Raw genomic sequence first — 144,179 nt, forward strand, 5'->3', positions numbered from 1 at the left:
ACTGAAGCACCCTGCTCAGTCTTCCATCCAGTCCTGCTTCTGAACAAGAGTGAGCACCAGCCAAAGTACGATAAGGGAAAGGAGTGAACTTGTACAGAAAGTGTCCGTCAATGTGATATTAGCCCCTGCAACATTTGTGAGCCACCTGTACCTGAGTCCCAATGAGTGTGCTTGCCAGGGTACCATCAACAGAACTCCACATTTGGGAGACATTTGAATTTTATAAATGGCATGTGGAAAAGTTGAGGTCAAACAAGCTGTCTGCATAAAAATTAGGGGATAATATAAGTTAGTTCCCAGGAATCAGTGACCATATTTCTATAGGGCCTTGTCAACCTGGCCCTATTGACCAAATCTCCTGCTTTGCCAGAAACAAAGATGGCTTCCAACTCTCGACCATGTGAGCAACAGAAATTTGCTCCACGTTTTTACACATGCTGTTGATTTGTCTTGTTGTCTCTAGAAACTTTCTATGGCTCAAATGAAGGGTTTCATGAGGATTTAGCTCATCTTTTGAACCTGGTTATCCAGTAAACCAAAGTATATAACACACAAGGTGAAAAATCCTTTCACCCTTACCCAATCTAATAGTTTAGAAAAATCTCCCTACATTCTAAAGTGTTCATGTCTGGACTCAGTTCCATTATACAGATTACAAGTAATTATGGTCAAAAGGTGGTAGGGCAAGAGCAAAGGGGAATGTTTGGATATTATAATAAATTCAGCCATGATTTGTCCTATAGTAGATTTCCAACTATAAAAGTCTGAACTCCATCTAGAATCGTTGCTTCTTATTTCTGCATTTGGTCAGGCAGAGTGATATCATTTAGGTGGAAATGAACCAAGAGAATAGACTGGGAGAAACAGTAATTTCCTCTGCAGAAATTTAAATAGAAGTGCTATAGAGTCTTCTATCTTTGCTTACTTCTTTAAAAATTTAGGGTTTATAAGACCAAAGGAAATTTTGAATTAATTTGTTTGTAAATAATGTTCATAACAGAGTATTATACAAAAGTCATTATGGAATATGAGATAAAATCTACTTGTATGAAATATGTAAACAGATAAAATTGATTGCATAGGAAAATGGACACTCAAATTTTTTTTGTTTCAAAAAAGTTAGAGCAGTCCAGGAATGCAGCTGATGTTCTTAGCTTATTCTGTAAATAAATAGAAGAGGGTCAAGGAGCTTTCTGCTGGCTTGTGTCCTGGGTTTGTGATGCATATGACAATATAGTAATTCTATACAGGTTACTTTGGAACATCTCTTTCTTATGTGTTGGTATCATAGACCCACAGGGGACCATCAAAGCTTTGTTCCACAGTTTGCATCCTGGTAAACCAAAATGAACTTCTCTAATATAAGCAGGCTGTGCCTTCACTTTTGGATAACTTTCAGATTTATACAACAAATTTCACAGTCTCCACAGATTACAGAGTTGGGAGGTTCTTATCTTGTATTCTCTGGACACCTGACAAATGGGGAAAAGCCAACAGTAGCACCAGCCAATCTACATGCGCTGTCCCCTAGGGCCATACCAGGGTCTCTGTTCTGTTCAGCTCACATAGCTGGTAGGTGTCCACAACTGATGATGTTTGATATCAGCTATTATCTGTCACACGAATGTCTGGCATTGTAGTGGTGCTCTTAAGGAGCACACATTTTTGTCAAGTTCCTTTTCTTAGCTGTGACACATTCTTTTGGAGAAAATTGTAACTTGTGGCCTGAAGCCATCTCCCTTCATCCATAACTGTGTACTATGTGTGAAGAACTGTCCTATACATTCTGTTTTTTGTACTGTGATCCTGTAGTAGATATGTTTTCAGAGCCCAGAGTTTGACTTGCCTAGACCTGTGTCTGATGAAACACTGTTTTCTCTTTACTGATTGGAAGCAACATGTAGAATGGGGTCCCTCCAAGGGTAGCCCACTCACACACAATCTTTATATCAGCAGAGAGGCAGACTGAGCCTGAGTCTTGTGCCTGAGCCGCCATTTTGCTTCCCTCAGACAGGGTCCATTGTGTGAAAGGGCAGAGTTACCTCCAGACTTCCCTGCCAAAACTAGGCACTGTTGCCAGTTTGAGCCTGTGAAGCCTAATATGTGTTTTAGCACAAAACAATAAAAACAGGTTTATTTTCATTTAACCATCTTGTCCACCAGGCCTGCTTTTTCTGGTTGTTGATTGATCATGACTTAAATATTAACATGGAGTATTTAATTTTTTCCTCAAGAGGTATAGCTCCTAAAGTGAATTGTGTGTGTGTGTGTGTGTGTGTGTGTGTGTGTGTGTGTGTGTGTGGAAATGATTAGGGAGAGAGACAGGGACAAGTAACACTGGCAAGGCTGACCATGCTGAATTCACCTCTGTTAAGTAGGAAATGGTTTGAACAACATGGGATCCTGAGAGGTCCTTTACATTTCTGGGGCTTAGACCTCTTTTCTGAAGTGTTCCCCAGGAAGAAATGTTGAGGTCTGACTAGCTCAAAACATGCAGAACAATTTTAGCCTGTTAATATTGGGCCATTGGGATGGCTCAGTCGATAGAGACACTTGCAATGCAAGCCTGGGGATTTGAGTTCCATCCCTGTCACCCATGGTAAGAGGAGAAAACTAATTCCCAAAAGTTGCCCTCTGACCTCCAAATGCTCTCCATGGCACACAAGCACCGTGAGCAAACACACAACTCAACACACAATGATAATAATAAACACGATTATTTTTTTGAAATTGTTTTTTACCCCTTTAGCTTGTTTGCTACATCCACATACCAGGCAGGCATCCTAGAGACTTATTTAATTCTGAATGATGGCCATTCTCCTGCCTCAGTCCCCCAAGTGATAGGATTGTACATGTCAACTATCATTCCTATTTAACTGACTCAGTTATCATCTAGAATTTAATTTTGAAAGAAACTTGACAGGCCTGGAGAGATATCTCAGCCACTAACAGCATTGGCTGCTCTTACAGCGGACCCAGGTTCATTTCCCAGTACTCACTCACATGGTGGCTCACAACCATCTGTAACTCCATTTCCGGGGGGAGATGATGCCTTCTTCTAGTATCTGTGGGCATCAGACATGCAAATAGTGCACAGAGGTACATGCAGAAAGAACACCCATACATATAAAATAATTCTTTTAATTTTAAAAGAAACTTTCCATCTAACTAGAGAGATAGCTCAGCAGTTAAGAAACTTTATGTGGCCAACTGTAAATAGGAAATTAGTATAATTTACTACAAATATAAAATATCAATAGTGCATTTGCTGAGTCAATACTCATCACTCAGCACAATGCTATATGGCTTGACTTGTTATAACCTCACAGCCCTATAAGATTGGCGCTACCACCAACCCTTTTAACCGTGAGGAAGTGAGACACGGGTAGCAGAACTGCCTACAGGTGTACAATTAATAGGTATCCAGGCTCCTCAGCTATGTGCCCTCGACCTGGCAATCCCTGGGAAGAGGCCATAGTCACTTCACAAGGTAGGTTGGCTACTAGCTTCCTAGGGCTGTCATATAAATTGCCACAAACTTGGTGTCTTGAAACAACAGAGACTTATTCTGTCACTTTCCTAGATGTTAAAGTCCAAAATCAAAATATTGGCAAGGCCATGTTTCCTCCAAAGCTGGGTGCAGCTGGGGGGCGGGGGGGAGTTTCTCCCTTGCCTCTTCCAGCTTCAGCATCCCTGAGCAGTCCTTGCCTGATGACACCATCCCTCCAATCTCCACCCTAGTCTTCCCATGACCATCCTGTCTGTCTCTCCCTCTACATCTTCTTTAAAGGTCACCTATCATCATGCTGCATTAGGTCCCACCCTTTACATTTGCAAGGACTCTGTTTCCAGATAAGATCTCCTTCACAGGTACCAGAGGTTGGGTTGCAACACATTTGTAAAGTGTAAGAAAAGCAGAAAGCACAATTTAACTCCCAGTTGTTGCCACAGGCAAGCAAAATACACAAAAAATTTTAAAATCATAAAACTAGGAGAAAACTCAATGTCCCAAAACCCAGGGGATGAGAGCACACATCACTCACCTGGAGAAGGCACTGTATGTGGCTAGAACAAAATAGCAAAGTGGGAAAATACTAAAGACCTCAGTGAAATCAAAACACAGCACATACACTAGTGGGCAAACCATTTATTCTCCTAGTCCAGTGAATACCTATGGGAAACAAAACAAGCAAACAAAAGAACAGTCTTTCTGAGGTAGCTTTGGGAGGAAGGTGTAGGAAGAGTGAGGGGGAGGGTGACAGGGAGGAGTTATCAGACCAGGGTGTTCTTGAGTTCAGGGACTTCACAGATTTCGTAGAGTTGAGAAGTTCTCATCTTGAGTTCTCGGGCCACCTGACAGATGGAGAAAGGCCAGCAGCAATGCACCACCACACAGTCTTCACAGAGGGTCCCCTAGGGCAAGACCAAATTATACAGGACCATTTCCGTCTCTAAGAACCTGTGTAATGTTACTGCTGGCCCATCCCACCTTCTGCTTCTAAGATCCCCAAACACAACACTTCAGACACTAGGTAGCCCAAGTGTCTAGCAGTGGCTGGTCAAGAACTACAGTTCAGAACCATGCCCCTTTACTTTTTGACATGTGCCTCTTACTGAAATCTCCCATTTTTCTTTTTAGTGTCTCTTAGACTCGTTATACTTAAGTTTTTGTAGTGAATAATAACCAAAAATGGTTCCAAATCCCCATTGTAAAAAGGTATGGAAAGTAAAAAGTAAATCTCCCTTCCCTTCCCCCAGAGCTCGGCCCAGCCACCCAGCTACCTGCCTAGAGACAATCCAGGCAAACTTTCCTATTCTTACCAGCTCATGTGTATGTGTATGTATGCATGTATGTATATGTGTGTGTGTATACATATATATACATATATACATATATGTGTGTATGCATGTATGTATATGTATGTGTATATATACATATATGTGTGTATACATGTATGTGTTTATGTGTGTATATATACATGTATGTATGTTTATATATGTGTGTGTTATATAGTATATATTCCTTTTATTTGAATAGTGTCATAAGTCTATGTCTTGTTTTTTTCATATAAAAAGATATTTTAGAGAGCATCCCACAAAATAACAAGATACTGTATGTGAAAGAGAAAGAGGAGTCAGTCTGTCTGTATGTCTATCTGCATCTGTGTCTGTGCCCAACACAAAAGGTTCCTTTTTGAAGACCATCTGTGTCTGTGCATCTTGGCTCTACTGAAAGATAAGGACCCCAGGAAACCTCCTAAATAAAGTCTCCATGTGCCACACAGGCTACATGAGTGCATCCTCCAAATTAAGTTTTATTCCATCTGTCATGTCTTGAAGTAATAAGAGACATATGTGGGGTTTTATTTTTGTAGATGGTAGGGACAGTAGCTATAGCCTCTTATTTCTATGCATCAAAGCACATCTAATGGAGTATAAATTGGCCAATGGTTTGACCAAGCCTGCTGACCAACAGTCTTCATTATAATTTCTTCTAGGAAATAGCCCTTACTATATAGCATTTTAGTTAAGTAACAACTCGTAGTAAACAATGAAATCAGAACTTTTGTCCCCCATGGTTTTCCACTAAGTGTGAATTTGATAAACATCTTCACCAATACACCTCTCTCTCTCCCCCGCCCACCCTCTCTCTCGTCACTTTAGGAAATCATAGGTTTGAAAAGCATCCAGGTTTTCAGAAAGATTGAGATTCATACATACCTTAATTGACCTTACCTGTATCCTATGTCTTTCTCTGGTGCCAATTCTCAGTGCAAAGGTAGACCCTGGTAACAGTGGCCAACAAAGACACTCTCCGTAATGCCTGGCAATGTCACACTCAAGACACATGGGACAAAGCAGACCCCAGAAACCTGTCAATTGCACATAAAAGAAAACCAGCATTCTCAGATATTCGGAGAACGACTTCATATCTTAAATAGATTCACAACCCTGCACCGCCAATTTCAACACAGCATTGTCTGCCTGCAACCAGGGACAGGGAATGGATAAACAATTCTCAAAACTCGGAGTTAGAAAATCGCCGTTACCTAGCCACATCAAAATTGTGTTCTTTGTTGAGCATTGCCAAAGCTGACCCTGACACAATTCTGTTAGTATTGATTATGGTAACTGGCTTTTACTCCCTTGTCAAAAACAGTAAGCAATTGTTGAAATAATTGATGCTTGTTATGTTCATCTCATTTCAGGACTTAACATGGACCTAGAATACTAGAATATTATTGAATAACAGATATCCCTTTCGATAATAATGGTAGAAAATCTTTTGGGTATACACTGGCTGTTTCCTATTCTTACCAGGATTTTATTCTATTTCTCAGATCAGGAGTTATTCTAATTTCTGTTAGCTTCACCGAGCCACTGACACTTGTCCATTTTAATCTGTAAACTATTAGGTGATTGGACCTGTAAGTGTCATCTGGAAATGGTTTCCACTTATTAGTTCATTGGCTGTTAACTATTGATATGGGTTGTTACACAGACTAAATGGACTGTCTAACAGGAATTCTATTCTAAAGATGTTTGAGGCCACAGAGCCTTTTGAGAATATAATGGCTGTCATGAACTTGTTCAGAAGGGAAAAAAGAGTACAGACCCAAAGGTGGGCAAATCGTGCATTCCTTTCATGGCACTCATGGAGCCACTGAATGGGCCACAAGTTAAGAGATCCTGACCTGCAGTTTAGATGTTACATCATCTAACATTGCAAGATGACAACCCTGATATTTTCAAATAGTGGGGACTATGAACCAACAAAAAAGCCATGATGACCAGCCTTCAGAAACAGTGTCTTAGTTACAGTTATCACTGCTGTGATGAAACACCACGACCAATGCGACTTGGGGGTTAAAGGTTTCAAACAACTGCTCATCATTGAAGGAAGTCAGGACAGGAACTCAAGCAAGGCAGAAACCTGGAGGCAGGAGCCGTTGCTGCAGAGCCCATGGCGGGGTGCTGCGTATGGCTTGTTTCCCCTGGCTTGCTCAGCCTGCCTTCTTATAGAACCCAGGACCACCAGCCCAGGGGTGGTCTTACCCACAATGTGCTGGACCCTTTCCCATCCATCGCTAATTAAGAAAATGTCCTACAAGCATGTCTACAGCCCAGTCTTATGGAGGCGTTTTCTTAATTGAGGTTCCTTCCTCTCAGATGACTTTAGCTTGTGTCAAGTTGACATAAAACTATCCGGCACATATTCTAAACACTTTAACCGAGGGTAATTTTATATTCACAAATCCTAAGTGTTCACTTTGGGTGAGTTTAATAATTGCATTCACTTATACATCAGGAACTATGGATTGTTGCTTTCCCTGTGTTTGTCACATTTCTATACAGTAAATCCCACCCTTCCCACCCCTATTCCTGAGAGAAACACAGCCATGACTTCAATCCCCATTACGGAAGTTTTGCCTTCTCTCAGCCCTCATCTCAAGAGAATCACATTTATTTTTGTAACTATTTTGGTTTTGTATAATATCGTGTATTTGGGGGGGTTGTTTTAATTTTTGTTTGTTTGGTTTAGATCTACTCGTGTTTTATGAATCTGTAATTCTTACTGTTGGATAAGTAGCATTTCATTGTATGAATATTCTACAAATTGTTTATCTATTCTCCCAGTAATCAACATTCTATAGCTCCATATTTTATATTAATACCACTATGCTTTATGAGTGTTTATATGCCTTTATTTGGACATTTAAGTCTTTATGTGGACATACCTTTAATTCTATATGTTGACATATGTTTCCTTTTATTTGGGTAGTTTCCTGAAAGTGCAATTGCTAGGCCATATGTTTAATTCCACAAATACAGACGAATAATCATTCAAAGAATCTGTACTATTGCATACCCCCTCCAACAACGCCCGAGACTTCTAACAGCTTGACATCATCGCCATCACTTACTATCACTAGAGCTTTTATTTTAGCCATTGGAGTGTATGTACAGTGTTAGTCACTGCAGCTTCTGGTGCACCCAAAACAAAGGTATGATAAGAACCATGGAGCCGAGACAAGGCTGAGTGTAGCCTCAAGTAATCCTGAGACATTTTAACCTGAATTAAAAAAAAAATCCCGACTGGAGATACGGATCCATGGTAGTCTGTCTGTAGAATGTAGAAGGATCAGTCCCCAGCACTGAAAAATAATTCCCATGCGCATGAGGAGACTCTACCCAGCACTGACTAGTCTGAACAACCGAGAAAACAGCAAAATGCACAAGAACAGAGGGCTCCCAGCATCGGCAACCTTGAATTAGGGCAATTTGAAATCAATGGCACGTTCAGTGAAGATTATGAAATGCTGTAAATTCCCACAAACAAAGCAATTAATTAAAATGTGCTTAATTGTAAAGCTGGCAAATTAAGCACCTGATCGATTCTGTTTACACGTCTCGGAGCTGTAAGCACACCGTAAAGAAGTTGATTATGCCTTGACACTTCTGAGCCTCGTTGTTAGGACCCACAAGCTGTTGTTTTTTTTTTTTTTTTCTTCCAGCTTTTAGGAACTTTCTTTTGTCCACCTTTTCCCTTTGCTCTGTACAGCAGTGTTGGGAGCCGCGCCCACATTCGCCGTTACAAGATGGCGCTGACAGCTGTGTTCTAAGTGGTAAACAAATAATCTGCGCATATGCCGAGGGTGGTTCTCTACTCCATGTGCTCTGCCTTCCCCGTGACGTCAACTCGGCCGATGGGCTGCAGCCAATCAGGGAGTGACACGTCCTAGGCGAAGGAGAATTCTCCTTAATAGGGACGGGGTTTCGTTTTCTCTCTCTCTTGCTTCTTACACTCTGGCTCCTGAAGATGTAAGCAATAAAGCTTTGCCGCAGAAGATTCTGGTTTGTTGCGTCTTTCCTGGCCGGTCGTGAGAACGCGTCTAATAACAAGTGGTGCCGAAACCCGGGAAAAGAAACATCTTCAGTCACGAGCGAAGACCCCCTGCTACAGGGAAGATTCAGAACTGCATAACGGGGAAGAAGGGGTTAATAAAGGTTCCTGTGAAACAGACTGTTGAGAAGGATCTGGCGTGGATTCAGAACTCTTCAGCTGGGGAACGGTACTGATGAAGAGAAAGAAGAAAGATGAAGACTGAATAAACTGCTGTTAGAAGGACTGGTGGTCGCATCGTTCTTGCTGGTCGAGAGCGGGCGCGACAATTGGTGGCCCGTACGGGGAACCGACTCCCCCACCAAGTTCAGAACTTTCAGCAGTCAGTGGTTGCCGGCAGGGTAAGTTCACGGTGAGTGAAACTTGCGACCCCAGGAGTTTGGGAAGGACCTCAATAAAATAGAGGTGAGCATAAAGTTGCCAGGAAGTAGGCACAAAGTAACCCAGGAGTTTGGGAAGGACCTCCGATAAAATAGAGGCGAATATAACGTTGCCAGGAAGCAGGCACAAGGTAACGAAAGGTTCATGGCTTTGGGACAAGTTAAGGTTCACGGTTTCAGGATAGATTAAGGAAGTATGATAACCTCAGTGTAGTGATCAAGAGATCCTCGCTGTGTAGTTATGCTTTTTTCTCCCATTGACCCTTTGTGGGTAGGTCTGATAGTTTTGGTCTTGTTTGTTCTGATATATGGACTCTGTTACTGTTTGAAACTGTGTGTAGAGGCAGTCAAGACAGGTCAGAAAATCCTTACAGAGCAACAAGAAAGTATGTCAGAAGAGGAAAAGGGCTTAAAAAGAAAAAGGAAAAAGAAAAGAGACACAGTGTTATCAGGTGGACAGAAAGGACAGGACAACAGAGTCGAGGCAGAGGAGGAGGTGAATTAGCTTCTGCTCCCCCTCCCTATGCCTCCTCAGCAGCCATCTATGGGCAGACCTTCTGTCCGGAGGTCTGGAAAGAGGATAGATTCTCCTTGCTGGGATGTCCTATTTTCACTGATCAAGCTGAATTTGCATGGGATAGAGATATGCTGCTTGATCAAGGTCGATTTGCACAACAACAGACAGGATATCCAGTGCAGGTGTTTAAGCAGGTGAATCAGATTGCCATAAGGGCACGGAAATTATTGCCCAACAGAGGGGAAGCTAGTGAAAACTTGACTCTCATATTGACTCCCCAGATGGACACACAGGTGATTGAGGTTATGGTCTCATTACCACGAGGTATTGTGTCCATCTCCCCTGGGGATCGACAGGATCAGGTGTTGACGTGGGCGAGAGGGTCTGTTTGTGTGTTCCCACAGGACCAGACGGAACCTCTTTGGGTGCCGGAGAGATTGGTGAGACGCTGCAAGAATGAGGCTCCTGATCCAGTTGCCCCTGTGGATGTGGTGGATGGTCCCACAAACACAAACGATGGAGCCAAGATGGGAGATCCTTTCAGTGTTCCAGAAGCCGATACCAGCTCGACATGACGTTCACATTTTTCCATGCCTTTTTGATCCCTGAATTTCCCTTAAAGAGATAGCCCCTCTGGCTATCTATCCCTTGCTTCAGAGAAGATGAGCGGGGATGAGAGCCCTGGGATGTATGCTTGTTATAGTGTGTGTGTGTGTTGTGTGTTTGACACAAGTGTTAGGTACAGAGTGTGTGGCCCGCACTTTCGCCATGGTAGCATAGGCTTTTGCTGCAGTGGAGGCGGGACAATCTCCTCAGATTCGGTTTGCCGATCTAAAAGAAATTATGCTGCGTTATGCCGTGGGGTGCGAGGCTAAGCACTGCACAGAAGATAGCTTGCTGTTGGCATCCTGTGGAAGGCACGTCTGATTACATGAAGGTTCAGTGTCCTAGTTCCCTTCCCCCAGGAAAAACGACACGGGAGCTGGCCAAGACCTCTCTGGGTGATGAGCCTAAGGGATGGTTTTGTGTAGGGCCCCTATGCTTGCACACTGGGGATCAGACCTCTACCTTCATCCATGAGGCTTGCTTGCAGCAATTAAGATCTGGCCATAGGTTAATTAACATCCTGGCCTTTTAATGCACCTGCCGCAAGCAAAACACAATCTCCCCAGGTGTGGCTTGGCATGATAGAGAGGTAGTCAGTGATAAGACTCCCTGGGCATGTCACCAACCTAAGACAGGGATCAAACCAATGCTGTTTGTCACCCAAGGACGGGTAAGGGGCATGGCTGCGGGGGGCTATCTACAGACATTCTCTCTGCCAAAAAAGAAAAAAGGGGGAATTGTGGGGAGCGGGTGTGGCGGCAGTCCCAAAGGCACCAGGGACTGCAGCTAAGTCGTATGATTTGCACCTGACTTCCTCATATAAGACACAAACATCTTGAGTGCTGCGCAGGTGTACCAGGATACAGGTGAATCCAATTTGGTGGAGATTTGCCCCTGCTGCCCTGATTAGCTGAAGCTGCGTGCCTGGTGAGGTGGCGTGGCCTGCTGTGCGTGGATGGGAACTGAGAGTATAAAAGAGTGAGAGGCCCAGGATTCGGGGGAGATATAAACAGGGGAGATATAAAAACAAGGGAGAGATATAAACAGGGGAGATATAAAAACAGGGGAGATATAAACAGGGGAGATATAAACAAGGGAGATATAAACAAGAGACTATGTCAAAAGAAGAAACAGGACTGAATAAACGTGTGCAGAAGGATCCTGTAGCAGCGTCGTTCTTCCTGGCCTGTTGAGCGCGCGCAAGACAGCAGCTCAGCCGTGGACCACTCAGCAGTGGCTCCAACCCACTCGGTGGCCTGCGCTGTGGGAGCTGCTGACCAGTCCTCAGTGGCTGGCTGCACACACCAGTCTTGTGTGGGGAACTGCTGGATGGGCACAGAAGGCACCTGCACACCCTCAGACCAGTCAGCAACCTCAGGCTGAGCAGCTATGAACTCAGGAGCCAGTGCGGTCCGTTAGCCATGAAATTCCTTCTTGGTCACAGCCTTCTCAGCAGTAGCCTGCTCCTCCTTCTCAGTCTCCTCTGGGTCTCTGTGGAAGTGAAGATCAAGCATAACCTCCCAGGGATGCCCACGGGAGATAGTACCTCACATTCGAAGTACTTCCCTGGCCAGCATCCACCACATCAGGCCCACTGAGTGAGCTCCCTTGTTGTTGCATGGGATGGCAATGTCCACATAGTGTAGGGGAGAATCTGCGCTACACAGAGCAGTTCTCTACTGGGGAATCTCAAATGGCCAAGAAGCACCTAAAGAAATGTTCAACATCCTTAGTTATCAAGGAAATGCAAATCAAAACCACCCTAAGATTCCACCTCACACCAATCAGAATGGCTAAGATCAATGCAGGTGATAGCAGATGCTGGCGAAGATGTGGAGAAAGAGGAACACTCCTCCACTGCTGTTGGGATTGCAAACTGGTACAACCACTCTGGAAATCAGTCTGGCAGTTCCTCAGAAAACAGTTCCTGGACATAGTACTACCTGAGGACCCAGCAATACTACTCCTAGGCATACACTCAAAAGATGTGCCAACATATAACAAGGACACATGCTCCACTATGTTCACAGCAGCCTTATTTATAATAGCCAGAAGCTGGAAACAATCCAGATGACCCTCAACAGAGGAATGGATATAGAAAATGAGGTACATTTACATAGTGGAGTACTACTCAGCTATTAAAAACAATGACATTATGAAATTCACAGGCAAATGAATGGAACTAGAAAATATCATCCTGAGTGAGGTAACCCAGTCACAAAAGAACAGACATGGTATATACCCACTGATAAGTGAATATTACGGGGAAAAAAGTTTGGAATACCCACAATGCAACCCACAAACCATATGGAACTTAAGAAGAAGGAAGACCAAAGTGTGGATGCTTCAGTCCTACTTAGAAGGGGGAACAAAGTGATCATAGGGGATGAGAATAGAGGGAGGGAGGTATCTGGGAGGGAAAGAGGAGGGGGAGGGAAAAAGGGGGCAGGATCAGGTATGAGAGGAGATGGGGGGGAAGAAGTATAGAGAGTCAGGAAATTGAATGGATTGTGTAACAGTAGGGGACGGGGAACTGGGGGTAGCCACCAGAAAGCCCCAGATGCCAGGAAAGCAAGAGGCTCCCAGGACCAAACAGGGATGATATCAGCAGGATCCCCAATGGCAGCAATAGTATGACAAGCAACAGCTTCCCCCAGGTCCTCTTCAGATTTATGATGTAGATACCATCACTTTTCCTTTTGTAGATGTGCTGCTCCATCTGAAAGTCAAGGTTGGTGCCACCTAAGTGGGTTCCTGCAGCAAAGAATTTGAGGACATCCTCTCCCTTCGTGTGTAGGACATCAAGGGCTCTGGACATTGTATAAGTTTCCCTTTAAGTTACAACAGGAATTAAGAACAATGTTGTATGGACCCATTGTCTCTGGGTACCATGGGAAGTAAAGGTCTATTTATTATTATTATTATTATCATCATCATTATTATTAATCTCTGTCAGATAGCCATGCTATTATAAGTGTGCTTTTTAGATACTCATCTTGCTTTTCTACTGAGGTGATAAAACACTATGACCTCAGTAACTTATAAAAGAAAGCATTTAATTTGAAGGCTCATGTTCCAGACGGTTAGAATCTTTACCCATCATGGTGGGGAGCATGGAGGCAGACAGGCAGACATGGAACTAGAGCAGTATCTGAGACCAGAACTTATGTCTGATCCACAAAAAAGAGGCAGAGAGGGAGCTAACTGGGAATGGTGGGCTTTTGAAACCTCAAAGCTCAACCCCCCCTAAAAAAAAGTAACCCTTCCTCCAACAAAGCCACACCCCCTAATCCTTCCCAAACAGTTCTACCAACTGGCATGCCAAACATTCAAACACATGAGCCTATGGGGGTCATTCTCATTCAAACCACAATACTCAAAATCAATCATTTTGAAATAGAGTTCGGCTGTGGTTCATAAAAAAAATGTATGGCCCCGGCACGGTGGCACATGCCTTTAATCCCAGCACTCAGGAGGCAGAGGCAGGCGGATTTCTGAGTTCAAGGCCAGCTTGGTCTACAAAGTGAGTTCCAGGACAGCCAGGGCTACACAGAGAAACCCTGTCTTGAAAAAAACCAAAAAAAAAAAATTATATATATGTATGTATGTGTATGTGTATGTGTATGTGTATGTGTATGTGTATGTGTATATGTATGAAGCCCAAACTTTTATTCCACAATAGGTAATATTCATACAGAGTTCATTGTGTACCAAGCTCTCACTGAAAACATTTTGTATATATTAGTTCACTTAATCTTCGAAATAATAATATAAAGTAGGCACTTTTATGGCCTTCGTGATAGCTTGCCCCATAACTGCAGTACTTGTGGGACTCAGACAATAGGATCATGAGTTCAAGGACAGCCTGTGATATATAGGAAATTCATGGATAGCCTATTCTTACTAAGACCCTATCTCAGAAAACCAATTGATGAATAAAATAGGTCCTCTTGCTATACCCATTTTACAATTAGCTCACCTAATCTCCAGAAGAATTGAGCAATTCCTCCTTAAGTTTATAACATTATTAGGGAAGAACAGAGACCAGATTCCTACTATTACATATATGTCCGTATGCTCTCATGTTTTACATTTCCATCATGCCATAACACATGTGGATTTGCATATTCCAGGAGAGTATGCTCATTATCACTATAGTTATGCCTATGGAATGGTCTGAACTCATGTGAATCCCTTTGGAACAAGCCTCTAGGCCAAGTGTCACTGCTCTGCCTGATGAGCAGAGTGGTTGGAGATGAGGATGCTTAGGCTCCAAGAGAGATGCACAAGAATAGAAGGATGGTGTCTTTTTTTTTTTTTTTGAAGGGGAAGGCTTTGCAGTGATAACTGAGGCCAGGGTTAGCATGTAGAATATGGGAAGGACTCTAATAAATCCATGTATGAAAGAAGATGGGAGTGGAGGAAATGGCACAGAGCATGAAAGGGTAGCTTGCTGAAAAGGAAATACCAATGGCCAACAGTAATATTAGGAAGGCATATTAATACTATCAGAAGTCACTTGCTCCTCACAAGAATGCTCCCTTTTTAATGTATGCTTGGGGACATAGAGTAACAATACATGGATGTGGAAATTGGCCTAATCACATTAGATGATAACTTTGCTCAGTCTAGTAAGATTCAAAACCCTCTAGGAATGAGTAATTTCACTTATCAACACCCAGAGTAATGCTATTCGACTGCACACAGAAGGACCTCCAAGAATAGTCATTGCAGCACGAGTGTATGTCAGTGGGCTAAAGATCAAATAAAACATGAGTGTGTAACCACTAAGAATGTGGCAAAAGGACTGAAGAGATGGTTCAGAGGTTAATCAGTAGTTGTGCAACCATGAAGACCTGAGGTTGGATCCCAGCCCCCATGTAACAGGCTGGTGTGCCTACCTAAAACACCAGGACTGTGGAAAAGACAGGTGTGCTAGGGCTTGATGGCTGCCAGCCAAGCTCTAGATTCAACAAGAGACCCATTCTCAAAGGAATAAAGAGGAGCATGATAAAGGGAAGTAATCAGATGCCTTCCTCGGGCCTCTGCCCATGCACACTGGTGCACACACCTGCACACACACCACTCACACACATAAACTTTTTTCTAGAAGGATGTAGTAAAAGATCAATTAAATACCAACATGACTAAGTCTCTAAGATTAATTTGAATTTTAAAAAATCAAATTGCGTAATGGGTAAGCTTAATACCATTTATGCTTTGCTTAAAGAGTTACAAAGCAATAGCATATATTGCTAGTGGATACACAGGTTAATATAGAGGAAAATACCGAGAGGGAAATGTTCCAAATTGATGTTTGTTGTTTCTCTTGTTTAAAAGCACAAATTGGTTTTCACAAAGAGACATGGGTCCTTTTTCTGTAACATCTTATTTATATAAGGTGAATGTATCAATGGGTTATCATTCATATATTGTCTTCTTTAACAGAGCTCAAGGTCAATAGGGATTTGTAGCATACATTCAGCTTCTTTCCTTATACCTACAAGTTTGGTGGTTACATCAACTCCCTCAGCCTATCTAAACCCAAGCCTGTTCTCTTCCCTTGTGTGTGGAATGCCGTCCTTCTCCCTCACAGGCAAGTCAAGACAAAGACAAGAAAGTACGGTGTGGAAGGCCCAGAGAGCAGGAGTAGGAAAGTGGGTGGAAGCTTGAGCGCACCACATTTCAGTTCAGTTATTCCAGAGGAGTTGAACCTTCCAATAATAGGACACTTTAGGGAGGAGTGGGGCGCGCTCATGCGTCGCCAGTGGGAGTGTGAATTAGTTCACCTCCCAGAAGGAAAGCCACTAGGCAGCACCATGATTTAAAGAGGCATCTTCTGTTTGGTCAGCAAATTTACCCATTAGCAGTTACCCAAGACAGATATCTTCATGCCATGAAAATATGACATCTGAATAAGCACATTCACACAGCATTGGTTTGAATAAAACACGTAAAGGTCCACCAATAGGAGTTTCTGCATAAATAAACTATGGTACAAGGGGATCCATAAAGCAATTAAAGAAATTAGCTCCAGATGTGCTTATGTAGTGTTCACAACCTAAATGTGTGATGAAATTAAAACAGAGGTGCAAAGTAATGTGTATTTACAGTCCTTCCATTTGTGTAAATTATGTACACAAGTAAGTAAAAGAAATCTGGGGTGGGAGGGATGCATCAAAATATCCAAGGGGTATAACTATAGCTGCTATTCCATTCTTTGATCATCTTTTATATTTTTTTCTGTTTTATTAATGGTGCTTTTAAATTTTAAAACATATTTTCTTTTAAAACTTTCCATAGCCTTACAAGTATGTGTACTCTATCTGAACTCCTTTTTAAAAAAGATCTATTTATTTATTATATATAAATAGCTGTCTTAAGACACCCCAGTAGAGGAGGTCAGATCTCATTACAGATGGTTGTGAGCCTTCATGTGGTTGCTAGGATTTGAACTCAGAACCTTCGGAAGAGCAGACAGTGTTCTTAACTGCTGAGCCATCTCTCCAGCCCCTCTATCTGAACTCTTAATGTAAGAGTATCCGTCTCAGGGAAGAACAGGGTGGACAGAAAGTAGGACACAGTGCTTGCTTCTTACGAGTTCTAGGGACCTTGATACATGGCAGCTGAGATAAATACTGACTCAGTGTGCCTTTGCTCTAGGTCAGAGGTCAGTCATGAAATGAGAACCTCTTGACAACTGGATGAGGGCCAGAAAAGAACTCAATCAACAAAGGGAGTTTCTTTTCAGATCGTTCTTGTTATAAGAGTGATACATAATCTTCATGGAGATATTAGAGAGATAATAAAGACTGAAACATTTGTCAGTCTGCCATGAGAAGACATCTGCTATAAATGCTTATATTTGTATCGTTCTATATTTTTTTTTCTAAATTCTTTCACTGCCTCCAGATGCAGCCTAGTGAACACAGTTTGGCACTCACTCAGCTTCTTGAATCCAAAACCACAGGTAAGCCAGGTGTGGAACCATGCACCCTCAATCTCAACACTCAGGAGTCAGAGGCAGGGGGATCTCTATGAGTTCCAGACCAGCCAGGGAAACATTGTGAGACCCTGTCTCAGAAAATAATAAATGAATAAAAAATAAAACTGTACACAAAATACCTTTTTACCCATTAAACGTCACTCTCCTACATGACTTTTCATGGACATGTAATAATTCAGTGGATGGATCCAATATGTATAGCATCCCAAGCGTTGCTATGGTAACCAGTGCTACGGTTTTAATGTTCCTGGTAAACTTTGCAGAGAATTTATTTCATTAGACTAAGCTCCTAGGAATGTAGTTATCAAGTCAATAGAGGATGAAGGGAGTTATTTTATCTATCTTTATCAACAATGGGTTTTATCATTAAAAAAAAAAACAACTTTGAAATACCACACTTATCCTATGAATAGATCTACATTGTTGAAAAGCACTTTTTTTTTTCAACTAAGGAGTAGGCTTGAGACACTAGACTGGTTGAGCTTCTCAGAAATCGTTTACTTTTTGACCTTGTGTTGGGGTAGCTTTTCCTCGGGGTTGGGGGTGGGTGGACTGAGGGGTGGAGTACTGAAAATGGGGGAGAGTTGGTAAAGAGGCGCTTAAGTAAAAAGGAAACCCGTACAGATTTTTCTGTCTCTGCAGACACTGAAGAGTCCGGTGCTCCAGTCCCCACCAGTCTGAACAATGGCTGCAACTGTGGTCCTACCAATGGCTCCACGGATCGGCTGTTTCACCACGACACGAGCTGGCACATGGCTCCTGGAGGGTCAAGGATGATGGTTAACTAATTAACAAAGATGCTGCAGAATGATAACCATTAATCAAAACAGAACAATAAAGAGGAGATAAGAGACCTGTGGTGCTCATCTGAGGCTCTGCTTCTTAATCTAGACTGACTCCATCATCTCGCTCTTTCATCATGCCTTTCCTGACTTTTATTTGGGGGGTGGGGGGTTCCCATTAAGGAGCAACCTGTCACTCAAGTTCAATATCCAATATACCAGCCTAGTGTTGGCCAGAATTTCATAGTAGTTAAATTCACAAACTTGAAACAAAGACATCAGATCAGATCCCAGCATGCCCCTCCATGGTGATGTGACCTCAGCTAAGTGGTTTAAGCTCCTTACTTCTTGTTAGTTCAGATGGATAAACTATCTGATGAAACTTATTTTATAAGTTGAAAGCCTATTGTTAGTGTACTGTCCCCAGAGTGACCATCACAAAGTGATGTAAGCAATAGCCCAAGAATGATACACCTTTATTGAAGAGAAGATGACTAAGTGAACACTTGGAAACCTGAGGGAGGCCACTGGAGTCCACATGTGGATGACACCAGTGCAGAACATCCCACACCTGCACCACAAAGTTTAACTTGGAGTTGATTTTTCCTTAACAAGGATGGATATTTACACTTTCTGTAATTCTAAATTAGGAAACAAATGCTCAAGGGACTCCAATAGCGAGGAAAGGAAAACAACAAAACAAAACAAAACAAACAAAAAACTCCCTCCTCTTTCTGAAGTGGAAAGATTTGCCTGGATTTCAGCCAGGAAAATGGTACCAGTCAGGTGCCATTTGATGAAGGTAAGCTGCTTTAAGCTTCATGGGAAAGTCAGGTCAACTTGGAGTCAACTTGGGGCCTAGAATGAGTCTGAGCCTGCACAGTGTTGTCATTATCCTGTTATGTACCTCTCTTATGGCAAGTCCTATGAAGTGTTTGCACCTGATCGCTTATGTGCTTTGGAAAATTAAGTTCCTTGTAATCAGATAATATCAAACCAAACGTGTAAAAGAACCTTTTTACTTGCCTCTCAGATGCCTGTGAAGAAAAAAGAGAATTATAGTGTGTGTATGTGTTCGTGTTGTTCTGAAGTGAGTAAGGAGTTATTTCTGTGGATTACATACACAGTGAAATACATATGAAGGCCCCTGCCCCCAGGACAGTTGGACATGGAGATGATTCATGGACTCACAGGAAGCAAAGTTCAGTGGGTCAGAAGGATGGGATCCGGAGTTAACCGGATAGATGAAGGGAAAGGTCTCTGCCCATGTATAGGAAAGACCAAGAAAGCACCCTATGAGCCAGGAGAGGCCTCAAAGACCAACCATACTCTCCCAAGCCCAGACTTCCAGCCTCCAGAACAGAGTGAATTAGTTCTCATTAATTCCACATGACCCAGGGCGTTTGTGTGTGTGTGTGTGTGTGTGTGTGTGTGTATGTGTGCTTTTGCTTTGTCATTGCCACTGATAAACATTTGAAACTGGTCCTGAAGAATTCGCTTTCATATCCATCTCCCTCCACGCGAGCTCCTTGTTGCTAGGGGCACATGCTGTTGCTTCTCTTTGCATGCCCAGCATCCAGCATACTACTCTAAAACTGAGTGCGTATGCGAAATATTTGCTGATTGGATCAAATAGATTCACCGTCTCTCTTCTATTGTATTTGAGCCTTTCTCAAATCTAGCTCCTCTGAGCTAAATTATGCAACTTGAACTGTGTTCCAGTTCTGTAGTAGAGGACATAACTCTCAGGTGTGAACCTGATGAAATAAAAGCAGAGGGCGGCCTAAAAGCGTTCTGCATCTGTCTACACAATCCAAGGCATCCTTCTTGATGTGAAGCCTATCTGTGAGGCGTCCATCATTATGCTAAGAGCCTCAATCAACTCTGATTTTAGTGGAGGGATTTCTGAGGGCTGAGCACCTGGATAAGATTTTTTTTCCCTGAAATGAACCATTTACAGCTTGCAGCCGTAGACAAGAATTTCTTGCTTCTATCTTAAAATTATGTGCATAGCACCTTTTATCACAGCAAGGAAGCCAGTCTTCTATCTACTCCAAATCAAGTAACTGTGAAGATAACTTTTACTTGTTGGGAAAAAAAATTACTTGTGTGTGTTTGCCTAGTTTTGAACTCAATAAGAATTCTAACACTCTAAATCTTTGGTGGCTTTATATTAAAATGTTTAGATTTATAGATGCTGGCTAAGATGCCTCAACTTAAGCTTACTGCTCATCTGTCATGATTAAAATGCCAGTCCCTCCCTGGCTACTTTCTATGTGCTAGGCATTTAGTAGTCCCTTTAAAAATAGAAAGATGACTAGGTATGACAGTGTATACCTGTAATCCGGTACCTGGGAGAATAAGGCAGGCGAGTTGAGACCATCCAGGTCTGCATAGCAAGATCAATCTTATCAAAAGAGAGCAGGAGAGAGGGAGGAGAGAGAGTGTGAGTGTGTCAAGCCAAGAGCAAGGGGGTGGCCCATCCTATTCTGGGGCTGCTATGGATGAGATTAAAGTAGTTTTTGTAACTTCTTAGGCAGCTTGTCTGTAAATGTCCCCCAAGGGATGCTTATGCCACCCTGAAGAACAGGAACAAGTTAGGACATGATAGATGCAGCCGATGCCCACAAAACTATGCTAATCAGAGAAGCTGTCCACTCACAAGCAGAAAGATTTGTGCCCACAGAATTTCAAATCTACCTCAGCTACAGTCCAGTTCTTTATGCTTAAGAAAGACTTCATTACTGCCCTCATCTCTGGCCTCATCTTCCTCCTCCTTCTGTGTTTTAACTACTCAAGCTCAGTTGTCATAAGCATTCAACAATATCATGTACTTGGTGCATTGGTAGGCACACAATTAATGGCTGCTGCCATTAACATGATTCAGCATCTAGTATATAACATGGACATTCATTGCTACCCTGAGGAAGAGAAATCTGGCTCAGGTTTTTTGGTTTGTTTGTTTGTTTGTTTGTTTGTTTGAGTTGATATACCTGCTACCCAAATGCCTTGAAATATAGTTGGGATGACCATCAATCTCAGTTTTCCAGGAGAAATATTTTACTAGGATAGAGAACTTTTGGTACTAAAAGCAAGATGGTGCTGAGAGAGGGAAGTTTTAGCTAGTGGAAACAGGTGTTTGTGGTGTGTGTGTGTGTGTGTGTGTGTGTGTGTGTGTGTGTGTGTGCGCGCGCGCATGTGACAGCAGTCAGTCTCATCTGCTCTTCCTACCTAGTAATGCTGTCAGATTGGTAAACTATGCCATGCCGCTTTCTGGCTTTAGTCTATTCCAACTCCCTCTTCTAAGAAGCCGGGCACCTTCCCCACCAAATGTTGACTATCCCCTCATGTTGAGTACATCAATTTGGGCAGTTTCTGCTATTCCTTTAATCAAATTTGCAGTGCCAAGAATTTATTGTGCCTTCTACTCAAGCCTTCTTGTTTGCTTCAATTCTTAAAATCAAAGGTCTGAGGTTTTTATATAAAAGGGATGGAAATTACAGGCAGACTCCAGAAATAAAGTTTCCCTTGGCTAGGATGGGACATTTTAAGTTGAGAATGAAGTGGTTTCCTTTAGCTCAGGAAAGGACCTTCTCCTTCCACAAGCCAAGGACAGTTGCCCCCTTTTCAAGTACACATAGCAATAGGTAACTCCCACTTTCTCCACAAGCCACTATTCTTTCCCTGGCTCCTTTTATAAAGAGATTGGCTAGATGTCCCAATAAACAGCAAAACCTGGGTGGACAGTCACCTGACTTCCTACCTCAAGTTCGAGATTAAATGCTCATCTTCAGAGGGCATGGGTGAGAAGAGTGGTAAGTGTGAACTGAGCACGGAAATGTCCTTGCACCATCTGGAGAAATGATGTCCCATCCAGCTCATAGTTAGAAGTGTCTTCTTGCCACCTGGCTATCCTTTCCCTTGGACAATAAGGAGACCAACTTGAAACTCAGATTCAAACCAAAGGGAAGCATGCCTTTAAACAGAATGTTACCTTGGTGTTCTGGAACCTGAGGTCATAGCAGTCTGAGAGACATTGTATTTTTTTAAAGACAGCACATGCCCAACTGAGGGTCTGTCCTATTTATTTTCTAGTCTGAAGGGAGACTGGTGGAGACACACTCTACTAAGTACTCACCTTGTTAAGTGCCACTAAGCTCCATGTCTCCTGTCTCAGAAGCTGCACTTTTCTACCCTATTAGGCAAGGCACTATCAACAGGATAGTGGTTCAGTCCTGTAAGATGACACAATTCCCTAATTTACCCAAAAGCAGGGTGGGAAAGGTCTCACAGCCTGGGGATTGCTTATCAAGGAAAAAATGTCTTTAAGGGATCAGAAAACCATTAAGAAAAACAATTGAGGACAGACTATCCCCAACATATAGAAGTATTGAACCCTATATTTCAGTTACAAATGGGGGGGAAAAACCCACATCATAAATGCCTGGAAAAGTGAAGGAGTTTTCTTGAACTCAAATGAGCCTTCTCCTTTTGGATACAGAAGTATCCAAAGTGTGTCTTTACAATGGACACTTCTGAGAGTGTTTTTTTTTTTTTTTTTTTTTCTTTTTTTAAAGGGAAAGTGGCCTGAGCTGAAAGCTCTGGAAATAACACCCAGGAAGGTGTTTCTGCAACAGAAAGCCCTGGAAGTTGTCACAAAGTATCATTAACAAGGGGACTTCTGGAATTTATCAAGTCTTGAAATAGAACAAACTGAGATAATTTATCTTCAAATGGTGCAATGAAAGTAATGTTTAGTCTGAATTTCAACAAACTCCTAGACATGTTGCTAATAGAAATACATTCTGAGCTATTTTAAATTCTGTTAGTCGAGTGAAACAAAAAGCATAAAGAAATAAGCCAACTTAACTCAATACATTTGAGACAATACTATGTTGGTATTCAATCTTTCTTTCTTTTTAAATGTGTGGGTGTTGTATCTGCATGAATGTCTGTCTCGTGTGCATGTCTGGTGTACACACGACCAGAAGAGGGTGTCAAATCCCTTTGGATCAGAGCCACTGACAGTTGTGACCCACCATGTGGTTGCTAAGAATAGAACCAGGTTTTCTGGAAGAACAGCCAGTACTCTTAACCATTAAGCAACTGTTCCAGCCCCTTCAATCAATATTTTAAAAAGTATTACTGAGATATCGGGCATTCTTTTGGCATGCTGAGTCTCTAAGATCTGGAACGTAAACTAGTTACAGCACATGGAGATCTGGTCCAGCTACAATTCAAGTGCTCTGAAGATTCGTGTGGCTAGTAGCAAAGCCCTGAGTGGCAGTACTCTCAACTTACTGTCACAGAAATGAGAGGAACAAATTAGCACCTTCTCCTGAAATTTGAAAATGTACTAAACATTCCTTTATAACATTCTCTAAGACCGTTCTACCCCACTAAGGTCATATTCTACCCCACTTTAGGTTTTTGTTTTGTTTTGTTTTAACATACAACTAGTTACACTTTGTGTATAGCATAGCAGAGAACAATTAGAAACTTAATTTATAATACCCCACGTTTGGGGTACTTTAACAGCGGTTCTCAACTTGTGGGTCACAATCTCTTTTCAAGGTTGAAAGGCTCTTTCACAGGGGTCACATATCAGAATACTGTGTATCAGATATTTACATTATGACTCATGAGAGCAGCAAAATTACAGTTACGAAGTAGCAATGTTATAGTTGGCGGGGTGTGGGGGGGTCAGTCACCACAACATGAGGACCTGTATTAAAGAACCACAGCATTAAGAAGGTTGAGAACCACTGCTCTAATGTAAATGTAATGTCCAAGACACTGAAAAGAAGAAAAACACTGAACAAGCCATTAGTGTTAAGTCCATGCATTTTTGTTTGTTTGTGAATCTCAAAAGAGGGTTTCTCTGTGCAGCCCTGACCATCCTGGAACTCACTCTGTAGACCAGGCTAGCCTCAAACCCAGAGATATGAGTGCCTAAGCCCATATTCTTTTTTTTTTTTTTTTTTTTTTTTTTTTAGTTTTTCGAGACAGGGTTTCTTTGTATAGCCCTGGCTGTCCTGAAACTCACTTTGTAGACCAGGCTGGCCTCGAACTCAGAAATCCGCCTGCCTCTGCCTCCTGAGTGCTGGGATTAAAGGCATGTGCCACAGCACCCTGCTCTAAGCCCATATTCTTAAGAATAGCAAAGGAATATATTTTCAAGAAGTATATCAAAATATTGAAACATTTAGGCAGGCATGGTGGTACACACCTTTAATCCTAGCACTTGGGAGGCAGTGAAAGGCAGATCTCTGAGTTCAAGGCCAGCCTGGTCTACAACATATCCAGGCCAGCCAGGACTACACAGAGAAACCCTTTCTTTAAAAGCCAACAATAAAATATGAAAGTAAAACTATCATTTGATTCAAAGATGTATACTGACATGCCATATTAAGTTAAAATATCTGAATTTGCCCTAGAATCCAAGAGCTCCTATGAGAAGACTCCATCCAGTTACCTGTTTCTAATTTCCTTCTCAATCCTAGTCATCAATGCTCTATCCTGAGCACTGACTACCAGACCCCATCTGCCTTTACCTCACAGTTCTTATCTACAAGGCTCAGGGCCTGCTCTTCTTCAGTCCCCACCTCCTCCACACACCCACCTGCAGTGCACAGTCTCTCCCACTCACCAAACAGCCTTACAACACAGGCAGCAGACCACAATCTCCTCAGCTCCAGACCAGCATCACGGGGCCTCCGTGCCATTTTCTGCTCCCACATGCAGCTCCATGCCTCTCTCAGAGTCTTTGTATTTGCTGTTCCCAGGTACCTCGGAACTTTTTGCCAAAGAAAATATAGGTACGTCGACCTTTGAACCTATAAGCTAGCTCTCATCTACAAACTTACTCTGAATATACACTTCCAAAACTATGTACCACATATTCTTAAGGTTATTTGCCAAGTTTCCTTTCTTTTCAGAGTTATTATTTCTCTCTCTCTCTCTCTCTCTCTCTCTCTCTCTGTGTGTGTGTGTGTGTGTGTGTGTGTGTGTGTGTGTGTGTGTGTGTGTGTGTGTGTGTGCTTGTAGCAGTTTAGGCACACTATGTGCATTGAGGAGCCTGAGACCAGAAGAGGGTGTCAGATCTCCTGAAACTGGAGTTGTAGGTAGTTGTGGGTACCAAGAACAAACCCTGGGTCCTCTATTAAGAGCAGAAAGTATGTGTAGCTGCTGAACGATGCTGTACCTCTCCAGTCTCTCACTATACACTCATAACCAAGCCTCCAGAATATTACTTGGAAAGGTGAGAGTTCATTTATGAAACTAGGCAAGTAAACCTTTGCCCTAGCATTGGCAGTGAGGTGGACCGAGGGAGAAAGGGGGCAAGTTAGGGCCAAAGGAGAGAAGCATGAGAGATCTGATAACATACTCAGGATATGTTGGTAACTTTATTTTTTTTTTTTTTTAAGATTTATTTATTTATTATATGTAAGTACACTGTAGCTGTCTAGAGACACTCCAGAAGAAGGAGTCAGATCTCGTTATGGGTGGTTGTGAGCCACCATGTGGTTGCTGGGATTTGAACTCCTGACCTTCAGAAGAGCAGTCGGGTGCTCTTACCCACTGAGCCATCTCACCAGCCCTGTTGGTAACTTTAAAAAGTATAAAATATTCTTATATTTAATTCTATAGAAAGATACTTATATCTACAGATATAAATCCATAGAAAATATATTTATATAGATATAAATCTATAGAAAAATGTTTCCTCCTACTATTTGTATTGGAAAACAGAAATTGATATATAAATAAGTTGTCTGTTTTGGAAAGAAACACAAAAGAGATAATCAAGAAATTAAATAATAATGTTTAGCTATGAAGTAGAAATAAGATTTTTGTGAATGAATATAGTTTTGACTTTCAAACAGTGTATTTTACTTATTTAAAAAGAAAGAAAGACAGCCATTGCAGTACATTGAGCTCCATAGAGACAGCGCCGGGGCAAGCGCGAGCCGGACGGGCACTGGGTGACTCTGTGCCTTGTGGAGGAAAATCAACTAAACACGGGCAAAGGAGATCCTAAGAAGCCGAGAGGCAAAATGTCCTCATATGCATTCTTTGTGCAAACCTGCCGGGAGGAGCACAAGAAGCAGCACTCGGATGCTTCTGTCAACTTCTCAGAGTTCTCCAAGAAGTGCTCAGAGAGGTGGGAGACCATGTCTGCTAAAGAAAATGGAAATTTGAAGATATGGCAAAAGCTGACAAGGCTCGTTATGAAAATGAAAACCTACATCTCCCCCAAAGGAGAGACCAAAAAGAAGTTCAAGGACACCAATGCACCCAAGAGGCCTCCTTCGGCCTTCTTCTTATTCTGTTCTGAGTACCACCCCAAAATCAAAGGCAAGCATCCTGACTTATCCATTGGCGATGTTGCAAAGAAACTAGGAGAGATGTGGAACAACACTGCAGCGAATGACAAACAGCCCTGTGAGAAGAAGGCTGCCAAGCTGAAGGAGAAGTACGAGAAGGATATTGCGGCTACAGAGATAAAGGAAAACCTGATGCAGCAAAAAAGGGGGTGGTCAAGGCTGAAAAGAGCAAGAAAAAGAAGGAAGAGGAAGATGAGGGGCAGAATGAAGAGGGTGAAGAAAAGAAGGAAGAAGAGGAAGACGAAAATGAAGAAGATGATGATTAATAAGTTGATTTTAGTGCAGTTTTTTTTTTCTTGTCTATAAAGCATTTAAACCACCCCCCCCCATACAACTCACTCCTTTTAAAGAAAAAAATTGAAATGTAAGGCTGTGTAAGATTTGTTTTTAAACTGTACAAGTGTCTTTTTTTGTATAGTTAACACACCACCAAATGTGTCTTTAGATAGCCCTGTCCTGGTGGTATTTTCAATAGCCACTAACCTTGCCTGGTTCAGTCTGGGAGTTGTAAACTGGCATGGAAATTTAAAGCAGGTTCTTGTTGGTGCACAGCACAAATTAGTTATATATGGGGACAGTAGTTTGGTTTTTTGGTTTTTTTTTCTTTTGGTTTTATTTTTGGGTTTTATTTTTTTCATCTTCAGTTGTCTCTGATGCGGCTTATACAAAGATAATAGTTGTTCTGTTAAATGAATACCACTCTGTGTAATTGCAACAAAAAAAATGTGGCTGTTTTGTTGACATTCTGAATGCTTCTAAGTAAATACAAATTTTTTTATTAGAAAGGAGAAAGAAAGAAAGAAAGAAAGAAAGAAAGAAAGAAAGAAAGAAAGAAAGAAAGGAAAAGAAAGGAAAAAAGAAAGGAAAAGAAAAGAAAAGAAAAGAAAAGAAAAGAAAAGAAAAGAAAAGAAAAGAAAAGAAAAGAAAAGAAAAGAAAAGAACGAAAAAGAAGCAGGCTAGAAGGTTAGTTTAACAGTTAAGATCACTTGCTTTTCTTGCAGGGGACCTGAGTTCAGTTTCTACAGCTGGCTCCCAGTGGCCATTAACCCCTGCTCCAGGGTATGTAGCCTCCAAAGCCAGCCTGGGCTAAAGTGAGACCCTGTCTGAAACAACAAAAATAGAAAAAAAGGAAGCATCCTGACACTTCTGTATAAAGATTAAAAACTTCTAGGGACCAGCAATTATTTATTAAAAATAAATAAATAACATGGCCCAAAGGTGAAAAAAATGCAAGTTTATTAGATTAGAAATCAAAGAAGAATTGGGATAATTCTGACTACATACAGAACTCAGCAGTTAGAAATGAAGTCTAGTTAGAGCCAGCTTGAGATTCTCGGAGCAGAAGTATCCGAAAACCATCCCGACTCTCCAATTTGCATGAGCTCAGTGAACCAGGTAGACCATGGTGTCGCCGATGTCCGTGCGCAGCCCGTTCTCGGTGAGGTGGACTTTCTTGCTCACCAGGTCCACGTGGAAAACGGCGTTCTCGGAAATGAGTGTCTTCTCACTGTGCTCTCTCCCCAGGACCGGAACTCGCCGAGGCCCCAACAGAGGATCATCAAACCGCATCAGCTTCACTTTGGAAAGATCTACAGCACAAGAGATGGGCAACGTGAGCACTCACGGCGTCACAGCCTGGCTGTAACAGCCAGACACAAGCATTTTCATCCCATTTTTAGGACCCAGTGTCAGAGGCAGAGCTAATATCTGATCCGCATCCCTGTCCAGCTTTACACCTGAGCCCAGACAGGCAGGTCCTGTGGGACACATTCGGAGTGTGAAACCGAGAGGAGGATGAACCGCGTCTTTTCCAGTGCGGACTTATGGTCTAAGTCATCGTGACATGCTTCAGTGCTCCGGGATGCGCTCCGATTGGGAAGGACCTTATTGAGTTATTTTTGGAGCAGTCCCAATCACTGTGAGAAACAGTGTTACCTGTTCCATCGTTTACTCAAGAGGTAACCAGTGTCTGTAGCACAAGCTGGTGAGAACCAAGACGAAAGAGCAGGCAGGGGGAGTTGCAGCTTGGAGGACTGCTCTAATGTGACCTGCACTTAGCCTGCTGCTGCAGGCTGGTAATATGGCTCCTGACTAAAAACAACCATGACAACACAAACCACAGCCAAATGAGCGCTTGCCCTATGAATAAATTTATGATTTAACAATCAGGTCAAAAAGTTTTTATTTAAGCAATTCTGAGACTTCTCAGCATCAAACAATTCTGGTTTTATATGGTGGGGAAATCACGATGGCTCCTTCTGGGTCTGTCGTTCTAAGCATAGTGTGGCCAGTTGTGCTTCACCCGCCCCTCCCCAAAACACATTTCCTACATTACTCCTAAGCTTTTCTAACACAGACCACTGGGTGGTCTGGGAGCTGCATTCCCTTGTGGTGTCTCAAGAGGACAAAGCTTAGCTTTGTAAGGGATAAGAGATAAAAGAAGACATTAATGCAGCTGGCAGCCATACCCAGAGTATAAGTCTTCCAGGCATTTTGTTCTCTCTGGGAAACAAGGACGAAAAGGTTGCAAGTTTAGAGAAGAGCTCTCAGGGCTTATAGAGCAATTGCCTGCATCTGCCATAAAAGCAAACCCTGCCTGCGAGTGCTCAGAGCCTCTGCAGAGACCTTACACAGCCCACCCCAAGACAAAGCACAGGCCCTGAAAACTAACCTGAAAACTAAAACAAGAGGCAGGCAGGCAGGCAGGCAGGCAGGCAGGCAGGCAGGCAGGCAGGCAGGCAGAGCCTCACCGTGGGCTTCCTATTTGCATGGATACAATTCATGGCAACAGCTATTGCGATTTCATCTGTGCCTCGGTGGCACCAAGTATTCTGCTATCAGTGTAGTAATAAGTTCTGCCAGAAGATTTTATACATTCGCTGCAGCTCTCTAACAGTCGACCCTCATCATTTCAACCAAATCTAATTTAAACTATTTCAAAGAAACCTTAACACTCAATCGGGCTTCTAAGTGACAAAACATATTTGATTTGATGTTTTGCCATGTAGTTCATTACTGCCAATAAATTCATAGGGCTTTCTTAGTGACCTTCATATCTGTTCTTATCCTCGATCTCTCTCATCACTAAAAATGTTGAAATTTAAGTCTGCAACTACACAAGGTTTCAGGCACTTAGAGAAAAGATAAGAGCGACTGAAAGGCCCTAGGGACTGGTGATACGCAATGGAGCCTCACCTCCAGGTTATTAGTTCACATGTGGCTTGGGTCTGAGTGATTTAAAGTCATTATCATCAAGATTTGCCCAGTGGCCTTTGTGGAGTGAAATGATGGTTTGAGCCGAGTGTTTCCCATACCTAGACCACAGTCACCCTCAATACAATTGGCACTAATTGGGCTGCTTGCTGTCTACTGCAGCATACAGACTATGAAGTATGGTATTGAATTGAACTGCTTTTCTAGCGCACATATTCAATATGTACATATCAAAGCAATCTGAGGGCCTATGGAGAGTATCAAGGTTAGATCTCTTCTGTGGATTCTCACACGAATGTCAATTTCAAACTTTGCTAATGCTATCCATTTTCCAAAATTTACAGCAGTTTCTAAGACCAAACTTAAAAAACTGTGTATTACTCACAGCTGGTATGAGTAAATAAATAGGAACTACACCAGATTCCATGAGAAAAGACAACAGATAGAAAGCAATGACAACACAATGCTGAGGAATTCAGTTAGTGCTCTGAGTGCCTTTAATAGGAATGGTGAGTTAACATCTTTTAAACTTATTTATTAAAATTATATTTATTATTTATTAAAATTATTTTTTAAATCATTAATTAATTAATTGTGTAAGTGTGTGCACTCACGACATAGCATGCATGTGTAAGTCAGGGACAATTCGTGAAAGAAGTTTCTCTTCTTCTACCACACCATGAAAACCCAACTGAGGCAATCAGCTTGGCAACAAATGCCTTTGCTCACTGAGGCATCTCCCTGTCCCTGATTTAACACTTCATAATACAGTTTGCAATGCAGGGATACATCCTCAAGTGTACCACAACCTCATAATAAGGACCCATGAATCCCTACAAAAACCCATTTTCTTTAAAAGCCACTCTAATGTCTTTCAGGGCAACAGTTTTTTCCATTATAAAATCTGATTAAGACTAAACAGGAGCAATACAATATGAGAAGGCATAACATGGCTTCCTAGATACTAATTTTTCTAAATTTTCAAGTCCCGCTTATTTGTTCCAAAGGCACATCTACCATTCTATGGCATTTCACTGACTAGGGAAACATGATAAATGCCTATATGGGCTGCAGAGATGGCACAATGCTTAAGCACTGTTGCTCTTGCAGAAGATCCAGATTCAGTTCCCAGCACCTTTGTCGAGTGGCTTGTAATTCCAGGAGATCTGACCCCTCTCTCTGACTTCCATGGGCATCTGCACTGGTGCATATACATAACTCAGGCACATGAATACACATATAAAATAAAATAAAGATATCTTAAAGAATAGAGATGAGTCTTGGAAAACTCTGTGTGTGTGTATGTGTATGGGGGGGGGGGGGATATGCATGTATGCTCACATGTATGTGGGTGCATTCACATATACATGTGTACATGGGGACCAGAGGTCAGTGCTGGGTGTCTTCCTCTAACACTCTCCACCTTATTATTTATTAAGAAAGGGTCTCAGGGGCTGGAGAGATGGCTCAGCAGTTAAGAGCACTGACAGCTCTTCCAGAGGTCCTGAGTTCAATTCCCAGCAACCACATGGTGGCTCACAACCATCTGTAATAAGATCCGATGCCCTCTCCTGGTGTGTCAGGAGACAGCTATAGTGTATTCACATAAAATAAATAAATAAATAAATCTTTAAAAAAAAGAAAAGAAGAAGAAGAAGAAGAAGAAGAAGAAGAAGAAGAAGAAGAAGAAGAAGAAGAAGAAGAAGAAGAAGAAGAAGAAAGGATCTCTCAGAATCTGAGCTTGCTATTTCAGCTGGGCTGGCTGGCTATCTGAAACCTATTTGTCTGCACACATCCTTAGGCATTAGAGTTACAGACATACATCACTACACCTGGCTTTTTAAAAATGTTTTAATGTAGGTGCTGGGGATCCAAACTCAGGCCTTCACATCTGCATAGCGCTACTTTACAAACAGCTATCTCCCCACACCAACCCATGGGAGACATTCTGTTTAGTGAAATAAGCTTAACAAGAAAGGGGAAACAGCCAGGCAGTAGTGGAGCACTCCTTTAGAGTCTGCACTCAGGAGGCAAAGGCAGGCGGTTCTGTGAGTTCAAGGTCAACCTGGTATACAGAGTGAGTTCCAGGACAGTCAGGGCCACATAGGAAAACCTTGTCTTAAAAAAACAAAGGGAGGGAGGGAGAGAGGGAGGGGAGGGAGGGGAGGGAGGAAAGAAGAAAAATACTGCTGGGTAAAGTGGTACATGCCTATAGCTTGATACTCAAGAGCCCTGTCAGGAAAAGGGCTCAAGTTAGGTCAGGGCTGAGTGAGGTATCATGTCAAAAAAACCCCAAAGAAACAAAAAAACAAAAACAAAAACAGAAAAAACTTCCGGCTTTAAAAGAAGCTTATTAATAAAATGCATCTAATCTTTAAAATACAGACACACCGGGCGTGGTGGCGCACGCCTTTGATCCCAGCACTCTGGAGGCAGAGGCAGGAGGATTTCTGAGTTTGAGGCCAGCCTGGTCTACAAAGTGAGTTCCAGGACAGCCAGGGCTAAACAGAGAAACCCTGTCTTAAAAACCAAAAAAAAAAAAAACAAAAAACAAAAAACAAAAAAAAACAGACACACTAATTCTACTCCTGTGAAGTACCTAGGATAGGTGGAAAGAGTGGTCACAGGGACTAGATTAGAGGAAGAAGCAGCAGGAGAGCAGGCACAAGGCTTCAGCTGGGACTATGAGAAATTCTGTAGCTGAACAGCATGAATGCAGTCAGCGACCCGAAAAGTGGCTCCAACAGCCAAGCATGGTGGGCCTTACTTAGAATCTTAGCACTCAGGAGGCTTGGAAATCCAGGCTAGCCTGAGCTATACAAAGACATCTCAAACAAACCAAAAAAGAAAAAGAGAAAAACTGGTACCTTTTGTATTTTCAAGTATTTTACCACAATTTAAAGCCATGTCTATAAATAATAAAACCCCTTACCTAGTACACTGTGGATACCTATACTTACAGTGAAACACAGCAGGCACCTCCTCCACCTGACACACTTCACAAGGCCCACCCATCCGAACAGCATTTTCTCCATCAATGTGCCCAGAAGCAGCACAGCTGGAGATCTGACCTAGCCATGCCCTGGCCGAAATCTTCACTCTTCTTACAGACTCAGTACTTTCCCCCTCCGATGTCAGGTAAGTGCTTCAATAGTCACCTCCCCTTCCACTACACGCAGTTCCTAATCAGCAGTGTTCAGGGGAATAAACCCTGTATATATAGAATATCTATTGTTCCTACATACCACACTAGGCAGACTCTCAACAGATGTCCAAAAGACAGGAAACAACAACAGAACACAAAATACTCGGGAGAATGAATTCAAGTCTTCTACCTTAACAGAATGGTCACTTTAAATGCAGTTCCAAGAATCAGGTTATTGTTGGGATTTATAAATATCTTTAGTAAATTTTTATGCTGGGCCAGTGGGATGGCCCAGTGGGTGAAAACTCTTGCCGCCCAAGCTTGGCGTTGCAAGGTTGATCCTCAGAATGTAGACGTGGAAGGTAAAACCAACTCCACATGTCACACGTGTAAGCACCTAGGCACATCACGCAATAATTTGAAAGGAAAACATTATGGAAAAGTTTATCCAGTTAAAAAAATTATCCAGTTCCTTTCTTCTGAGACAGGCTCTCACTGTGTCTCCTGATTGGCCTCAAACTTTTGATCAGCCCCTTCCCCCTCCCCCAAATGCTGGGACTGTACTCATGTGACATCAAGCCCAGGCTAGGCCACTTTTGATTGCTATCAAAAAGAAGAGGGCCACCAAGATGGCTCCGTAGGTGCAGATGCTCACAGCAGCCTGATGACCTGACAGCTGTCCTCTGACCTCCATGTATATCCACATGTACACATGCAATGCAAATAAAAGTAACTAAATGTTATTTTAAAAGGAAAGTGCTGAAGATATACCTCAATGGGAGGCCCCTTGCCTAGTATCTGGAATGAAAACCTAGCACTGCAAAGAAATGAATAAATTAAATTTAAGGAGGAGGCCAGTGCTGGGAGCACATACCTGTAGTTCCAGCAGCTACAAAGCAGTAGCAGAACTGCCACAAGTTCAAAGTCAGTCTGGTCTACATGGTGAGTTCCAAGTCACCTAGGGCTTCATAGCAAGCAAGACACCTGTCGCCTATCGCCCCCTCCCCGACCCAACACACACACACACACACACACACACACACCACACACACACATACACACACACACACACACACACACACACACACACACACCACACATACACATACACACACACACACACACACACACACACACACACACACACCACACACACACATACACACACACACACATACCACACACACACACACACACACACACACACACACACACACACACCACACACACACACAAGGCAAGATAGGTATCATCTAAAAGGAAGAATCTTAGCATTAGTCAGTCTTAGTAATTCTGGAGAAAAGTAATATGGAGACACACTAACCCGCCTCTCGTATTCACCAGCACATGTTAGAGTGGTGGTTACTCTTCATTGACCTGACTGCATTAAGGATGAGGGAAGCACGCCGATCTGGGTATCTCTGCAAGAGCATCTCCAGAGAGGTGTAAATGAGCAGAGCCCAGCTCTGAATGTGGGTGGCACCACCCCTTGGTTCCTGGAAAAGGACGTCTTCGTCCTAGTGTTCACCCTCCTGCTTCCCAACAGCAAATGTAGGATCCTGCTGCAACAGTCAGGGGCTGGCCTTACTGTCAGGGCCCTGCCACCGTGGACTACACGCACAAGCCGGAGCCAAAATCCATCTTTCCTTCCTTCAGTTGCTTCTTGTCGGCCATTTTTTCATAGCAACAAGAAAACTAATACACTGAGGACTGAAAAGGGCAGCCACAGCCCTCAGGAGGCAGAGGCAGGCGGATCTCTGAGTTTCAGGAAACTTGGTCTACACAGCAAGCTTCAGGCCAGCCAGAACTGCACAGTAAGACCCTACATGGGAGTGGGGAGGATGTTTATACTGGCTTTAATCACACAAAAATATATATATACTCTTAATCTAGATCAGCAACTGAAACTATTTATTTATTTTGCCCGGAGAAACACCGTTTAAAAGAAAAAATATAAGCTTTGGAGTCAAACAGTTTGAATTCTAGGCTTGAGATTTTCCAGCTAAACAAACCTGACAAGTTCCTTAACCTTTGTAAGCCTCCATTTCATTCTCTCTGTGAGGGGACTAATGATGCTGAGAACACACACACTGTAACTGTAAAGAGCTAACACATGGAAAACACGCAGACACTCCTACTCTATCTCCCTTCTTACCTAGGGAGAGGCCCCGCTGGACAACTTAGTCTAGAATACTAAGGTATGTGTTCCCTAACTCTGAATCACCTCTAAGAGACACAAATCACTCATTGTAATTTCGGAAACAGGATTCTAGGATACTGAAAAGAAAAATCTAATCCAGTGTACTCATGACACTGAAAGAGAATGTGCTTGGCGCTCAAGTGACACAGAAGAGTTACCAAGCTACCTAACCCCAAGCAAGCCCAAGGAAATCTATGTCTCCAGGTCTGGGCCCAATCCTCTTCCCAAAGTGCTACACCGCTGTCCTTAGGCAAGCTTTTGCTATCCTTTCGATGAATAACTCATCAGCACACAAGCTCCTGCTAAGTGGGGGTTTCCAGAAAGCCTTTTACCTTTGATCCCTCGGTCCGTTTTCATCAAGCGTCTGATTATGGACTCACAGCTATCTCCTTGCCTGATGTCGATTTTGGTGGAGAAGTGCCCACTCGATGGCTGAGGATTTACTAGGGAAACTGGCACACCAGGCTGGGACAGGAAAAATACAAGTTACGACACGCCAAACTTGAATACTGTCAAAAAACAAGAGCGATCTCTACCACATTTCTATACCCACTAAAAATATCTCTAATTCTGTATTCTAAAATTATGACCAGGACAGTCAAATATGAAAGAAAAACTATCAAAGTTCATGTATGTCTACACCAAGATGCCCTGGTGTATGGACTACACTGCGTATACTAACGCTGGTGACTGGTGACACACCAGAACACGAAGGACATTTTCTCCTCCACTGCCATCATTTGTTCAACCTCGCTACGATAGGTCAAGCACAAGATGAGGCACTTTACAGATTTCCATATCCCCAAGAGGAATATTATGGCTGTATAATGAACATTATTTCATTCATTCATTTCTTCCCAAAAGGACTGCATTTCTGCAAGGCACACCGTGAGACAATGAGAGAATCATCACAGAACAATGTCAGGAGGTCTCCAAGACTGTGATTCCCATACTCTTTCAAAACAGGCCTGTTTTCAGTTAAATGTGGTCAAAGCAACCTCGGTCCCACATCCTCCAGTGGAGTCTTAATTGTAGTCCAAATCTGAATGGTTTCCTGGAGGCTCAATAGAATCTGTAAGACCTTTATACTTCCACCAATAACGACCAAAAAGTACAGTTCCTACAGTAATTAAGAGCTCTTGCCTCTGGTTTATACCAAAAACCAAAAATCCTTGCATAACAGTTAAAAAGTCAAAATAGGGCATTTGCAAGTCTTACTCACAGCTAGATTGTTTTTGCCTTTCTTTCAATAAAAATCAATTTTAGAACATCTTACTTCATTTCTTAAAACTGCAAGCAATAACTAACACTACCATCGGAATAAAGTAAGTAATAACCAATACTGCACAAGCCCAGCCCCATTTCCAACCCTTCACATTCAATGCCCCCACCTCTACATGAACCACTGCTGAAATGACCTCCAAGTCTCGTCTAGGCCTAAGAGGCAATGATTCAATATGGCGTCTTCCACTTACTTCTGTTCTGAAAACGTTAAGTGGCTTCCCAGGACAGCACTCCTCCCTGACTTTATCTTCAGCCTCAGAGGCAAACTTGACTTCTATGTGTTCCAGCTGAGTGGATGGAAACAAAAGTCACCAGTAGGTAGCACTTAATATGACTGAAATTAATCACCATTTCATCTCATTAAGAGCAGGATGGCTTTGCCACTTAATAGGAAATGATCTGTACAATTTTATTGTTTTCCTTATTAATGTTAAATGAAATCCACCATCTGTTCTCAGCACTCGTCTTAGCTGTCTCGTGGCTTTGTTCCTTGTCCCGTCAGGTGTGGCACTCTCTATACTGGAATCTGGCATCTACCCGCCACATCAGAAGGGAAGCAGCATGAAAGCCTTCCTCCTACGCAAGCAGAAGCTCCCAAGTTTACCATGTGAGACATTACATAAGCAGAGACAATTCAGTCACGTCACATACTGCAGATGCCCAAGGAGAGGCCTCTAAGCTGTGTGCCTACTGTGCACATGAAAGCCCTGGACAGTATTTGACCTACATGAATGTATATACATGAGCAATCTAAGCTTTGACTTCGTGATCAATAGGCTTAACAAGCACAGCATTCTGGGTTCAAAAGCCAGCAACAGATGCACAGCACTAGTGAATAAAGCAAACTCTCCTGTAGACCTCTCCCTTAGCTCTACACTCCACGAAACAGTTCTCAGCCACTTGAAACCTGCATGGTTTTTAGTGTCCTCATTATCATTAGACTCACATTTTGAGTCTTCTAACAGTATTGTAAAGCAATTGACTTTCCTTTTGCCTGAGCTAAGGGAAAGTATTTTTAGATCCTGTGCAAGTTGTAACTGAAAATGCACCAGGACCACGGATTACGTCAGTTCTGTTACTCTGAGGGACGAAGGTGGGACAATTCGGAACACAGCATAATTGAGAGGCTTTTAAGGCATCTAAATAAAAGGTGTCCTTCTGGTTTGTGAGCTTTTGAGGTTTCTTAGTTTTTTGTTCTGTTCTATTTTGTGTGTGGCCGCGCGTGCATGTACACACGTATACACACACACACACACACCCCACACACACACTCATGAAATTCTCCTGACTGCTCTAAAGACAATCTAGGGAGAATCCCTAGCCACACACGGCCCATGTGTTATGTGTAAGATAACTGATAAATGAATAAGATAACACATCATTTTCTTTCTGCAACTTTTATATCCATTCATCTATTTTCATCTCAAAAACATTTATTAATAATATATTGGGTCAAATATATTATGAAAAGTATCCTAGTAAGCTGTAAAAGTAATAGAAAACCACAGTAATTACCTACCATCCCTGGCCTCTTACCTCGAGAGAATTGGTTAGGTAGACTATATTCTCCATAAGCACTGCCTGCTCATCAAACTCCAGCTCTAAATCCAAGACTCTCGGCCCTTTCTTCTCCATGTTTTCCTAATAGCCGAATGGTTTCAAAAACAAAATCACATTAAAGACATGTTAAAAAGAATCTATTTTTCCTAAGTAATCAGTCTCTCTACTGATAACATCTTTACATCTCAGCAGGTAAAGGAAAGGGCTTTGACTCATGGGTTTCCCTTATCTATGTTTGCTTGTTAATAAAATTACTTGCTCAGAATAATTGCCATTTAAAACAAGATGAGATTTAAGGTAATATTGAAAAGACTAGAAAGCGTAGAGTTTTCAGATTTGAAAATAAATGTGGTTTAATAACTGTTTATTCAGATGACAAACCAAAAAGAATCAAATCAAAAGAGTCAAAAAAAGCATTTAAAAAAAATCCCTTGAGCTAATAATTTTATAATTTTCCAAGGTAATAAACATTAAAATTACAGAAGATATTCCTGAAAGCTTAAAGAGAAACTGACACTGCCATTCTATATAGGTATCCAGATAATCTTGTAATATTCAAAAGACAATTTCCTATTCTTAATTTCCTTCAACATTAAATATTTGCTACTCAAAACATAACCTTAGCGGCCCACCTTCCCTACACTACAGCTGTGTGATGCAATGTGTCCAAGTCACAGGACAGTGGCCCCACACTATTCCTCCTACCCACTGCTTTCTGCCACCATCGGCAGTAGCTCAGTGCCTTTATACAGAGTGGCAGGTACTGATGCATGCGTGCTACAGGTATGCCTCACCTGCCTTCCTCCCACGGACTCAGCACAAGGCCATCGGGCAGGGGCCAGTGCTGCTCTTAACTTCCCTACCTACAGAACCACAAGCCAAACAAACTCTCAGTGTTTAAGCAATTATCAGTCTTTGGCTAGGGATGTCACTTGGTGATAGGACATTTGCCTAACATGAACAAAGCACTACATTTAATTGCCAACATCATAAAGGCCGGGGGAGTGGGGGGGGGGGGGGGAGTATCCAGTCTGTGGTATTCTGTTATAACAGCAGAAAAATGCAGTAAGGCATCACCTAGGTTCTATTTCCTTTTCCATAAAAGTACTAGAAAGCCAATCTCTTTAGAGACCAGCTCTCGTGTGGTCCAGGTTGTTTTCAACTTAGTATGTCACTAAGGAGTCCTTGAAATTCTTATCCCCCTGCGTCAACCTCCCAAGCCCTAGAGTTATAGGAATGCACCAAGTCCGATTTACTGTGGTGCTAGGAATCAAACCCAGAGCCCTGGATATGCTGGGTAAGCTCTCTACCATGTGAGCCAATTTCCAGCCCAAGAAAGCTGTTTTCTTTTATTCCCAGATTCATCAATCATTTTCAACATTTGCAAAACCATTCATTTTTTGGTTGGCAAATTAAGAATATTATTTTAAAATATATTACTGCTAGACATGGTGACACATGCCTTTAGTCCCAGAATAGGAGAGGAAAAGGCCTGAGGAGCTCTGAGTTCGAGGCCAGCCTGGTCTACAAAGTGAGTTCTAGGACAGCCAGGGCTACACAGAGAGACTCTGTCTTGGGCAGGTAAAAATAAATAAATAAATAAATAAATAAATAGAGGCAGAGGCAGAGGCAGAGGCAGAGGCAAGTCAATCTCTGTGAGCATGAGTCCAGCCAGATCTACAAAGAAGAGCTCAAGGCTAGCTAGGACTACATAGAGAGACCCTGTCTCAAAAAATTAATTAGTTAATTAATTAAAAATAAAAGACAAATCTGATGCTGAGATCCTAAAGAACTCAACTCTTTCATAACAAAGAACTTTAGCCGCTCAAAACCCCGTGCGATCACTGTAACTCACGCAGCTCAGCTTCAGCCACAGAAACGTAGAAATGTGGTTCCAGGCAAGGGATCTACTGGTAATGCCCTAACATAGGCAAAAGAATGTATTTCTTCCCCACAATTGGAAGGAAGGAAGGCAGAACATGGGACGAATTCAACGCACCAACTCTAAGGAAGCCTGATTTTCTCCTGGAATATATATTTTCACATAGTCAGCAAGTCTACAGGTAAATTCAAAATCTGACTGTTCATGTCTCAATCACTGACTTAAAAGAGCTATTTAGCATGTCACTGGGGGAGACTGTGTCCGAGGCTTTCTTCCCTTTCCCTCTCCTGTCCTAGCTAAACAGTTCTCAAGCAGGCACGGCTGTCCGACGTCCATACTCGCTTACCTTAATCATAGCAACGAATGGCATCACTTTCTTCATATATTTCTTCAACTCTGGCAAACTGCCTAGTTCACTAGCAATGACTTTGTTATCAGGCAACTTTCCATTGTTGGCCTAAAAATGGGAGCAGGAGAGGTGTGTAAAGAGAGGTATTTAGAAAATGATGCAAGACCACAAGTATGGCTGCCAGAACTGTGCCAGACACAGAAGGAGGCCTTCGCCAGCTGTTAGAGAAGGGTGCCCAGCCCAGCCTCATAAGGTACAAGTTCAGTGGCTAGGGCAGAAAGACCCTCCCCTCGCTCGGAATGGAAGAAGCATGCTTGTCAGTCCAAATGAGACACACGGTGTGCTGCACTGAATATTTATCTTCTTTAATAAAAGCAACCCCTCCTGGAGGCAAACTTACCTAGTAAAAGACGGAAGTGGTCATATAAAGATCTTGTCTTCAACTTCAAAGATCTTATTATTTCATTGGTCATATTAAAATGGAAAGCAACACATTTCTTATACAAAACATGCATGACAACTTTGGGGGAGATTTTTCCCCATTTTGTGTTTGTATGTGCACATGAGAGCAGGTGTTCATGGGGTGAGAGGCATCAAAGCTCCCTGGAGGCAGAGTTACAGGCAGTCGTGAGGTGCCTGACGTAGGTGCTGAAAACCAAATTCAGGTCCTTGGCAGGGGCCATCTCGCTAGACCTGAAATATGACTGCTTTTTGAACACTTGGGGCTGGAGAGATGGCTCAGTGGTTAAGAGCATTGACTGTTCTTCCAGAGGTTCTGAGTTCAGTTCTCAGCGACTACATGGAGGCTCACAACTATCTATAATGGGATCTGATGCCATTTTCTGGCATCAAATGACATACATGCAGACAAAGCCCTAAAATATATAAGTAAATAAAAATACTTTCTTTTACAAATGTGAAGGAAAAAGAAAGATTCTCTAGTTACTGATGATAAAAATAGTATCATTTCTGTCAAAACAAAACAAAACAAACAAAAAAATCCAAAACCTTATCATATATCACTGATGTGCAGGCATGTATATGGTCCATACACAGACATACATACAAACAGACAGTATATACTTAAAATAGTATACATATACTACTATAATAATATACATAAAATAATTACTTTTTTTAAAAAAAGAAAACTTAAGAGTGGGCGGTGATGGTGCACGCCTTTAGTCCCAGCACATAAAAGGCAAAAGCAAGAGGACCTCTGAGTTCAAGGCCAGCCTGGTCTATGGAATGACTTCCAGGACAGCCAGGGCTATACAGAGAAATCCTACCTCAAAAAATCAAAAGAAAAATGAAAAGTTAGGGCCAAGAGTAGTGGCACACCTTTAATTCCAGCATTTAGGAGTCAGGGGCAGGAGAGCCTCTGCAAACTCAAGGCCTGTATGGTCTACAAGCAAGCTCCTGGCCACTCAGGACTACATAGTAAGACCCTGGGACACTCAAGCGCGCGCACGCTCACGCACGCGCTCGCACACACACACACACACACACACACACACACACAAATCAAGAACAAAACATTTGACCTAAATTAGACACTGAGCTTCCTACATACAGATCTGTTTCATTCCATATATACTGAGTTGACATCTTTGAGACCATTCCACGGGCAACCACAAGGTAAGCAGCAGTCTCTTAAGTAGTAAAGAGCAGAGCTTTAATTTACTCCAAATGCCCCAGTGCTCCAAAAGCTGAGTCTTTATAAATCCAATCACTGCTAAAGTCACAAGGAATTCAAAAGGTAAATTCTGTCCCGTGCTTCATCATTTTAACTATGCATGCAGAAAAAAGAAAGAAAGAAAGAAAAAGAAAAGAAAAGAAAAAAAAGACCACATGTCTTTTAATTACAAACAACTAGGTTCAATATATTTTTTTGTAAGAAAGCTTCAGAAATGTTGAAAGATGGTAATTTTTCTCTTGGCATCCATGTATGAGCTACCAAGGATAACAAAGGACACTCTCTGCCTGGAGAGAATTGAAAAAGGCCACCTGTCTGTTCCCTCCCTTACACCTTTAATATCCTAAAACCAAAAATATCTTAAGCAGACAATACTGAGAAAATTTGCATCACCTCAAAGTGGCTCCGCAGGGTTGTCAGGGTAATGTGCTGCCAGACGGGGTAGTTCTTTGCCACATAGATGGTGCAGTGTGAGGGCCTCTGAGCTGGCTGCTTGTCAGTCTTCTGCACAGGAGAAAAGAAAACCATGTGTTCATGTGTAAACCAATGAGAACACTCAACACCTAGATCATCACCCTTAGCAGTTAGGAAATATGTGCACAGACCCTTGGCACTTAGAACGCACACACTTCAGACCTTCAACTGTTAGAACATACATTTTTCAGACCTTTAACAGAGCATACACGCTCCAGACCTTTAACTATTAGAACATACATGTTTCAGATCTTTAACAGAATATACATGCTTCAGACCTTTAACTGTTAGAACATACATGTTTCAGGCCTTTAACAGTTAGAACATACGCACTTCAGACTTTTAACTGTTAGAACATACGTGCTCCACACCATACATGCTCCAGACCTTTAAGTTAGAACATAGATGCTTCAGAGCTGTATCCATGGTGCACACAGCACTGCCCATTTTAATCACTTAGTGTTCATGAGTTTGTATCTGACTGCCCATGATAAGGAATGATCTCTATAAAAAACTGCTTAAAGGATGACATCACCTTCCCTTTAGCTGGCATCATGTAATTCTTGAGCCGTAATCTAAGGTCATGTGCTACTTCCATGAGATACTGTGAGGAACGGATCAAGGACTCATCCACGGGACCTGCCACAGGCCATGAGGCATGCATGATTGAATCAGGCTTCAAAAAAAAAAAAAAGTTGAGATTAAACAACACTTGCTTTCCAGGCCTTGCTTACAGTTTCACACCACAGCTACCATCTGTAATCGTGTGCCCCAAGTTCAAACCTGACTACACACAGCACACTTCTACAGTCCCTGATCCAATGTTCCCTAGAATTCAAGCTGCGAAGTCTGACTCTACATTCTTAATTAGCATCCAGTTGTACAAGCATATTAATACCCACACACATATGCTCACTTTCAAAGAAAATTATGTAATGCTAATTTGCCTAAATTTAATCATTATTATATAAATTATGCATGCTCTCAGTTTTTATCCTATTAATACATCCAGTATTAAAAGTATGGCCATTCAGCACACAGATCACTAGCACATTTCTGCATGTGCTCCTCACTAAAAAGGGACATGAACAGGCCAGTTTCCTGCTCTGCAAGCCTAGGAGAGGTAAGTGAACTACTCTTCCCACTGTGACTGCTAACATATCATCCTTGACATGCAGCCCTATATATGCCAGGATTTTTATATTAAAAAGAACATATATGTAAGCATACCCTTATATTTTGGTTATGAGCACTTGGTTCTGTTATTTACAGCTCTCTAAAACATTTCCACCTTTTTAACCACTGGAAGAACAGTATTACACATATATTCAAAGGTACATCTGAACATATTCAAATACAGATGGGAATCAAATAACACATAGCAAGAATACATATGATCACATTTTAAACATTGTACATCTACAAATGTATACAATCTTGCACTGACTTTTGAACCTGTTAGAATTATGATGATGAATCCGTTACTGTTGCTGAGCTTAGCAATAATGTTACCATAACACTTACTGAAGCCAAACCATACTCCCCAGGACATTTTGAACCCAATGGTGTACCTTTCCAAGCAGTGTCCAGATGTGCTCACACAAATGTGGACAGAATGGAGTCAGAAGGATTGTCTGAACTTCAATAAAGCGGAACACAAGCTCTCTGTGCATGCCCTCCGTGGCCAGTTCACGGTATTTGTCTTTCGCAGCCTACACAAATTTCAAATGGTTCGTCATTTTCCTCATCTTTAAAATGAAGATGAAAAATTCAGTTTCTTGGTTTTAATGCATTAAGGATTAGTTTTGTAAAAGTTATGATAAATGTTTCACTTTATTTTTTATAGTCTACAATAGAAAAATAATCTTTTATTGAGAGAATACCATGCATTTATATTACGATTGTCAAGAAGGAAGTCTGTAAATGTAGCTAAAGTAGCAAGAATGCCTGCCTACAGCATGCAAGGCTCTGGACTTGTAATAAACCAGAAAACTGTTTCAATTTTTCTCCATAACAAGGGGAAAAAAAAAACCAGTATCAGAATTTTGCTTGTGTGTCCACCTGGTTTGGAGTTTCTAAGACAGGGTTTTGCTATGAATTCCAGGCTTGCCATGCCTCCATTTTCATGAGCATGCTTTTTAATCCAGGCTAACCTCAAATTCATAGCAATCCTCCTGCCTTAGTCTTCCAAGTACTGGGATTACAGGCACAAGCCCACCAAGTTCAGCCATTTCCTTCCTTTCTGCCTACCTGTCTACCTAACTACCTACCTACTTACCTACCTATCTTTCTTCCTTTAAAGGCATTTTAAGGTATGTCTGTCTGTGAGACATAAAGCTAGACCTCTGAACTGTCTGTTCTCTAAGGTCAGGCTTTGAGCAGTGCCCAGAGCAACATAAAGGGTATGAATACAAGATTTCTATGCTCAGCATTTGGCCTTATTTAACCACATCTAAAAACCAAGTTACATAAATCCCAGTGTGACATTTTACAAAACTGGCTGAGTAAAGCTACATGTGGCCCTTGAAATGCCAAACTTGGAAAAACAGTGACACCTAGTGGAAAAACTCAGACATCATTTGCTTTGATGTGGATGGCAATTAATTACACCTTTGCCTTCATATTTATCAATTTAAAATGCTTTTGTTCAGCAAGACAGGGTTGGCACATGCCTAACTGGAGAAAGGAAGACCTCCCCTTAATACTCGAGTAAAATAAGAGCCGAATTTTCTGTACTAAGTAGATTCCACAAACACAATGACAAAGAAAACTACTTTTGAATCACAATTTATCAGAAAACTTAGAAACTCATTGAAAAGTTTGTCAGTCTGTACTTTGGACATGCAATTATTTCATAGCAAGGAGAAAAAGGCGGAAATACACCATATAAATGCTTACATGGTTGACCCCAAAAGAATAGCATACCTGAAACTCAAAAAAACCTGTTTTCAAAGCTTCTTTAAACATCATCTTTTCATAGTTTTGATCTGTTTTTATAATTCCTGCATTCATTTCACTATTGAATAGGGAAAGAAAATCTATTCAGTTTAAAGGCAACTATATATTTTATGTACTTCATATTATTATTGTATACTTATATGTATGTATTACATATTTATGACATATATCTGCCACATAGATTAATAACCAGCAAATGAGCACGACAGCAGAAACATTACAAAGAGGTCAATACAAGAGCCAGGGAGGTGGCTGCACGAGTCCAGTGGTGGCTATACAGCATGAGGGTTAGGGTTCAAGTGCCCAGAACCCAACTAAAGCCCTGTGTGTGCCTCAGTGCTCTGAGTTGAGATGGGAGGCTGCGTCAGGAGAACCCCAGGAATCACAGTCCAGCCAGCCTGGCGTACAGCAGCCCGTCTCAAACAAGGTAGAAAGGCAAAGACCAGTGCCTGGGGTTGTGTTCTCTCTCTCTCTCTCTCTCTTCCCACTCACACATACACACACACACACACACCTTTTAAATTTTTGATTTTGTACTTAAAACTTTGTCTACCATCTTGTATACAATGTCAGCTTTCACTATTCAGGGCTCCTATTTATAATAAAACACTCAACACACTTAACAGCGTTTTGTCATTGTTCTTGATTGCTAAGTTTCTTGGTGGAGCTGGGCAGAGTGGCCTGTAATCCAGGTACTTGGAATGTTAAGTTCAAGGCCAGCCTAGGGTAGTGTGAGACCCTAACCCCAAATACCTCCTCAATGAAAGCATTGTTAATGATGCTTAAACACACTATAAAAGCCGCCTAACTAACGTGGCAGCCAGGATTTACAGAGGTTGCATGGTAAGAAGTAAGGGATATCAACTATTAGGAAACACATCTCTTATCATCCCAGATTTAATTTGACCTGACCTAGCCCTGATTCCTTTCATCTCTTGTCTCTGAGCTACATGTACTGTACTTCCTATACCATACCCTTTCCAATGTGTTTTCTCCTTTCCCTGAAAGACCATTGTCTTTTTCTTTTTCTTTTTTTTTTTTTTCAAGAAACTCAGATGTCCCGGTCTCCCTTGAATTCTCCATATACCTATTGCTGAATTACAGTCAGTAGGCGATACGTCTTTCAGAGTCTTACTCATCTTTGTAGTACCAGCACTGAGTATCTCTCCCAACATAAGGCCAATAAATGTATTGCATTTTTTAAAAAAGTATTTCTTCTTTTCTGTCAACCTGTTTCCATTTTATCCTATTATAATAGGGGTGAGAGGGTGAAGGAAAGGTTATGCAAAGAGGATTTGGAGATAGAGACCAGCTCACATCACAAGTGTCCTATACTACCTACATGGAGGCATTTAATGAAACTGCTAACCCTCAGTTTCTTCATCTCTAAAGCGGAGCTAGCCACACTGTCAGTGCTGAGGCCACAGGGAGGCTACAGTCAGGTGGAAGCGCCTCCACGGGTAGGCCCTCAACAAACAGCAACTACTGTTATCACTTAACTTATTTCAGAAAAAAAAAGAAAAGAAAAACAGACAGCCTGAAAACCAGACTTAGTGACTGCCATGGCATAGCACTGGCCCAAACCTACCTGGCAAACACACGATCATTGAATGAGTCGGCAGGTCCACTTCTGAGGCTGCTGCAGCTGGCGAGCATTTCTTTGACCCACTCTACCCATGTGTACAGACGGAGGATGCCTGCGTCTGCCATGGCTTCCACAAAGTTAGCATCTTCAACAGTGTCACCAGCATCAGCCAGAGCCAGGCGCATTCCTGAAAGAAAACAAAACCAGTAAGACAGAAACACTGTTACTGCCGGGCAGTGGTGGCACAGGCCTTTAAGGCCAGCACTTGGGAAACAGAGGCAGATCTCTGTGAATCAGAAGTCAGCCTGGTCGACAGAGTGAGTTCCAGGACAGTCAGGGCTACAGAGAGAAACCATGTCTTGAAAAAAACAAATATATGTGTGTGTATGTATATGTGTGTATATTTGACCTAACATAGGTCAACTATATAAACAAATATATGTGTATATATAGATATACACACACACACACACACACATATATATGCATACACATACATTTGGTTGCTGAAAGCCAGGCATTATTGATGACAAGCACCTATAATCCCAACACCTGAGAGCTAGAACAGAAGTTCAAGGTCATCCTCGCTACATAGAAAGTTAGAAGCCGTCCCGAGCTATAGGAGATGATGTCTCAAAAAAGAAAAGGAAAAAAATGCATTTAACTGGGTACATGCAAATTAAGAAATAACAAATGTTATAAATGACTGTCCTAGATCAACAGCAAAAATAAGGCTCTCAGCTTCTTACAATATTTTTGTGCCCTCTCTATCACACATATATTATTTGTGCTCATTTGTATCAGTTTGTACACACTCAGCACAGTGTGTTTCTTCCCAGGCATGTTGAGATGACAATGGCACTCAAGCATGGTTTTTGCTATGAGGAGTGAGACAAGCAACTAAGGCTGAGCCTTCAGGATTAAGAGTGTCTATGGGAGGAATCCTAGGATGGCAGTCTTCATTTATGTGGTATGGGGTACCATGCCTGACAAGGGAGGTCTACCGCGTGAATATAAAGATGCTCTGAAAAGCTAAAGGTTTAGAAGAAACTGTAGTCTTTAGGGGTCGAGCCTGGTGGCAGCAGTAACAGAGGTTGCCTGGCCTCGTAGAGAGTAGTTAGGACGTGCATCTGAGGCTGAGATGACAGCCAAGCAGGAAGCTGTATAAAGGAGCAATTGCAACAGGAAAGGAAGATGTGGCAGCGTCCTTCTGGTTAGCCTCTGATCCGGCGAGCGAATTAGATAGTAAACAAGAGGGGGAGGGGGAGGTGCTTGCCTCTTCTTAAGGCTTGGGGCCAGAAGAAAAAGCAAGTACAAATTAGCTCTTCCTTGGATCCAGGAACCTGGAACGCTTGGAAAGATGCAGAATGAGGAGGAACACTCGAGTCCAACCCTCAGTAGAAAAAGGGAGCCTCTGTAATCCAGTGTGCAGATAGGGCATCAACAATGGCTGAATGCAAGGAATGAGTGTGGTCAGGAAAAATCAGCATCTGAGCTGCTGGACTTAGGGAACATTTTTAAAACAAGCAATGAAAGTCTCAGTCTGTCTTGTGAAGCGATGGGACATGGGCGCAGATGGGATCAGTCTAACTGTAGGGAGGCAAAGAAAGTGAGTACTGTAACCTCCCCTCCCTCCTAAGGCAAAGGCTACATAACTGTGAAGTATGAGGGAAACTGGTCCCTAGTGGACTGGCTTATGAAAGCCATTAGGAACACTTGGTTATCTCTATCTAAAGCCCTCGTAAATCAGGAATTGGAGAACCAGAGGAGGGGCAGACGCTATTGAGGGAACAAGGAGTAGCAGAAACTGAGTTTGAATCCCAGTTCTCTGGACTAGATGAAACTGTGTTCACACACAGGTAGTTAAACACATGGCTGATCCCGTCGGGACCTCGAGGCTGTTTTGGACCTTAGTTTTTTGGTGGGGCAAGATCTTTAAAAGTAGGAAAGACGGGCTGGTGAGATGGCTCAGTGGGTAAGAGCACCCGACTGCTCTTCCGAAGGTCCGGAGTTCAAATCCCAGCAACCACATGGTGGCTCACAACCATCCCTAATGAGATCTGACTCCCTCTTCTGGAGTGTCTGAAGACAGCTACAGTGTACTTACATATAATCAATAAATAAATCTTTAAAAAAAATGTAGGAAAGACTTTGGCAGCTCTTGATGACTTAGACCAGCATGTAAAGGGTGTCTGTACATTAGAAGAACAAGCTAGAGGAAATAAGACAAAAGTAATGCAGAAGGAAGAGGTCTGTCTCAGTTACTCAAAGGCAGATGTGGCAAGATTTATGTTGAGCTGCAGTTCCAAAGAAAAAGGTTGATAGAACGGCAAACTGTGTGCTAATAAGCTTCTCTAAAGTCCGAGAAGCAGTTCACAGAAAACATCCACGATAGAGCACTACAAGTAAAGACGATCAAGCCCATCTCAGGGGTGGGTAATTATCCTCCCAGACTAGCAGAAGTACACTTCCCTCAGGAGAAAGTTAATCTAGGGGTGAAAATGGATTGCCCAGTCAGGAACTTCCCCAACAGCCAGGTGTGGTGAATGGAGAGGCTCCAAGCCACTGTGCCAACCTGGGGCCACTCTTACCAAGGGAACCAGCAAGTACAGCAGGACCACACTCACCTTTGGCCCCTGAGTCAGCCTGAGCAGATCAAGTCAGGCCCAGTGGGTTTAGCAGGTACGGAGGAATGTAGGAAGACTCCGGGGAAGAGCTCCAGGACATGGAAATGTCGTGGCTCAGAGAGAATGACTAGGAATCGAGGGAGCTAATTTAAGTTATCCTCTCCTACCTGTGCTTTGTGCCCAACCCTGAGCTGTGGAGGAAGCAACTGATCTAAATGGATGGAATAGCCATGCTATATTAGACCTTGCATGTTTGACTCTGGCGTCTTCTTAGTTGTGAAGTTCTGGGGTCACCTGACACTTGCTGAGGACAGATGACAGCAGACTTTCAGAATGGTTCCCAAAGTCATCGATGTAACCTAATTGTTACAGGATGGTGGCTCAGGATGTTGCCTTGTGCTGCCTATCCTCTGGAGAAGGTTCTGTTACATAAATGACATAATGCTGACCTGAGTGCTCTGCAGATTTGGAAAACCATTGGAGAGACAACCGAGTATAAAGGTACTTCTAACTACTTTGCAACCCAGTGAGGGCTAGGTTAATTAAAAGGAAAAAAAAAAAATCCAACAGGTACCCCATACATGGGTGAAAGGGCACTCCCGGGGCCATAAATTTATTGAATATAAATACCAGTGCCAGGGCTGGGGTGCCTTCCTGTGTGTTGTTGGCCAGGAAAGCCCCTAAGGCCCCACAAATCATAAAAGCTACGGCTGGTAGTTGTACACCAGGACAAGACAGTAAGACACTATTGCCAAAGATATCACATGTGCGCGCTTGGACTGTAGGACATGAAGAGATTGCTGGAACTGAAATGGAAACTCACACCCTGCTGACTGGCTTTTGTAGTGCCCGAGGTGACCATGCAGGCTGCTGGTGGAGAACTGTCACCGACATTCCTGCTTGGCTATCTTCCCTGTGTGCTAAAATACCAACATGCTAGGCAAGATGTGCCTGCTTATGCAATAGTGGTCAGCTATCATGGGTAAGACGAACAGCCTTCCATGTGGATTTAAGGAAGGCCTGCTCTAAAAGAGGACATTCATGTCTGGTCCTGGAAGCCAGGACAGGAACCTGTGACTTAGAGAAGAAAGCAACTACTATGTTTCTACTGGATGGACGAGATGCACATGTCTAGCTGCCTTCTAAAGCCCTCACACCCACAGATCACTGTTCTCATCAGCCTCAACTGGCTGGGGAAGCTTCTGAGAGTTCAGGAGAATCCCCACAAGTTTGCTGGCCAGCCACTCTGAAGCACACAGAGCAGAGAAAGCAAGAGACTCTCAAAGCAAGGTGAAGGGACAACCCGCTCCAAACAGTTGTCAGCTGTTCACTGAAGACAATGTTGTGAAACCAAAAAAAAGCTGTCATCTGACATCCACATGTGCGACAAAGTACAAGTGTACTCACGCTCACACAAACATCATACACAGATGCACAAGCAATAAACTTCTTAAAAGACTCTAAATACTTGGAATTTTTTTTCTTGAATAGATTATATAAGCAATTCTTGTGATTTAACTTAGATATCGTGCTCCTTATCCACAAAGAAAACACAAGTATTTACATTTTTGTTAAAGGTAAAATAAGCAACAACCTGAACCTATCTTCTGCAGCTCTCTCTGATTAACAGCAAGGATAAAGATGTACTCACCGTCAGCTGAAAATTTGTCAACAGCTTGGCTCAAAGTGAGGAAGTTGCCCGTAGATTTTGACATCTTTAAAAAAAAAAAGCAGTGATCAAGCATTAATAATAATTTACATAAATAAAACAATCCAGATCAAGTTAAGCAGAGTGGTCATGATGAATCAGAGATAAGAGAATCTGAACACGGAAGGACACAGCCGACTAAAAAGAGGCAAGTGCTGAAGCTGAGACAGCCAAGGGTCTGTCTGGGTTCCCAGCCACCGAGCAACTAGGACAGGGTCTACTGTGACCTCTACAGAACAGAATTGAGTATAACAGGGAACACCGGCTGCTTACACAGGGAAAAGCCTTGCTGACCCAAAGGCATTAGGGGCAGAACAGACCACTCCTGGGGTTAAAGTGAGGTTTTCAGGACCATCAGCAGCACTTAGAGAAGCAGCATTCACAGCAGGTAAAGAAAATGCCATATTCTAACAGGCTCTCACTGTTGCCCTGGAGGGAACAGAGCTCATAAAGAGCCACCACCTTCCTCTACCTCCTAAGCGCTGAGCTGAAAGGCATGTGCCACTGCCCCCACTAAAGAGAAGAACTTCTAAAGTCACCTTTGGCTTTTAGGGCACTGTCCATATCTGACACTGCACACTGTAACCTGTACCATCTGCTGTTTGTTCAGTCTACGTATCCACTGTACCACAAAGATTTGTTCTCATTTTTATTTATGATGTATGCGGGTATGAATGTATGTGAGCATGCACGTGCCTATGGTCCAGAAGAGAGGAGGAGGAGGAGATACTTGGAGCTGTAATGACACGGGTCAGCTGAGCGGTCTGAGCCATGTTTTACTCCTACTGTAATACTAAGACCAGCAACCCTGCTGTCACACTAACATGTCGTCCAATGAACCTATGTTACTAATGCAGAAATAAATGCAGTCACTTTTGCGGGAGGGAGGGTGTGTGTGTGTGTGTGTGTGCGTGTGCGTATGCATGAGTGTTCTATTGAGCAGGCATTAGACAGACAGGTGAGGGGAGTCTGCACAACTTTTGATTCAGAAACGATTTACTAAGATAAATTCTACACAGGCAGCAGAAGGGACAATATTCCTAAAAGTGTTAGGAGGTAGCCATGTTAGCAGGAACAGTATTGCCATTTCATAACATACAGAAACCCCTGAAGCTCCAAATTCTCTTGTTCTTCAAGAGCTGTAATCACAGTACCAAACAGAAAGCCCCAGGCATTCTCTCCTGGGTCACAGCTCTAAGATCTCTATGCTGCCTGTCCTCAGCTCCTTTCCTTCACCTCCCTCCTCCAGTCCTAATTTCAGTATCCTAACAACCCTATCAGGACTGTCTGCTCTGCTTACTCAAAAGATTAGAATTCAGTTCACTTATTAGTCCATAAGAGTTCAGATATCTTTCCTTAATTCTAACTAATCCATATTTCTGTTCCTTTTTATCCTCAGCTGACATGCCTTGCCCAGAGCCTCACCTTCTCCGAGTTGAGCAGCAGGTGTCCATTTGCTCGGACAGACACGGGCCACTTGTCACTTCACAGGCACGAGGTGCAAGACAGGAAGAAAAAAAAAAGGGACAACAGAATTATGATTCTCTATGATACCCTGAAGTATATGCTAACAGTGAGCAGTTTGTTGAGACAAGACCATGCATTGCAATTGTGGGTGGATTTTGCTTCGAAGTTCTAGGGCTCAGAAACAGGACTTGACTCATCCCACAGATGTGCTCCCTGTGCTGTGCTCCTGTTTTCAACAAGAAGCAACTGAAAAGAACCCAAGTTATGGAAACAAGATCAGGAAGATCTTGAAAATATGCAATTATGCAAAAGAAACAGAGAGCACATATACCTTTGCATGAATATAAATACAGAGCTTCCAGTTCTCAGAATATGTATGAACATTTGTTTCTTTTGAAGGAGAAGCAAAGGAGAGTGGACTAAGTGCAGTGGTGGGTGAAAGGTCACGAGCACCCTGTTATCAGCACACACTGCATTATGCACTCTACAACCTATCTTAAGACTGCTGCACTCCTGCACCGAGCAGACCAGTGCCCTTGATAACCTGAAATATACATCGCATACTCTTTAGGCTGTTGACATGTGACAGGGAGAAGCACACATTCCATATTAATGCACACCGTAACAAATCCAACTAACCCTTCCATAGCCATCCCTTAAGATGCTTGAAGCCTTAAGGCATCCTTACTGACTATCAATAAACGAACCTCACCAGACTTGAGCATTACCTTTGCTCTGGCCACATGGCCACATGGTTGTAAATGTAATATGAAAGATGATTTGGAATCAGATCCTTGCCAGAGGCTCGAAGGTCCACTGGGTACCAAAACTCAAACTCCTGCTTCAACTGATCCAGCTTCTCCTTTGGGATCTGAGTCTTAGGAAATGGAGCATCCTTGAAGAACACATAATCCCAAACGTCCTTTGTCATCTGCTGGGGTCTGCATTGAAATTAAGTAAACAAATGCACTGTTATAGTGAAAGAATCAGAATTTCCACCTAATCATGTGTTAAAATTTCAATTAGTTACACTATCAAACAAGAACATCAGATCCCCTGAGAACAAGAAGGCATGATGCACAGGAGGAGCGACTTAGTCATCTTCCTCAGTTGTACAGTAGAAAAGTGAACTATAACAAAAGACTGCTAACCAAGCTCTTTTCTTTAAAGGCAGAATCGCACTACGTAGACCAAGCTGTCCTTCAACTCACAGAGAATGGCCTATCTCTGCCTGCTACATACTGAGATTAAAAGTGAATGCCTCTTGCTAGCCAAATTCTTGAGAAAAGTAAACGTGAAAGAACCAATTTCTAAATATGTAAGCCAAGATGTTGCAACGTGGGCAGCTGAAGAGCTTCTTTTCCCTAACTATGTACCAACCTGATGCCCAGTGGAGACTCCGCCTGCCCATTCAGGTCACCCCCCTGCAGCAGGTGTGCCACTGTGTAGAACGCCATGTAAATTGTGGAATCCGAGAGAGATTCGATTAACCACTGTTCATCCCAAGGCAGACGAGTGCCTACGAGACAAAAAGAAAAGAATTGATGCTGACTGAAGCTGAGACTCCCCGGCAGAAGCCACATCTCCAAGGCTTCTTATCTAGGACCTTCCCAGGCTGTTCTGGGTGTGGGCTATTGCTATTTTGGTTTGTTTGTGGTACTAGGAATTGAGCCAAGGCTCTGTACATGGTAGGCAAGCACTCGACCATTGAGCTACATCACAACCCTAAGAAGCCCTAAATTCTATAGTTTGTAAAGGTAAAATAAGTAAACAAAACCAAAGCTAACTGAACCGCTGGAGTCCTTTAATAAAAACCTCATATGGCTAGAGAGGGCTCAGTAAGTAAGAACTCTTGCTGCACACACATAAAAACCAGAATTTTGATTGCAGCACCTATGTAAAATCCTGAATCCCTGAGCCCTAGAACTATGGGGAGAGATAGGAGGATCACTGGGGCTCTGTCTGCTAGCCTAGCTCCAGGTTCCACAAAAGACTGTATCAATGAAGTAAGGTGAAAGGTGATCCCTATATAGAGCCAGACATCCTCTACTGGCCTCCACACAGGCACAGGCATACACACCCTGCTCCTAGATGTGCATTTACCTATGCATACACCATAGTCACACGCATACACACAAGGTAAATATATAAACAGATGGTAATATAAAAGCCATGTGGGTCAGAGGCTCTATCGAGCATTAGATGGGTGACTGGGAACCACATCCTGGTCTTCTTTCTCATCCTCTCGCCTAGCAAACACCAGGAGAAAGGGGGAGGGAAGGGGGGAAACAGTGCATTTTCTGTCTATCTAACAAAAATCATTCAAACACAAGTATGAGAAGTTTGCTGACCTAAACCGTACGTTCTTGAGCAAGCATGTTCTTGTAGCCAGTCTAAGGAAGCTTCAAAATTCTTCCTGCTCTCCTCGCAGAATCTAAGAAGAACAAAGGCCAAAATGTATCCTTCCCTTCATCAGCCACACTCCGCACCCCTCTCACTTTCTCCCATCTTACGTTTCCATGTTCTTCAGGCACTGAAATGTCTGTTTCTTCCAGTTCTCATCTCCATAATCCAAGTACCTGGGAGTGAACAAAAGAAGCTCTTCTTAATGTCAGAAATGACCAGAGTGACTCACGCAATTTCCTTGTTACAAGAGGGACTAACCACTGGTCACACAGGGCCACGACGCACTCATCTGCAGACCTCGACATCACTTGTTTTTCTGGCTCCATGTAGATAAGCGCATCTCCCTAAGGGAAGGTAAATAAAGACAGGGCAGATGTCATGTCCAAGCCAGCCTTCCTTCCCCAGGCTGCTGCGACGTGCCTTCCCATGCAGCTGCTGCTTCTGAGCAGAGAATCAACCGGACCACTTTACAAGCTACTCGTCATCCTAGCGCTTTCTAACCTTATGCTTTGAGGGCTGGGCTTCTGAGAGCTTTCCATCTTTGTTATAAAAATACAAAGAAAATTAAAAGAAAAACTAAATAGATACTACTGTTTTTAAAAAGAAAAAATATAGATTAAACATTTTAAAAAATCTTATTATAAACTTTAGAGCTATTACAAATTCAGTTCTAAATAGAAAACTAACTACAACTTACTTAATTTTGGTGTTTTGAGGCAGGGTTTCATTTAGTCCAGGCTAGCTTCACATCTGCTATGTAGTGGAGGGTGATCCTGAACTTCTGCTCCTCCTGCCTCTACCTCCCAAGTACTGAGATAGGTATGCACCACCACATGGGCTCTAATTTTATTTTATTTTTTACTTGATATAAATATCTCCTAATACATTGCAAAGCTAGGATAACTTTTAAAATTCAAATCCTATATTACCACTACCAAAATGACTCACTGCTCCACACTTAAAGTTCAATTCTTCAATATAAACTAAGTAGCTATGCTTTTGGTTTGTAAACAGTAAGTTAGAAATAGACATTACTCCCTCTAAAAATTCTAGCAACTGACAAAAAAGAAGATGAAGAGATGGACTGACTACAAGGACAAGCAGGTGGGGGGAGGGGGAGAAGAAAAGGAAAGGAAAGGAAAGGAAAGGAAAGGAAAGGAAAGGAAAGGAAAGGAAAGGAAAGGAAAAAGGAAAGGAAAGGAAAGGAAAGGCTGAACAAGTGAGAGCTGCTCCAGCAGGGACGAGGCAGGCTGAGGTGGGGTGTGGCTTAGTAGTAGAGAGACTGCAAGAATGTACAAGGCCCTAGGCTGAAGCCCATGTTAAAGAATCAAACAAATGAAGAGAGAAGAAAGCTGGATCAATTTTAAGCAGCAGAAGAAAAAGCTGAGGAGAAACCCCACTTGCACAGGAGATTCTCCAAAGGCTCAGAGATGAGTGGAATGACTCCATTCTGCAAGTGAAAAATGACAACCCTGGAAAGAGAACTGACCAACATCTTAAAAAGTGATTAGAAGCCCTAATACCCTAATGTGCAGCACCCAAATGTGCTGATTGGTTTTTTTATCATCAATTTAATACAAGCTAGAGTCACCCAGGAAACAGGAAGCTCAACTGAGGGATTTCCTAGATCAGACTGGCCTACAGGCTGGCTGTGGGGCATTTTTCCTAAACTGCCGATTGATGTGGGAGAGTGGGCCCGCCGTAGGGCTGGCTGAGCTGAGTGAGCATGTGAGCATGTGAGTGAGTGAGTGAGTGAGTGAGTGAGTGAGCGAGCGAGCAGCCTTCCTCCAGGCCTCCTACCTGTTCCTGCTGCAGCTCCTGCCCTCTGGAAGGACTTTAACTTGCAAGTGCAAGTTGAAATAAACCCTTTCCTCCCCAGACTGCTTCTGGTCATGGCGTATCTCGGCCACAGAAAGCAAAGTAGAACACTCACTGTGCAAACAGTAACTACCCCCATCCTGTGTCAGCAGTATGTCAAAAGCTTATTATCTGGGGCAAAGTTCAGAACACAGACACCACAGCAAAATTAGGGGAGTACCTGCAAGCCAGCACACCAACTGCTGGTACCATCTCTACCAGTCTCCCTTTTGAATTCCAGAATGCTCAGTCTTGAATTTCTACCCAAAAGTCAAATGTAAATATGGAAAGGCATACAACACCATCTAGATTTACTTTCACCAAATAGCTACTAGAAACACAGCTTCATCAAAATGAGTGGGGGAAACAGAGAGGAGCCATAGAATTAAAGCAAGGAGAACAGATTTAAGAAGCAGGGAAATCTATAATGGTCAAGAGATCTCAGCTCCAGCAGAGCAGCAGCAACCCATCCAGAGAACCTGCTGCAGTGGCTGGGAGTGCATTCTAAGATGCAACCAGTCACACACTGAAACGAGGGACAAGCTGAGAAAAATGCAGGGCTGTAACTTTTGGGATGACATGTTACGTGCATGGCAAGTATTAATTCTAGGGAAAAACAAAAACTGGATTAGAAAATACTCACTACATACTACAGTCAGATTAGCCATGTCTCAGAAATATAAGCAATGACTAATCTAGTACATATTATAAATACCTCTTATGTGTGAAAGACGAAGAAGCATATGTAAGATATGAAGCAGTATTAAAAAATTAGAATCTTGATTTTTTTTTTTCATAGAAGTCAGTGGCTAAACCTAAGGAAAACAGCAAAACAAAAACTATGCTCCTGTCGATGTGGTAGCACAGCTATAATCCCAGCTACTGGAGGCTTAAGTGAGAAGATGATGGTTTCAATCTCAGCCTGGGCTACACTAGGAGACCATCTCAAACAAACAAAACAAAGCCAGGTGTGGTAGTACAAGCCTGTAATCCCAGCACTCAAGGCAGGGGATGGGAGGCAGGGGGCAGACACAGACGGAGCTCTGTAAGTTCCAGGACAGCCTAACTCAAAAAACAAAACAACCAACCAGAAAGATCACATCATAAACATTTAGATTAGAGATCTATGAGAGAAAGTTGGGTATAGAAGCTCACATCTGTAATTCCATCACTTGGGAGACTGGAACAGAAGGACTGTCACAAGTTTGCACCAGCCTACACTACAAATTGAGACCACATTGCAGAAAAGAAGGAAAAGAGAGAGAGAAATGGAGTTGAAGACAGAGACACAGATGGGCGTCAGTATTAAAATAAGCAACATAGCTGAAAGCTGTCCCCTCCAAAGATAAATTAAAACAGATGAGGAAGAACAAAGTAAATGGTAGTGTTTGTATGTGTGTGTGTGTGTGTACACGCATGTAGAAGCCAGATATCATTCTTCAGGTGCCATACATCTTTTCTTTCCCTTCGAGACCTAGTCTCTCACTGGCCTGGGGTTCATTAAGCAGGCTAGTGAAGTGAACCCCAGGAACCTGCCTGTCTCTACCTCCCCAGGGCTGGGTATCAAGCATGCATCAGCACACAAGTATGGATTCCAGGACTGGAACTCAAGCCTTCTCCCAGCCTGTTTTGCTATGGAACCAGCACCTGGGCTAGTGGTACACTCAACGTTTCTCAAGCCTCCGCCTTCTGGTTACAGACATGAATCACCAGCTTTCTTTTCTTAATTTAGCAAATATAGAGACCACTGTCAAACTTTAAGAGCTAAGTAGCTAAGCAGAGTTCTGCCAAAGGAGAAACAGGAGGTGAAAACAAAAAGCAAAGCAGCACACGAAAAAGGACCCTAAAGTGGCCACTGGCAGACGCGCTGCCGAAGCCCTCTGGGTGTGCTCTGCACACACCAGCCTTGGGTTTCTTTGGCTGTGCCTTTGCTTTCCCTGTTGTTGTGGGGGAGGGACATGTTGAAACAGGATCTGCACAGACCAGGCTAGCCATGAAGTTGAGCTCTCCCTACCTCATAGACACTGAGATGACAGGCATGCACTACAACACAGGACACATCTCAGCCTTACAGCACAATCTCAACCCTATCACAGGACTCGTAAAGTAAATGAGCTGCAGATAGGCCTGTTTCCTGCCGTAACACTTGGTTACAATTTTCATACAGTGCTAGGTTCTACTACAGAACTCAGTGCTAATAAAACTCTAAGGCCTATCAGTTCGCTGCTCTTCCCAGACAGCCTCTGGAATACCACATACAGCATCAATCATGTTTTTCTGAATAGTCTTCTTTACATGTTGGATCTTCTGTCCTTTAAAGCCATCCACTAGCATTACCTACAAGGATGAGAGGGAAAACAATACAAAACAATTAAAATCCCTTCAGGTTTCCCTAGCTAAGTTTACTTAATTCACCAACCAAAAGTATTTTTAGAATACCAGTTATCACATTTATTATAATCATAACTTTATTTAGATACGATTGACACAACTGATATTAATAACATATAACACTGGTCTTTCTGTAAATGCGACTGGTCTTGTCCAGTTGTCTTTCTGTAGCGTAACTAATGAGGGCAGAGCTAGGAAGAGAGACTCACTTCTATGCTCAAGCTTCCACATGGAGACGATTCTGCTATACTAGCAATTTTCAACCTGTGAGCTTTACATGGCCCCTTTGGGCTTTGCATATCAGATATCCTATATATTAGATATTTATGACTCATAAAAGTAGCAAAACTACAGTTATGAAGTAGCTAACAACAACGTAATTTTATGGTTGGGGTCACTACAACACGGTAAACTTTATTAACAGATCGTAGCCTTAGGGAGGTGAGAAACACTGTACTATGATCATTCTGCTGGTTTTTACAGGGAACCAAGTCTATTCCACTCAGTCTTCTCCATTCAACCTGTTACAGGCCTGCTATGGGCCTGATATCTTCCGACTTCTTACTTAGTGGGCAAATTTAACACTAGAGCAAAGAGTTAACTCAGAGCATATAGCTACAAATAAAAACAATAAAAACTTATGACTTACACCATCATAAAATCCTCTTAAATACAATTTCTCCTTTGCTTCTGCAAGTTTTTCACGGTCATTCTGGCTCTGAATTTTCAGCTCATCACAAACAGTCACAGCAGGAAGATTTCCAATCCCTGGGATTTCCAGGACTGGCACCTGCAGAGAACACCAGAATGTATTCATGCTGAAAAGCAGACACAATTCCTGTGCACGTGGTCCCTTTGCCACTGATGGTCTGCAAAGTCACCTTGGCGGTGGTTCACAGACCACCAGCCTGCAGAGGGATGTGTGCACGCCCCACCCCAGGAACAGCACATGCAGCGCCTGCTCTCAGCCCCGACCACAGCTCACTGAATAACTAAGGGCACGCACTGAAGACTGTAAACTATTATTATGAGTGGTTTCACGTTTATATTAAACTCTTGAAGTCTTTCCCCTTGTGCTGAGGATCACACCCAGGGCATTGAGAGTGCCCAAGCTCACTCTCCTTGACTGTTCATGAAAGTCATTTGCTAGAAGTCTTCTGACCTTTCTTCTGCGGGTACTAACAAGAAGACAACGAACACTAAGCAGCCTACAAGGCTACAAAATAAATATTCATGAGTTGGGCGTTCTCCGGTGCTATCTTTACAATGCAGGGAATTACTCATACTAAGACAGTGTAGTATGAAACTGGAAGGACGAGACTAAAAACCTGTTTGTTCCCAACTTCAGGTGGCAAATGGAAAAGAAATATGTACTGTTCATTTTTCTTTACTGTTATTTACAATAGGAAATTAACAAATTAAAGTATAAAAATTCCTTCTCTTATTTTAAAACTCTACCAATTATTTATTTTTGTTACAAGGAAACCATGGAAATGCCTCTTTTTTCCCCTCTGATAAAGATGTGTCAAGCCTGTAAACACTCACATACTCACCGGTTCAAACGGCAGGACCATGTCATCCCTAATTCCAAACTTTGTTCGTAAGGCCTACAGAAAATAAGTTAACATTAATGCTCAATTTTGTTACTGGTACAATCAATAAGAAAAGCAAACTCAATGTTTTGGGTTTTTGGGTTTTTTTCTGAGGCCAGACTTTACTATGTAGCCTATGCTGGCCTATGCTTAAGCTCTTCCTGCCTCAGCCTCCCTCTTACCTGGCTCCAACTTCTCTTCCATTATTTGTTCTCTCCATATAGAACAATGTTTAACTTTATCAGATTATCTCATGAAGGGACTGTGACCTTTAAAACTCCATAGTTTACTTTACTGTGAATGGCCTTCAGGCCTGCCCAATATTCTGACATTATGATAAAACCTGTTATCTATATAGTTCCTGATTAAGAACTAGGCAATCAACTTACAAAGAAAACTTGATGTTCTAAATTAGTTTATGACTGTTTTCATTGAGCCTAATCCACAGCTATCCTGTTGCACATGTAATCCACAGGCCACAGACAAGGTCACAAAACATGCCTTTAGGAACTGCAGTCATATGTAACAAGGCACACAGACATCCAGACAGCACGCCAGTTAAGGGCAATAATACTCTTGGCTGTAATGAAAATATGAATATAAATTAAAATGTTTTCCTGGGGCTGGGAGAATGACTCAGTGAGTGAGAGCACCCGCTGCAGAAGCAGGAAGACCTGAGTTCAAATCCTTAGCACACATGCGAGAAGCCAGGCATTCTAGCGACCTCAGCACTACACAAGGTGGAGAGGAGAATCCTCTTGGACTTGCTGGCTACCAACCTAGCTGCCGGTTCCGTGAGCGACCTGCTCAAGAGTAAAGTGGCAGTGGTAGAACAGAACACCAACTGTGCCACTCTGTCCCCTGTGCAGCGGTGTACACGCTTACCACACACATAGCCTTCTCAAATCTGTCACAGACTTGTCCAACCCTGAAAACCAGGTTAGCAGTAACAGCCCAGAGACAAACATGGATGCTCTTGGCCTGGTCTCCTAGCTGCTTGGCAGTACTTCACTGATACCATGCTGAATTAAAAAACAAGGACATGAAAGGAATACTTGCTTGCTTTTTCTTCAAGTCTCTGAGTGCTGCAAGATCATCCGGGGAATCAGAAGGAACGCTCGTGACCACCCCAGTGCCTTTTAAAGACAGAGCGAAATTAACTAATAATACAATCAGAATGCGATTAGCAAAACATTCTAACAGCAAAGTCCGTACCTTTATCCTCTTTAATGGTCAGCATAGGGAGAACGTAGACCACCTTATAGCACGTCAGGGGTGCAGAAAGTGAAGCCCCAAGGATTTCCTGCATAAAGAGCAGCAAAACAGTGAAGAAGTGCAGCTGCAGTGATGAAAAGTTAAAATCATATTCAAACTCCTGCTGGAAAGTGTATGGGTCAGCTCCCCAGATCTGCATCTGCACAGAGCAGTTGCTGCAGTTAATGGCATGGTGAAAACCCAGTGGCTTTAGATGCCCTCACAACAAAACTGGAAAGCCAGGGAGGGACTGTTTGTTAAGTAGCTTTACTTGGCTATTCTACCATGTGTTCATATTTTAAACCATCACGCTGTTCACCGTAAGTGTACACAATTTCTCCACTAAGTAAACAGTATAAAAGGAAAGAAAAGGTAAAATCATTATTCGATGGTTTTAGATAAATGGTTAAAATTAATCTTCAATGGTCGTAATAGCAAACTTGACAATGTAACGGTAATCTTAGTATACTAACATACGCACTGCTTGGGACATTGTATTTCTTGAAGAAAACCAGTATCAAGACCCATAGCAAGAGCTACAAATGTCCAGAATAGACTGCCAAGATGGCTAAGCAGGTGAAGGTGCTTGCCACCAAGCCTAGCAAGCCTTCAGTCAATTCCTAGCATCCATGTGGTAGGAGAGAAATGACTCCTAAAAGTTGTTCTCCATATACACTTCATGACACACCTGACACACACATGCACGTATGCACAAAATAAACAACATTAAAAAAAGAGACCTACCAATCACTACATTACTTGCACACAGTAAAACACTACACTAGTGGTCACCTTACTAATGTTTCGCCTTTTAATACAGCTCTTCACGCTATGGTGACCACCCCCCCAACCACAAAATTATTTCATTGATACTTCAGAACTGTAATTCTGCTACTGTTATGAACCATAAAGTAAAAACATCTGATATGTGACACCCCCCCAAGGGGTCTCATCCTACAGGTTAAGAACTGCTACACAAAACCACTGCTTTCAATAACCAAAGTATTAGGTGATAAACAAAATATCACATCAAGAAAATAAAATTCTATATATCTGTATAATTACGAATTCAAATTGAAGTAAAAAAAAATTCCTGATTGCTTCAAAAAAAATTAGAAAAAGTGGCAACTTTGGGCCTTTCTTCTCACTCTTTCTCTCGCTCCTTTTAGAGTGTCTCATATCTTACTCTGTAAATCAAGCTGGCATAGAACTAACAGTGATCTTCCTGCCTCTACTTCCTGAGTGCCACCCATCTCGGAACCTGTATAAGGCAACAAAGGACCTGCAGCTGCACACTCGTTCTGCACCATTCCATTGGATTGGTGGTGTGTGTGAGCGTGTGTGGTGTGTGTGTGTGTGTGTGTGTGTGTGTGTGTGTGTGTGTGTGTGTGTATACCTTTGTAGAATCAGCAGTCATATAGGTACAATTTACATATCACAGCAGTTTTAAAGGCTGAAATCAAAAAACTGTTCTAACTAACACTGTGAGAAAGTGTGTACTGACTGGTTCTGTGTGTCAACTTGACACCAGCTGGAGTTATCACAGAGAAAGGAGCTTCTCTTGGGGAAATGCCTCCATGACATCCAGCTGTAAGGCATTTTCTCAATTAGTGATGGGGGGCCGGGGGAAGCCTTGTGGGTGGTACCATCCCTGGACTGAAGTCTTCGGTTCTGTAAGAAAGCAAGCTGAGCAAGCCAGTAAGTAACATCCCTCCATTGCCTCTGCATCAGCTCCTGCTTCCTGACCTGCTTGAGTTCCAGTCCTGACTTCCTTTGGTGATGAACAGCAGTGTAGAAGTGTAAGCTGAATAAACCCTTTCCTCCCCAACTTGCTTCTTGGTCATGATGCTTGTGCAGGAATAGAAACCCTGACTAAGCCAGGTGCATTAAGAACAGGAAACAGGGCTGGAGAGATGTCTCAGTGATTAAGATTGCTCTTCCGAAAGTACTGAGTTCAATTCCCAGCAACCACATGGTGGCTCACAACCATCTGTAATGGGATCTGATGCCCTCTTCTGGTGTGTCATATACATAAAATAAATAAACAGTTCTTCAAGAAAAAGAAAAGAACAGGAAACAGTACAGGTGTAGTCACACATGTGATGCCTTTAATCCCAGCACTCCCAGAAGTTGAGGCAGACAGACCTCCATGAGTCTGAAGCCAGGCTGATCTATACAGTGAGTTCCAGGAGCCCAGGCCTCTGTAAAGAGACCGTCTTAAAAAACAAAACAAAAAAGAACAGCAAACAATTGGTCCTGTAACCATATGAAACCTTCTGAAACACAAACAAGCAAACAAACAAACCAACAAAAATTCATGAAAGCAGAAGGATTAGGAAGGGAATCATTGAGAATGGGGGTGGGAGACAGAGGGTAATGCAGGGGCAGTTAAAATGATTGAAATACATTATGTACATGGATAAAAATGACACAATGAAGCCGGGCGTGGTGGCGCACGCCTGTAATCCCAGCACTTGGGAGGCACAGGCAGGCAGATTTCTGAGTTTGAGGCCAGCCTGGTCTACAGAGTGAGTTCCAGGACAGCCAGGACTATACAGAGAAACCCTGTTTCGAAAAACACCCCCCAAAAAAAAAAAGACATAATGAAGCCTACTTTATGTATAATTGATATGCTAATTTTAAAAAGATAGCAACAACCCCACTGGTACAGCCTGTAATTCCACTTGCTCAGAAGACTGAGGCACAAGGATCACAACTTCAAGGAAATCGGATTATACAGTAAGTTCAAAGCCAGCCTGGGGAGTTTAGTGAAAGCATGTTTCAAAGCACTAGGGCACAGCAGTGACTGAGCACCTGTGGGCACAGCTCAGTGACTGAGCACCTGTGTGACACAGCAGTGACTGAGCACCTGTGGGGCATAGCTCAGGGATGGAACACCTGTGGGGCATAGCTCAGTTACTGAGTACCCATGGGGCCCAGCTTAGGGATGGAACACATGCTAAACATGATCAAGGACCTATGGTCAGTCCCTAATACTAAAGGGACAGAAAGGAAAAAGCAGGTAAGCCACAAGCTGGCTCTGGAAAAAAGTGTTTGTACTTCAAGCCTTCCAAGCTGAGTGGTAGAAGGAGAGAACAGACTCCTGAAGCTGTCCTGTAATATCTACACATGAGCTATGACACACACACAAGTAATAAATTAAAACTAAAAATAGAAAGAGCAGGAAACATTGTACTGTTAACTTTTTAAGAACTCAGACAAGGGCTGGAGAGATAGCTCAGTGGTTAAGAGCACTGACTTCAAGAGGTCCTGAGTTCAATTCCCAGCAACCACATGGTGGCTTGCAACCATCTGGTAACGATTCTGGTGTATCTGAAGACAGCTATAGTGTACTTATATACATTAAATAAATAAAAATTTTTTAAAAAGATGAACTTTAAAAAAGAAACAAAAACAAAAAGAACTCAGACAAAACAAAAACTGCTTCTAGAATAAAAAGACAAACCATTCAAACTCTCATCTATAACAGCCAGTCAGTGGACTCTTGTGTAGTTATCAGCAACCACAAGGAAACTGTCTGGTACTGACTGTCAGGAGACAGTAAAGAACAGAAAGTGAGGCACAGCACAATGTCTGTTAACTATTTGCCTGTAATGTATGTACTGCTAAACTGTGAAATATTTCTGGAAGAGCACACAGGACACGGACACCTTTGACTACATCTGGAAAGGAAAATGTGTAAGCATGATTATTGTCTACTTCCCCTGATGGCGCTGAGGACTAACAGCAGGCCTCACAACACCAGCAAGCTCTCTACTGACTACACCCAGCCTTAAAAATGCACCATCCTTTTTTCTCTTTCTTTCTTTCTTTCTTTCTTTCTTTCTTTCTTTCTTTCTTACTTTCTTTCTTACTTTCTTTTTTTTTTCTTGCTTTTTTTTTTTTTTTTTGGTTTTTGAGACAAGGTTTCTCTGTGTAATACCACTAGGCTGTTCTGGAACTCGCTCTGTAGACCAGGTTGGCCTCGAACTCAGAGATCCATGTTCCTCTGCTTACAAAGTGCTGGGATCAAAGGCATGCACAACCATGCCTGGCCATCTTTTGACTTCTGAATCTTGTAAAAGTTTACAAAGTATGAGGTGAGTACAGTGGCTACAATCCCAGGACTTGGCAGGCAGAGGCAGAACAACTGCCACAAGTTCAAGACCAGGTCAGGCTATCAATAAGATGTCTAATACAACCAAAAAGAAAACGAAATGGCTAGGGCTACAGCCCAGCTGGTACGGTGTTTGCCCAGCACGTAGGAAACCCTTCAATCTGCACCATCATATAACACCAAGTGTCACAGCGCATGCCTGTAATTCCAGCACTCAGAGGGCAGAGACAGGAAATTTAAAGTCATCACTGGCTATGTAGCAACCTTAATGCTAGCCTGGGCTACATAAGAGCCTTTCTCAAAAAAAACAAAACAAAACAAAACAAGAAAACTACAACATAAATAAGAAATAAAACTCAACTAAAAGCAAGACAGTAGTCTATCACATTTTTCCTGTAAAAGGTTATTTATAAGGAAGCAAGGACATCATTTACTAAATAGGAGAAAAGCGGTTCTCATTCCAATCTCAGGAACATGGACAATGTTTTCAAAACCATTATTCTCACGAAGCTAGTAACCCAAGGAAGAACTAGGTATTTCTCAATCAAATACTTACTAAGTTGAAACAAACTTCAAAAACACGACTTTAGGGATCATGCAGTTACTACTATACAGTAAATAAAAAGGCACACAACACATACAAGCCACACAAACAGAATGCTGGGGTTGGCTGGACACACAGAATGGTTCCATTATGTCAAGGTCAACTACAGCGCTTAGCAGGGATGAAGAGGGGCAGAGGCCCCTTTGTCCCCTTTGTCCCCTTTGGCGGGTGAGGATTCAGCACGGCAGAGCCTTCTCGAGAACACGAGGACAGCTCTATGCCTTGACTTGGGTGGGGCTTGCTGAAGCCAACACACATGTAATAAGTCAACAAAGCACAGATGCCCTGCACTCATGCCCTCACGGATAGTCTAAACACGGAGGTTCTGATGTTTCTCCAAGCTTCACTGGTAACTCTTCCCCCTAAGTGCACAATGAAAACAGAGAGTGTGCTCCCCAACTCACCTCTCCCATTAACTCCTTCACAACCGGCACCACTCCGTTGTGCTTGGTGAAGCCTTGGTATGACATATTCCTGGCTGCTCTCTGGGTACAGATGAAGATGTCTCCATTTGCTGTCTCAAACCCAATGTATTTCATATCAGGCCGAACCCAACAATTTGTCTGCCCAAACATAGTCTCAGGTCTGAGTGTAGCAGCTACTAGGAAGATATTTTTCCCTTTCAGGCCGCTAAGGAAAAAAAACAATAAGACCACATATTTGTATTAAAAATGTGGATTCCCTCATCGTTACCTGATTGTTCAAATGATAAATCCACCCAGACATAGTAGCATCTGTAATCACCGTACCCAGAGGCTGAGGTAAGAGCACAAGGCTGCAAAGCAAAACCCAGCCCAATAATAATAATGATGATAATAATAATAATAATAATAATAATAATAATAATAATAATAATAATTTTTAAGGCTGGCAAGATGGCTCAGCAGATAAGAGCACTACTGCTCTTTCAAAGGTCCCGAGTTCAAATCCCAACAACTACATGGTGGCTTGCAACCAACCGTAATAAGATCTGACACCCTCTTCTGGTGTGTCTGAAGACAGCAACAGTGTACTTATTTATAATAATAAATAAATCTTTGGGTCGGAGCAAGCGGGGCCTACCAGAGCGAGCAGAGGTCCTAAATTCAATTCTACTTGAAGGCTCACAACCATGTGTACAGCTACAGTGTACTCATATATATAAAATAAATAAATAAATCTTTAAAAATATTTAAAATAATAATAATAATTTTTAACAAACCTACCTTAATTTTGATGGATATGGTTCAAGCACCTTCAGTTTGACCAGAGTATATTCCTGAGGTCCAACACCCTAAACAAATAAACAAGACAAAGGTCTAAGGGAATAGATATAGATTTAACCTGCTAGACGTGGAGGGATCTGCCTATAATTTCTGACATAGACTCTGGCACGCAGGAATTAACTCTTCCTCTAATAACGAGAGTGCTCTTGGTGTGGCCACACTAAAGAGTATTACAGTAACTATTTGGTGTCCAAGATAATCACCTCTCCAGTTTGTCTGTCATGATCCATGCAAGGCTGTCCATCTTTTGGGGAATAAATAGTGTACCTTAAAAAAAAAAAAAAAAAGAGCAATAAGCAGTAAATACCATCATATTATACAAGTTACTCTGCAATTTATCAATCAATGTCAATAATGCCATACAAGTGTGAGTTATGGCTAACGGAATCATCTGAGTCAGTGCCTAAATCTACTACTTAAGCTTTGATGAGTAGGTCTGGAAGCACAGCTATTAATGTCTCCACCTTCAGGAAACGGAACACCACTGAAGGCTACAGACTAACCTTAGCCTTCTGTAATAAAACAAAACCATAAGATAAAGTCACATATGTGTCTAAGTCACTTTTACTTGATCTACACATAGAAGTATAAGCCAAAACACAAATAAAATAATGTTGCTAGTGGTTTGCTAGGAATACTGAACAGAATCATCCCATTCTCTCTGTTCTAGTTGCTGAAAATAAAATAAATAAATAAATAAATAAAATAAAATAAAAACCTCAAGAGAAATTAAGACCCTGACCAGTAAGAACCTGAAAATGTAGCTTAGTGGCAAAATGCCTGTTAAGGAGGTACAGGGTCCTAAATTCAACACAAGAAATATGAAAATAAAAAAATAAGACACTGGCAAGAATAAACAAAAGATACCACAAAACAAGAAGAGAGTAATGAAAAGAGAAAAGAGATAAGGCAGGCATACAGATGACAGATGGGTAGACACAGGACACATGTACTGAACTCTAAGGCAAGAATTATCATGTTTAGTTTATTATACTGAAAGGAAACGAACTCACCGCTTCCCAAATTTAATTTTATTTCTTTCTCTTAAAGTTAAAAACTGCCACCTGACAAAGGAATCGTAGTAAGGATTCACGTCCGTGGTGATGAAGGAGCGCCGCCAGTCTACCTAGAGGGAGGACGCGAGAAGACAATTCTTTTTAATTTTATGTATATGACTACACTGTCGCTCTCTTCAGACACACCACTAGAGGGCATGAGATCCCATTACAAGTGGTTGTGAGCTACCATGTGGTTGCTGGGAATTGAACTCAGGTCCTCTAGAAGAGCAGTCAGTGCTCTTAACCCCTGAGCCATCTCTCCAGCCCAAAAAGAGAATTCTTATAAACAAGGATTCTTATGAGTCAGGTGTTTATCTTCCTACTCTTTACTCCAACTTAAAATTAGATCGTGTATTTAAAAATTTCCAGTTCCATATATTGAATATATATAAATCATGAAAATATTTTGTTTAATTGATAGGCTTTACAGTGCACATACTTGCTGGGTGGTGGCGCACACCTTTAATCCCCGCACTCAGGAGGCAGAGGCAAGAGGATCTCTGAGTTTGAGGTCAGCCTGTTCTGCAGTTTCAAGTCAGCTAGGGATACAGAGAAAAACTGTCTAGAAAAGCAAAAACCAAAATAAAACCACTCTTACACATTAGCTAACATGTAAGATTTACAATAAATTTTAAAGGAATAATTAAGTAATACAGTCAACAAACTCAAGTTAAACACTGGCATCTTCATGTTCTTTAAACAAAATCCCTTTCTACCATTTGCTAATAAATTTATTCTGGTAAGACAGATATTAAAGGTTAAATTTTTTTTTTCTTTATATTAAGTCCCAGTAGTTGCCAATCAAATTCATATTACTGGTGACATTCTGCCAGAATATATTATTGTAAATTTAAGCTTTCCATATATTTTTAAATGATACCCAAATAAATGCCTTTTACTTTTCTTTACCCGCAGGTGACGGCGTACCTTCAAACCTATAGTCTTCAGATCCTGAACGGCCAGTGGTGGGAAATAATCAAGCCAGTGCTCTGCTTCAGAAAACTTCACTATGTCGTCATCAGAGAGCCCAAGGGATTTCATAATGTCCCACTGGTACTTAGAAGATCCTGCTTTGGCGGCAGCTTTGCTCTGAAAACAAACACAAACTCCATTAAAGCAGGCCCAACCACTGTTCAGCATCCCAGGACTACAGTAATTGAAATTTAGTAACCCCATTTGGTAATTCTGTTTGTTGGTCTCACTGTGTAGCTCTTGCATGCACGCGCGCACACACACACACACACACACACACACACACTTTCTAATTCAAAGGGTAGAGAGAGTGCAGCAACTCAGAGTGCATACTACTGTTGGAGAGGATACACATTTGATTCCCAGCAACCATGTCAGGCTGTTCACAATTGCCTTAACTCCAGTTCCAGGGGATTCAACACCTTCCAGACTCTATAAGCATCTGCATAAAACATACCCACATAAAGACACACACACATACACATAAATAAAACTAAATTTTAAAAAAAGATAAAGTCCTCTTCTTAAAAACACCTTCAGACGAACTCTCAGTTTACTATCCAGCACTGCATTAATGTTAGCTGCTTGGATAGAATGGCTGTATCATAGTTACAGAAGAGTAACATTAGGGGAGGTGGGCAAAGGTTATGCTGGAACTCTACGCTGTCTTGAAACTCAACATATAATTAGAGTGAAAACAATAGAGGGAACCGAGAATAGAACATGGATCCTTTGATTTAGAGTAGTTTTCATTCTTGTGGGTACATGTATGACGCATGTTTGTGTGCCTCCTCAGCAGTATCTTTGATGTACCCACGGAAGCCAGGACAGCCTCTGGGAGCATCTCTAGCCTTCCAGCTTGCTTGAGACGGGGTCTGCTTGTTGTTCGATGATGTGACTCCAGAGTACCTGGCCCACGAGCTCCTAGGGATTCTTCTGTCTCTCTCTCCCAGAGAAACAATGGACTGCTGGGAGGACAATCCTTACCCACTGAACCATCTAAACAGCCGTGATTCAATACTGTCTCTAAATTACCAAGTACATTTCATGTGTCGGGTACAGTGTCATGCTGGTTATGTACAAATAAACCAAACAAGGAAAACATCAGCTCAGCCGAGACAACCGAAACATAAATAATCAGCAGACCTTTTTCCCTTTGGCTTTATCCCTCACTACTATATCTCCAGGTTTAGCACTGCTTTCTTCCTCTTCCTCTTCTTCCTCGGGAAAATCAGGAGGGCAGCCATACAGCTCTATTTCTCTTTTCAGCTTGTCAGCGCATGCCTGTATGGAGACATCAGGGAGAGCCAAGTTCAGAACTCAAGGAGATAATGCTGTTTCCAAGGCCAACTAAAATCGGCTTTCTGAAATGCTGTGCAGCATATGTATAGACATGCATATCATTAAATACAGTATCACTGTAGAAAACTCAAAAGACGTAAATCACACACCTCAAAAATCCACTGACATCCTTTGTATTTTATTCAATATCTACAGTGAGGGCAGGGAGGGGAGGTAAAGCATGTGGAACAATCAGAGGGCGGACTGGGGAGGGGAGTGATAAAGGCTGGACTAAAAGACTAAAACTTTAATAAAGATTAAAAAAAGTAAAAAAGGGGGGCAGGGTATAGGGGACTTTTGGGATAGCACTTGAAATGCAAATTAAGAAAATACCTACTAAAAAATTGGGGAAAAAAAGTAGAAAAAAACAAGGACTAGAAAGATGACTCTGTGGTTAAGAGCACTGACTGCTCTTCCGAAGGTCCTGAGGTTAAATCCCAGCAACTACATGGTGGCTCACAACCATCTGTACAGCTACAGTGCACTCATATAAATAAAATAAATAAACAAATCTTTAGAAAATAAAAAAAAAACAGAAAAAAATAAAAAATATCTACAGTACTCAATGAAGCATACTGATACACTGAACAGCAGAAATGCAAAGACACATAAAACAGTCATTATAGGATAACAATACTAGTACCAGTTTCTCATTTTAAAGATTACCTTCTTTGTGGTGGAAGGTAAATGCTTACCTAGAGCTAGCATAACAGAAGTTAGCTATGAGGATCCCTGCTATGTAGACAGGACGCACAGTAAGAGAGCAGACACTGGCACTAAGTGATGTATCTAAGGGTATAAGCTAAGAAGCTACTGTGCCATCCACCATAGCTCTTCCCAGTTATATCATGAGTTCACTTCCAAAACAGAAAAACCATCACAAAGACAGGACTGGAATTTTGAGAGTAAGGAAGAGCTCTTACATCCAGAAGAGTTTCAGTCAATAATTAAGATACAACTAGAAAGGTATTATCTGAACTGAACCTGGGGGGGCACATAACAGCTGTTCTGGAGGCTGAGGCAGGGGGATTGCAAGCTCAAGGCCATCCCGGGCAATTTAACAATACTGTCTCAACATAAAAATTAAATAGAGGGCTGGAGAGATGGCTCAGTGGTTAAGAGTACCAACTGCTCTTCCGAAGGTCCTGAGTTCAAATCCCAGCAACCACATGATGGCTCACAACCATCCGTAATGAGATCTTCTGGTGCATCTGAAGACAGCTACAGTGTACTTACATATAATAAATAAATCTTTAAAAAAACTAAATAGAAAGAAATATGAATGTAATCGAGGTATGGAGAGACTACTTACTTGTAAAATAAGACCCTGCCTCAAAATCCAGTACTGAAAGGAACGAGTTACTACCATTGGTGTGAAGGTGTGACCCAGTGTTAGAGAATAAATACTGGATTCAGTTCCCCATACCACACACATATACAAAAAAATAAATAAATAAATAAATAAATAAATAGATCATCATTTTGCAAACACAAATACAGTAATTAAAGTAAGCCAGGATCTACTCAGTTATTAAAAAGAATGAATTTATGAAAGTCCTAGGCAAATGGTTGGACCTGGAGGGCATCATCCTGAGTGAGGTAACCCAATCACAAAAGAACTCAAATGATATGTACTCACTGATAAGTGGATATTAGCCCAGGAACTTAGAATACCCAAGATATAAGTTATAATTTGCAAAACACATGAAACTCAAGAAGAACGAAGACCAAAGTGTGGACACTTTGCCCCTTCTTAGAATTGGGAACAAAACACCCATGGAAGGAGTTACAGAGACAAAGTTTGGAGCTGAGACAAAAGGATGGACCATCTAGAGACTGCCATATCCAGGGATCCATCCCATAATCAGCCTCCAAACGCTGACCCCATTGCATACACTAGCAAGATTTTGCTGAAAGGACCCTGATATAGCTGTCTCTTGTGAGACTATGCCAGGGCCTAGCAAACACATAAGTGGATGCTCACAGTCAGCTATTGGATGGAGCACAGGGCCCCCAATGGAGGAGCTAGAGAAAGTACCCAAGGAGCTAAAGGGATCTGCAACCCTATAGGTGGAACAACATTATGAACTAACCAGTACCCCAGAGCTCTTGACTCTAGCTGCATATGTATCAGAAGATGGCCTAGTCGGCCATCACTGGAAAGAGAGGCCCATTGGACACGCAAACTTTATATGCCCCAGTACAGGGGAACGCCAGGGCCAAAAAGTGGGAGTGGGTGGGTAGGGGAGTTGGGGGGAGGGTATGGGGGACTTTTGGGATAGCATTGGAAATGTAAATGAGGAAAATACCTAATAAAAAAAAAAGTAAGCCAGGATCATCAAAAGATGTTCAAACCACAGGTTACTGAATACTAGGGCATCCAGAGGTTCACAATTATAGTCCCATTGTACCCCAAAACTATTTTTTTTCAATGATAGGGTTTCTCTGTGTAACCCTGCCAATCTTGCAACTCATTCTGTAGACCAGGCTGGCCTCAGACTCAGAGATCCACCTGCCTCTGCCTCCCGAGTACTAAAATAAAGGCGTACACCACCATTTCATGGCTAGGCTACTTTTTAATTACAAAAGAAGATGCCCTTAGAATGAGGAACTCTGTCACATGTTTTAACTTAATATTACTAAAATGGACAGGCTGCCATTGTGTGCTTTCTGATGTGACACAGTGGGAAGTTTATGCCGTCTGCCTATGTAGTATCTTTTCAAAGTATCTAATCCAAACATTAACACCCATAACAAACAACTGAAAAGTCTAAAGCCCAACCCACAAAAGAAATTGTAAAAATGCAGCCATCCTGAGATGACCAAAGAAATCTAACAACAGAGTAGAAGGTGACATATCACATCATGCTAAGTCAAAAGGAGATGACATGACTGCAGTGATGCACAGAATGACCTAGCTCTCCAGAGGGGGGACACACTACAAGACAGATGCATGCTATAAGGGAAAGAAAGATGCATGCTACAAGTGAGATCGAGACTACGGCAAAGAGATGCACACTACAAAGAGATGCACATTACAAGCAAAGAAAGGCAGCAGACTGTAAGTATTATGTATTCCCCGTGCCATTCTTTCACCTCTTCTGCAAGTCGGACATCTGCCAAAACAACAGGATAGGGAATAAGAAGTTCCTGGGCTGGGGGACAGCTTGGGCATCACAGTGCTCACCTTGGCCACTCAGTCCTGGGTTCTATAACCCCGCACCACATATGCAAGGCATGATGGCGCCACCTGTATTTCCAGCCCTCAGTAGACAGAGGCAGGTCATCCAGGCTACACAGCAAGTTCAAGGCTACATGAGAAATTGTCTTAGCAAAAAAAAAAAAAAAAAAAAAAAAAAATCCTAATTCTATTACTTTTAAAATTGTTTTCAGCCAGTTGTGAGTACTCCTGCCTTTAATCTCAACACTCAGAAGGCAGAGGAAGGAGGAGCTCTGTGAGTTCAAGCTAACCCTGGTCTACATGAGTTCCAGACTAGCCACAGCCTACAAAGTGTCTTTGTAGGTATTTCTGTCTCAAAAAAAAAAAAAGAGAGAGAGAGAGAAAAGAATCTTTTAAATTCTAGTTTTCTGATCCATTTTTCATTGGGAATTACCTCTAAAATAAGCTTTTGTTTTGTTTTGTTTTGTTTTGTTTTGTTTTGTTTTGTTTTTGAGAGAGGGTCTCACTATGTAGATCTGGCTGGCCTGGAACTCACTATGTAGAGTAGTAGACCAGGCTACTGCAAACTCAGATCAGCTGGCCTCTGCCTCCTGAGTGCTAGGATTGGTTTTTTTGAGATGGTATCACTATGGACCTGGCAGCCTGAAAGTCACTGTGTAGATCATGCTGACCTCAAACTCGTAAGACATCCACCCGCATCTGCCTCCCAAGTGCTGCAATTATAGGTGTGCATGGCCATGCACCAGCAACAAATGGAGATATAAACTTGCAAAATTGGTCACAATATGATATGTATTATCTTGTCCTTCTGTGTATACAAATGTATACATCACTGTACATGTTACTTGCTAAAAATAATTACCCAATTCCAACAGATATGAAAGTATAAATTACTCAAAACATATTGAAAAACAGAAATCTCTTGTGCATTTATCTCTGTGTTCTGTGTGCTTTTCCTTCTCGCTGAAACAGGCTCACACAGTGTGGTTTGGATTGGCCTTAAACCCTCAGTGTCCTTTTGTGTCAACCTCCGGAGGAGCACACCTGCCCTGCCTAATGTATACTTTTACTTAAGCCCTTCTTCAGGTAGTGTGTGTGGACACATGCATGAGCACATGTGTGGAAGTCAGACGACAACCCCAGGTCAGTCCTGGGCCTCCATCTTGAGATTAGCTCTCTTGTTCACTGCTCCACATGCCAGGCTAACTGACCCGGAGCTTCTGGCGATTTTGTGCTCCCATCCCCTGGAAGAGGCACTGTGAACTTAGTATACGTTTGCATGTTCTGCTTTTAGGTGGATTCTGGGCCTCCAAACTTAGGCCTTCAGGCTTGCTTGGCAAGTGCTTTATCCATCAAGCCACCTCACTAGCCCTTCTGATGTTTTTGTAATTAATTCTCACTATAACATATTCAACTCATTTGGTACAATGGAAACTCCAATTGGAAGACTAAGAATCTGGCATTATTGTTACTCTAAGCTAACGAGAAGAACCAACCCTCTATGCAATCTTACCTTAATAGGCATACCAGTACAGTGCAACCCAAAGGGAAACAGACAGCTTTTTCCTTTTAATCTCTGGTATCCTACTGCAAACTGCAGGAAGAAAGTCAAATCTCAGTGATAGACATAAATGGGAGATGTACACCAAACGCTAACTTTAACAGCAGCACTGTTTCTCTCTTCCCAGCTTTAGAACACCAGACATTCCGTCACTGAACAACTCTAGTGCACTACCCTTTTAATGTTTTCCACCAACACACACATTTTGAACAAGCACACGTCTAGACCACTGAACAAATATAAAATATACATAAGCTGTGCAAACAAAAACTATAAAAATTCAACTACCAAAAGTACTCTTTAAAAGTAAGAATTTGAATTTAATAGGAAATAAATTCTATACAATCTATACAATTTTCTTCAACCTGGGACTTACTATAGATCTCCCGATCCCATCTTAGTAAACTTAGTTTTACCTCACACTTGGATAAGGAAAACGTGTGTCCCAAATGAAGGCGTCCATTCATGTATGGATATGGGAAGGTGACAAAGTATTTGCCCTTGCTGCAAAATAATCACATAGAAAAGAAAACGTTACATTTCTTTCATAATAGCCGATGGGTGGAGAGGAGGCTTGGCTATACAAGTACTCTGTTTAGAGTCTGCTTACTTGGGGAGCTGGAGAGAGGCTCAGTGTTTAAGAGCAATTGCTGCTCTCATAAGAATACCCAGGTTGGGTTCTCAGCACACACATAACAGCTCACATTCACCTGTAACTCTTCTGATCTCTGCAGGCACTGCACTCACTGGTACAGTTATATGCAGGCAAAGCAACTCATAGACAGAATACAAAAATAAAATCTTTTTAAAACCAAAGTAGGTGGCTGGTGAGATGGCTCAGCGGTTAAGAGCGCCGACTGCTCTTCCAAAGGTCCTGAGTTCGGATCCCAGCAACCACATGGTGGCTCACAACCATCCATAATGAAATCTGATGCCCTCTTCTGGAGTATCTGGAGACAGCTACAGTGTACTTACATACAATAAAATAAATAAATAAATATTAAAAAAAAAAAGAAGAAGGAATTAGCTTCCTTTAAAAAAAAAAAAAACCAAAGTTTACGTGTCTTTTGACAGCAAGTTTAGGCTGGCCAGAGTGGCACATGCCTTTAATCCCACCACTCGGGAGTCAAAAGCAGGTGTAGCTCTGTGAATTTGAGTCCAGCATGGTTCAAATGGAATGTTCTAGGCTAAATCTACAAAGTAAGACCATCTCAAAAAAAGATATTAAGTTTATAAGCCTGAAATTAAAAAGTCTCCGACAATTCAAATAAGGTTGACTTCAAAAACATCATATATTCATAAATGGCTGTTTTATGTCTCAGACTATCTTCCTTTTTCACAAGAAGTATTTGTTACTTATGTATTTATATCACACGGCATAAATGGTGCATTTATAAGTGACAGAAAGCAGAGGCAAGAGATCTCTTACATAAACAGTGAGCTCCAGGTCAGCCAGGGCTACATACTGATTGATGCCTTGTCTCAAAAAAAATTAATTAGTGTTAGGTGGGCAGCGGAGGGATGCCTGGAGTTACTGTAAAAGACGTTAACCAGCAGGAGTTCGTCAGAGCTCTGGCAGCCTTCCTTAAAAAGTCCGGGAAGCTGAAAGTCCCCGAATGGGTGGACACAGTCAAGCTGGCCAAACATAAAGAGCTTGCCCCATATGATGAGAACTGGTTCTACACACGAGCTGCTTCCACAGCACGGCACCTGTACCTCCGAGGTGGTGCTGGGGTTGGTTCCATGACCAAGATCTATGGAGGACGGCAGAGAAATGGTGTCAGACCCAGCCACTTCAGCAGAGGCTCTAAGAGTGTGGCCCACCGGGTCCTCCAAGCCCTGGAGGGGCTGAAAATGGTGGAAAAGGACCAAGATGGGGACCGCAAGCTAACACCTCAGGGACAGAGAGATCTGGACAGAATCGCTGGACAGGTGGCAGCTGCCAACAAGAAGCATTAGAACAAAGGATGCTGGGTTAATAAATTGCCTCATTCATAAAAAAAAAATTAATTAATTAATTAATTAATTAAAATAAATGTTCATGTTACTATGGTGTGTAACATAACTGAGCACTTACAAATGCACCCTCCAAGTTATAACTCAGTGATGGCACCCATGTGTGCTCTCTCCTCCCCACACGGGAAAAACGGGCAACCTCTAGTTGGCTGTAGGTCATTCTCCTCTTTTTCCATAGTTTACAAATATGGATATGATCTTCAACAATGTGTCACTCAGTGTGGCTCACTTGTGAATTTTACATAAATCATAGTATGCTTCATGAAGACTTTTACAATTTCCTCTTCACAATATTAATCATTTTCTTCAACACTGCTGCATATCTCAAGGGCTTGTTCTTTTACTGAGCAAAGCATTATTGTGATTCATTTTTGATTACACTTCTTTAAAGTGGACTAAAATCCTAAAACCTGACAGCAGATGCAACGAGCAGTAGGTTAAGGTTTAACAACAGATAACGTAGGCCAGCAGGTCCATCATACCCAGGCACTCCATTAGAGTACAGCTAAGCAGTAAGTCAAGAGGACGGATTTTAGAATTAGTCAGCCCTAAAAGCAGTCTACGGTCTCACCGTGATTTCATTGGGTATCAGAAACTAAGCTGGTCTTGCCTGGTTCACACTTAGAAGGGCAGAGCCAGGTGTGGAGGCCATGCCTTTAATTCCGGCACTGGGAAGGCAGAGCCAGCATGATCTACACAGCAAGTTCCAAAACATCCAGAGCTACATAATAGAGAGACCCTGTCTTAAAAACAAACAAAAAAGGGAGGGGGGGGGGTAGTACGAAAGACTCCTAGCCTGTGAACTCTTATCAACTTTGAGATATTTATTTAGCCTCTCTGTACCTGCTTCACCATATATAAAAACACATAGTTTTAAAAAAAAAAAAAAAAACACATTGTTTATCACGTTAGGGATAACTTAGTTAGTAGAGTGCATTCCCAGGGGACCCAAAGCCCTGGGTCTAATCCTCAACATCACGTAGATTAAGCATGGTGACACATGCCTGTAATCCTAGATAGAGAAGATAGAGACAGAAGATCAACTCGGGTCATTCTGTAATATAGGGCAAGTTTGAGGCCATCCTGACACAGCATGAGACCTTGTTCCAAAACAAAACAAAACAGGGGAGGTGGGGAGACCCTCTAGAAAGAACCAGAGAACTGGAAGGTGAGAGACTCTTAGGACTCAAAGGGAGGAACCTTAGATGAAATGCCCAACAGCAGGGAAAGGGAACTCACTCGTAGAGTCTACCTCCAGTAGAAAGACAGGGCATCAAGTGAAGGGATGGGGTTGCCATTCCACAGTCAAAAACTCTGACCCATCCATCCCATAATATCCTCCAAATGCAGACACCATCACATATGCCAGCAAGATTTTTTGCTGTAAGGACCCTGATATAGCTGTCTCTTATGAGACGATGCCAGTGCCTGGCAAGCACAGAAGTGGATGCTCACAGTCAGCTATTGGATGGAACACAGGGCCCCCAATGGAGGAGCTAGAGGAAGTACCCAAGGAGCTAAAGGGGTCTGCAACCCTATAGGTGGAACAACAATATGAACTAACCAGTACCCCTGGAGCTCGTGTCTCTAGCTGCATATGTATCAAAAGATGGCCTAATCGGCCATCATTGGGAAGAGAGGCCCATTGGACATGCAAACTTTATATGCCTCAGTACAGGGGACCGCCAGGGCCAAGAAATGGGAGTGGGTGGTTAGGGAAGTGGGTGGGGGAGGGTATGGGGAACTTTTGGGATAGCATTTGAAATATAAATGAAGAAAATACCTAATAAAAAAATATTTAAAAAAAAAAACTCTGACCCAGAATTGTTCCTGTCTAAAAGAACTACAGGGACAAAAACAGAGAAGAGAAGACTGAGGGAAAGGAGATCCAGTGACCAGCCCAAATTGGGATCCATCTCAAGGGGAGGCTCCAAGGCCTGACACTATTACTGAGGCTATGGTATGCTTATAGACAGGAGCCTAGCATGGCTGTCCTCCAAGAGGCCCAACAAGCAGCTGACTGAGACAGATGCAGACATTTAGACCCAACCAAAGGACTGAAGTCAGGGACTCCTGTGGTTGAATAAGAGGAAAAACAAAAACAAAAAGGAAAAGGAGGAAGGAGTCAGGCGGTGGTGGCACACGCCTTTAGTCCCAGCACTCGGGAGGCAGAGGCAGGTGGATTTCTGAGTTCAAGGCCAGCCTGGTCTACAAGTGAGTTCCAGGACAGCCAGGGCTACACAGAGAAACCCTGTCTCAAAAAAAAGAAAAGAAAAGAAAAGAAAAGAAAAGAAAAGAAAAGAAAAGAAAAGAAAAGAAAAGAAAAGAAAAGAAAAGAAAAGAAAAGAAAAGAAAAGAATTAGGGGGAGGCTGGAAGAAGCAGAAGTGGAGGAGGGCAACCCAGAGGAAGACCAGCAGTCTCAACTAACCCAGACCTCTGAGACGTCTCAGACACTGAGCCACCAACCAGGCAGCATACACTAACTGATTTGAGTCCTGACACACAGCAGAGAACTGCCTGATTTGGCCTCAGTGAGAGAAGACACACCTAACCCTGGAGAGACTTGAGGCCCCAGGAAATGCGGATGCCTGAGGGGGTAGGGGGATGGGGGTGGACATCCTCTCAGAGACAGGGGGTAGGAGGAATGGGATAAGGAACTGTGGGAAGGGGGACTGGGAAGGAGGTAAGGCTGGACTATAAAAAAAAAAAAAAAATAGAGGTAATTTAAAAAAAAAAAATTCTCACCTTAAAAGGTTTGTTAAGCAGATTTCTGAATTCGAGACCAGCCTGGTCTACAGAGTTCTAGGAGAACCCCGGTTACCCAGAGAAACTCTGTCTTGAAAATCCAAAAATAAAAAATAAAATAAAATAAAATAAAGAAACTGGAAAGGTTAAGAGCATCTGCTGCTCTTCTATCAGACCAGAGTTCAGTTCCCAGCACCCACATGGCAGTTCACAACGTCTGTAATTCGAGTCCCAAGGAATCTGACACCCTCTTCTAGCCTCTGTATGCCCACCCACGTGGCGCATGGACAGACATGCAGGCAAAATTCCTATAAACACAAAAAAATAATCATAAATAAACATAAAAAATTCTTAAGGTTCAATAAGAATATAGTCTTGCCTAGCACACAGAAAATTCAGTTAGCCACCACTACTGTTATCTGAACACAAGTATTTTTCTTTTGTTTTGTTTTTTGAGACAGGATTTCTCTATATAGGTCTGGCTGTCCAGGAACTTGTTTTATAGACCAGGCTTGCCTGGAACTAAAGATGTGCCTGCCTCACAAGTGCTAGGATTAAAGGTATATGCCACCATGCCTGACTTGAATACATGCCAACATATCCAAATTGAGTATTTAACATAGATTTACTGTGGATTTGTTTGTTTGTTTGTTTGTATTTTGTGAGTGGTGGTTTTGTTTTCTTTTCTTTTTTTGAGTTTCTCTGTGTAGCCCTGGCTGTCCTGGAATTCGCTCTGTAGACCAAACAGACTGGCCTCAAACTCGGAGATGTGCCTGTCTCTGCCTCCTGAGTGCTGGGATTAATAGCATGCACCACCATGCCCAGCTTTTGCAGCATTCTTTGAGAGGACAATACTTTGCAATATGTTTCCTCCGATAATCAGTCTACGATTTGTCTCAAAATTATCTTAGTATCAAAACAATATACTTTTTATTAAATAAGATCAACAAATACAGTGACCCTACAAAATTGTATTTGTATTGGAGGTAATTATCAGTAAGAATCTCTCAACAACAACAAAAACCCTTTCCTTTTATCAGTCAGTAAATATAAAACTTCAGAACATTCTCCTTTGTCAAAAAGTGAAAAATGCTAATTTTAAACATCTGAGTCGGCTGGTGTGGTGGATCAGCAGGCTAAGGCCCAAGGTCAACCCTCAGAACCCACACAGTAGAAGGGAAGGGACTCCTGCAAGTTGTCCTCTGACCTCCACACATGTCATGACGCACACACTGATAAATGAGGATTTTTGGGTGTTTTGTTTTATTTTATTTTGTTTTACATTTTAATAAGAACAAACTCTAAGAATTCCATAGAGAGAGTTGCCTTGACTACTCAGTAGAACAGGGGACCTTCAGCCCACTCAGACATTGTCTCACTTTCTGGCCTCCCTCGTCCTGGGGCAGTTACCCCGCGGCTGCTGGGACTCACCTGCTCTGCTTCTGCTTCTCCAGCCGGGAGGCACTGACTTCAAACACTTTCTCAGCTTCCCACTTCTGCTGGGCCTCTTTCTCGATCTCCTTCAAGAAGTCTACTTTAGCAGTTCCTTTTCTTCCCTATTAAACACGAAGAGACACCAGAGCTGGCTTTAGACAGTAAGAGCCAGGGATGCCAGGACACGCCTGTGATCCCCACACTTAGGACGAGGAAGGAAGAGGGCCAAATATTCAAGTTCACTCTCAGCCACACAGCAAGCCTGAGGCCAGCCTGGGCTACATGAGACCCTGTGTGAAAAACTAAGAGAAAAAAAAGAAGTCAGGTTCACAAAGAACCAAGCTGCTCACTGACAGCTCAAATTCCCCATGCCTACCTTCAAATGTAAAGGAACAAGATTCTAAAAAGTAGTTACTGTGCCCAGAAGGGGTGGCGCACACCTTGAATCCAGCCACTCGGAAGGCAGAGGCAGATGGACCTGTGTGAATTCAAGGCCAGCCTGGTCTCAGGGTGAGGTCCAGGACTGCTACAAAGAGAAACCCTGTCTTTAAACACCAAAACGATCATCTACCTACACTCACAACAACGAACTAGAAGAAAAGGTCAGACTGATATCACTAGGAAGTAGTTAAATTTGAGGAAATAGATGTTTCACCTGGTCACAATGTATGCATACACTGAAACGTCATATGGTACCTCGAATATATAGTTTCTAGGAATCAAATAAACAAACAAAAAAAAACAAAACAAAACAAAACCTGATTTCATTGAAGAAAAGAAAACAAACAAACAAACAAAAGATAGGCAAGAGTGCTGGTAGCATTCAAGTTGTGCTCAGCATCTCCACTTTTTAACCTAATCTGTGCCCAACCCTTAGAACGTATAATATTGCAAAACCCCATTGGGTTGAATCACTAAGCCTCTACCTGATGACTTAACTCACATCATGTAACAGGGGCTGACCGAGAAGATGCTCACTGCCTGTTTGTTGAGTATATAACTAGATGAAGAAAGTTCTGCTCATACAGAAAATCAGTTATTACCTATCTACTTCAAATCAATGGGTAAAAAATTGTAAATACCTTTTTAAATGTAAATACAAGCTGGATATAGTGGGGCATGCCTATAATCCCAGCACTCACCAGGAGGCTGAGAGAAGATGATGACCTTGAGTTTCAGGCTAGTCTTAGCTACATGTATTCCAGGATAAGGTTACAAAGAGAGGCATTATCCCAGGTAGACAGACAGACAGACAGAAAGACAGAGAAAATTAGACACTGCAATGTAATGCTGTCACCATACTGCTCGTATTTAATTAGACTACACGAATACTTAGAAAAGTGAAGGTGAGAGCACTGAATCCTAACCAGTAGACCACCAGGGAAGAGATAGACGAAAGGATGGACTATCCAGAGACTATCTATCCCACCCGGGGATCCATCCCATAATCAGACACTAAACCCAGACACTATTGTACAATGCAGAAAAATTTTGCTGAAGGGACCCTGTTAGAGCTGTCTCGTATGAGGCTATGCCAGTGCCTCACAGTCATCTATAGGATGGAACACAGGGCCCCCAATGGAGGAGCTAGAGAAAGCACCCAAGGAGCTGAAGGGGTCTGCAACCCTATAGATGGAACAACAATATGAACTAACCAGTACCCCCCAGAGCTCGTGTCTCTAGCTGCATATGTAGCAGAAGATGGCCTAGTCAGCCATCATTGGGAAGGGAGGCCCCTTGGTCTTGCAAACTTTTATTTGCCCCAGTACAAGGGAATGCCAGGGCCAAGAAGTGGGAGTGGGTGGGTAGGGGAGCAGAGCGGAGGGAGGGTATAGGCAACTTTCGGTATAGCATTTGAAATGTATATAAAGAAAATATCTAATAATAAATAAATAAGAAAGAAAAGTGAAGGGCTGGTGAGATGGCTCAGTGGTTAAGAGCGCCGACTGCTCTTCCAAAGGTCTTGAGTTCAAATCCCAGCAACCACATGGTGGCTCACAACCATCCGTAACGAAATCTGATGCCCTCTTCTGGAGTGTCTGAAGACAGCTACAGTGTACTTACATATAATAAATAAATGAATCTTTAAAAAAAAAAAAAAAAAGAAAAGAAAAGAAAAGTGAAGGTGATCCAACACAAAATCATAAAGTTACTTTAAAAAAACTAAGATTTTTTTAAATGTTATTTTTAATAACTGCATTGAACAATTCTCACGCACAAACTTTGTAGATGATAGTCATGTCACAATCATTAAAAGATTGGAAATGCCTGAGCTTCTCATTTGGACTGTAAACAGCTTAATAACTAACCAACCTCTACTATACTCCAGTGCGTACTGAATTCTGCTTTCGATGCTAACATGAAACAAAGAACAAACCTCTTCTTCTTTTTTTTTTTTTTAAGATTTATTTATTATATGTAAGTACACTGTAGCTGTCTTCAGACACTCCAGAAGAGGGCATCAGATTTTGTTACAGATGGTTGTGAGCCACCATGTGGTTGCTGGGATTTGAACTCGGGACCTTCGGAAGAGCAGTCGGCGCTCTTAACCACTGAGCCATCTCGCCAGCCCCCTTTTTTTTTTTTTTTTTTTTTTAACAAACCTCTTCTTATCCATCGTATTCTGCAGTTCATTTATTTTGCTTGTGGTTTGAGTTTTCTGTTGTTTTCTTTTGCAAATAATGGTCTCACTATGCAGCCCTGGCCAGCCTAGTGCGCTATGCAGGCCAGACTGCCCTGGAACTCCTAGAGATCCTCCTGCCTCTACCTCTGACATGTTGGGATTAAGATGTGCAGCACCAGGCCCTGCTATTCTACAGTTACTAGGACACTCTTATAAACATCATCTCAATCTTACATTGCCAGGAAGGACGAGCCGTGATTATCATTTTCAAGACACCAAATCTGAACTTGAGACAGCTAGCCAGCGAATGGTGAAAACAGTGAGATACTGTCATCTTACCCCCACTTCTGCTTTCTCTTGTTATCCTGACCATACCCTGGGCTCCACCTCCTCCTAGATACAGAACCCTAAATAAGTTCTATTGGGTTTTCAGTCTAATAGTTCAGTACTCTCTCAATGCACCAAGCTGTTTGGGGCAGAACAGTTCTTTGTAAACTGCAAGGTGGTGAATGAATACAAATTATATTACTTTTTACTTACAGATATTTAACCTTGCAAGATCAGAAACACATGCATCACCAGAATAAAAATGAAGAAATTAGTCACCGCCTCTTTTCTTGTAGTTTTTCCTGTTTGGTGCTCTCTCACTCCCTCTCTCTCTCTCAACCCTCTCTCTATATATAACACTACTTCTCTCATAACATTGGACATTAATATCCATGTGTAAAATCACTTCAAAAGATTTTACAATGACTATAAATAGTTCTTTTAGGATGGGAATGCAACATAATGGTAGGCCACTTGCCTAGCATGTGCAAGGGCACTGGGTTCAAATTCCAACAACACTTCCAAAAGAAAAAAAAAGAAAAGGAGGCGGAAGGAAGGGAGGGAGGTGAAGAGGAAGGGAAGGAGGAAGAAAAAGTAGGAAGAAAGGAAGGGAAAACCCATGATCTTCTGAAGAGTACAAATGAGTTACTTTTAAGCCAGATACAATACTGCACCCCTGGAATCCAGCCCCCTATATAGAGAGAAGCAAGAAGAGCTACACTGAGTTTCAGGCCCACCTAAAACTAAGTCGAAAGAAAGAAAGAGAGAGAAAGAAAGAAAGAAAGAAAGAGAGGAAGAAAGAAAGAAAATAAATCTAGCTCCAAAAACTCTTCAATCCTATAGGATGTTCTACTTTTTCGCCAATGCTCAGCCTGCAGGCCCACCCAGTCCTATGGATTTCACTGCCTCTCTGGATCCACCTGAGCTGTCCTTTCTAGCTCCAGTTCCTCTTGTCATTGTTCTTACCTGGAAACACCCTTCTCAGTCAGCTCTGCTCCTGCACCTATGTACACAGCAGGAAGAAAAACTGCTTCTAAACCCTTGGCCACCATGCTCAAGAGGCCGCAAAGAATAAATACCAAATTCTGAAAGCCAGTCGCTCTTTCCTGATAAGCTATTTAATCCCCCACCCCATACCACTCCCCAGTACTGGAGACTGAACCTTGATCATGTTAAGTAAAAACTCTACCACTAAGCTATCTCTGATCCCTTTTATTGGTGTGTTCGTTTGTTTGTTTATTTATTTATTTATTTCATGTATGTGAGTACACTGTCACTGTCTTCAGACACAGCAGAAGAGGGCATTGGATGCCCATTACAGATGGTTGCAAGCCACCATGTGGTTGCTGGGAAATGAACTCAGGACCTCTGGAAAAGCAGTCAGTGCTCTTAACCACTGAGCCATCTCTCCGGCCTTCCCAATCCCTTCTCACTTCTTATGTATTCGGTTTTGTTCTAAACTCATTCAGTAGTCCACGCAAACCTTTCATTTTCAGTCCTCTTACTTCAGTCTCTAAAGTAGCTCAGATTACAAGATGTGTACGACAGGGCCCAGCTGCTTAATTTTAAATTAGGGCTATATTTAAGTCAGTGCTTCGGGGGCACTAAACATATTCACGGTGAGAAGCCCGATTCTTGCTGTTCTTGAAACGTTAAATGTTCTTTCTTCTTTACCTCTATATTTATTAAAAACTCGATCAAACTCCGCAATCGGAATTCAAGAAGTCAATGTAAAGGGAAAACAGTAAGTTCCCGGCTCAACTAGCGAGAGAAGCAAACTGATTCTCTAGGAAAGCCCTGCCTCACGCGAGGGAAAGGAGTCTTTCGGAAAGGGATGTCCCTTTCTCAGCGACAGGCAGCAATGTGCTGAGACCAGAGTTCCCTACCAGCTGGGTTCCAGGATCTGAACCTGAGGACGCTCTTGCCGCCCAAACTCACCGCCATGGCGCCGCCCAAACGACTGAAGATCCAGTACAGTTGCCCAATGAACCCCTCAGAGATGTAGGTCCAACTTTTCCCTCCCACTCGTGGAAGTCTAGCCTCTCAAGACACCAAAGCACACACTTCACACTTGCTGAGGCAATCGCAAAGCTCACTGACTACACCCGGTATGTCTCTCGGACAGCAGGGAGTTGTAGTTCCCAAACAACGAGTATTGAAGTCCAACAAGCGTCCGTGGACTACAATTCCCAGAAGACAAAGCGATACCGGAAGTTATCTGTAGACATACGCCTACTCCCAGGCGACACCGGCAGTGATGTTACCTTAAGTTGAACTACAAGATCCGTGATGCAGTTCGGCATGATGGACTGCTTCAAGCGCGCTCGAAAGTAGGTAGAATTAGGAACTTCTCACCTCGTGGTGTTGTCCGTCTGTCAGGATGCCAGGATGCGGAATTGATTACTATTCAGCAAGTGAGGCGCTAATTATGGCTTGCCACTATGCAGTCGTATTTATTATTACCGGTGGCATTCAACAGCTCAGCATGTAGACATTTAATAGCACTTACCAAACAGTCTGCACCTTCAGGCGAAAGATCGGAAACCCACCTGTTCTCAAAGCTTGGCTCAGTCAACTCCTAAGGCACATTTTAAGTACTCACCCGTCTATGTAGCTATGTGCAAATGTGCAAAAATATTTCCATCAGCACGAAAAATATTCTATTGAACAGACCTGATGAGAAATAGCTTTTACTCTCTGGTGTTCAGATTAATATCAATTAATCCAGTAAACATTAAGTGTCTGCAAAGCACTTTAAAAGAGGTAGACAGCTCAAACATATGGTTACCAACAGTACTAGAGAATTTTTTTTCACAAGTAATTGTATAGAAATATAAAATTCAATTATGGTATAATACATACCTGGTGTATGATATGAGCACAATAAAAAAAATGTTGGATGAAAGAAAGAAAGAGCCTTAGGTTACAAAGAAGAAAGCTCTGTCAACATCTTCTTGTAACTAGTAACAATTTAGAAATCACTTAACACCCCAGGTATGGGTTAAATGTGTCCTATATATTCCCTGAAGTGCTCTGTTCTTTATCTCTCTTTAAAAAAAAAAAAAAAATCTAGCTAAATGTAATCGCCTGTTTATCAGCAGATAACATTTGTCATGTCACGCTTCATGACAGTAGGACTGCACCTAGCAGTATCTGGCACATGGCAGGGACTTTGTAATATTTTTTAATGAGTATGAGAATCTCATCCTCCATAGCTTTTATAAATGATGTTGTACTTTTTTTAAAGATTTATTTATTTTTATTTATATGAGTACACTGCAGCTGTCTTCAGACACACACCAGAAGAGTGCATCCCATTACAGATGGTTGTGAGCCACCATTATGTGGTTGCTGGGAATTAAACTCAGGACCTCTGGAAGAGCAGTCAGTGCTCTTAACTAACCACTGAGCCATCTCTCCAGCTCCAATGTTGTACTTTTACAATTGTGACCTAACCTGTACTATTTGTCATCACAAATCCCATTGGCAATTGAAATCTTTCATGTAGCAAATTGCTTATTAAGCACTTCCCACGAACCTGACACAGATCCAGAATAGAATAGAGAACAAAACAGACTAGTTGCTGTCTTGTGGGGCATATTATTTAATGAGCATGAGACATTAAAGCAAAAGTAAACACGTGATTCAGTGAATACAAGCTATGCAAAACCACCTTCGTGCCTCCAAATGTATTCTTATTTCCCACTAAAATGACTAAAATCCATTTTTCTAAAGGCAACCAGGGCTAAGTGCTTGCCTAGCATGTGCGCAGTCCTAGGTTTGATCCCTAGCTCCACAACAGAGGACGATAGTCATTTGAATTCCATTCATTCAACAGCATCCATTTAGCATCCTTTATGTACATGACTCTCCTCTCATTGGAGAGACACTTAAACAAGACAGGCATGGCTGTGTCCTTCATGGAGAGTCGAGACTGAAAGGAAAAGGCAGACATGAATCCAGCAGGAGGAATGAGAGTCCACTAAGGGGTTGAAGCTCGGGAGGGATTGGTTCTATTTACATGTTAGGAAGAGCATTCTGAAGAAGACTGGAATAGAATCATCGGGAAAACAGGAAGCTACAGCTGCTGTTCAGAAGTGATGGTGTTTTTGACTATGGAAGCATCAGTTAAGAAGGTGAAAGAAATAATAATAATAATAATATAATAATAATAATAATAATAAGTGTGGAGAATGGAGAAAGTGCTGAGTGAATGAAGTCCTGAAATGAATGTGTGTCTTTGATATGGGCATGATCATGTCAAGGACCCCAGCTTCTCAGCCCCACAGGAAAATGGCACAGCGTCCCTCCCCCAAGGGTGAGGCTTAAAAGGATAACCAAAGCCTTCCCCTGGTCCGTGTACAGATGTCGATAGTACAGAAAACACCCACCATAACTTTCTGCCCCTGGATATTTACCTTCGGAATCCTGCTTCCCTACAGAGACTGTATCTACCAAGATTATATTAGTCTGCCTCCTGGCTCAGCTGTGTATCATAACCTTGCCTCCTTGTTTATTTATGTTTAATAAACAAGCTGAGCTACCTGGGTGCTTCCACGTCTCCAGCAGAGGAGCCCAGTCCACCCAATCTCAGCTTTTCTCTGTATTTGTGCTTGTGGTTATCATTGCTTCATTACCTGGCTCCCTCCAGTCAGGCCAAGTGCTTGGAAACCAAGTGAGAACTCTTAATAAAAGAGCTGGAGAAGGGTGAATAAATACACTAATTAATGAGGGTGGGGAAGCTGGAGAGATGGCTCAATGATCAAGAGCACTTGCTACTCTCTGTCATAGTTTTAGGGGTTTTTTTTTTTTTTTTTTTGGTTTGTCTGTTTGTTCATTTGCTTTTCCAGACAGGGTTTCTCTGTATAGCCTTGGCTGTCCTGGAACTTACTCTGTAGACCAGGCTGGACTTAAACTCAGAGATCCTCTTGCCTCTGCCTCCCCAGTGCTGGGATTAAAGACTGCGCCACCACTAGATTTTATTTTTTATTTTTATTTATTTATTTATTTATTTATTTATTTATTTATTTATTTATTTTGAGACAGGATTTCCCTATGTAGTCCTGACTGTCCTGGAACTCACAGTTTGACTGGCCTCAAACTCACTGAGATCATTCTGCATCTGCCGCCCTAGAGCTGGGATTAAAGACATTTACAACACCAAGAGTTTGTTTTTGGTTGGGGAGGAGGGGCGTGGACATGGGGGATGGGAGGGCAGAGTACTTGCTACTCTAGCAGAGCACCCAAGGTCCAGTTCCCAGCACCTACATGATGGCTTACAACTATCAGTAATGCCAATTCCAGGAAATCTAACACCATCTCCTGGGCTCTGAGGGCACCAAGCATGCACATGCAGGTACACAAGCATCCACACACATGAAAAAAATATTAAAGAAAATTAAAATGTTCATGAGCAGTAATATGAGTTTTTGACAGGAGTTATTAATTCCTTGCTAGGTCTTGTGGCCTACGCTCTATCAATAAATGAAATTAGAAAGGTAGCACCATGGCTAAGAGCTCCAGCTGTGAATCAAAGAGATCAGCATCATCGTTTCCTGGGGTCATAACTAAATACTTTTTAAAGGTAATAGTAACAAGCACCTCACTGGATAGGCATGAGGATGAAAGAAGTCATGTGTATATGGACCCCGCTTCTGCATGCACATGTGCCTGTAAGCATCTTAAAATGTTAGTTATCTATGGCATTAGAAAAATACGTCTGAACACATTAGTCCAATGTGATGGGAAAAGCTTTACCTGCGCTTCTAAGAAGCACCAATTGAGCTAATTGAGCTGGTGAAGGGTGATATAATTGTGTCCTATGCCTTTTCTGATTACCGAACCACGTTAATACTCATCCTTCAAGACTCTTAATAGAACTCAGTTTCTCCCTGTTTTTCCCACCCAAACCTGCCCCGCTGGTTACTTCATTCAATATGGTGCATTTTCTAAATTTAGATCTGTAAGGCTATAATTAATTCTGGCTTGTCTTTGAGTCCTTCTGAGCCATTGTTTTTCCATGCCTGTCTCCCGAACTTCTCTATCTTGAGATGACAAGGGATTGTGAGGGAGAGACTATGCGCACTTCTCAAGAGAGATGCCCAGGTACACGATACTCAATGACTACTCACTATGAGCTTTAGTTTATAAGTGCTTTTCTTCCCTTATATTCACGTCCCACCTTTATCTTTACCCTTCTCCGATTTCTCTCACACTGGCCTCACTATGCAACCCAGGCTGGTCTCCAGATCACTTTGTAGACAAAACTTGCCAAGAACACATGATCCTCCTGCTTCAGTCACCCAGGGGCTCAGATCACAGGTGTGAACCATCACACACAGCTGAACTCCCCCCCCCCACCCCGGACCCCCATGATCCAAGCAATAAGAAGAAAAAATAAAGAGAAGAAAAGAATAAACCTTTTAGGACTTATAAGCTCAATGGATGACAAAATTATTCTGTGTGCAGCTTCCAACACAGTTCATGGGTCAGCCGAGGTTGGGGGCTGTGTACAGTGGATATGTTTATGGGCTTTGGAATCACATGCCAAGGTCTGAATTGAGGCTGGTCTAGCTCTGTGACTTTAGGCAAGTTCCTTCAACCCGGGACATCTGAGTCCTCAAAGGAAAATATAGATGATGATCAGAGTTACCTCCTGAGGTTGCTGCCATAGTGAGACTATGAGCTTGTACCATACAGGGGTAATATTTGCCAATACCTGGTACATAGTTAAGTGCTCAGGATATATGAAGGAGACAAGCCAGCAAGCGCAGTAGATAATACTATGGAAAGCCAGTTTCATCAATTAATGAAAACTCTAGACCTGACGGCCACACGCTGAGAAAAGTGCTTAAGTTAATGGAAAGTGCTTTTTATTTTTGGATAAATGCAACCAGACTGGGGAAATTATCATTCCCAGGTACAAAATGTTTGAAAATCTTGCCTACGTTCCTTTTAAAGTGGCGATCTCTGTAATTCCCGGGAACTAGAAATCAGTCACATGTGCAATGACTCCAGACTTGGCATGCCTAAGGTACAGCTGCCATCTTTGACATTCCAGAGAGCACTGAGAGCTACGTCATGGCTTATGTGGGCCATGTGACACCTGAATCATCAAACATTGCTTTTGAGCCAGATGTGGTGGCGCAGCTCTGTCATCTAGTAGGAGAGGCAGAGGCAGGAGGCGTGGAGTTCTAGGTCAGTCTACACTACAATGCTAAGACTATGTTGAAACAAATAAAAATCCGGACCTGATGACAGAGGTCTACAAATCCCAACTGTTCAGGAAGCTAAGGAAGGAGAATTGCAAATCCAAGCCCACCTGGCCTGCACATTAGAATAAGTTCAGAATAGAATAGGCAACTTAATAGGATTTAAAGTTTTAAAATGCCTTCAGATATATCTCAGGAGTAGTGAGTCCCCAGTTCTATCTGAAAGATAGGGGGAAAAAAAAAACAACAACCTCTTGCCACCTAAAAAATTACTCTAAACCTTATTGGCTTAAAGTAACATACCATTTATTATCTCCCAGAATCCCCCGTTGGTCAAGAACTCGGTGCCCCTTGGCTGGCTTGGGTCCTTTGATACGTCAGATGATGCAGTCAGATGGTGATCGCAATACAGTCAGAGCTGAAGAGCAGTGGGTTTGTTGTTGCTTGGCTTTGTTCTTTGGTTTATTTTTATTTTTCAGAGTCTTGGTATATAACTCAGGCTAGCCAGGAACATTCATTTCTCCTCTCTCAATCTCCAGAGTACTGAGAACAGGCATTTGCCACCATGCCCAGCCATACAAGCCATTCTTTAAGACTATTTTTCCCCATTCCGGGTCAGCTGCTCAGGCCAAATACTTGGGTGTCAATCATGACTGCTGTCTTTAATACCCAAATTAATCTGTCATCAAAACTAATTGATGCTGGACAAGGTGGCACACACCTTTAATTCCAGCACTTGGGAGGCAGAGGCAGATGGATCTCTGAGTTTGAGGCCAGGCTGGTATACAAAAGTGAGTCTAGGACAGCCAGGGCTTGTTACACAGAGTAACCCTGTCTCACCACCGCCAAACAGAAAACAAAACAAAACCAATTTGACTTTATCTTCAACATACATCCAGAGTCCAGCCTCTTGCCATTTACCTAGTACAAATCCCACTCTCTCTTCTTGCTCAGATTATTATTCCAGCTTCCTAGCTGGTTTCCCTATCTCCCCTAAGGCACCCTCTAGTCTGACTGACATGAAGCAGTCACATTGACCCTATTTTTTAAAACATTTTTTCTTTAAATGTTTTGTTTGTGATGTGTGTATAGTGTATATGCATGCACATATGCACACACACAGGCATGCATGCTGCTGCCACGGTGGGGGTCAGAGTAGAAATTTGGGATGTTGGTTCTTTCCTTCCATATTGTGGGTCCTGAGGATTGAATTCAGGTCTTGAGGCTTAGCTGTTAGAGTCTTTTCTGGCTGAGCCATCTGGACAGCCATGACTCATTTTCAGTTTTTTTTTTTTTTTTTATTATTGTTTGTTAAGGTTTGATAATACTCTGTGTGTGTGTGTGTGTGTGTGTGTGTGTGTGTGTGTGTGTGTGTTTGTGTGTGTGTGTGAGTGTATGCCACCTGTGTGTGCATACCTATGGAGGCCAGAAGAGGTCTCCTGGAGCAGCTGTTATAAATAGTTGTGAGCTGTTCAATGTAGGTGTTGGTCCTCTGGAATGGGCTTGGGTGGCTGGAGTCTTCCGGTGAAGGGGATGGGGACAGCTGTCAGGAATGTCAGGGATGCAGGACTGGGGTTTTTGGTGCCTTCTCGGTTTGGAGGCTTTCCTAGTGGACAGGGTTGAAGAGAGAGGAAGGAATGGAACTGACTGGACCATGTCCGGAAAGGGGTCAAGCCTGGAACTCCACCGGAAGAAATCCTTCTGCCTCCACTTCCCAAATGCTGGGATTACAGGTGTGGGCTACACATCCAGCAATAGGTTCAGTTTTTACTAACATGGCAAACTGCTTTTCATTGAAGCTCTATCATTTACATCGCCATCAGCAAGCTGTAAGTGGTCCAAATCTTCTCTGTATCCGCCATATCATTCAGTAGTATACACTCACATGCAAACATATAACATAAAATGTTCTAAAACACACACATATATAATTTGAACCCCTTAAAACAGAGTTCTCCAAGAGAAACAAATCTATTTTCAGAATAAAGATACGATTCAATTTGATTCATAATTTGGCTACCAAATCACCTTGCTTTTACATAACTAAGACTTCAGCTACTCTTATTAAAATGACTTTTGTTCCAAGTCAGATGAGTTGATCCAGGCAATCTAGACTCGGGGCAAACTGATATTTAAAATTTTGTTTTAGAATTTTATATATGAATGCTGTACTCATATCATTCCTCCTTCCTACCCCTCCCTCCCCATGATGTATGTTTCACCTCTCTAAAATGTATAGCCGCTTTTTCTTTAATTATTCTTCTTCCTCTTCTTCTTCTTCTTCCTCTTCTTCTTCTTCTTCTTCTTCTTCTTCTTCTTCTTCTTCTTCTTCTTCTTCTTCTTCTTCTTTTCTCTCTCTCTCTCCCTCTCTCTCTCTCTCATACACACACACACACACACACACACACACACACACACACACACACACACAGCCTGCTGAGACCATTTAGTCTTGTCCATTGTCCCTTGTATGTGTATGATTTTAGGGCTGGCCACTTGGTTTTGGATAACTAATTAGGGAATTCATCCCCACGGGATTCTGGCCTCTTATATTTGTTATTTTGTAGACTTTATGAGTTGCAGTTTTCTCCTCTGTGAATAATGCCTATATATCTAGGGGTAGTGTGAGAATGAGGGATTATATTATAACACTGTAGTGAAGCAGGATACTTATTACAGAGCTGGCATAAATTTTGGGACTTGCTTCTAAAAGTCTCTTATCTGTCTCTGTCTATTCCTCTCTGGGACTGGGGATGGAGCCCAGAGCCTTATGTGGGGGCACCCCCAAATATAAGGATGAATATAATTTCAAGTTTTCCTTTGTCTCTGGCATGTGAGAAGCAGCCCTAATAATAATAATGTGTCTGTATGTTGAATTAACACCCATGTGTATGTTCTGCAGTCAGGGTAGCCCAATAACTGCATGCCTGGAGTCAGTGGACCATCCATTCATGGATTGCAGGTGAGTCAGTTCCGTATATGCAATGCGTGCTACTGAATAAAATCAATGAAGATATTCTGACTCACAGCTCCGGAATGTATCTGCACCATATGGCAAAGTCGGTGAGCCAAACATGGAGGTGGGATTGACTACATCGGACACACATACTTCTGGGAAAGCAACTCTTCTTTAAAAACAAAACCAAAAAACAAAAAACAAAAAGGCCAAACTACTTGCTTATTTAAGTTTTGTTGTTGTTGTTGTTGTTTTGTTTTTGCTTTTTTTCCGAGACAGGGTTTCTCTGTGTAGCTCTGGCTGTCCTGGAATTCACTCTGTAGACCAGGCTGGCCTTGAACTCAAAAATCTGCCTGCTTCTGCCTCCCAAGTACTGGGATTAAAGGCGTGCGCCACCATGCCCGGCTACTTGCTTATTTGTAAGTGTGTCTCTGTGTGTGTGTGTGTATGTGTGCATGTGTCTGTGTGAGCATGTTCCATGGTGTGCACGTAGAGGTCAGAAGACAATTTGCAGGAGCTGTTTCTTTCCATGTGGACCCCAGGGATTAAACTCAAGTTGTCAGGCTTGGCAACAAGAGCCTTTACCTGCCCAGCCATCTCTGCTGACCAAACCAACTCTAATATACATGCTATTTATTCAAGACACACTTTGGAATGTTATGTTCCAGAAGTGGTCCTAGTATTTATAAATCTACACACATACACACATACTAGGTATATATACATATATAAAGTATCCTAAATTCACCAAAGTATTTATGATAACATTGAAGTAGAAAGGAAAGAGAACATTGAATGTAACATTAAAAAACAATGAAGTGGGGGGCTGGAGAGATGGCTCAGAGGCAAAGCAGCAAGCACTCTTTCATCTGTAACCCTCTACACTGTTCTGGTTTTTTTTTTTTTTTCTTCATTCATTCTTTATTTGATTTATTTTTTTCAAGACAGGGTTTCTCTCTGTAGCTCTCTAGCTGTCCTGGAACTCTGTATCTGGCCTCCAATTAAGAGATCCACCGCCGGGCGTGGTGGTGCACGCCTTGAATCCCAGCAATTGGGAGGCAGAGGCAGGCAGATTTCTGAGTTCGAGGCCAGCCTGGTCTACAAAGTGAGTTCCAGGACAGCCAGGGCTACACAGAAAAACCCTATCTCAAAACAACAACAACAACAACAAAAAACAAACAAACAAACAACCACCCAACCAACCAAACAAAAAACAAACAAAAAACAAAAAACAAACAGAGAGAGTTCCACCTGCCTCAGCCTCTGGAGAGCTACAATTAAAGGTGTGCTCTACCACTGGCCAGCCTTTATTTATTTATTTATCCATTTATTTAGTTTTTAAAAATCTCTTATATCTTATTTATTGTGTGTGTATATGCATGGGTATATGGTACCACACTGGACACATGGAGATCAGAGGACAACATGTGGGCTTCAGTTCTCTCTTCCACCATGAGTCCTGGGGACTGAACTCAGGTCCCCAGGGTCAGCAGCAGGCATGCTTACCTGCTGAGTCACCTCTGCAGCTCAACTGTTTTGGTTTTTTGTTGCTGCTTTTCTTTCTTTCTTTCTTTCTTTCTTTCTTTCTTTCTTTCTTTCTTTCTTTCTTTCTTTCTTTCTTTTTTCCTTTCTTTCTGTCTGTCTGTCTGTCTGTCTGTCTGTCTGTCTGTCTTTCTTCCTTCCTTCCTTTCTTTTTCTTTTTTGAGACATAAATCTCTTTAGGAAGTTCTGGGTGTCCCGGAACTCCCTATGTAGACCAGGCTGGCCTCAAACTAGCAGAGATCCACCTGCCTCTGCTTTCCGAGTCCTGGGGTTAGAGGGATGTGTCAGTACACACAGCTTGTTGTTTGGTTTTGAGATGGGGCTAGCTCTGTAGCCTGACAAGGAACTGGCCTGAAGCTCGTTCTGCTGCCTCTGCCTCCCTCCGGGTAGTGGGATTACAGGCATGGATTGCCATACCCTGCTCAGACTGTCAAGTTATATGGTTACATCTAGGCCGAATCAAGTCACTCTTTGATTCTTATTTATTTGCTTATTTGTCTTCTTGGGGACCTTTTTTGAGACAAGGTTTCAGGTAGCTAGCTTATGCTGACAACCATCAATTCACTGTGTAGCTTTCAGTGGCCTTGAACTCCCAATCGTCCTTCTCTACCACCCAAGTGACTGTAAGCACGAATGACTACATACATCAGGGTTTCTTTTTTAAAACTTGTATGATTTTTTTTTTTTAAGGTAACACTGTAGTATCCACTGAAGCAAAAGAAAAAAATGGGGATAAGCATAAAAAGGGGAAGGGAGGAAGAGAGAGGGAAGAGGGGAGGGGAGGGAGGGAAGAAGGGAAGGGAAGAAGAGAAAGGCAAGAGGAAGCAGCAGCAGCACATGGGAGAGCTTGGGGCTTTTTTGTTTGTTTGTTTGCTTTTTTCGAGACAGGTTTCTCTGTGCAGCCCTGGCTGTCCTGGAACTCACTCTGTAGACCAGGCTGGCCTCGAACTCAGAAATCTGCCTGCCTCTGCCTCCCAAGTGTGGGGCTTCTTCTGCTCCACCTACAGAGGTGTGGGTCTGGATAAAGCAATTCATCTCTCTGGGTTTTCTCTCTCGTTTGTAAATAAACTTCCCGTTTTGATTCCTTATCTAAGGGGTAGGCAAGCAGAGACCGGAAAGCCAAACTCTGCTGGCACCTGGGAGAACACAGCACTATTTACATTTTTAAGTGGTTGAAAGAATGAAAAGGAGAATACTTTGCATAATGGACTCAGCCTAGATGGCCATTAGCAAGCAAATGCCTAATGAAAATGTGCTACATGCTCACAAAGGGATTTAACTCAGCTGGAAAGACAAATAAAATGATGAAATTTGCAGGAAAATGGCTGGGTCTGGACGTTATCTTATTAAATGAGGTATCCAAGACCCCGAAAGATAGATATTGTATGACCTCTCTTATATTAGGAACCTAGCTTTTAATATTTATATACATGTCTGGGTGTGAGTGAGGTTGTGACATCAGAAAGGGGGTCATAGGAGGGGAGAAAGAGGCTTAATAAGGGTAGAAGAGGGCTGGCGAGATGGCTCAGTGGTTAAGAGCACCGACTGCTCTTATGAAGGTCCTGAGTTCAAATCCCAGCAACCACATGGTGGCGCAGAACCACCCATAATGAGGTCTGCCGCCCTCTTCTGGTGTGTCTGAAGTCAGCTAGTTTATTTACATATAATAAATAAATAAATCTTTTTAAAAAAAAGGTAGAAGAAGAGTAACAAAAACAAATTATGTTTGAAAATGATTTGACACATACTGGGTGCTTTTTTTTTTTTTTTTTTTTTGGCAGAGGCAGGAGAATTGTGATGAGTTTCAGGCTAGTTCTGTGTTGTACTACGTAACAAGACCTGTCTCAAAAGTCAAGGAAAATAATATTTCATGATACAAAAGTTGACATAGAACTGACATTTGTATTTAATAAAAATTCCATGCTATGGGAATACAGCAGCAATTACTTGTTTATGTCTCATGTATGGCCAGGTTCGTGCCAAGTCATTTCATGTTGAGCAGTTGCAAGGATGGCCTCCAAGTTCACACAACCAGAAATGTTTCCCATCATCTGGCCCTTTAGAGAGAGCAAGCTGGATACTACTTGCTCTATGAACAGTATAGTTAGCACAACTGCTTTATTTTGTGTTGATCTGCTTCTTCTTCTTTTTTGTTTGTTTTTCGAGACAGGGTTTCTCTGTATAGCCCTGGCTGTCCTGGAACTCACTCTGTAGACCAGGCTGGCCTCGAACTCAGAAATCTGCCTGCCTCTGCCTCCCAAGTGCTGGGACTAAGGGCGTGCGCTGTCACGCCCGGCTTGATCTGCCTCTTTTATGTGAGATGTGTGCTCATAGGATATTTTCCAAATGTTATTACATAACTCCACAAACTGTTCAGTGATCCAGGATTTCGCCTCCATTGGACTCCTAGTACATAACAGGGTCTCTGTATTTGTTACTGAATAAGCCTTATTTGCTTTCTCAAGGACAGAGTTTTTCTGTGCAGCCCAGGAACTTGCCTCTAACTCAGAGATCTGCCTGAGTCTGCCACCCAAGTGCTAGGATTATAGAGGTGGGCTACCATGCTGCCCCAAATTTTAACACCAGTGCCAAGCCACTGATTTCAGAACACCAGTCAGAATTTCTCATCTAATAAAAACTCAGTTACCTATTTTTGGCATATTCCAGGGTTTTTAAATTTTTATTTATTTATTTATTTATTTATTTTGCCATTATTCATTCTCATTCTCTCAGTCTCCCCCCTCCCCCATGGTTTCCCAATGCCCCATTTTCGCCATTAATTTCCTTTTAAATGATGTTTGCTGATGAAAATTCCTCCTGAAAAAAAAAAACAAATAAAAATATTGACATTTAGAGATGCAATGATGAGATATTAGTCTGGTGCCTTTAAATCCAGCACTCGGGAGGCAGAGGTAGGTATCTGAGTTCGAGGCCACAGTTCCAGGACAGCCAGGATTAGATGGAGAAATCCTGTCTCAAGAAAAACAAAACAAGCAAACACACACACACACACACACACACACACACACACACACACACACAGAGAGAGAGAGAGAGAGAGAGATAGAGAGAGAGAGAGAGAGAGAGAGAGATTTTGTAATTGAAGCTAAGCAGCAAAAAATCAGAAGTATGAACGCCGATCATCAAAATAAGTGTGTAAGGAAGGAAAAAAAAATAGCAAGATCTTGCTTCTTGGCATTATGTCCAACATAAACGCACCGCACGTTGTGTTGCAGATTTACTACAGCTGAGTCATTTCGGGACATCGGAGCGAGTTTCCAGGAAAAAAACCAGCGGAAGTAACCAGGAAGAGGGGCTCTCCGGGTTCCCCGAGGCACTCCCAGCAGCAGACACCGGTACTGCGGGCGGCGGTGGCGGCATGGTCAAAAGAGGAGTCGTGGACCCTTTAAGAGACACAGCACCTTCTCTAAGATACCATCTTGCACCGGGAGTTCACTGAACTCTCCACCTACCTTGCTAGGTCCCTCCGCCCTCACTGGGTACGGCTTGCGGGCGGGGCGAACGAGTCTTACGATTGGCCTTCTGCGCGCGGCCCTCTACCGCCTATTGGTTAGTCGGCCCGTCACTCACCCTACCTCCCGCCCACCTGGGCCTCCGGGCTAGGTTGAGTGGGGCTCTTGGGTTAGTTCCTGTTAGGCCCCGGCCCAGGGAGTAGGTGAAGTCTATAAGATGCCCGGTGGGTCAGGGCACTCGGAGCTGTGAGGGAACGTGAGGCGGCGGCGAACGTAGACCCGCGGCGGGCCTTAGGAGGAGCGGCGGCCGAGCCCGCCTTCCCTGCACCATGCTCATAGAAGATGTGGATGCCCTCAAGTCCTGGCTGGCCAAGTTACTGGAGCCGATGTGAGTGCGCCGGGCCGCGCCGGGCCGGCGGCATGGGCGTTGGGGGACCCGCGGGGGCGTGGGGGAGGGGAGGCGGGAGTCCCGGCCGCCCGCCTGGTCCTAGTCCGCTGTGGTGTGAGGTGTGAGGGGGCCGGGGCCGGGCACGGGCGTCGGGGCTTCCCGAGTCCACACACACACCCCGGGAGCCGGCCCGGGCTGCAGGCCGGCGGGAGACTGAAGGACGGTGGCGACCCGGCATCTGAGGCGAGTGGCGCGACTGTCGAGGGATTTTTAAATGTGAAAGCTGAGGTGTGGGACGGCAGAGCGGGCTGGAGAGGACTTTGCAAACAGTGTTCAGGAGCCCCGGTGTCGAGGGCCTTCTCAGCACACTGGGGCAGCGAGGGGCAGAGAGGGCGAGCGGGGGTCCTGAAGCTGAGTCGTAATTAGGGGGGAGCTCCGACGGATGAGGATATTTAAGGATTTGAAAGACCTCGGAGTGCTGAAGTGGATATGCGGGCGTGGAAGGGCTTTGGTAAACCATTAAGGAGCTCCTGGGTCCGAGAGCAAGGAAACTGAGGGATTTTAAGGTATTCTTGAGGAGTTGGTGGTCGAATTGGTGATTTTAAATTCCGTAGGATGTTGGGGGACGGAGTCGAGATTTTTATGCTAATTGAGGTTGAAAGGACTAACTAGTGTGTACTATGGATGATGGTGAGGTTGAAGCGGGTGTACTTGCAGTATCTTTTTTTTTTTTTTTTTTTTAAGATGCAGGTATTAGAGCAAAATAGGCACAAGAATAAATAAGGACCTGGCAAACATTGTTGAGAGATGACAGGGCGACTATAATTGGGGTGTAGGGTGACTGTTGAGGGGCAAGGAGAATGAGAGACCGGTTCTCTTAAGATATTTTGGGTAGTGTCAGTTGTACAGATATGGTGAGGCTTGACGAGGACAGCAGAGGGGGTAACTTGGTTTATAACTTTTAAGAAAGTAAAGGCCGTGTGGAGTGTTTGAGGATTCTTGGGTATAGCTAGCCTCTAGCACAGTCTTGTGAGAAAGAAAGGATAGAAGGCAGGAGAGACCAGTCTTTAGCCGGTTCTTTGAAGAGAGCATGGGAAGCCGAATAGGAGGGAAAGAAGCCCAGCTTGCCCCCTTTTAATTTCTGTTTCTTCTTTACTTTCTCAATGCCCACCACCACCAAGGAGAGTTCGAGGAGAAGGTAGTCGGGCCTCGATTCATGACATCAGATTACTTTAGTTTGTTTGTTTGTTTGTTTGTTTTGGGGGGTGTTTTTCAGGGAGTGGGAAATTGGAGGTATGATAAGGTTGAGGCCGTTGGGAGACATTGTAGTGCTTGCTTCTGTGTTCATCTATTAGTTCCTTGGCCCCCTTAGAAATTGACTTAACTAACTTTTTGTCTTTGTTTTGCTACTTTGTGTTTTAGGGAATGGAAAGGTGTACCTCAGGAGGAGGGTCATCTAGTTGTAGGCCAATGTATTACTCTTGTGGAGGCATGTGGGTAAAGAAGACTGCAGTGGGAGGTTGGGTGTCTGAAGGACTATTTGCTGCATGAGTGGAGCATAGGAATGAATGAATGAAATGAATGAATGAATAAGTGTGTGGAAGGGCCTCGTGTTGAGTGGTAGCTAGGCCAGTTACAATGGAAAGGGCTTCTGCACATACTTGAAAAGTTTGGTAGAAGAATTTTTTCATCTCTTTTTTTCTGCAGTGGAAAATGCTAGGGCACCAAGGTGGAAAGGAATTGTGATGTGCAGTTTGGAAATAAGATAGAACTAGGTAAATGTGCCATACTTGGAAAGAGCTGAAAAAAGGAGAAAAAGTATGTATGTTTTTAAAGATTAGTTATATTTTTCAAATTAACACTTGAAAGAGTCTTTGAACACACACTGTCCTGTGGCCTTTTCTTGCATTGTAGAACATGGAACCCAGGGCCACACCAGTGTTTTCACTAACTGAGCTGCATTCCCAGCCCATCTTTTTCTAAATTCCCCTGATAAGTTCCCATTCTGTTGGTTAGTAAAGATTTTTTTAAAAAGTATTACATGTATGTTTTATGTCTTGGGTAGGCACTAAGACCTTTTAGTATCATAACTCCTTTTTATTTATCTATTTATTTTCTTTTGAAGCACCCTAAAATGTTTGACTAGATAGTAAAGGTACTAGCTAGTACTTTTTTTTCTTAAGGTAAATGTCATATAGGAATGCTGTCTTACTAATGATGTGTTCATTAGGATAAATTTTTTTTTTTCTGTTCTGAAAAATTTAATTATTCTATAATCTTGAATGAAAAATAAATTTTAAAATGAATACTTGAGAGCTTGAGAGATTGCCTCAGAGGTTAACAGTATCTGCTACTCTTCCAAAAGGACCTGAGTTTGGTTTCCAGAATCCATGTAAAGTGACTCAATCTTTAACTATGGCTCCAGAGGGAGATCTAATATCTCTGGCCACTGAGGGCACCAGCACTCACCTGTACACCCCCATATACAGAAATACACAGCTACACATAATTTTTTTTTTAGATTTATTTATTTATTATATGTAAGTACACTGTAGCTGTCTTCAGACACACCAGAAAAGGGAGTCAGATCTCATTATAGATGGTTGTGAGCCACCATGTGGTTGCTGGGATTTGAACTCAGGACCTTTGGAAGAGCAGTCGGGTGCTCTTACCTGCTGAGCCATCTCACCAGCCCACAGCTACACATAATTAAAAATATAATAAGAATAAATCTTCAAAAAAATAAATGAATATTTGAAAGCTAGGTATGGTGTTCCACACTTAAGAGTCCAACATTCTGAAGGCTGAGGCAGGAGGATTGCCATGATTTTCAGGCCAGCTTGGCCTACATTGTTCAACCTAACTATCTTATGAAGACCTTGTCTCAAAATAAGAAAACCAACCAACCAAATAAAAGATTACTTGAACTTAGTGTTAAAACTTAATTTGTGAGCTGGGTGGTGGTGGCCCATGCCTTTAATCTCAGTACTCTGGAGGCAGAAGCTGGTGGATCTTTTGAGTTTGAGGCCAGTGGTCTACATGTCAAGTTTCAGGACAGCCAAGGCTACACAGAGAAATCCTATCTCAAAAAACTTTAAAAAAAAAAAAGACTTAACATTACTATTTAGACTTTAACAATGTAAATGTCTAGACTTATAAAATAAAGTTATTTATTTATTTATTTATTTATTTATTTTTTGGTTTTTCGAGACAGGGTTTCTCTGTATAGCCCTGGCTGTCCTGGAACTCACTTTGTAGACCAGGCTGGCCTCGAACTCAGAAATCCGCCTGCCTCTGCCTCCCGAGTGCTGGGATTAAAGGTGTGCACCACCACGCCTGGCTAAAGTTTTATTTTTTAACTTATAGAATTGGTTTTAGAGAGAGATGGTAATTAAAAATAGTATGTGTGAATGCCATATAGATTTTCATTCTTGGTACACTGTTGTGGCAGATAACTTTTGTTTAGAGATCCTAAAAACATAATAAATGATATGCTAATGTGGGTTGTGTTTGTAAATTTACTTTCATGGCAGACTGACATGTTACTACAACATAGCATTTCAGAGCAGTTGTCAGGCTTTGACTAGGCAGTGACTAGGTTGGAATCCAGCTATAGCTGAGCACATGAGTTTGTTGTTTGTTCATCTTATGCTTTTTTTGACTTAATTTTTATTGTATGGGTGTTTTTGCCAACATTCATGCCTGCACTATGTATGTACCTTGTGCCCATGGACCATAGAAGAGGTATTGGGTTTCCTGAACCTGGAATTAAGGGTGGTTGTGAGCCATCAAGGGTTCTGTAGAAGAGCAGCCAGTGCTCTTAACTGCTGATAATTGCTGAGCTATATCTAGCCCTGGAAGGAATAACCTCTTACCTCTCTTAGGTTGCTGGGGAAAGACACAATTGCCATTCCTGATGGCAGTACACTAAAAGAGGAGGAAACCAGGTCAAAAGTTAAAGACAGCCAAGAATAACATGTGAAATCCTTATTTTTCTTTACCTATAAAAAATTGTAGACATTAGGGGGAATCTGCATAAAAAATTATTACAGTGTGTGTGTGTGTTTCTATATGTAGAAGTCAGAGGACAGCTTGTAGGAGTGTGTTTTCTCCCACCATGTGTGTTCCAGGGATCCAGCTCAGGTCATCAGGCCTGTTGGTGGATATCTTTTTTCTGCTGACCTTTCTTTCTGGGGCCAAGACAAGCATTTTTATTACAGTAACAGACTTGCATTTCTACCAAATAACTGGGATTTAACTTTTTATATATATAGACTTAAGATTTGAGTTTAGGACCTACCACACCCAAGGCAAGTATTCTACCACCAAACTATATCCCCAGCTCTGTGAAGGGAAATTTTAAATATTTGTTGCTTATTGTAAAAATTTGTCTTGGTCAGACCATCAGTTTGTCAATCTCTCTGTCTGTCTCTCTCTTCTGTTCTGTTCTGTTCTGTTCTGTTCTGGTTTGGTTTGGTTTTTATTTTGGCTTTTTGAGACAGGGTTTCTCTGTGTAGCCCTGGCTGTCCTGGAGCTCACTTTGTAGACCAGGCTGGCCTCGAACTCAGAAATCCGCCTGTCTCAGCCTCCCAAGTGCTGGGATTAAAGGTGTGCGCCACTACTGCCTGGTGGTATATGTTTTTAATACTGGGATTTGTAAGCTTCTTGGACAGTTGCTTCTGTGTATTATGATAGGACATTGTGTGAATCCAGCAGTTCGTTTTTACTTATATCTACCTGATTAATTTTGATCTTGGAGAAATCTGTTTTCATAAATACTAGTCTTTTACCCACTTTACAAATATAGAGTAGTCATGATGCAGACTGTTAGAAGTGCTTTGTGAAGGTACACTAAGCTTGGCAGATATTTTGCTTATTAATGTTGGGTGCCACTACTATCTAACAAATGTTCATTTGTCACAGCCAGTGACTCATTGCCATCCTATAAGAACAGGAGTTGCTAGTGAAAGTCCTGGGCTTGTATTTTCTTTGAGTTCTAGCAACTCATTGCTATTCTGTAAGTAAGAACAGGAGTTGCTGGTGATAGGGACTTTATATGTAGTTTCAGTGCATTCTGACCATTTCAGAGTCTTTCAAACTATAATAGGAGATATGTTGATACTTCAAAGTATTATGGAAAGGCAATAAAAGCTTCAAGAGTAGGATTGATTTCCTTTTTTTTTTTTTTGTTGGTGGTGTGGGGGGTTTGAAACAGGGTTTCTCTGTGTACCTCTGGCTCTCCTGGAACTTGCTCTGTAGACCAGGCTGGCCTTGAACTCACTCATATATTTCTCCTTCTACCTCTTGAGTGCAGGGATTAGAGGCATGTACCAATACTGCCTGCCTGAATAGGATTATCTTACTGGTTTATATTTTTTGGTTTAATGGTCAGGGCAGGTATGCTTACATCCTCGAGTAGGCTGGTGGTTTTTAGGACATTACACTCTGGCTAGTGATTGCTGCAGTTGCTCAGTTGGAAGCAAACATCAACAAGCGGTCACTAGGCCTGGTCTTCTGGTAAATAAACTATTAGGGTGTAATAAGTATTTAGTACTACATTCTTTTTGGGGGGGGGGGGGTTGAGACAGGGTTTCTCTGTGTAGCCCTGGCTGTCCTGGAACTCACTTTGTAGACCAGGCTGGCCTCAAACTCAGAAATCCACCTGCCTCTGCCTCCAGAGTGCTGGGATTAAAGGTGTGCCCTACCATGGCCTGACTAGGACTACATTCTTAGGAAGGAGAAGTATTCATAATTTTTTAAAGTACACTAGTAGCTTCACAAAATTTGTGTGCATATAAAGTGACATGAATCTTGTTTAAGGCAGCTTTCATGGGCTAAAAGGACAGGGATTATTTTGCCAAAGACTTGTTGACACATTTTGGTGTACTAAGAGTACAGTTGTTCTTATGCTCTTGATCTGCTTCCTAAATATGTCTGACTTCCTTCTTCCTGGTCCAATAGCTATAGGGTAGAAGCCAGAAGTTGCTTTTATAGCCAGCCCTGTGTTTTCTATCAATGTGTTCTCTCATTCTCTCTCAGTATTGCTTTTATAGTTATTGTATGTCTTTTTATACCATTATTTTGTTTGGTAATGTTTTTCTTTATTTCTTTACTGTTTTGGTTTTTGGTAATGTTTTTCATAGCCACCTTCTAGTCATGTGACTTGAAGGGCAAGGTCTGTCTTACTCAAAGTCATCAAAGTCATCAAGCAAGAGACTTGGTACTAAGCCTAGCGGTGGTGGTGCACCCCTTTAATCCTAGTACTTAGGAACCAGAGGCAAGCGGATCTCTTGAGTTTGAGGCCAGTCTGGTCAACAGAGCGAGTTTCATCCAGGACATCCAGTGCTATACAGAAACCCTGTCTCAAAAAAAACAAAACAAAAAACAAAACCAAAAAACAAAGAAAGGGAGAGACTTGGTACTTAATTAACAAACAGTACATGTTAAATGAATGAACATCCTCATATGTATATTTTGATTGCTTGACAATTAGAAAAATAAGTTTGGGCTGGGGTGGGGGTGCAGCTTAGTAATGCAGAGGGCCTTGGGTTTGAGTTCCAGCGTAAAAAGAGATTTATTTTTTGCTAATTTTACTTTATGCATATATTAATGGGTGATTACTGTTCAAGGATATACAGTTCCAAGTATCAAAATTGCTTGATGTGTATATTATGCATATTATCAAAAGCAAAACAATTGTGGGGATATCTCTTCTCTATATACTTTCATGAAAACCCCTAATTAAGAGTAAAATGAAGCCAGGTATGTAGTGAAACATGCCTTCAATCCCAGCATTTGAGAAGCAGAGGAAGGGGAAATCTCAGCCTGGTCTATATAGTGTGTTCTAGGACAGTCAGAGCTGCCTAGAGAGAGAGAGAGAGAGACCCTGTCTCAGCAAAAGATGTGCACTCCTTTAATCCCAGCACTTGGGAGTTCGAGGGTAGCCTGGTCTGTGTACTGACAATGATTACATAGTGAAACCCTATCTCAATGAAGAGTAGGAGTAAGAGGAAAATGCTATCTATGATCTTCACCCAAAATTCATGGGTTGAAATTTAATCCCCGTTAGTAAGAGGTGAAGCCTTTATTATTATTGCAGTATAGGAAATAAAATTATTGGTGTTTATTTTTAATTTTTCTTCTATACTTTGTAGCTTTGTAGCCTTAACCACTCACTATTTGATTTCTAATTGATATCATATCAGGAAAGCATTTTCATATTTGTGTATTACTTTTATGGCCATCACTGTGCATGCCTAATATTTCATACATCTCTGGTAGTAGGAGTGGCTTCCCCCCAATGACGATGACCACTACCACTACCACCACTACCTCCTCTTCCTCTTCCTCCTCCTCTTCTTCCACCTCCTCCTCTTCTTCCACTTCCTCCTTCCTTCTCCTCTTCTCCTTCATTGGTTAGAAGTAATACTGTCTTTTTATAATAAACAGATTTTTTTAATGTATAAGTATTTTTAGGGTTTACCATTGTTTCCTGTCTAGTTTTTAGTAAATATGAATATTGGTGTTAATACACATTTGGATTAGTAGGCCTTTCCCCTCATGATTTGTTAGCACATTTATTAGTGGCCTTATCTCTGAAACAGAGATCACATTAAGAAGTTAAAATCAAGTCCATGTTACGAAAAATGTGAATTTTGCTTGAAGGTTTAATAGTATGTGTCTTATTCCTGAAGCAAATGCCAGCAATGGCTTTTTAGTTCTCTTGGCTTAGTGTCAAGTTAGAATCTTTACTTTTTTTAAAAAAATATTTATTTATTTATTTATTTATTTATTTATTTATTTATTTATTTATTATGTGTAAGTACACTGTAGCTGTCTTTAGACACTCCAGAAGAGGGCATCAGATTTCATTACGGGTGGTTGTGAGCCACCACCATGTGGTTGCTGGGATTTGAATTCAGGACCTTTGGAAGAGCAGTCGGCATTTTTAACCGCTGAGCCATCTCACCAGCCCGAATCTTTACTTTTTCATTTGGGAATTAGTTTCAAATATGAATGTTTCAAATATGAAGCTGATGTGTTAGTTCTTGTAATGTCTCTAAATAGAGAATTCATCAGAAGAGAAAAAAATTCAAATTGAGGGCTTTCTGGACATTTGTAGGTCAATATTTAGGCAAACACTCCACCATTGAGTTATTTCCACAGCGTTTTAGTTTTATTTTGAGATAGAGTTTCACTAAATTGCCTAGGCTGTTAGTTCATCCTATAGCCCAGGAATGCCTTAAAATTATAATCCCTCTCCCTCTGCTTCAGCCTCTCAAGTAGCTGGGACGTCAAGTCTATGCCAACAGGTCTACTATATAACTGGTTTTGTTTTTTAAGATGACTTAAAGATCATTAAAACATCTTACATTATATGTGAGTTTTAATGAGTCCTTGTATTGGAAATACTATTTTTGAAATTTTCTTTTGTTGATTGTTATTTCAATTAAAAGTAACTACTAGTTGAGGCTTATAGAATATTTGTCTTGTAGATATACACTAGAAAAGTATATGTGATGTGAAATACATTTTACATGCATGGAGTTATAGCCTAATTTTACATCAAAGGTAGACTCTGCCTAATCTTTCAAAACATTTAAAAATTAAATTTATTTGTGTATATATTCATGTGTGCAAACATTTTGTGTGTGTGTTGTTTGTATGGGTATGCCTGTGCTATTGTGTACATGTAGACCTATGAGAGTCATAGTTATCTTCATCATGTGGATACTGAGGCTTGAACTAAGCCCAGCAAAGGCCTGTACTCACTGAGCCATATTACTAGGCCTTCTTTGGATTGGAGTACTTAGTTTTTCCTTGCAGATTTGTAGTTTTGATGTTAGGCTTTTTAGTAGTATTTTTGTTTGTTTTAAATTTTATTTATTTTATTTCATGTGCATTGGTGTTTTGCCTGCATGTATGTCTGTGTGAGGGTGTCAGATCCCTTGGAATTGTTGTTATGGACAGTTGTGAGCTGCCATGTGGGTGCTGGGAGCCTATAAGTCTAGCACTAAAGAGGATAAAGCAAGAGGACAGCTCCAAGTTTGAGGCCAGCCTAGGCTACGTTGCAATATCCAGGCCAGTGTGAGCTACATTTTGGGTAACTTGTTTCAATCACCTTAAAATGTGTTTTATCAGAAGCAGTCCAGTTCTGCATTTATTTGTCCTTTAGTCTAAATACTAAATTAGGTAAAAGGAACCTGGGATTATTAAACCCAGTAACTAGATATTTTGCCTGACTAGAAACTTCATTTGTTTTGTTTTGTTTTGTTTTGTTTGTTTGCTTGTTTGTTTTTTGGAGACAGGGTCTCTCTATACAGCACTGGCTGGCCTTGAACTCACAGATATTCATCTGCCTTTGTCTTAAAGGTATAAACCATCACACCTGGCATCATATTCTTACTCAGAATTATGCTTGTCAGGTCATGAAACTCTGAAGGTTTTAATAACAACACAGAAAAACAATACTGCCATTTTCTGCCATATTTACTTATTTATTTCAATATTTTATAGAGTATGAATGTCTTGCCTGTACATATATATGTTCACTTTGCACACCTGGTACTTGCAGAGACCAGAAATAGGAACTAGAGGTACAGATGGCTATACTCTTCCTATGGGTGCTGGGAATCAAACCTAGGTTCTCTGTAAAAGAAAGTGTAAAAGAAATACACATTCTTAACCATTGAACCATTTCTTTGCTTCTTCTGTATCATATTTTTAAAAGTCAGTGTTAGAGAATATCTGTGGCTGGTAAGATGGTAAAGGTGCTTCAAGCCTTATGACCTGAGTTCAGTGTTAGCAGGAGAGAACAGATTCCAGCAGGTTGTCTTCTAATTCCCATGTAAACGTGCACACAAGCACACACGTATTTAAACAAGAAGAGTATCCTTATCCAAGATACAAATCTTTAATTGAAATATTATACACACACACACACATATATATATACATATACATATACATATACATATACATATATATATATATACATATATATATATATATATATATATATATAAAATTTAAAATTGGGCTTGTGCTAAAATGATCTGTTCATACTTCTCCAGAAGGCAATATATTTTAAAAGAATATTTATTTATTTATGTATTTGGTTTTTCGAGACAGGGTTTCTCTGTGTAACCCTGGCTGTCCTGGAACTCACTCTGTAAACTAGGTTGACCTTGAACTCAGAAATCCGCCTGCCTCTGCCCCCAAGTGCTAGGATTAAAGGTGTGCACCACCATGCCAAGCCAGTTCTTTCTTTAAAAAAAGTATGTGTATGGTGAGTGTCTGTGCAGAGGTTTGTGCTCACAGAGGCCAGAAGAGAGCCTTGGATCCCCTGGTGCTGGAGTTACAGATGATTGTAGGCTGCATGATGTGGGTGCTAGGAACAGAACTTGAATTTTTTTATATGAGCAATAAGGGCTCTTAACTGCCAAGCAGTCTTTCCAGCCATAATATACTTTTTAATTAAAAAGAAAATTGTGTATTTTTATAATATGCAAATAATACATATTCATTTTAGCACACTTTGACCTGTGCTTCTGATTATGTAAATTAGTTCTGAGTTTTATAAAATTGAGAGTGAATTCATTTTCTCTTTTATTAGAATTAGGTTTATCGTCTATCTGTCTGTCTGTGTCTCTCTAGAAGTAGGTTCATGGTATCTCTCTGTGTGAGTGTGTGTATGTGGAAGCCAGATGTCCACATCAGGTGTTTTTTCCTCCATCTCTACCTCATCTCTCATTGAAACTCACTGATTGGCTGTGTTGGTTGACCATCAAGTTCTGGGGCTGTGTCTCTGCTTGACCAATGATCCACAGTCAGGTCCTCATGCTTGTGCTGCCGCCCCTTTACCAGGGAGCTCTTGTCCCATTCCCCTAGGTGTATAGGCTTTTTACAGGACCACCCTTTCCTAACGTGGTGTTGGCAATGGAGACAAGCTTTGCTCTTTTACTAATGTGTAGGCTTTTGTTTAGTTGCCAATTTGTTTTAAGATAGGGTTTCTTTGGCCCAGTATGTTCTTGAACTCAATGTGATCTTCCTGCCCTGATCTCCCAAATCCTGAGAATTATAAGTATGAACTACCACTTCTAAAGTAGAGGTGCTAGTTTTCCTTTTGTTAGAAAATGTGATTGATGGTCATAGGTTGAAATGTCTTAAACTTTCTGTTTGGCAAGTGAGGACTAAGAATTATAGAATAAGACTATATTGAATAGCATTTTATAAGGATTTGATCACTTTGCTTGCATGATGATTAATTTGCTGTCATCTAGAATGTTCATTTTTACCTTGATAAGAACCAGGCACATACCTTTAATTCCAGCAGGCAGAGGCAGGAGGAGCATCACAGATTTAAGGCCACACATAAAATTCTAGACCAGTGAGACCCTGTCTCAGAAATAAAACAAGGCCAGGCATGTGGGCGCACGCCTTTAATCCCAGTACTTGGGAGGCAGAGGCAGGCGGATTTCTGAGTTCGAGGCCAGCCTGATCTACAGAGTGAGTTCTAGGACAGCCAGGGCTATACAGAGAAACCCTGTCTTGAAAAACCAAAAAAAAAAAAAAAAAAAACAAATAAAAAAAACCATACATATGAACACATAAATATGTGTGTGTATATATGTGTGTACACATTTATATATTTAAGTATGTATATGTACACATACATTTACATATCAACATGTAAACTTTTTTTAACATTTATTTATTTTATGTGAGTACGCTGTAGCTGTCTTCAGACAAACCAAAAGAGGGCGTCAGATCTCATTATGGATGGTTGTGAGCCACCATGTGGTTGCTGGGAATTGAACTCAGAACCTCTGGAAGAGCAGTCAGTGCTCTTAACCACTGAACCATCTCTTCAGCCCCAACATGTAAACTTTTAAGATCAAACAGATTTGTTAGGAATAAGCAAGCCAGAATCATGCAATCTCTGGCATAGGAGGTAGTTTTTGAGTATCAAAGCAAATTTCAGCCACCTTTAGAGCACTTGTATACTGGTTTCTAGCTCTTGAAGTTTCCCTTTGCTCACAGCTGGTAATGACTTAGGAACAGGGTGGGAAGGTTAGTGGTAGTTTGAGTAGCCAATTTTGGATGCTGGTTCCTGTGCTTTAGGCAAAGGTACTTGCGAAGAGGAAGAATCTGTCTCATCATTTTCCCTTCCTTGCTTTTTCCTCACTGGCCACATGAAACATAGTTCCTGGGGATGTTATATGTGGCACCAATTTAGGGGTGACCCTTTCCCTGTTGCTTCTGAGAAAGCAAATAAATGTACTGATTCAATGTTCTTTGTTTTGCTAGAACCTTGGAAATAGGAGGCAAACTAAATATTTAAGAAAAATAAAACAAGCAGAAAAGGAAAATCTCACTTGGCATACTGTTTGTGATGATAGCTGCCTGTGTTTGCAGTCAGTTTAAATCTTTGATTTTCTAAAATACGGTAATGTCTTTAGTAATGTTACTATTCACAATGTTTCATGATTTTAATTTTCTCTTTGTTTAACTAGATGTGATGCTGACCCTTCAGCCCTAGCCAACTATGTTGTAGCACTGGTCAAGAAGGACAAACCTGAGAAGGAATTGAAAGCCTTTTGTGCTGACCAACTTGATGTCTTTTTACAAAAAGGTAATTGTTGTAGGCCTTCAACCAATTATTTTAGGTAAATATTTTTAATTTAAAACTTTCTGAAAAGAACCAGTGGGGCTGGTACATGCCTGTAATCCCAAAATTTAGGAAGCTGGGGCAGGAGTTAGAGGCCCACCTGGGGCTATGTAAGGAAATTCCAAGTCACGTGAGCTACTTACTGGGGCAAGACCCTGCCTCAAACAAAATAGCAGCAACAACCAAACTTCATGAAGGAATAACTTAAGGGGAAAAAACTTTTGGAATTTGTGTGTAATCCTTCTTTGCACAGTGCCAAGCTAATCTCAGTATCATTCTAATTTTATGTGGTGAGACAGGTATAAACTTTACAGAAAATTAGGAACAGTCCTTTTAATTCATCAATATCTCCATTCTTGATGCTTCCATTTTTGTTGTGTGTTTAGGAAGTACAGCTTTTCCTGTCCGTCTTTGCTTCTTCTCTCTATTGAGACAGTGGTTCTGATATTTGGTAGATTCTTTGCAGCTTTGGGCAGTACTTAGCTGACAGTTAAGAGATAATTGTTTAAGGCTACTGAAGCTGCTTTCTAGTGTGTGTCGGTGTGTGTGTGTATCTGCATGTGCCTATTTGTATTTATACATATTATATTCATGCATGGGCAGGCATACATATGTTCTTATGGGAAACATAGGCCAGCCAACACATGTCATTTCTTAGGAGCCTTCTGTCTTGTTTTTTGATTTTGTGTCATTGGTCTGGAACTTGCAAAGTAGGCTAGGCTGGCTGGCCAGCAAGTCCCAGAGATCTTCCTTCTCTAGTGCCGGAACTACAATTAACGTGCCACCACAGTATGGATTCTGGGTTCAAATGCAGTGCTTCACTGACCGAGCAATCTCCATAGCCCTGAAGCTGCATATTCTTGCTGTTAATACAATGAACCCAATGTTCTTTTTCTCTCTCAGCTGGGGCATCTTGAGATCTAAGAAGAGATGGGCAGGATTCTCTTCTCTTTGCACCTTTAACTTCTTATCTTCAGCTGGACACGAGGTGCTTGCTTGTAACTCAGCACCCAGGAGTTGGAGGCAGGAGGATCTGAAGATCAGGGTTGTCCTTTGCTACATAGCCTGGGCTTCACAAGACTGTCAAAATAAACAGAACTCTTTTAACCAAAGTCCTACCACGAAACAGAGCTTGCAAGAAGTTTCTCTTGCTGTTTTCTTGATATTTTCTGCCCCACTCCACCCCTACCCCTGTCCAGTCCTCTTCTAAACCACACTGCCCACCTAGAGAGGTCTTCAAATGTCAGTGTCCCTACTCAGAGCCTGTGGAGATGTTTTATGTTTGCCTGGAATAGTCTTTCTCCTTTTTGGTCTCTGCAGATGTTATCATGCACAGTTGCTATGTGCTCATTTACCCTTTATTCCTCCCAGCTCTGCTCTCCCTCTCCCTTCTCCTCTCCGTCTCTCTGTTCCTCTCCTCCCCCTTGCCAGCCCCCTCTCTCATATTTTGAGAAAGGGTCTCACTATATATCTGTAGCTGGACTGAAACTCACCATGTTGAACAGGCTGACCTAGAACTCATAAACATCTGCTTACCTTGTTGCTCTTGAATACTGGGCTTAAAGGCAAGTACTGCATAGCACTTGTATAACACCTGCCATTTACTTATTTTCCAGTTCATCTATTTTCCTCCATTGTTTTATCTTTTCTTGCAAGTAGAAACTTGGAGCCTATAGTATTTGGTTATTTATTTATGCGTGTGTGTGTGTGTGTGTGTGTGTGTGTGTGTGTGTGCACGTCAAAGCATGCATTTGAAGGTCAGAGGAGAACTTTGAAGAGTGGGGTCTCTCTTACTATGTGGAGCATGGAGATTGGAGTCAGTCAGCAGGCTTGGTGGTAAAGGCCTTTTAGTTAGCCATGTCACTAGCCCTATTGTTTTTTTCTTTCTTTCTATTTTTTTTTAATTGAACTGTCTTTCAAATTTAAAAAGTACATGTGAAAATACAAAAGAATATGAAGTTACTTTGTTGTTGTTGTTGTTGTTTTTGTTTGTTTTTGTTTTTCTGAGACAGGGTTTCTCTATGCTGCCCTGGCTGTCCTGGAACTCACTCGGTAGACCAGGCTGGCCTCGAACTCAGAAATCCACCTGCCTCTGCCTCTGCCTCCCAAGTGCTGGGATTAAAGGCGTGTGCCATCACTGCCTGGCAGTTTTATTTATTCTTATGTGTTTCTTTATTGTTAGGGATCATATAGCACAGGGTATCCTTGAATGTGTCATATATTGGAGGATGACCCTTGAACTTCTGATCATCTTTTTTTGTTTGTTTGGTTTTGGTTTTTTGAGACAGTGTTTTTCTGTTTAGCCATTGCCTCGATACTCCTGATCTTCTTGCCTCTACCTCTGATGTACTGGGATTACAGGCATAAACCACTAAACTTGGTTTACTGTTGATTAAACACATTTAGTTTTCTGCATCCTAGGCAAACACTCATTTATATCCCCAAGCCTATTTTTTTGTTTTTGAAAAATTATTTTTATTTTATGTATATGAGTGTTCTGCCTACATGTATGTCAGTGTACTGTTTACATGCTTGTGCCTGTGAGGTCCACCAGAGGGTGCCAGATCCCTTGGAACTCAGTTATGGATGGTTGTGATCTGCCATGGGATTCTGGAACTGAACTCGGGTCCTCTGTAAGAGCCATAATCAAGCTCTTAACTGCTGGGCTGTCTCTCTAGCTCCTGGGTTGTGTTATCTGTTCATTCATTTATTTAATCTACCTATCCCTCCATCCTTATGGGTATGGGGATCACACCAGTACAGGTTATTGGAACTACTGAGAGTAGTCTAGGCTGATGACCCTCCAGCCAGGCTTCCTGAATCAGGTATTACAGGTGTAAACCACCATTTTCCACTTCTGCTAACAGTTTTACCATTTGGAAAAAAGTTTGCTTATAAAATTAGTAGCATAAAGGAGTGTGTATGAAGATGCTTTTTTGTGTGTGTGTGGTGAAAGTAGTTAACATTTTAGAAATGTGTAACAATTGCAACATGAGATGCCTTTGAAATACCCAGTCCTCCGTTTTGTTGGGAATTGAACCATCTGCCACTGAGCAGAACCCCATAGGGCAAGACCAATGAAAGTTACTTTAATTAGAGTAAAACTAGAAATATTTTGATACTTATGTTTTCGTCAAGATTGCCTATTTCTCTTATTCTATTTGTCTGAGGAAGTTTCAGATAGGACCAAAATACAGTTGAGTAAAACACCAATGCTGATTTCAACCCATTTAAACACATCTAGTTCAGTCTTTGAGTGGATAGTGCATTCTGTCCAACTGTAGGATTGTACCATGAGATTACTCCTTCCTCTTCTACAGATGTCTTTTTCCCACCTATAGTACACAGTTTGTCATTTCAGTTTTTTTGAACAGATAAACACATAAACACATCTGATATTCTTAGAAGGTCAAGAAAGTCTTATAATCTATTTGATAATTTATTTTGTTAGTCTCTTTCTTATAGGAACTTTGTCTCTCTAATCTTTTGTTCTTAAGCAACACAATGTTATATTTATATCATTTGCACACATACAATTATGTCTGAAGGATTTAAAAATAAACAAAACCTCTAGAAGTGGATTTCTTTTCCTTTAAGGTAAGTCTTGGTTTTAAAGCCTGACAGCAGTGTTAAAGATTTCCTGTATTTTAAAATGATGGCAACAGTATCTAAACTTTCCAGTTTTGTTTGTATAACATTTAAATATTTTTTTCTCTTCAGAGACTTCAGGTTTTGTGGACAAACTATTTGAAAGTCTTTATACTAAGAACTACCTTCCACCATTGGAACCAGTTAAACCTGAGCCAAAACCACTAGTCCAAGAAAAAGAAGAAATTAAAGAAGAGGTAATATACTTCTTAGATTCTGTCACCAGGATTCTTAATTGCAAGTTGAAATTGTTTTTGTTATTTTGTTTGTTTGTTTTGTTGAGACAGGGTCTTTCTATGTAGTCCTATGTAGTGGAACTTGCTATGTAGATCATGTTGCCTTGAATTTATAGAGATCCATTTGCCTCTGCTTCCCATGCTAGGGATACAGGTAGTATGTGCCATCCTGCCCACCCTGAAAGAAATTTTTTTTTTGGACAAGGTCTCCACCTAGAGGTGCATTTTCTTAGGTCAGCTAGAAGCCAGCAAGCCTTAGTGATCCTTTCTTTGCTTCTCAGAGCTGGGTTACAGATGTGAGTAGGACGCCCCACTCATGAGGGTGCCAGCATCTGAACTCGGGTCCTCGTGATTAAATACCAAGCACTATTAACGTGGGGCCATTTCTTCAGACCTCAGAAATCGAGTGATTTCTAAAAAACAAAAGTTTGGGTACATACAGAGACTTGGATAACAATATAACGTCGCAAAGATGGGGAAATGCTACTCTTTCTAACTACACTATCAACATTGGAAAAATAAACAGAAATATTGTTAAAGTATAAAAACATGATTAAAGATACCAAGCTAAGGGCCTGGAAAGATGGCTCAATAGTTAAGTATGTAGTCCTCTCTTACAGAGGACTTGTATTTGGTTACCAGCACCTACTTCTGGTGGCCATAACCGTGTTACCTCTAACCCTAGATGATTCAATGCCTTTGGCCTCTGTGGGCATCTGCACTCCTGTACACATACCCACCCCCATAAAATAATTAAAAAAAAAAATCCTAAGAAAAGATACCAGCCTAATTGCTTGTTTGAGCCAATATAAAAATATTACAGCCTTCATTTATAATCCATTATATATATATAAATCAGGTAATATTTAATAAGAATGTAGAAAAGATATTTTTAAGTGTACAAATACATAATCTCTAGTCCAGGAACAGAAATATTTTCTAACTTTTTTTTTTAATTGTTTTTATTTTATCAGCTGTACAGTTAGCTTGTGGTTAAGAGCACTTGGCCTTGCAGAGGATTCCCAGCACCAACGTGACAGTTTGCAACCATCTATAAATCCAGTTCTAGGGTGCATAGTACTGGCCTCACTTCCTTGGGTTATATACTGTGATGGGGAGGCATAAGCCAAATACACCTTTTCCTCCCCAAGTTACTTTTGGTCATGGTGTTTTATTATGGCAGTAGTACCCTTAACTAAGACAAGTCTCTTGGAACTAGAGTTATAGACGTTTGTGAGTTGCCATATGGGTTCTAAGAATTGGGTCCTTTGGAAAGAGCAGCAAGTGCTCTTAACTACTGAGCTATCTCTCTAACCCCCATTTCTCAGCTTTTAACTTAGTTTATATATATTTTTATAATCTTTGAGATCGCTGGGCATGGTGGCGCACGCCTTTAATCCCAGCACTCCGGAGGCAGAGGCAGGTGGATTTCTGAGTTCGAGGCCAGCCTGGTCTACAAAGTGAGCTCCAGGACAGCCAGGGCTACACAGAGAAACCCTGTCTCGAAAAACCAAAACCAAAACAAACAAACAAAAAAACCCCAAAATCTTTGAGATCAGGGCTGGAGAGATGGTTCAGTGGTTAAGAGCTCTTTCAGAGATCCTGAGTTCAATTTCCAGCATCCACATGGTGGCTCTGATGCCTACTTCTGACAGGTCTGAAGACAGCGACAGTGTACTTACATAAATAAATCTAAAAATTACTTTATTCTACAGCAAAGTGACTTTCAAATCTTTTATTTAGAAATAATTGTAAATTTACATCAGTTATATAGGTAGCGCTCACATGATGCCTGCTTAGCTGTGTTATTGAGGATTTGCTCCATTTACTTTAATTATATGTCCATACCGTAATTTTTTAATCATTGCTCACATAAATAATGGCCTTCATCTTTTTGCATTTTCTAAGAATAAGAATATTCTTTAGTGAGCTGGAGATTTGGTTCAGTTTGTAGAATATTGGCCAAACATGTACAAAGCCTTGGGTTTGATCAGTATTGCTGTATAAAATCAGATGTGGTGGTGCACACACCTCTAATCCCATCATTTTTATGGCAGGGGCAGAGAAATCAGAAGTTCACAGTCATCCTTGGCTGTATAGTGAATTTAGGGGTGATAAATGGGATACATGAACCATGGATACACGAAACCCTGTCTCAAGAAAAAGCTGGAGAGATTGTTTAGTTGGTTAAAAGTTCTTGCTTCTATAAACATGAGGACCAGAGTTTAATCCCCAAACATCTCCCCATCCCTGCACCCCCTCCCATCCCCGGCTCCCACAGACTCCTCATATAAAACCCTACTGCCTTATAATACCAGTACTGGGAGGGTGCCTGGGGCTTGCTGGGTACCAATATAGTCATAGTGGTACCAGTGAGCTTAAGGTTTAGAAAGAGAACCTGTCTCAAAGAATAAGGAGGAAAGTCAGAAGATATCAGACATGGACTTCTACGTGAACTCACATATGGTGTGTCCATCTGTACATAACACACGAATGCACACACACACATATGGTGTGTCCATCTGTACATAACACACGAATGCACACACACGCACACGCGCGCGCGCGCGCGCTTTAAGATAACTATAGTACCATTATTAGTTTTAGTATATTTAACTTTCATACCGTATACTGTCCATTTATTAGTTTACCCTGCCGGGCCTCTTACTTATAGTCTGTTCTGTTCCTTTTTGTATGGAATTCTTTCTGAGATTTGTGTGTTGTTTATTTATCATACCTGATTGACTTTAAAAATTCTTTGAGATTTATTTTTATTTTGCATATGAGTATTTTGCCTGTACTTATGTCTGTATACCGTGTCTGTAATACCAGAAGAGAGCATTAGATTTCTTGAAATTGGGGTTCAACGCAGTTGTTAGCCATCATGTGGGTGCTGGGAATCAAACTCAGGTCCTGTGGAAGAGCAGCTACTACTTTTAACCACTGAGCCATCTCTCTAGCACTCTTATTGACATAATTGCTATATAATTGAACCAATCTAGCAAAATGTGGATGCTTCAAATAAAGATCAGCTGAGACCATTATCACTTTATTCTTATATAGTATAATTTCTTTTTATATATACATATACTTAAAAAAAAACTTTATTTTTATTTTATGTGTATGGGTAATTTTTCTACATGTGTGTCTTTACACCATGTAGACGTAATACCCTCAGAGGCCAGAGGAGGGTGTTGGATCTCCTGGGTCTGGAGTTATAATAGGCAGTTTGACTTGCCATGTGTGTACTGGAAACTAAACCCAGGTCCTTTGGAAGAGCAACTGGTGCTTTTAACCTGAGTCATTTCTTCAGCCCCCAACTTGTACTTTTTGAGGCAGGGTCTCATGCAGCCAGAAGTAGCCTTGAACTTCTGATCCTTCTGCTTCCACTTCCCAAAGGCCAGGTAAGATTCAAGAGTTTTAAGCCTGGCTCAAAAAGTCTTTAAAATGTAGGCTAGTGAAGTTCTTGGTATGTCTTTTTAAGTAGCAGAGATGGAAACTTTCCTTGCATACTGTACAGAAATTTTTCTTTGCTGCTTTATAGAGTGTGTAATTTATGATCTTTGGAATAGGTTATGGCAAGTAACTTTTTTCTATAGTCATTGTTCGTTATCCACTGGTGTATAAGAATCTGTTTAAGGGCTGGAGAAATGGCTCAGTAGTTAAGAGCAGTGACTACTCTTCCAGAGTTCCTGAGTTCAATTCCCAGCAACCACATATTGGCTCACAGCCATCTTTAATGGGATCTAATGCCCTCTTCTGGTGTGTCTGAAGACAGTGTACTGTGTCCTCATACATAATAAATAAGTATTTAAAAAAAGATTGTGTTTAAATGACAATTGATTTGAATATTAACAAAAGTAATCCTGGGAGCTGGAGAGTTGATGGCACAGTGGGTTGAGCGCTTGCTTTTCCTCATGAGCTTCCCAATACCCAGGTTAGGACGCGCAAACACCTGCAACCCATCTCTTGGGGGTCCTCTAGCCTTCCAGCTTCCCCTGCTACCATACATTTAATGCACAGCACATTCGTGTCTGCAATGAGAAAAAACATTTTACATTTTTGAAAATTCTATTATCTTGTTTTAAAAGAATAGTTAAATCACTACAAGATTTCATTTGTAGTATCTTTTTAATAAGACCTAATTTGAAAACCAAAAACTGGGTAATATGAGCTTAGCCCTAAAGCTCTTCTGACTGACATCTGTCTGGCATTTCTTCGTCCTAATTTTGTTTGAGTTAGTTGTGATTATTGCTATAAGCAGTAGTTCACAAATAACCCTACATAAATATAATGGTTTAATTCCAGTTCTGCACAATTGGACTTTTACAGTGAGTGGTTCTGAAACAAATCTCAGGACTAGCCATCTTGGCTTTTTGATCCTCAGCTGCATTGTACTGTCAGTTGCTTTTATAATTAGATTATTGGCCACAAGGGAGACAGGCAAGAGAAATTGGACCATTGACTCAGTTCATCCTGGTGCTGAAAAACAACAAAAGATGTGTGCTATAATTTACGATGCACATGGCATTTGTTTCTTTTTACCAAAACTTTCCTGAGTCTTTAGTTTGTAAAGAAACACTATTCTGTGGTGTTTTTATTATCTAGATTCAGCTTGTTGCTTCTCAATGGAATTATGAATCAACTGTGTTCCTTGTAAATTGCTAGAAGAACAGACTTTTGAATCCAGTTGGATGAGTGTGTAGTCTCTGCTGATGCCATGTGGCTGCCATATTGTGGCTGCCATTATTATGCTGTCTGCATTTTATTATATTACTACCTTCTGGTCCATTCACTCATTTCCTGATTTTGATAATAAATGAGCTTTTCCATTATTTGGAAATTGGTTTAGGTCTTGCTCTGAACTCCCTAACTTTTTTCTTAAGGGTCTCATGATAATCCAAGGTTGCATTGAATTTATGATCCTTCTGTCCTAGTCTCCAAAATACTTGGCTAGGATTGCTTTTGCATGTTAACACATGTGGCCAAAACTAACATTTATTTTTTGTTTCTTTGAGACAGGATCTTGCTATGTAGGCCAGGCTGGCATCAAATTCACAGAAAACTGGCTCTGCTTCTCAAATGCTGGATTAAAGGCTTGCACCACCACACTCAGCCCAAACTTGATTAATTTATTTTTATTTTTAGATATTTTTTTACTTTTATTTATTTTTTATTTTGAGACAGTGTCTCTGTGTAGCCCTGGCTGTTCTAGAGCTTGATATGTAGACCAGGCTAGCCTGGATTTCATACCTGCCTCTTTCTCTCCAGTGCTAACATAAATGGTGTACACCACCATTCCCAGCTTGCCTATATTTTGAAATGAAGAAGGTAGAAACTTTTACTGTATGGTATCCAATGCTTGTTAGTTTTCTTGTAACAGTTTAGAGAATGATGTCCTTACTCTCTTCTTATACTAGAAGTAACTTACACTTTAAGTAGCATCAAAGTTAATATGCTTGTTTTTAAAAAATACATACTATAATATTTTGATTTTAGACAGAGTCTTGCTTTGTAGCTCTGGGTGTCCAAAACTCACTATGTTCATAAGCCAACCTTAACCTTATGTGTCTGTCTTCCTGCCTCAGCCCTGTCAAATGTGGATATGGCAGGTATGCACCACTATATCAGACTTATTATATAAGTACACTATAGCTGTCTTCAGACACACCAGAAGAGGGCATCAGATCTTATTACAGATGGTTGTGAGCCACCATGTAGTTGCTGGGAATTGAACTCATGACCTCTGGAAGAGCAGTCAGTGCTCTTAACTGCTAAGCCATCTCTCTATTCCCTCCCCCCCTCCCCCCTTTTTTTTTTTAAAGACAGTCTTGGTATAGGCCAGCTGGCCTCAAATGTAGCAATCCTTCTGTCTCAGTCATAAGACTCACTATCATAGCCAGTAACATTCCTGTTTTTGAACTAATGTGAGCTTGATTTTTACATTTCCTGTTCTGACGTTTTTTGGAAATGGCTTAAAACAGCATATTAACTATGCTTGCAACAGTCTGTGTATAAACGATTTAACTTGAGTGTTTATCCTTCTTTTTTTTTTTTTTTTTTTTTTTTTGGGAAGAAACTGCTGGGATTTCTTTGTTTAAAGACAGGGTGTAGGGTACCTTAAGGATGCCTCACCTTAAGTTTTCAGCTGTTGGAATTACAAGTGTATGGAGTCACACTTGGCTTAGGCCACAGTATTCATATACTTATTTATATCCTCTCTTACACAGATGACTGAGTTTTTAACTTAGAGTGGAATTGGTCTTATTTTTAACAAATCTTACAGGTATTTCAAGAGCCAGCAGAAGAAGAACGAGATACTAGAAAGAAGAAATATCCTAGTCCTCAGAAGAGTCGTTCAGAATCTAGTGAACGAAGGTTTGTATTTGTCTCTGAGTAAGCTATTGAAAGCTACTTTTAAGTATGGAGAGTTAGTATTTATGATCTGTATCCTTAAGCCGTCTCTAAAGCACTGAGGTGAGAACGTTGCCTTGTTTCTGTTCTGTCTTGCTATTGTCTTAGCTTCTGTGTCTTTTATAAACAGTCATTATTTGCTTTCCCCAAGAGCACAGGGGTGGGAGCAATCTCCTCAGAGAATTGTAAGGAAATGTTCCATTTGTTTAGGGGTGTGCGGTATTAGAATTTTTCCATGTTAGCATTTACCAAAAGGGTACAGTTTTGTCTGTTCACAGAGTGGTTTTTGTTTAGGAAGACTTATTGTGAGCCTTTCCAACTTTCTCCTTCTAATTTGTCTTCTCTTGCTCTCATACTTTGGATTTACCTTTTCTTTTTTCATTTCTCCCTACCCTGTGTACTTGAAGTGGGAAAACCCTTCCCTCTTTTAATAATGGTTAGAAGAATTAGTGGTAGTCTTGAGACATTCGAAAATAGACAGTATGAATTGTGATGACGTAAAGAGAGTATTTTATTCTCTGAATTTGTGTACAGCTCTCCTTTCTAGAGTCTACCTATGGCTTTTATATCTGTGTATTATAGAACACGTGAGAAGAAAAGAGAAGATGGCAAGTGGAGAGACTATGAGCGGTACTACGAGCGGAATGAGCTGTATCGGGAGAAGTATGACTGGAGAAGGGGCAGGAGCAAGAGCAGGAGTAAGAGCCGAGGCTTGAGTCGGAGTAGAAGCCGGAGCAGGGGCCGCAGCAAAGACCGGGATCCAAACAGGAACGTTGGTGAGTGGGCATCAGCCCCAGAGGGCTTGTTTGACAGGTGGGATAGATTTAAGACTGGAACTGTCTCAAAAGGCTGGGTATTGACCTTCTGACAGAGACAGGACGAATCTTGTGCACCCTTGCAATCAAGCCAGTTTCTTTTAAAACTATTCCTGTTATTATAACATATATCTAAATTTAAATAATTTTTATAATGTACTTTTTTTTTGGTTATGATCAGAGGAGGTGACATTCCTTTTTTTTTTATTATGTATTTTCCTCAATTACATTTCCAATGCTATCCCAAAAGTCTCCCACACCCTCCCCCAATGTACTTATTTTTATTTTATGTACATTGTTGATTTGACATGTCTGTGTGAGGGTGTTGTGTCCCCTGGAACAGGAGTTACAGGCAGTTGTGAGCTGACATGGTTACTGGGAATTGAACCTGTGTCCTCTGGAAGAACAGCCAATGCTTTTAACTGCTGAGCCATCTCTTCAGCCCTAAATAATTTTTAGAATTGATACAAATGTCTTTTAATCAGTGGCAACACCATTTAAGTAAAAGTTGTTTGCATTCTTTTGCTTTTTGTTTTGTTTTCTTTGAAAGTAATTGACTTTCTATAATAAGGTTGCCCAATGTTTATAAAATGTAAAAGACAGAAAAAAATCCTAAAATCCTAGTGGTGAAGCTAACATTTCTCCTGTGGATGTACTTGATGTTGTATCACATTGTTTTTCACAAGTTGTTTGAGGTATGTTCAGTGGTAACATTTCTGCTCATAGGATATGTTACTAATGAGTGCATTTAAGCTGTGGATCTCTCAGGAAGCTGAGGCTAATGTTCTTAGTCTTGCTGTTCTGAGGTAAATGTGGCTTAAGCACATAAACATGTGACCTCTTCATCTCTTGTTTCTTTTTGTCTCTAAAACAGAGCACAGGGAAAGATCAAAGTTTAAGAGCGAAAGAAATGACCTGGAGAGCTCTTATGTGCCTGTGTCTGCTCCACCTCCAAGCTCTTCTGAGCAGTATTCCTCTGGGGCACAGTCTATTCCCAGCACTGTCACTGTGATTGCACCTGCGCACCATTCTGAGAACACAACTGAGAGCTGGTCTAATTACTATAACAATCATAGCTCTTCCAATTCTTTTGGTCGAAACCCACCACCAAAGAGGCGCTGCAGAGATTACGATGGTAAAGATTGCCTTCTCTCTTGTATGTGCTGTTCTCAGCTAGGAAAGCAGGTGCTACAGATACTGCCTGGGTGGATCCCAGCAGCTTGACCTGCTGTTTTATATGAATACTAGTTGGTTTTTTCATATGCTGTGTAGTGTTTTTGTCAATTATAGTTTCCTGAAAATAACCCCATACTGCCATATAAAGAACTTCTTAATTGTTTTTTAAGGCTCTTACCTAGTATTTTATAAGTATGAAAATGTGCTTAACCCATTTACCATAATTATACCCTTAGATCCTTTCCAGCATTTTCAGTTATAAGCAGTACTATAACAAATAGCCTTGTATATCTTACCTAGTGGAAATTTAATGTTAAAATATTGTTTATATTGATGGATACTGTACATACTTACAGCATATAATAACATTTCAGTGCATGTATATGGTATGTGGTAATCACATCAGGGTAACTAGCCAAACTTATTTTTTTAGAGTTGGGAATGTTCATGAATTTTTATCTAGATATCTTATATCTAGATATAAAATATCTATCATATTTTAAAACAATTGTCAACTTTATTTTAAATTACGGAACATTATAAGTCATTTTTCCTGTCTATTTGAGTATTTTAAATTAAAACTGTATATAGCAAGAATGGTTGCTTTAAAATATTATTAAATGGATCACCAAAATGAAATTATCTTTTATTCCTTCCTTTCAAATCTTTGGTAAATGGTTATTTGATAAAATACCTAATTTTTAATATTAAAAAAAAAAAACCCTTTCTTTTTTAAATGAGAGCCTTACTGTACAGCCCAGACTTGCCTCAAATGTGCATGTAACTCAGGCTGACCTCAAACTTGCAATCCTCCTGCCTCAGCCTCTAGAATGCTAAGATAACAGGAGTCAGCACCACACCTGATTCTTATTATAAAAATTTAGCAATTTGGTTAATCTTATAGTAGCTACTTAGTATCTATCCTGTTTGACCCTACTGTTTTAAAATTTCAATATATCCTATTCTCATATAGAGTAGAGAATACTCTTGCCTCTACTTCAAGGCTATGTGGTCATTAATAGGAGAACACTAAGGAGATTTCAACTTCTTACAAAAATAACTACAATGTAAATTAGGATGTTGAGTTTTCTGGAATTTGTTTTATTCTTTGAACTCTAAGTAGATCGTAATAAGGTTTTTGTTTTTGTTTTTTTAATTTTAATTCTTACAGAAAGAGGATTTTGTGTACTTGGTGACCTTTGTCAGTTTGATCATGGAAATGATCCTCTAGTTGTTGATGAAGTTGCTCTGCCAAGTATGATTCCTTTCCCACCCCCTCCTCCTGGGCTTCCTCCTCCACCACCTCCCGGAATGTTAATGCCTCCAATGCCAGGTCCAGGCCCAGGCCCTGGTCCTGGCCCTGGCCCTGGTCCCGGCCCAGGCCCAGGCCCTGGTCATAGTATGAGACTTCCTGTTCCTCAAGGACATGGTCAGCCTCCACCTTCTGTTGTGCTTCCCATACCAAGTAAGTATGTGTTGGTTGAATCTTGTTTTGTTGATGAGTTGTATTTAGAAGAACCCCGTCCCTTTTGCTAACTGTTAAAATGCTTGAAAAACAGTAATGGAATTTAAAATATACTCCCATAATAAAGATATTCTTACTGTTTGCCATTCTTTATAGTACCTGCAGTGTACCCTTTGCTTGTAGTAGTCTGACTTGTGTTGACCTGGAGATAAAACCTTGTTAGCTGTTAGTAGTTTAAGATGATAGAGAAGAAACATGTTGGGAGTTTTATGGATTCTCTTAGTATTTCAAAAAAATCTCTTTAAGAATATTGAAATAACACTTGAAATCTTTTGTTATAGAATCTTTCAGACACACATAAGGATGAATAACTTGGGTAGTATTTGTTTAATTGGCCTCAGTGATTCTATTAAGCCAACTTGATTTTATTCTCTTTTCATAGTTTTTTGGGTTGATTTGTTTTCATAGGAGTAAATTCTAAATGCCATGCTATTTTAACAGTGTGTATTTCTATGTGGATTTCTTTACTGAAAAAGACTTTTTATTTGTGTGTGTGTGTGTTTTTTTTTTTTTTTTAAATATTTCATTATTGTATCTAGCCAAATCAAGAGCAACAAATATTTAAAAATGGCCGTTTAAGGGCCTGGGCAGATGGCTTAGTCAGTAAGGGTGCTTGCTGTGTAAGCATGAGGATCTAAGATCAGATCCAAGTGTTGAAATTAAAAGCTAGATGTGCTTCTGGACCTGTAATCCCATCACTGACGGGTAGAGGCAGGAGGATTGCTGGAGTTGTTGCCTGCCAGTCTAGATAGAGGTTCAGTGAGAGTCTAGAGGGAATAAGGTGTCAAGTAAGAGAGCAGGACACTTGGCATCCTTCTCTGACCTCTGTACATATGCATGGTGTACATGCCTTCAGACCTCACACACACATTAAAAAGGCTATTTAAGAAGTATTCATGATTGCTAGCTGGGTGTGGTGACACACTCTTGTTATCCAGCACTCTAGAGGCTGAGCAGACGGTTGAGGTAAGGTTATAAATATAGCAAGAACAAGGATAAGACTAAATTTTTAAAATTCAACTAAAAAACTTACAGAATGAATTATTTACATGTATGCAAAGATGTAAGAAAATATCTATGTACCGACATTTATTTAACATTGCATTATTAAAGAATAACAAATTACTATTTTAAAAATGATTACCATTTAACTTAAGCAGTATTTCTCTGTTCCTCGTACTAGTGATAGAACTTAGGCTTCATTCATGCCTAGGCTAGCACTCCTCACTCAGGTTTACTTTTAGCCCCTTTTGATTTGTTTTGCATAAGGATCTCACTAAGCTGTCCAGACTGGCTTTGAACTAGCTTTGTAGTTCAGGCAGGCTTTGAATTTGAGAGCCTCTTGCAGTGTAGCTGGGATTACAGGCCTGCACCATCTGGTTCTCTCTTTTTCTCCTCCCAGTTTTGGGGATCGAACCCAGGTTATTCTGGACAAACTGTCAACCTCTGAACTATATCCTCAGCACTGTTTTTCTTAAAGCGATTTATTTTGGGGCTGTAGTATAGCTCAGTACTCTGGTGTTTTTAATCATGTCTGAGGACCTGATTTTCTCCCCAGTGCCAAAACTAAAACCAAAGCAGTTAATAAGTAAAAATAATTAAGCACAGTCCTGTCTATGTACCCACTACTAAGTTCTCTATAGTAAAGTATACATCACATTAAAATTGGTAACAAAAGGGCTGGCAGGATGGTAGCAGGTCAAGGTGCTTACTGTGTAAGCCTGGAGGTCCGAGTTCAGTCGTTAAAGCACATAGAAGTAGGAGAGAACTGACTCCATAGGTTTGTCTTCTGACTACCATATGCACACTATGGCTAACCTTCCTTCAATTAGTAGTAGTAAAAACACTAATCTTAAGGTGAGCCATGAAATAAATGGCTCCGCAGATCAAGAAGCTTGCCATCCAGCTTGATGGCCTGAGTTTGGTCCTTTTGCGCCCCATGAGAACCAGCTCCCACAGCTTGTCCTCTGACTTCCACATGCATTCTGTAGCATGTGAGCTCACACATACAAACACATACATACACATAAAATTAAAATGTAAAAGGTGGGTAATAACAGATAAGGGTTTAATAATAAGGATTTTTTTTTCCAGCTTTGCTTTTAGGGGGTGGTGGTGGTGGTGGGCTGTACCTTACAGGGAGGGCTCTGTATGTGCTTTGTGTCCTAGTTTTCTTTCTGTTGCCATGATAAAACAATGACCAAAATTGTGATTTTGGGAGAAAAGAAAAAGGATTTGTTTCAGGTTAGAACTACAGACAGTCCGTAGCTGAGGTAAGACAAGGCAGGAACTGAAGCAGAGAAAAAAGAATGCTCCGTACTGACTTGTTCTTATATAGCCCAGGACCACCTACCCAAAGTGAGCTAGGGCCTTCTACTCAATTAACAATCAAGAAAATTTATGCCTACAGACCAGTCTTGATTAAGGCAATTCCTCAGTTAAGGTGCTCTCTTCCCAGGTGATTAGTTAGTATAATGTTGACAAAAACTAACTAGTACGCTAGAGAAGCACTTTACCATTGAGCAACACCTCCAGGCCTTCTTAACTTAGCAACTATAAACATTAAATATTGGTAGAAGCGGGTTAAGGGATAGCTTAGCAGTTAAGAGCAATTGTTGCTCTTCCTTAGAACCTGAGTACAGTTCCCAGCACCCACATGGTGGCTCACAACCATTCATAACTAGGTCCAGTGATTTTGATGCTCTCTCCTACCTCTATAAGCACTAGGCACAACTTTATGTGACATACATACATGCAGGCAAAAATATCCACACTGTAAGTTGATTATATAAGTCTGTTGAAGTGATTTTATTCTCAGCTTTTCTCTTTTATTTACTTATTTTAAATTTAATTTGTTACTGGGGTACTGACAGTTGAACTCAGGATCTTGCAAATGTCAGGCAAACACTACTCCTTACTGCAACTTAGTCCCCTATTAATTTATTTAGAGACAAGGGATCTTGAACTCCTGGTCCTACCTTTACGTTCCAAGGCCCACACTCATAGACATGTGCCATCATGCTGGGGATGGGATCCAAATCAAGTTTTTGTGGGTGCTAGACAAGCACTCCACCAACTGAACCACTACATCTCCAGCCCAGCACTCTACCTTATTATTATTGTTGTTGGTGGTGGTGGTTTTTGGTTTGGTTTTTTTTTTTCGTTTTTTTTGTTGACAGAATCTCTCTTTGTAACCCTGCCTGGCCTAGAACTCCTGTGTAGACCACACTGGCCTTGAGCTCACCAAGATCTCCCTGTCTCTACCACTCGAGTGCTGGGGCTAACAGCAGAACCACCATGGCCTGACCTCACTATCTTTCATACTTTCCATGGTATTCACAGTTGCAGATTGTTCATTACTTACTTAATGCTCATGCCATCTGCTGTTCCTCAAGTCCCTTCCCTCCATTCTCATGTCTGCCTGCAAAGGCACTCAGTCTCGCTTTCCTTTCCTTGTGATGAGCTTTGTCTGTTGGAGAATTAGGAGTATGTTCAAGATTGTTAAGTCTGAATGCATTAGTATTAGTATTCGTATTAGTACTAGATTCTTACTAGAGATTATTAATCCTGTACTTGACACATTTTTTTTTTTAAATTCTGTAGGACCTCCCATTTCACAGTCAAGTTTAATAAACAGCCGTGACCAGCCTGGGACAAGTGCAGTGCCCAATCTTGCACCAGTGGGAGCAAGACTACCTCCTCCTTTACCGCAGAACCTCCTTTATACAGTATCAGAAAGTAAGTAAATGTCACTTCAACAAATTCTTAGGTTTTTGGGGGGATTTTTTTGTTTTTAATTAAACAGATCAGTTTCTCATACACTGGGCAGGTGGGCTACACAGTAAGTGGAGTGCCACCTGCAATTGTGAGACAGGAGACAGAGTGTCTGCCTATGTTCTAGTGAAGAGAAGAACCTTTGTAACTCCCGGGGATGTACTCTATAAAGGATAACAGTACAGACTGGGTGGTGTACAATTCCAGGATGTTAGTGTGAGTGTAGCTTCCAGTCCAGTTATGCAATTCTGGTCGAAGGCTAGAGTTTTGCATGTTGGGCTGCAGGCTCTGTAGTGTCATTTTTGCCTGTTGAGGGCAGTCTAGGGATTAGCAGGGAGACAGACCATTCCAAAAGGTGCTTTAAATGGGTTGTCAAGATGGTAAGTAAAATCAGTTGCCACCAAAGCTCAGAATCTGAGTTTGATCTCTGGATCCCACATGATAGAAGGAGAGAAATGACTCTGCAAGTTGTCCTCTGATCTGCATACATACAGTGTGGCACTGTGTGTAAGTACAACAAAAAATGCTTGTTCTTGTGGAATGTAAAACTGTACAGTTAAATTCAAATTTACAAAGGAGTCATGTTATATGACTGTATTTTAATTTTGTGTGCTGGAGTGGGGAGAAGCAATGAGCCCTGTATTACTGTGGAATGGCAGCACAGAGTCACTTAATAGTGACTACTGCAGTCACAGCATTGAGCTTCTGCTAAAGGAATCTCTTAACACATATGGCCTAGTTTCTTTTCTTTCTTTTTTTTTTTTTTTTTTGGTTTTTTTTTTTTTTGGTTTTTCAAGACAGGGTTTCTCTGTATAGCCCTGGCTGTCCTGGAACTCACTTTGTAGACCAGGCTGGCCTCGAACTCAGAAATCCTCCTGCCTCTTCCTCCCAAGTGCTGGGACTAAAGGCGTGTGCCACCAACGCCCGGCTATGGCCTAGTTTCTAACAAGTATACAAGAGTCAGGTAAAATATTCTAATAGTTACTTAACTTGTTGAAGTAAAGATAGAAAACATAAATTATAATAAGTTTTAACACATTTTTAACATTCATGTTTAATTTTAAAGTGATTCTCTTGATTTATACCTCTTTAAAAATCAAGTGCCTAGTGATTTTGTTTACTTGTTTGTTTTTGTTTTTTTGAGACAGGGTTTCTCTGTGTTGTCCTGACTGTCCTGGAACTCGATCCATAGACCAGGCTGTCCTCAAACTCTGAGATTTTTTTTCCTCTGGTACCTGAGTGCTAGGATTGAAGGCATGTGTAACCATCATCCAACTTGAGATACATACATTTTTTTAAAAATTATTTTTCAGAAACATTTTTTTAAAGATTTATTTATTATATGTAAGTACACTGTAGCTGTCTTCAGACACTTCAGAACAGGGAGTCAAATCTCGTTGAGGATGGTTGTGAGCCACCATGTGGTTGCTGGGATTTGAACTCAGGACCTTCAGAAGGGCAGTCGGTGCTCTTAACCGCTGAGCCATCTCACCAGCCCCCAGAAACATTTTTTGCAGGTCAGTTAAGCCAGGCATGATGGCATACTCCCGTAAATCCCAGTGCTTGGGACAGTCTCAGCCACATAGGCAACTTAAGCTACTGTCTCAAAAACCAAACACTCAAAGGAGTGGTTGTTTTTACAGTGTTAGATAATGAGTTCTTAATCTACAGAAATGGTGGGATGTCCATTTCTTGTGTATCTGTGCTTATAAATTTGCTTTGCCTCTGAAACATTTCCTTATTTCTCTCATGTCACAAAAAGGCAACCAAGTAAAGTAGTTGGATCTGTTTAAGATCCTGGGTCTTCACTACTCTCTCTCTCATCTGGGCCAAGTGACTTGACTTCTGTATGTACCTCAGTTTCTTTTTCTGAGTAAGAGTAATGTTACTTCATTATGATTCTTCTCTGAAGAGAAAATGAATTTATATTCATGTAAGGCATCTAATATGTCCTTGGCATCTGATAACCTTAAACGATTAGTTATAGTCTATGTAGTTACTATTTTCTTGTCAGCTTTCAACCTCTGAAAATAAAGCCTATTCTTAAATCAATGCCTTCCACCCTTCTTGTCTTTGTTGATGAGTACAAGAGCCAATTACTCATGTGAACATCATCATATGACTGGCACACTGCATTTTCCCCCCTTAATGATGTATGTAGACTTGAACACTAGCCCCTACCTAGCACACAAGGCAAGCTCCAACCTTGCTTTTGCTTTTTTAAAAAAAACCTAGTTGGTCAAAACCCATTTCCTTTGAAGTTTCTCCTTCACTATATTTCCACTAGAACCTCTGCTCTTATTCATGTTTGACTCATTGCCATTTGGGTCATTTGACACCATTATGTTTGTTTAAGCACCTCAGCCAAGGACTTTTGTCATGCAAACTCTCTAGTGGTTGGTTACTGTTTCCTTCTGAATCATCAGACTCTTCTCTTAGGCTTCTGACTCTTGCAGTGTTTAGGTCTTACTTTGCTAATCTCTTTTTTATTGTTTCTGACACGCACAGTGTCTATGCTCCTGTAGTGACTCAAGAAAAGGCATTTTCTTCTTTACCGCTACATAAATGCTTTCTTTTCTGCTTCAAGGTTCAAGTCTAAGAACTTGAGAAACATTTGTCTCCTATTTAAGATTCCTACATAACATAGAAGCATTTGTTAGGTAATGATGCATATTTAAATATAGGTCTGTTTAATTTTTTTTCTTTTATAAATATAAATCAAAAATCTGACATTTTCTGTCTCATGGTCTTCTGATTAGTATTTTCTCATAGTGCAGGTTTTATTGTTGCTATCATTTTTACTTATGAGAAATATCAAATGTATATAAAAATGAAGATAATATAGTAAGCTGAGATATGTGCAGTATAATGAAGGTTCTTGTTATCCAGCTTTAGCACTGATCATTGTGCTTACAGTTTAAAATGTCTTTTGTACTTATAAATATGAAAACTTGGGTTTATTGCAGTCTAGGCAAATGGCATATTTTATATTGTTACATTTAGTGTTGTCATAGTAAAAATTCTGCTTTTTAAAAGAAACTGGCAGTTATCCATTTATTTTTTTTTATACCAAATTAAATATTGTGACACACTCTATAAATACTCTGCTTGGCATTAATTTTTATTAAATTTTTTTTTCTTTTTCCCTGAGACAGGGTTTCTCTGTGTATCCCTGGCTGTCCTGGAACTCACTCTGTAGACCAGGCTGACCTTGAACTCAGAGATCCGCCTGCCTCTGCCTCCAAGTGCTGGGATTAAAGGTGTGCACCACCACGCCCGGCAAATTTTTATATTATTCTTATTGTTATTATTAATTTAAGTTTTGAAACAGGGTTTTTCAACATATGCCTGGCTGTTCTGGAATTCACTATAGTAAACTACACTAGCCTCAAACTAACAGAGATCTACCTGCCTCTGCCTCCTGACTGCTGGGATTAAAGGTCTGTGCTACCACACCGGGCTGGTGTTGATTTTAAGAAATTTGGCAGTTGCCAGTAATCTCATAGACTTAGTTCAATATTCATTAATTCAGAAAATATTTGTTTAGTGTTTATATGCCAGGCATTGTGGTAGATGCTGTGGAGCTAAGATGTATAAGGTAACCGATCTCAGGTGGCCTTTCTCTCATATCTTTAAAAGAAAGAGTGTAGGGCTGGTGAGATGGCTCAGTGGGTAAGAGCACCCAACTGCTCTTCCGAAGGTCAGGAGTTCAAATCCCAGCAACCACATGTTGGCTCACAACCATCCGTAACGAGATCTGACTCCCTCTTCTGGAGTGTCTGAGGACAGCTACAGTGTACTTACAATAAATAAATAAATCTTTTAAAAAAAAAAGAAAAAAGAAAAAAAAAAAAGAAAGAGTGTAATGTTTTAGAACTGAAATTCTGAATATCTGTTTTTCAGAGAGATTAGTAACAGATGTAAGAATATTAGGAAACAAATATAATTATCAGCTTCTTGCTTTTTCAGAACAAAGGACTACATAGGAAAATATCTAGTATATTTTTCAATTTTAAAAATACATTTTAAAGGTGGGAGAGATGACTTAGCAGTTAAGAGCACTGAGTGCTCTTTCAGAGGTTCTGAGTTCAATTCCCAGAAACCACATGGTGGCTTACAACAATTTGTAATGGAATCTGATGCCTTCTTCTGGTGTGTCTGAAGACAGCTACAGTGTACTCACATACATAGAATAAAATAAATCTTTAAAAAAATATACTTTAAGCTAGGTGGTAACTCATGCCTTTAAGATCAGTACTCAGTGGGCAGAGGCAGGAAGATTTCTGAGTTGAGGCCAGCCTTGTCTACTGAGTGAGAGTGAGTTCCAGGACAGCCAGAGCTACACAGAGAAACCTTGTCTTGAAAAACAAAGATAGATAGATAGATAGATAGATAGATAGATAGATAGATAGAGGCCGGGTGTGGTGGCACACACCTTTAATCCCAGTACTCGAGAGGCAGAGGCAGGCGGATTTCTGAGTTCGAGGCCAGCCTGGTCTACAAAGTGAGTTCCAGGACAGCCAGGGATATGCAGAGAAACCCTGTCTCAAAAAACAAAACAACAACAACAACAAAAAAGAAAGAAAGAAAGAAAGAAAGGAAGGAAGGAAGGAAGGAAGGAAGGAAGGAAGGAAGGAAGAAAGACTCTTAGAATAAAACCAGTCCTTGTAATAATTACCATTTTTACTTTAAGACAATAAAAGATATTGATTTCTCCTTGGTATTTGTGTTTTACTACTTTATAATCTTAGCTGCTGTGTCACTGTTTATAAAGAGAATTAATTTGTTGGGAAATGGAATATTAATATTGGACAAGTCACAATTGTGTCATTCAGACAGCTTTGTGAATTTTCTTCCATAGTTAAAAGCATACTATTTGACACTAAAGTATGTAGGGAGGAGCAGGAAGATGGCTCAGGAAAGTGCTTACAGTGCAAGCATGAGGCTCTGGGTTTAGACCCACAGCACCAAATGAAAGTCAGGTATAGTGCCTCTAGCTCTAGTGCTACAGGGAAGGAGACAGTTGGATTCCTGGAGCTCCTGATAGATTCAGTGAAAGACACTGTCTCAAAAATAAGATGTGAGATGGGGCTCAGTTGGTAAAATGCTTCTCTACCATGCATAAAGCCCCGGGTTCAGTGCTTAGTGCCACTTAAATCCAGAGGTGATGGTACATGCCTGTCATTTCTGCATTTCTGAAGTGAAGGCACGAGAATCAGGAGTTCAAGACCCTCCTCACATTCACAGTACATTCAAGGCCAGCCAGACATACATGAGGCCCTATCTCAGTTTTTACAAAGAAGGGAAAAAAAGTAGAAAGCAAAGCAATATAAGAGGACATTGATGTCAACTTCTTGTCTTCATATGCATCTGCCCACATGAACATGTACATATAACACACACACAGTTTATAGAAAAAATTAAAGCCCTAGAGGATAGCATCTGATAGCCATCTTAGCATTTAAAACACAATTGCAGGGCCTGGTCAGATGGCTTAGTGGGTAAAGGTAAGGTGCTTGCCTCTAAACCTGGTGACGTAAATATGATTCTCAAGACCCATAAGGGGAAGAGAAAGCCAGTGGAAGTTGTCTTCTGACACGTTTGCATGTGCATGACACAGAGAGAAATAAATGTAAAAAGTTCTGGTATTGAATCATCACTACAGTGGTTTACAGTGGGAATCATGTAAAAAACTTTTGAAAATTGGATATTCGTGGGGAGGTGGCTCAAATGGATAACAAACTCGCTGTACAAGTATGAAAACTGGAGTTCAGGTTTTCAGAACAGGTAAAGTCAGACATGGTAGCTCATGTCAGGAATCTGCGTACTTCTCCAGTGAGAAGAGAAGCAGATTCGCTGAATTCTTGAGGACCAACTGGCGAATAGCGTGAAACTTGTACTAAACAAGGTAAAAAAGCAAAGACACCCAAGATTGTCCTCTGACTCCATCTCAACACATACAGTGGCGCGCACGCCCACATTTATGCCCGTGATTGCTCAAAGGAACACATGTACACTCACCATACATAAACACAAAACATACACATAAAAAATATTTGGAGAATATAAGTATAATAGAGTATTTTGGTCATAGTTTTTTTTAATATCTTGTGTAGTTGATTTTAATATAGTTTCCTTAGTTTTCATTTGAAATACTGTCTTTGAGACAGATAAGTTGGACCCTTGAGCCGGGCGTGGTGGCACACGTCTTGGGAGAAAGAGGCAGGAGGATTTTTGAGTTCAAGGCCAGCCTGGTCTACAAAGTGAGTTCCAGGACAGCCAGGGCTATGCAGAGAAACCCTGTCTCGAAAAACCAAAAAATAAAAATAAAAAAAAATAAATAAATTGGACCCTTAAAGTTGTTCAAGTTCTCTTTTGTAAATATAATTAGTAATTTCCAAACCACATAATTTGGTTTGTTCAAATAAAGTAAAGAACTTTATGTATATTTTTAGTGTGTTGGGAAATTTGGGGCACCAAATTTACACTTTGAGTACCTACAGAACAGCTTATGACTCTGGGGTGTGCAGCACCCCTGTTTTGGCCTCAGAGGCACCAGGCATGCACCAACTCTAGCCACCTTCTTAATGATTGAATCACATGTTGTCTGTGGTTTTAACTGTCTTTGTACAAGCTTGCCCTTTAGTCTCTAGTTACTGATTACATATACCAGGCAGATTTGTGCTGGATCATATATTTAAAGCCATCATACAGATAGCATTGTTTCTTTTGGTTTTTCTCTTGAGCATTATGCTTCTTGGTTTTTTTCTTCAATGAATATTCTCTAGTAGGTCATGATTGATCTATTTTCTAATGTTTGAGGTTATTTTAAATTGCTATTGCAATATAGTGATGGACTAAATCTTTTAAAACATTTTGAGAGAATTGGTGTTAACTATGTAGTTACATCATCTGCTTTGCAGTGAGCTTTTTCATTTTTCCTTCATGCATGTGGACAGAGAAGATGGGAGATGTTAGTCTTAGTCTTCTTACTACTATGAAATCAAGTGATTACTTTGTGGCCTGTCTTATCAGTCTGTGTTAAAAATATAAAGGGATTTTGAAATTGTAAGGCATTTAGTCACATACGAAAATCTTGCTAACTTTACTGTGTCTTATGTTGTAGTGAATGTCTGGCCTTATTATATAAAATATTCACTAAACCTTACAGTAAATTTATGTTTTGTATATTGTTGTTAGGAAATGGTACTAAGTAGAAACCAAAGGAAGGTTTTACTCTGTAATACTTTGTCTTTTTCCAAGTGTGTAGTATGTGTGCCATGTGCTCATGTGTTTATTATGTCTGTAAATGTATTCTATTTTAAAACATGACTCCTAATATCCACAACCATTTCCTATATCCAGTATTAGTCTGTTGCATTTTCCTTCATCTTTTTTCTTTGTTATTGCCCTCTCTATGGTGATAACAAATTTCCACCACCTTTTAAATTTTCTTCTAGTGAGCATTTCTTATTCTTTATGAGTCTATGGGTATGATAATTTGTTTTGTATGTCTTACTGGTTTTTTTCATGCTTTTAGATACAGGAGTATATTTTGTACAGAGTTGACATTTCACTTGTGATTGGAGGGAGATCTGTGCATGACAACCTTGATATCTGTATAGCTCATTGAATACTAGATTCTATATGAACAATAGCTCAGGATTCCTTTCTTTAACTCAGTTGGTACATTGCTTAGCTTTAGAGAAAACTAGCATACATTTACTTCACTTAAGATTCAAAAAAGTAGAAAGCTAGGTGTGGTATTGCATACCTGCAATCTCAAAGCTTGAGCCATGGAGGCAGTAGGATCAGGATTCAATGACTTTGAGGCAAGCATGCACAAAACCCTCTCTCAAGGAAGAGACACAGAGACAGAGACAGGAGAAAGGATTCTAAAGGGCAGATTATGCAATGCTAATTTCTTTGTACCTTGATGCATCCTAACTAGTTGCATGTCTGTGCTTTCTTGAGTTAGAATCTCAGTAATGTCTTTCTCTACTACTGTTCCTGTTGTTGTAATTTCTCTGTTCTTGGCTCACATCCTCAGGAAGTACACCATTGCCTCAGAGAAGCATTGACTCTCAATCCCAGCTGCCCTCCTATTCTTTCCTCTATAGGACAGCCCATGTATTCTCGTGAACATGGTGCTGCTGCATCTGAGCGACTTCAGTTGGGGACACCGCCTCCTCTGTTGGCAGCTCGTTTGGTGCCACCTCGAAACCTCATGGGATCCTCCATTGGGTATCATACCTCAGTCTCCAGCCCCACCCCTCTGGTCCCAGGTAAGCTTTGCTGAAGATGGCCATCCTCCTCACTGATCTTTATACCTTAAACTGGTCAACCTACCATATGACCTGGCACTCAAAGTTCCTATTAAAGCTCTTAGGTAGAGTTATTTTCTGTCTCTCTGTTTCTTTGGTTTGTCCCTAGTGGTTGTTGATGATGAGGTCCTCTGTGTGTGTCTGTCATCTGTGTTGTCCTGTATGTTTACATTCATTGCCTTGGTAACAGTCACATCTTCCTTGAGGTAGTTTCTGATAAGCTTTATAGGAAGATAGTATTTACTTGAGTATTTTCTAGTTAATTACTGGTATATTACAGAAAAACTAGGGTAAATTTTCTTTGAAATAAAGCCAAACATCTAGTTTCCTGCTGCTGGTGGATAAATATAGTTTCTCCTTTCTACTCCCTGTTGTATGGACATATTGCTCATAATGAATGTAGGGTTGTTGAAAATTATTTCACCCTATTGACATGTGTTCTGAAGATCTGTGGTATGTTTTGTTGGTGTTTTGATAATCTCTTTTAAAAAGATGTTTGTCTTGCTAGTCTTTTGGAATTCAGTTCATAACTAAAGCGCTCTTTAAAAAAACAAACAAGGGTCATGACATCGTCCAAGTTAGCCTTGAATTTGGGATCTGAGTGGTAGGTTTTTGGGTGTTTGCCACCATGCCTGACCTTATTGTGGAACCTTCATTTATTCGGGTTCTGTGTTCCCAGGGGCCTTAGAACAAAGTCATTTGATTGTGTGAATTTCGAACCTTTTTGTAGCCTCAACTGTGGGAGTTTCTGTTACTACTAGGCAGTAATTGAAAACTGTGAACCATACTTTGTTCGTTTGATTAAAAGTTGAAGTAGGATTTATTTTGTTAGCCCTCTGTCTTAGGGTTACTAGTGCTGTGATGACCAAAGACTCTTGGGGAGGAAAGGGTTTATTTGGCTTATCCTTCATCATGAAAGGAAGTCAGGACAGGGATCTGGAGTAAGAGCTGATGCAGAGGTTGTGGAGGGGTGCTGCGTACTGGCTTGCTCATGGTGGCTTGCTCAACTTTCTTCCCTATAGAACCTGGGACCATCAGCCCATGGATGGCACCACCCATAATGGGCTCCTTCCCTATCCTCCATCAATCACTAATTAAGAAAATTTCTTAAAGCTGCGTCTTTTTTTTTTTTATTACGTATTTTCCTCAATTACATTTCCTTAAAGCTGCGTCTTATAGAGGCATTTTTTTCTCAGTTGAGGTTTCTTTTCAGATAACTCTAGCTTGTGTCAAATTGACATAAAACTAACCAGGACAGCATAACTGTGGAATCTGTGGAATTTGTTATTTTACCTATCATCTTCAAACTGTATCACTCAGACATTTAATATATTTATTTAAATTTAATAAATAGATAGGATTTCCTTTTAAGCTATACATCATAAATGCACTTTTCTCTCAGTAGTAATTCTGTCAACTGGACCTAAACAAACAAAAGTTAAGGGTATAGTTCATTTAGTATGATGCTTGCCCCAAATTGTGAAGAACTAAATTTGAATCCCCAACACCTTTATAAAAAGCTGGGCATAGGGGCACATGCCTATCATTCTGGCATGAGGGACTTAGTTGAGAGAACTTCTGGGGTTCACTGGCCAGCCATTATAGCTGAAAATTCAATGAGAAACTTTATCTCAGGAAATAAGATAGTGATGGATTGAAGAAAACACTGAGCATTGACTCTGTCTTCAGCTTGTGGAAGAAAAAAAGTTATAAGGAAGGCTATAGAGCAGGAACTGAAGAGATTCAAAGAATACTCTGGTAGAATAACTGCTTAGATAGTACACCAAAATAGAAGTTTTGGGTTTTGTTTGTTTGTTTTTTAAAAAGGAAACCAGTTTTTAATCGTCTATACTCCATCATGAGCTATTTTCAAAAGTGAAAGGGAAGAAACTAGGTGCAGTGTGGACAGGACGGAGCCCTTGCAGCAGTGTGGACAGGACGGAGCCCTTGCAGCAGGGTTAGCACTGATCCCAGGTGTCTCGGTTGGCTGCCCTCAGTGGCATGTAATTGCTCTAAACTTAGAGCTGGTGTTTTGCAGGGAGAGAATATGCTCATGGAACCTGAAGTTGGAAAATACAGTATTCAGGGCAAGGTTTCATCTAAGAGAGTTGGGAGTGATATGCTGCACCAAAGACTTCTGAGGCCTTATTTACCCTATTTAGATAGGATAGACACAGAAGAATGCTTTCAGAATTCTGGAAATTCCTAAGGTAGATTGTTTGTTTTAAAGATTTATTTTATTTTATTTGAGACAGAGTCTCGCTACATTGCTTTAGCTAGCCTAGGACTTACCTTGTTTCTCAGACTGGCCTCAAATTCCACTTGCCTGTACCTTCCAAGTGCTGATATTAGTGGCATGTACCCCTACACCTGGCTTATTTTACTAATTTTTAATTGTGTGTGTATGTCTGTGTGTGGGTTTATGCGTGTGAGTACGCATGCCCCTCCTGTCCAGAGGCAGGGTGTTGGATCCTTTGGAGCTGGAGTTACAAGTGGTTTCGAACCAATTGACATGAGTGCTGAGAAACAACTTGCGTCTTCTCTTAACCACTGAGCTCTCTCTCCAGCAAGTGGATCATTTGTGAGCTTATCCTCTGTATCATAGCAGTGACAGCCTTTAATAAAGATGTACTTGAACCTGATCTTGTAGTTTGAACTTTATATGAATTATTAAACACATTTTCCATTAAGAACAAAAAAGAAACACATGAGTCGTAACTATGAAAACCAGTGTGTTCTGTCTACCTGGCTATGATTTGATTTGGAGTGATGAGGATATGTGCCATTTAAGTCTATCATTTCTTTCAGAATCACTTTTTACACTAGTAAAATAGTTACATAGGATTAGAATTTTAAAAATGATTTTTTTTTTTGTTTTAGGAAAAAGTATAAGAATATGATAAGTACATAGGTGAATAATAGGGTGGTTTTAAAATAACTATTAATATGAAAATTTAACTTACCTAGCTCTTATTTGAAATATGCTTTGGATAAGAAGCCAGCTGTTTTTTTCTTCAGCTTAAAAAATTATTTATTGATTATAGAACTAGCTAGAAATTGATAAGATACAAAACTCAACAGTCTTTGAATAAACTTGTTCATGTTCATAAAAATTAGTGATAAAAATAGGTATGGTTACTGAAAATTGAAGTAAATGGTTAATATACAGGGGTAAACAAGACTGAGTGGGTTGAGAAGTAAAAATCAGTGTTTAAATTTGAATGTCTCTATGTTCATGACAGTAACAATGTTTTTACTCCTAAAGGAGTGTCTAATATAACTCACAGAGGAGTGTGTATGCATTGATGTAATTATATTTTTTGAAGAACACATACTTTGAACAGCTCTTTATTTATAGTAATATGAGAATAGTTTGAGCATTCTGATTTTCTAAATGTTGGGGTTTTTGTTTGTTTTGTTTTTCAGATACATATGAACCAGATGGCTATAATCCTGAAGCACCTAGCATCACCAGTTCTGGTAGATCACAGTACAGACAGTTCTTCTCAAGAGCACAGACACAGCGTCCCAACCTGATTGGCCTCACATCTGGAGATATGGATGCAAATCCAAGAGGTGAGGATGCTTTTTTCTGATGATAAATGTTATGCAGTAGTTTAATATTAGAGTTAACACCTTTGTGTTTCTGATCTTTCTTGAGGAAATCAGACTGCTTATACTTTTGAAAGATACTATGTAATCATCTCAAAAGTCTTTTAATAACTTTGCTTCTAAATTTTATTTATTTATTTAGTTAAAGATTTATTATTATATCTAAGTACACTGTAGCTGTCTTCAGATGCACCAGAAGATCTTATTATGGATGGTTGTGAGCCACCATGTGGTTGCTGGGATTTGAACTCAGGATCTTCGAAAGAGCAGTAGGTGCTCTTAACCACTGAGCCATCTCTCTAGCCCCTAAATTTTATTTTAATAGTATATTTAGAATATATTTACTTTAGATACAGAAAATAATAATATTTTCAATTTTTGGGGGGCGGGGGTAGGACGTCGGACCATTTTAGTTGTATGCTGGGCACAGTGTTAGATAGAGTTCAGAGACAAGGTGAAATGATTGGTCCCTTTCCCTTAAAGAACTGATCAAAGGTATATTCTGCATTTTGAGAGCTGTGGCCTCAAACCAACAATGTTTCAAGCCTAAGCCCTGCAAATAGATTAGCATTTTATCAATTTACTTTTTAAGATTACAGCTATATCTACTCAGGCCCAGCGGTAATTTTTTATCTGTGTAGAGGCAGGAGGATCAGGGATTGAAGATTATCTTTATCTATATAGCAGATTCAAAGCCAGCCTGGGCCACGTGAGACCCTGTCTAAAAACAGAAAAGACAAACAAGTAAAAATCAATAAGAATTACATCTATCAGGATCTATTTCAAAGTTTAAAAAAAAAATCAAGCCATGACAGTTGTGGTGTCTCTGACCACCATTAAACATGCCTTTAATTACAGCAATCGGAAGACAGACAGATCTCTGTGAGTTTGAGGCTAGCCTAGTTTACATAGTAAGTTACAGGCCATCCAGGGCTCCAT

The 144,179-nt window shown here is 41.2% G+C and overlaps 3 protein-coding genes, 1 long non-coding RNA gene and 3 pseudogenes across 8 annotated transcripts in view; 3 read left to right on the forward strand and 4 right to left on the reverse strand.

Annotated features, from left to right (window-relative positions):
* Positions 1 to 4,128: 4,128 nt before the first annotated feature.
* Positions 4,129 to 22,163, reverse strand: Plac8l1 (PLAC8-like 1). The gene is made up of 4 exons (NM_027072.1): positions 21,960 to 22,163; positions 18,037 to 18,173; positions 5,737 to 5,873; positions 4,129 to 4,413 (listed from the first exon to the last, which is right to left on the reverse strand). The coding sequence occupies exons 1-4, from the start codon at positions 22,076 to 22,078 to the stop codon at positions 4,273 to 4,275; spliced, it is 534 nt and encodes a 177-aa protein (NP_081348.1). The 5' UTR covers positions 22,079 to 22,163; the 3' UTR covers positions 4,129 to 4,272.
* On the reverse strand, positions 11,613 to 13,296 carry Gm18086 (predicted gene, 18086; annotated as a pseudogene).
* Gm5504 (predicted gene 5504) lies at positions 26,113 to 27,046 on the forward strand (annotated as a pseudogene).
* A 705-nt stretch (positions 27,047 to 27,751) lies between these two features.
* On the reverse strand, positions 27,752 to 87,691 carry Lars (leucyl-tRNA synthetase). 2 transcript variants are annotated; one of them, NM_134137.3, is made up of 32 exons: positions 87,415 to 87,579; positions 82,524 to 82,648; positions 76,747 to 76,834; positions 76,283 to 76,363; positions 71,394 to 71,531; positions 70,203 to 70,364; positions 69,231 to 69,343; positions 68,421 to 68,484; positions 68,158 to 68,225; positions 67,357 to 67,582; positions 62,193 to 62,280; positions 62,037 to 62,113; positions 60,939 to 60,992; positions 60,035 to 60,175; positions 59,254 to 59,331; positions 55,396 to 55,481; positions 55,245 to 55,310; positions 55,083 to 55,165; positions 54,112 to 54,250; positions 53,460 to 53,672; positions 52,690 to 52,747; positions 51,208 to 51,271; positions 46,933 to 47,116; positions 45,312 to 45,402; positions 43,958 to 44,098; positions 42,922 to 43,062; positions 42,306 to 42,416; positions 40,214 to 40,324; positions 37,962 to 38,066; positions 36,617 to 36,712; positions 35,474 to 35,606; positions 27,752 to 28,172 (listed from the first exon to the last, which is right to left on the reverse strand). In NM_134137.3, the coding sequence occupies exons 1-32, from the start codon at positions 87,418 to 87,420 to the stop codon at positions 27,967 to 27,969; spliced, it is 3,537 nt and encodes a 1,178-aa protein (NP_598898.2). In that variant the 5' UTR covers positions 87,421 to 87,579; the 3' UTR covers positions 27,752 to 27,966. The 2 variants fall into 2 exon arrangements, 1 of the variants encoding a protein (NP_598898.2); XR_001782319.2 differs by lacking the exon at positions 45,312 to 45,402 and having other exon boundaries at positions 27,798 to 28,172; positions 87,415 to 87,691.
* On the forward strand, positions 77,840 to 78,328 carry Rps19-ps4 (ribosomal protein S19, pseudogene 4; annotated as a pseudogene).
* Positions 87,692 to 99,833: 12,142 nt separating the features above from the next.
* On the reverse strand, positions 99,834 to 100,651 carry Gm4013 (predicted gene 4013). The gene is made up of 2 exons (NR_033452.1): positions 100,405 to 100,651; positions 99,834 to 100,002 (listed from the first exon to the last, which is right to left on the reverse strand). It is a non-coding gene; the product is annotated as a predicted gene 4013 (long non-coding RNA).
* Positions 100,652 to 100,658: 7 nt separating this feature from the next.
* Rbm27 (RNA binding motif protein 27) overlaps positions 100,659 to 144,179 on the forward strand; it is a 66,338-nt gene continuing 22,817 nt past the window's right edge. For 2 of the 4 annotated variants that reach the window (XM_006525863.3, XM_006525864.3), the window contains exons 1-10: positions 100,659 to 101,046; positions 113,562 to 113,680; positions 117,437 to 117,561; positions 123,887 to 123,978; positions 124,597 to 124,790; positions 125,704 to 125,964; positions 127,177 to 127,470; positions 131,134 to 131,268; positions 139,425 to 139,589; positions 143,055 to 143,204. In XM_006525863.3, coding sequence (XP_006525926.1) covers positions 100,988 to 101,046; positions 113,562 to 113,680; positions 117,437 to 117,561; positions 123,887 to 123,978; positions 124,597 to 124,790; positions 125,704 to 125,964; positions 127,177 to 127,470; positions 131,134 to 131,268; positions 139,425 to 139,589; positions 143,055 to 143,204 — 1,594 coding nt within the window. In that variant the 5' untranslated portion in view covers positions 100,659 to 100,987. The remainder of the gene's footprint in view (positions 101,047 to 113,561; positions 113,681 to 117,436; positions 117,562 to 123,886; positions 123,979 to 124,596; positions 124,791 to 125,703; positions 125,965 to 127,176; positions 127,471 to 131,133; positions 131,269 to 139,424; positions 139,590 to 143,054; positions 143,205 to 144,179) is intronic. The other 2 variants (XM_017317887.2, NM_172626.2) reach the window with 2 other exon arrangements.

This window comes from Mus musculus, chromosome 18 (genome assembly GCF_000001635.26).
Source record: "Mus musculus strain C57BL/6J chromosome 18, GRCm38.p6 C57BL/6J".
NCBI lineage: Eukaryota > Metazoa > Chordata > Mammalia > Rodentia > Muridae > Mus > Mus musculus.

Coding starts and splice junctions, on each gene's coding strand:
- Plac8l1 (NM_027072.1), bottom strand. CDS start 22,078: ATGAGCTGGATGGGACATCATTTCTCCAGATGGTGCAAGGACATTTCC. Junction 18,174..21,959: donor CATTTAATCTCGAACTTGAG/GTAGGAAGTCAG, acceptor TTGACCCTCCAG/GAGCCATGTGCCAGCTCGTG. Junction 5,874..18,036: donor CTGCAGAGACAGAAAAATCT/GTACGGGTTTCC, acceptor TGCAATTGACAG/GTTTCTGGGGTCTGCTTTGT.
- Lars (NM_134137.3), bottom strand. Junction 60,993..62,036: donor GAGACTTGAAGAAAAAGCAA/GCAAGTATTCCT, acceptor TATTTTCTGTAG/GCCTTACGAACAAAGTTTGG. Junction 35,607..36,616: donor TTAACGTTTTCAGAACAGAA/GTAAGTGGAAGA, acceptor TTCCTGTCCCAG/CCTGGTGTGCCAGTTTCCCT.